Source organism: Elgaria multicarinata, chromosome 1 (genome assembly GCF_023053635.1).
Source record: "Elgaria multicarinata webbii isolate HBS135686 ecotype San Diego chromosome 1, rElgMul1.1.pri, whole genome shotgun sequence".
Taxonomy (NCBI): Eukaryota; Metazoa; Chordata; class Lepidosauria; order Squamata; family Anguidae; genus Elgaria; species Elgaria multicarinata.
In genome coordinates, this window is record NC_086171.1 from 194,378,514 (window position 1) to 194,480,814 (window position 102,301).

The window sequence follows — 102,301 nt, forward strand, 5'->3', positions numbered from 1 at the left end:
ATCAGGTCCACATGTTCCCTGCCCTAAAATGATCTAAATTCTGTGCCAGGAAGAACAACTAGATTCTGCAACCAGAATGCACTAAGTATATTAAGAAACTCACAGAATTTTGGGGCTTTCCTTATTTTACTCTCCTGATAGCCAAGCTCTGTGAGACACCAAAGATACAGCCTCCTGGCCAAGATAAATCCATTGAGCTCCCTTGAGAGCGCAAGCAAACCTTTTTTTTTTAAAAAAAAGTTTATATTTGCAGCTGTAAGGGCTGGAAACATGGCTCATTAAAAGAATGAAAGCTCAGATTCTCAGGAAATTGAATTTTGAACTCGGGGTATTGAATTTTTTATTGTTTATTTTTGAGATTTTTATCTAGCCTTTCTATAAAATATTCAGGACATATGTACAATAAAAATACACAATAATAAAAGGAATAAAAATATCAAGAAAACCACAGGAACCATCTAAATAAGTCTAAAAGGCATTAGCAGCATAAAAACTATTTGAAGAGGGTCCTCTATAAGAATTCACTGGAATGGCCTAACTAAAAGTCAGCAGCAATGGGGCGAGGCAACCCATGCCCCTACCCCCCACACAAGCAGACTGTTCCAGATCTATTCTAACCAATACACCACACTGCCTCTCCATTTCTGCAGCTTCTTGCGTTTTGAGCTTTCACTGAATTGTGAAATACACATCACATTTTTCTTTTAGTGCACTTTCTGTAATGAAAAAATTGTGCTTTTTTTTTTTTTTAAAGATCCAAATCCCAAATCACTGAGCATAAAATTTGGCTCAGGTGCATTAAAGCTAAGAGCTAATTTGCAAGTCACAGGAGGCTACTGTTCATTACTATTGTGTAGCTTATAGTGATGTGGGGGGAGCAACTTGTGGCCCTCTAGAGGTTTTGGCCTACAACTCCCATCATCCTTTGCCATTGCCTACACTGGCTAGGGCTGATGGGAGTTGTAGGCCAAAACATCTGGAGGGCCACAAGTTGTACATCTTGGCTTATAATTAACTGTCATTTTAAAACCTTAAGGAAAAGAAGTAATATCTACAGTAGCTCAATTGTGCCGAACATCTTACTAAAGTGAGGCTGGTCAGGTCAGGTTTCATTTATCTATTAATTAGCAAAATCATCAAATACTGGCCTTAGGTCCCCTTCTGCCTACATCTGCTTAGAAATGTTTCTTGCCATTTTGTCCTATATTTGCTTATAATGCTGTTTTTAGATAGGAATGTACAAAAATATAGTTTTTAAGTACTTTTAACTCAAATGTTCTTGTTCAAAACCCTGAACGTGAGCAGGAGCAGTTTGGGGGGAAAGTTTGCCTATTCCAAACTTGTGATCATGTTTGCACAATGCATACTTTATGAATTTGCAATTTAAACATGCGAGCTTTCTGGAAGAAAAAACAAACTTGCACTTTCACGTTTTAGTCCATGATTTAGTTACTGCCAGGTTAGCTGCCTGTTTAGGAGCGGCATTTAAACTTTTTAAAATGCGGAGGGGGGAGACTACAGAAAACCCAGGAAATCACCAATAAGGGGGGAAAAGGGTGTGGCCTCCTGGAGAACCCCAGAGAGCCAGTTTGAGACCCCCGAAGGGCTGGGTTTGACCTCTTTACCTGAGGTTCTGCACCCCTGCTCTGAAGTCAGCAGGCACAGAATTGTAACCTTAGTGATCAAATGGAAGGACCAGAAAAAAAGCAGTACAAAGCAAGACGCCCAAAACTTTGCAAAACAATTGGTGCACAACCATCTCTTAGGTAGACCACACTACCTTCAGTAATTCCCTGGTGTGCTGTCTGAACCAGCCTTACATGATTTATAGCCATTGGGTCCTTCTGGGAAGAACCTACATATAAAACTGTAAGCTAACAGCAGCTAGCCAACCTGACGTATTTCCCTGTTTACTCATTGTGCCTCCACGTGGCATGATATTTGCGATTTTCCATTCACCCCACTATATGCGTCTAAAAAGACTGACCGGGTTTGCACATCATGGTGGCAATTCCTGGTTTGCTTAATATAGGAATTGATGCGGATGAGTGAAGTGGTGAGCACACTGTCTCCTGCATGCTCACTGTTTCCGCTTTCAATGATCAATCCATAAACAACCTAGAGTTTCTGGGTTTGCATGTAACAAAACAACCCAGGAAGGGGGGCATTCTTGGGTTGTTAATTGAAAGCAGAAACAGCAGTGGTGGCTGGTAAGAAATCTGAGTGGTGGAGCAGAAAGCAAGACAGCAAAGGTGGAGTCAATTATGAATTATAAGCTAGTTTATGATTTTTCCATACTCACAAATGAATTCGAAGTCAGTTTATTATTTTTCCAGACTCACAAATGAATTCTACGTCAGTTTATGATTTTTCCAGACTCACAAATGAAGTCTAAGTCAGTTTATGATTTTTCCAGACTCTCAAATGAATTATGAGCCAGTTATGATTTTTCCAGGCTCACAAATGAATTATGTCAGTTTATGATTTTTTTCAGACTCAAGCAACCCAGGAATTGCCAACATAACATGTGAACTGGCTTGCAGTAGTTTGGTGTAAATTGCCAAACCCATATAGCGAGCCTTTACATATGATCAGATTGCAGACAGCAATTTAAAATAGCTTCCTTCTGGCTATAATGTAAATAAACTCTTGGCAATCTCATGTCAAAATAACGCTCTGCTGAAATGAATGAAGAGCTGTTTTCTTGCAGATCACAAAGAAGTAGCCAGAATAACTTGGTTGGGAGGAGAGAGGAACCATTTTACTGGTCTTTCAATTTATATCGAACTATGACGTCCTTTTCTGGCTGCACCATTCCAAAGCCATATCTTTCCTTGTCAAAACCAGGGATCTTTGCCTTGGGATCTTTTAGCTCCAAATCAAAAGAGCTTAAGAGGAGGAAAACACACCTGAAATGATAAAAGAATCAGGTCAGCAGGACCTAGGATGCTGCTTAATTGGGGTACTTTAATACCTACCTGATTCAAGCACATATACAGAGGTTGAATATAAAATAGACGGAAATACTTAAACAAATACAAATTCGGGCTGTGTAGGATGCCAGTTTCCATGATTGGCCCCCATCCTGCTAAAGTCACTTGTGATCCTGTGCACGTTTACCATAGAAGAAAGTTCTATCTTATTCTGTGGGTCTTGTTCTAATGGAAATTGCAGCCCAGCAGTACAACCCTCTGCAGGTTTACTCAGAAGGGACTTAGGCCTCAGCTAGACCTACCTATTATTGTGCAACGGAGGGGTGAGGATCTCGCGATGCGTTTATCACGAGGTCCCCCTCTGTTTACATGTGGCGCGCAATGGCCTCAGAAGGAGAGGACGTCGCAGCCACCATTTTCTTTTTTAAACGACAACAGAAGATGCACATGAGCGCTCATGTGCTCAATTGTAGGGATTTTTTTTAAAAAATATTTTCCCCACTTCTTCCACCCCAACCCCGATGGACATAGTTCCCGGCTCCTCACGGTGACGCCTGGCCACACTTTCTGTGGTCTTGGGCTCAGCCCGGGACCGCGGAAAAACCAGGCTTGAAGGAGAAGGCGAGATCCCAGGGCAAGGGAGGGATCATCCCTCCCTGATCCCAGGATCCTCTGTGCGTCATGTGAACTCACATGGATGATCCCGGGGATCACCCCGGGATAAAGCCCTGTCTAGCTATGGCCTTACTCTTAGATAGGCTGTGATCCCATGCATATTTAAGTGTCATGGAAAGCAATAGCATTTAAGAGTCAGAGCTAACTTATTTTCAGTGACACTTGATCAGAACTGACTTTAGCCAAACAAGCCCGTCAATAAAAATCCATTTTTAAAGGAGAACCCGAGAGTCAAATCCATTTGGTTTGCGTAGACTTCCAGCTTATATGACCTAATTCAGGGGAGGGCAGACTTCATGCTTGCAGGATTGACTTTGTGTTTTATTAGAACCCTAAAATCCACCAACTGGAACCAGTTGCTAATGCCATATATTTAGAATGAAAGAACATGGTGCCTCTGAGCATCTGCTGAGTATCAGCACAGAGTTGAACTCATATTCTTTTCATTCCAGGTTCCCCCAAGCTTTCTTCATTTTAACAGTATAATTTAAAGGGGGAGGGGGACTGATTTTGTTATCACTATTGTTAGAAAGTAAAGAAAGCCTTGCTGAAGGACTGCCAATCATCAAGAGATCTATCAGCAAATCCTGATCCAAGTGAAAGCTGGTGAGTCCGATTTTGGTGGGGCTGTGAGTCCATTCTGTGTTTCAGTCCAAACCAGACAGAACTCTAAAGGGGATAGGGTTCAGCACTTTGGATAGGTCCTTTAGTGTTCCACCTGGTTCTGACGGAAACCCCAGAATAGATTCAGAGCCCCACCAAATTCAGAGCCACCAGCCTCTACTACCTGATCCAGCTTCTACCCACTGCTGACTTAATTCATCTGTAGTAGTGGGGTGGCCAGAAACCAAAGCAGCCAGGGCTCCTGGACTTTTAAAAGCAGTGCTGAATAGGGAATTGCTCGACAAAGTTATACCTGCTGAAATTCCCTCTTCTCTACTGTTGTTAAAGGTGAAGGAAGAGTGTCCTCTTTTGCATCTGGCCACCCTACCAAGCTGCCATCTACAATGGCTTAATAATAGACATTACTGGTGGACTACATTCAGCTCAGCTTGATGGCACTCATCAAGACTGTTTCCACATCCCCAAGGAGAATCCAAAAATGCTGGCAGCGATGTTGACCCATATCAACAAGCTGGTTCTAGCACTTTTCGTCTGCACCTGGAGCAGGTCTCTTGTCAAGCTAATGGGTCTTTATGGGAGAGTCTGTCACTCAATTCTAATGGGAACTGCAGTCTAGCAGTTCAATCCTATGCATTCTTCTTTTCCGTTGAAGTCAGCGAGCTCACTTATTCCAATGGATGAAGCATGTATTTATGCAGTTCTGTGCAGGATTGTGGCCATGAGCTGAAAAGTGGTGCATCAGAAGCAAATTCCAAATGAACACCAAAGCATCCAAATGGCAACCAATGCCAAGTGCCAATTTTGCCTTAGAAACCTAGAACCACTGAATGAACCCAAACCCTGGATGAATACAGATTGCTGTGTCTGGTGTCCCATGTAGCATGCTCAGGCCCACTGCTGACACCTGCCCTAGACCCACTACCACTAATTTTGGTATTGATGCATATTGCAGGGCACCCAGAGAACTGTTATTTACACTTCTCATGGTCTCCTTGAGAAACGTGACTAAGGATTTCCAGATTTTGTGAAACTCATCCGGCGTGTGTTTGGTAGATTGTGCAGTGCCGTTCATTCAAGTGTCCACTCACAGATGGATTCCTTTTTTCCATCATGAGAAAAAATGCGCAAATAATTCCATAAGGGAGTTTGCAAGAATTTACATAATTTAGGTTTGTATGTAACATTTCATGTATTGTCCCCCATTCCATTTGACTTTTCCTTGCGCGTATTTTCCATCAGGGCATATATCTCAGCAGAAACATACGTATTTTCCTGCGAATGAATTTGTGTGAATTTTGGGAAAGTAAAAAAATAATAATCTGGAAGTTTGCGGACTCCGCAGTGGATTCTGCAGGTTGGGTTCTTAGAAATCCCTAGACACAACATTGGGAAATTAAAATGGTGGCTAATGGCACCAATTGGAAGAGCAGAATGACCAAAAAAGGGCACCAGTTGAGTAGGAATAACAAACAAATGCTAAAGGGCGCACAACTGTTCAAGGAATATTCTGATGAGTGACAACCCATAATAAAAGTAATGAGTATATGTGTTACACATATAGTACATAAAGTACAAATATAGAGTGATTTTTACAGATGGGCAAAGGTGTGAACATAAATTGAACACAAGTTCTGTACAAGCCAGATAAGGTCTTTAAGCCAAGCAAAGTATTTTTACAGCCACCCGAAAAACAAAATCATTATCTGTAAAGACTGAAAACATATACATAATACAAATGAAATCCAATTTGAAGTTACATAGTTGTTTTTAAATAGCATCAAATAAGACCCAAAACTTTTTCTGTTAAGACTCAACGCCATTAACGAGCAATGCCGTGGGAGTAAGGGTACACTGAAAATGTTCAGTAATCTTTCCATCTGTAAAAATTACAGTTTATTTGTACTTTATGTATGTGTAACACATATGCTCTGTGTATAGAATTGTTCCATTCACCATTTTCTGCTTATTTTGTACAATTACTTTTGTTATGGGTTGTTACTCATTATAATATTCCTTGAACAGCTGTGCGCCCTTTAGCATTTGTTTATTATACCAACTGGAAGAAGACCATCACCATCACTGCTGGGTAAATCTGCATGTGACATGGATGGCTGGGGAATGCTGGGGCTTTTTCCCTGTCCAAAGGTGCATAGGATTGCATCCTAAGTTTTCTAAATGGTTGGGACTGGTCTGAAGGCTGCGCTGCATTTCCAGTAGGGCTGTGCACGGACCGCCCGATCTGCTTCGGAGCCAGATCTAGACCTTTTGAATCAGGCCGGATCTGCCTTGGACCTAGATTCAAGGTGAGATTCAGAAATCTGATTTTTTTTTCCAATTTCCAATGGAAATTGGAGAAGAAAATGCCTATAACCTCTTTATTTTTCAAGATACACACATGTAACTGGGTACCATGATAGCTTCTAAATAGATCCTTAGTCACGCCAATTTTGAAGCAAATCGGATCGGATCATCCCGATTTTTAGGGAATTTTTAAAGTTTCCCCCATTTACAAAACTTCATTATTCCCGTCGTTTTTCAAGACACACACATGCAACTGGGTACCATGATAGCTTCAAAGCTCAGCATGCATAAGGTCCTGTGTGGAAGCTATCATGGTGCCCAGTTACATGTGTGTATCTTGAAAAATGACAGTGGTGAAGGCATTTTTGTAAATTGGGGAAATGGTTAGAAGTGCTTAGAAGTCAACTCGTTTCAGCTGTGGGAAAGCATGTGGGTCTCGCTCCTGTTGGGAGGGGTCGCCAGGAGCCCAGGAAGGACATCGGTCGGTTGGGATGGATCATGGGGCCAGGGGGCCGAAAAGGGATAAAAGTGTTTAGTGCTGGAGGGCCTCCATCTTCTTTGCTGGAGGACACGCGTGTCAGGGGAAGATCAGGTCCAGGCAGTCGGGGGGACTGCTTGGAGTTAGTTAGGTTTTTCTTATGTTTTAAGTGTTGGGGTATTGTGGACAAGGTCAGCAGCCGCTACGGCTGGGTGGTGGAATAACTGATGGTTTTATTGGTGTAATTGCTAGTTTCCTTCCCTCAGCTTCGTCTCTCATTTCTTTTTCCACACTCCCTTCCCCAACCTCCCCTTTCCCCCTTCGCTTACCTTTTACTGACCAAGACCTTACATGTTAGTCTTAGTGGTGTTAATAAACTTGCTTTGGTCCCTAATGTGTGTTTGTGCTTTATTCTTGGAACGTCTGGCTCATCCCGGTTGTGGACAGGGGCTAGGGAGGCGGGTTGCCTGAGAGTCCAGAACATTTGGTCCAGGAGCCTACCTTGCAGGGACGACAGGTGGACCCTGACATTCGTTACAAGGCTCACTGTGGGTTATTTAACCCATGTTGAGCTGTGGCATGTGCAGGGCATGTGTGGTCGCCATTATAAATATGCAACTTGCAATGGGGTTGCAGTGTGTTATCCAAACCTGCCCACTGTGGGTTCTTCGAGGGTTAAACAACCCTCACATAACCCTTGGTTTGTAGTAGGGTTTGTAGCAGGATTATGTGAGGATTATTTAACCCTCAAATAACTAATAGTGGGTGGGTTTGCACACCATGCCACAAACCCATTGGAGTCTTCATATTCATAATGGTAGGGTGCATGTCTGTCACAAGCCACAGCTCATCATGGGTTAATTAACCCACGGTGAGTCCAGCATGTCATGCAAACCAGCCCAGTATAAGGCAGCTCCCTATCTTCCTATGTCTTAATTGCCCATTCAAGACCATCCCACCCCAACATACTTTTCATTGCAATAGGGACAATATACTATTGCTAGGGAAATCCATCTTTCCTCCTCAGCTAAGCTAAGAGCAGTGGAAGCTAGTGGCCCTAATTTCCATGGGGCTGTGTATCCATTCTGGGTTTTAGTCAGAACCAGCCAGAACTCTAAAGGAGCTATCCAAGGTGCTGAATCAAAACATCCCAGTGTTTCAGCCCTGTGAGCCCCGCCTCCACTATAATACTGCTTGATGGGTCAGATGTTGCTTAGGGTTTGGATCATATTGAGAAACCCCTGCCAAAGGAAGTGAGGCAGGTGGCTACTAGGAGGAGGGCTTTCTCCGCTGTGGCACCCTGGCTGTGGAATGAGCTCCCCAGAGAGGTCCGACTGGCACCTACACTGTACTCTTTTCATCGCCAGCTGAAGACTTTTTTATTATTTCAGTATTTTAATACTTAATTTTAACTTAAATTTAAATTCTACTGTTCTAACTCTGTATTTTAATCTTATATCAATTTTGCTGCGTGGTTTTATCCTGGTTGTGCTTTTTATACTGTATTTTGTATTTATGTTTTTAACCTGTTAGTTGTTTTATTATGGTTTTAATTTTTGTGAACTGCCCAGAGAGCTTCGGCTATTGGGCGGTATAAAAATGTAATAAATAAATAAATAAGCAACTGAAACTGAGTTGGATTAACACTTTTTTCTCTTTCATCTGAGAGGTTTGATTTCTACACACAAGACAACACTGGCCTCTTACGACCAATATTATAGTCAGAGATGGCCACTGAATCCATGTTAATATATTCACTCACTGCTTGATGCTATTGACTGCGAGGAACTTCCCAATGCAGACATTTAGTCCCGCTCCCCACGGCATGGTGTAATACTTGAGCTTTTTCCCTCCTTTATAGAAGTCCGTTTTTTCAGTGCCATCAGCATTGAGGAACCGGTCATACTTGAATTTCTGAAAAGCAAGAAGCTTGGAGTGAGACAAATGTTTCATTTAACATAAGCTATCAAGTATTTAAAATGCAGGGTGCAAGATTTTAAGTTATGCAGGAGTCCATTTGGATTTTGGGGGTGGGAGAGTAAAGAAAGAAAAGATAACCATATAACAAGTTATAGAGTTGGATTCAATCTTAGGCTGGATCTACACTATTGCTTTAAAGTGCTTTATAACAGTTTTATAGCGCTTTAAAGCAGTTAAAGCGCTTTATAACTGTTATAAAGCGCTTTAAAGCAGTAGTGTAGATCCGGCCTTAGTCACACTTCAAACAGACCCATTGAAATCAATGGGGCTTAAGTTTGTCTCACTTAAGTCACAATGGCCCCATTCAGAAGACACCTTAAACCACGGCTTTAACCATGGTGGTTAAGCCAGAAAGCCAGGCTGTGTTCAGAAGACACCTTAAACCATGGCTTTAACCATGGTGAATAAAGCCATGGTTTAAGATGTCTCCTGAACATGGCCTGGCTTTCTGGCTTAACCACCATGGTTAAAGCCATGGTTTAAGGTATGAACAGGGCCATTGATTTCAATGGGTCCGTTCTAAGCATAAATCTACTATAAATCTGGAAACAACTCGTAATGTTTACTCACTTGTCCTGGATTTGTTTCATTTATTTGTTTATTGCAATTATTTATATGCAACCTTTCAGGATACAAAAGCAACCAAAGCAGCTTACAAATGATATAGACATAATAAAATCACAAACAATATTGACTGTTGCTGGGAAAATCCATCCATCCCTGAGGCTCTTCCCTCAGGGCAGTTGGTGGATATGGGCCCTGGAATGAGTTCTGAATGCAACCCGGAGCACATTCACTGCCCCACTGACAGTCACCAACCTCCATTATTCATTGTAAGTCTCTTTTGCTCAAGAGTGAGGTGGGTGGGGGTGATGTGATATGTGGGGAGAGGAAAAACTTTGCAGATGACACCAAATTGGGTGGGATAGCTAATACCCTAGAAGTTGAACAAACTTCAAAGTGATCTTGATAGGCTGGAGTGCTGGGCTGAAAACAACAGAATGAAATTTAATAGGGATAAATGCCAAGTTCTACATTTAGGGAATAGAAACCAAATGCACAGTTACAAGATAGGGGACACTTGGCTCAGCAATACTACAAACGAGAAAGATCTTGGAATTGTTGTAGATCGCAAGCTGAATATGAGCCAACAGTGCGATATGGTTGCAAGAAAGGCAAATGCTATTTTGGGCTGCATTAATAGAAGTATAGCTTCCAAATCACGTGAGGTACTGGTTCCTCTCTATTCGGCCCTGGTTAGGCCTCATCTAGAGTATTGTGTCCAGTTCTGGGCTCCACAATTCAAGAAGGACGCAGACAAGCTGGAGCGTGTTCAGAAGAGGGCAACCAGGATGATCAGAGGTCTAGAAACAAAGCCCTATGAAGAGAGACTGAAAGAACTGGGCATGTTTAGCCTGGAGAAGAGAAGATTGAGGGGAGACATGATAGCACTCTTCAAATACTTAAAAGGTTGTCACACAGAGGAGGGCCAGGATCTCTTCTTGATCCTCCCAGAGGTCAGGACACGGAATAACGGGCTCAAGTTAAAGGAAGCCAGATTCCAGCTGGACATCAGGAAAAACTTCCTGACTGTCAGAGCAGTGCAACGGTGGAATCAGTTACCTAGGGAGGTTGTGGGCTCTCCCACACTAGAGGCCTTCAAGAGGCAGCTGGACAACCATCTGTCAGGGATGCTTTAGGGTGGATTCCTGCATTGAGCAGGGGGTTGGACTCGATGGCCTTGTAGGCCCCTTCCAACTCTGCTATTCTATGATTCTATGATTCTATGAAAAACACTTCAGAATGTACCCTTGATTCTACTGGGACCGCGGCACCATATCATTTCTAGGGTGCTTTAGCTGTACATCCCATGACTGCTCCCTTCGCTCATTCAGAGTGTACATCTGGGTCCTTTAACAAGGGCTTGAGATAAAGCTGGTTTGGGACTGGATACATGCATGCTTTCTAATCACAGCTATGTGAAAGCTTCACGTCTAAAAGAGGAGCATTTAATTGATAGGTACAAATCTTCCTTTTTCCTAACCTTTTTCAGAGAGCTTCCCCCACTCCAGGTTAAACAAGCAGTAAAGGCTTTACTGAGCACTTTTTCTTTAAAACAAACAAACATGTTTTAAAACATTTTTGGGGGGATCCCAGAATAGAACAGAAGAATTTACTTGGTTATTGGGACACAGGTGGGCATCATGTAACCTTACAAACAATAATTTAATTAGAGCTGTTATAATATTAGCATCATTTCTCCCATAATGGTCCCTGGGAAGCTGTTTGTAAGTGAAAGAGATCTCAGTTTGATTCTCTGTTAATAAAAGAGAAAATTAATGGGGTGGGGGAAGCAGGTTAGGAACTCAGAGGAGGGGAAAACGCATATTTTAAACAGCCTTATGTTGTCACAGCAACAAGCAACTAGGAATTCCACTCATCATCATAAATCCATACCAGTCTTCAGTGACAATCGTCAACAGCTATTCTCTTCCCAATTTGATCCCCTTTGGATGTGTTGGGCTGCAATTCTGTCATTCCCAGCCAGGATGGCCATTGCCACAGCCATGCTGACTGGGGGTGATGGGAGTTGCAGTCCAAGACTTCAAGAGGGTAACAAGTTGGGGAAAGCTAGCTGACATAATTCTGTTTCAAGGACTTATATATAAATCCAGAGGGAGCTCCTGAGATCCAGTCCAGGGAGTGGTGGTTCGAATGGACCATCACAGATCTAACATCACAACAGATCTTTTGTTTCATCCAACAAAGTGTTTTTCAGTGGAATCAGTTCACCCGCTCAGCAGCCGCTCCCCAAATGCAGACTAATCAAGTGCAGAGAACTCAAGTGAAGTGTGAACGAGCTTTCTGTGATTCGGACATAGACATTAATGGCTTCTCAGCAAATTTAGATCTGATCTGTAATGTTTAAATGGCTGTATAGGTCCATTAAAATTTTGCTCGCAGGAACATTTTTGGGAGCTGTCCCAAGAGTGCTTTGTCAACAGGCATCCCCAAGTGAAACAGATGGATATTGATGAACACAGTACATCCTCTTTGAATAGGGGGAGGGAGGATTTCTCAAGGTGATTCAGCAGATCTAATATCCACAATAGGCAATGCTGGGACAGCCAAATCTGTCCATTTCTGTTGCTCTTAGTTTCTCATTTTTTCCAGTCTTAAGTTAAAAAAAATTATATTTGTTCAGAATTTGAAAACACCTTTTGCAAAAAAGTATGAAATTTTACATACATTTGTGGACATTATCTGCACTATCACGATCCCCAACTCAGTGGGTTTAGCTAAACCATCAAGCAAAAGGAAGCTGCCGAGGAAATGATCGCACGATTCAGGATGGCCCTGCATTACCTCTGGCTCCTCGTAGATTTCGGGGTCCATTTGAGGGCTTACGAATGGAAAGAGGCAAAGCCTGTCTCCCTTTCTCAAGTGGTACTCGTTGCCCTCTGCCAGTTTCAAGGACATGTCTTGAAGGACTTCTCGGCTGATAAAAGGAGCCGCTGTCAAACGCAGTGTTTCATTCAATACGCTGTCTGTAGGAACAGGAGAACCAAAGGGAGACAATTATTGCATCCAAATGCAAGGGAAAGGCATGACTGGCTGCCTTTACATCGATGCACAAAGAAGAGGAGGGCTTCATTTCCAGCAATACAACTACTTCATAAAATTGCACCATGGAGTGCCTTATAAAAAAAAACCTTTAGAAAATGCAAGATCTTCTACCATTCCCTGTGAAACTGAACCAGCAGCAAAGCAAAAGCAAAAAAGAACTCTGGTCCTTTCTTCGGGCTCTGAGGAAAGTTCCTAAATTATATTTTCCAGAGGCCAATCGTGGCTACACTGGTGCTTTCCTGCTGCACAACCAAAATGTGAACAAGAGGTGGGTGTTTACAAGCCCAGGTGAGAAAGCCGCTGAGGTGTAATGGTGAGACTGTAAAGGCTTGGAGCAGGGAGACCTGGGCACAATTCCCTGCTCAGGCATGGAGCTCACTGAGCAACCTACTTCACAGGGTTGTTGTGATGAAAAAAAATGGATGGGGATAAAAATGTTTAGCATCCTGAGGTCCATAGAGGAAAGGTAGGGGAAAATGACATGAATAGATCATTGTACATGAATGAGCCTTGACTGGGCTGGGGTTTCCCAGTTTGTGTACACCGGTTGTGTACACAGGTGTTTAAGAACACATGCCTGTGATTCTTTCCTCGCACAGTTGCTGTGGGAAAACTGTAACACTGATGTGGCAAAGGCAGCATAAAGTATGAAGCTGCTCTCACTTTCTCCATTACAAAAAAAAAAAACAGGAAATAGGAGTGATTCTCGAGTCACTATTTCTCTGCTGTTGCTCTAGGGCAGCCTTCCTCAACCTGGCTGGAGCATTCTGGGAGATGCAGTCCAACACATCTGGAGCGCCCCAGGTTGAGGAAGGCTGCTCTAGGGCCTTAGCTAGAGCTAAGGTTTATCCCGGGATCATGCCGGGGTAGTCCCTGCCTGCTCCCGAGATCCCCTGTGTCATTTACATGAACAGGGATGACCCCGCGATGATCCCCAGATAAACCTTAGGTCTAGCTAAGGCCTAGAGGAGCTTTCCCTAACTTGGTGCCAAACAGTTATTTTGGACTTTGGCTCCAGCCAGCCTGGGTGACAGGCAGGAATGCTAGGAACTGTAGTCCAACTTTATCTGGAGGGTATTCTGGGAGCCCCATTTCTCACTTTTTCCTACAATACAACAGAAACAAGGAAAAAGGAACACAAATCCCATGTGCTTTAACTTACTGGATCTGTATCAGAAATGAAATTGGGAAGCAGTTTCTTAAGCATGTAGGATCCAGACAATATGTGGTTTTCCATCAAAGTAAAACGACGACGACAACCCAATACATACCCATGGAAAGTTTTAGGGAAGCCATTACATGAACTTTCCCGACACGGTGCCCTACAGATATTTTGGACTTTATCTCCCATCAGCCCCAGCCAGAATGGCCAAGTGTGGAAGTGATAGTCCAAAACATCAGGAGGGCACCAGTTTGGAGAAAGTTCATAACTAATTGCAAAACTGTAAATAAGTGGAATCTAAAATGCTATGAGAAAATAAAGGTGTCTAGGGAGAGAGCGAGAACATCAGAGCCTCTTTTCAGAAGTCAAATACTTCTGAGGTCTTGTTCTGCTTTGTATAGCTTGGGAAATGACTCTTACACCACTATGCTTAAATGCACTCACATGGGAACATTCTACTAATTTCATTAGAATTTAGAAGCTTTTTAGAGAAACAGCTTATCCCTAGGTCAAGTTGTTCCCAGTCTGTACTAGCAGAGCCTGCAGGTGGGGAAGTGTTGAATGACTGAATGCTCCCCCACGTAATGTTGTTTTTTAATCCTTACTCATAGACTCACAAAATAGTAGAGTTGGAAGGGTCCTATAAGGCCATCATGTCCAATCCCCTTCTCGATGCAGGAATCCACCCTAAAGCACACCTGACAGATGGCTGTCCAGCTGCCTATTGAATGCCTCTAGTGTGGGAGAGCCCACAACCTTCCTAGGTAACTGGTTCGATTGTCGTCAGGAAGTTTTTCCTGATATCCAGCCAGAATCTGGCTTCCTGTAACTTGAGCCCGTTATTCTGTGTCCTGCACTCTGGGAGGATCGAGAAGAGATCCTGGCCCTCCTCTGTGGGACAACCTTTCAAGTATTTGAAGAGTGCTATCATGTCTCCCCTCAATCTCCTCTTCTCCAGGCTAAACATGCCCAGTTGTTTCAGTCTTTCCTCATAGGGCTTTGTTTCCAGATCCTTGATCATCCTCATTGCCCTCCTCTGAACCCCTTCCAGCTTGTCTGCATCCTTCTTGAAGTGGGCCGTGAAGGGTGCAGAAAATCAGATTGCAGGGAGAAAGCTAGTTAGAATCATAAGAATGTAAGAAGTGCCATGCTTGATCAGACCAAGGGTCCATCTAGTCCAGCACTCGGTTAACACAGTGGCCAACCAGCTGTCAACCAGGGACAAAAGCAGTACATAGTTTATTGTTCCTTGATAAACTAGGTTTCTATGTGCCAGCATTTTTTTTTCTTTCATGGATGAGGACATTCAGTTATGTGATCCCTTCACTTCCAGTCTAGTCTGGGAACATATTTACCATGCGGCAATCTGCTTGTCAAGAGAGTGTCTTACTTTCAAGCAGTTGCACTTGGGACTAACAGTCTTAGCCTTCACAAGAATTCTCTTGGTTTTAACAGGTTTATTGGCCATCTCTTCTAGCATCCATAAAAGGTCCTTGCAAGGCATATGCTGATCTTTAGCAGGAAGAATAGTGTGAAAATGTGTCACTGCTGGGACAAATCAGCCCCGTTTTAATAGCAGTTCTGAACTCAGCTAATGAGCATTTTCTTTAACGAGACCTGATTGATGGCAAGGAAGCCTTTGTGTTAATGTAGGAGTTGTATTGTTTGGAACTAGATGTAATGACTTAAAATAACGGTTGTGCCTAAGAAATCCTCCAGTGAAAAGGTCACCATGGCCTATGGGTTCCCCCACTACATTTTGCAAACATTTCTTTTGAAGGACTGAAATGGAATGGGGGAGGCTGTGATAGTTTAGGGGGCAAAATATGACAAAACAACAACAACACCCCATCATATTTTGTCGAGTTATTGCCCATTTTTCATTCAAAGTGAAGGCAGGTGCATAGCTGTAGTTAAATATGATTGGGTATGTGACACTATGTCATCATGCTGGCTACATGCTCCCTGATTGGGTGGATCATGCAGCCAACAAGAAAGAACCCTCTTTAAAAACTTCTGGGAGGGGGGCAAAGCTCATGTAACTTGTTTGTAATGATTATATCAGCTCCTGTTGGGTTCCTCCATTGGGCAGTCTAATTCATAAATACTTTGCTTCTATCTTTCCAGCCCACATTAACAGTAATTACCCATTGGCATAAATATTGCAGGAGAAGATAAACAGCATCTTAGCTTTGCATTACGGAGCAATTTGGGCAAAAAGCGTTAGAGGCATTAAGGGCCAAACAACTCACTTACACTTCAGATATTGATTCCCGGATAGAAGAGGCCTGTACAGATTTGTGTCAGCAGGAGTCTACTTCAGGGACTTAGTAATGAGTAATACTCCATGTGTCACCCTCAGTTGCAAACTTTGATATCCCGTTCTGCCGGTGAAGCAGTCTCAGATGCCTCCACTGCAGAGCTCACCCCAAGCCCTTCTGGTCGCCTTGCTGAGAGATACACCAGAGGATACACCAGTAGGACGTCCAGTAATGCTGGAGTGCAGATTTTCACATTAAGGTTTTGCTGGGAGACACAGATAATCTGCACCATGACTTAAGAGCTCATTTGGGATCTATGCGTTGTTGAAGTAATACATCTGTCCCAGCCTTCTCCAACCTGATGCCCTCCAGATGTTCTGGATGTGACTCCCAGCATCAGCCAGCCAGCATGCAATTGTAGTCCAACACAACTGGAGGACACCAGGTTGAGGGATGCTGATCTTCTATCTCTTGGAGCTATCCAAGGTCCTGGGAAGCCTAACATTAACACCAGCTTCTGATGTTTTCCTATTCAAGATCACCTGTTACAAATCTCCTTTCTCCAGACACCTCCACCAAATTAGGTGGAGGCTACTAAAGGCTACCAAAGAGGTGGTAGTGTCCTCCTCAGAAAGGTCCGCCTGGCATCTATGTTGAGGTATTTTTGATGGCAGGTGATGACCTTTTCATTTTTCCAGGCTTTTTAATCCCTCAATTTTTTTAAAAAAATAAAATGTGTTTATGCATTTTTTGATCTTTGTACTTCTGCTGGCTTTTACTCTGTTTCAGCTGTCGGGTGGTTTAGAAATGTAATAAATAAATAAATAAATAAAATATTCTGCTTTAAACTTAAGGTTTTTACATTATATTTGATCATGTTATTATCTTTTATGGTTTTCAGTTTTGTTTTGTGATCCATGCAGACAGCTCTGGCTCTTGGATGGAATAGAAATGTAAATTATGATCATCATCACCATCATAAATTTTGTTCAGCTTCTTGTGGGTTCCCAGCTAGCTGATACAGGACACGTATACAGGTGGAATGCTTGAACATGCCGTAGTCATGTATGAGTTACACAGTATTTCTTATACAGGAGTACTTTCCCTGTGGGTATTCTGTTACATTTAAAGCTGTCCCCAAAGTATACAATCTATATGCCAGTTCCTAAGGCAAAGGCATTTATTTATTTATTTATTTATTTATTATATTTCAATACTGCCCAGTAGCAGAAGCTCTTTGGGTGGTTCACAACAATGAAAACCATTAAATCTAAATTTAATGGTTAAAATGCAGTATTAAAGTATAAACGTTTAAAGCTAGAGTTCAAAATAAAATAATATTAATCAAACAGAACCTAGCAGCAGTACAAAGACTAAAAATGCAGTACCAGATTTAAAACAGGAGCTGAAAAGCTAAAATGCCTGGGAAAATAAAAAGGCTTTCATCTGGCAGAATAGAAGTACCAGGCAAACTTCTCTGGGAAGCTCATTCCACAACTGGGGTGCCACAGCAGAAAAGGCCTTCCACCTCACTTCCTTCGACAGAGGCACCCAGAGAAGGACCACTGAAGATGATCTCATGATCTGGGCAGATGTATATGAGCAGAGACCATATAGGAAAGAAGGAATTACTCCTTGTCTTTGCGGTTTTTTCTTGAGCTTTGCTGAACACCCATGCACAGGCCACTTACTTTCCCCACATGATCACATACACAAGCTCACAAAGAAGGAGAAACTGGACATGGAGATAGCTAGTTCCATGATGGTGATAGATGGAAACAGCAGCTATGAGCACAGAAATGGGAGGCTGATGGAGAATCTGGTTGTCTCAGATCTGCGTGTCTAGGTGCCAAAGGGGCAGCTGGGATGGATAAAGAAGTGCTCCAGGGTCCAGTGGTGGTATGAGATATTTAACTCTTTCACGGAAAATACCAAATAGCCCGAAGCTGGCTCTGAAGGAGAGAGTACTGACCAAAAATGGGTGTGCTGTCCAAAACCTCTTGGCTGATCCAATCCATTGGTCCAGTTTTTTGGTGTCTCCTTTTCAAAATCTTTTCCATTTCACCTTGAACTGCTGCCATGGCTGAAGGGTATTTCAAAAGAAACAGGAGGAGCCAAAAAACTGCAGGCCCTGCGTTACTCTAAAAATAAAACAACAACAAATCAGTCTTTCCCTCTCTTTTATTGCCACATGTATATGTAAGATATCCACTACGTCACATGGAAGCAACACACATGCCCATGTAAATATCATTTTCATTAGAAAACAGCACCTTTCCCATGCACAACATGAAAAGTCACTGCTGACCGCTCAGTAAATAAACAGCAGAACGGATCTTGAAGGGTTGGGCAAAAGCAGAAGGAAATTAGTCATGCACTATGAATTTAGACATGCATCCAAACCAAAACCTGCAGGAGAAAAATAAAAGCATAGCCTCGAAACAGTCTATAATTCCCCCACTCCCAAAGATTCAGATGTGGTACAGTAGAGGCATCATTGCTTGGAATGGAGGAGACATTACTCATCCCACTCCATACATTCTCAGAGTGCATTGGGTGGTGGGTGGCAGAGCCACAAAGGCTAACACGGCTTCCCATTGCTGCTAGCTGCAGCCTCAGACCTTCATGCGTTGAGTGGAAGGCCTGAAGGGGAAATCTTGGTGCATTCAACTGAACATGCTTGGAATTAGGGATGTGCTCCACTTCTAATCGGACCGGTGAATTAGAAGCGGAGCGGGGGGCTTTGCCTGCCCTTAAGGCGGAGGCGAAGAGGATTGGGGGCCCGGCGGAGCATGGCGAAGAGGATCGAGGTGAAGGCGGATCCTTTGCCTCGATCCTGAGCTGCGCCGGAAAGGTAAGTGGGGTTTACTGGGCCCTGCCGCTGTCGCTGTCGCCCATGCGGTGACAGCGGCAGGGCCCGGTAACACCCCCCCCCCGCCCTCCTCTCCCTTACTTGCCTCCGTCCGCGGTCCGTGGGCGTCTTCAATTGAGCCCGCGGTTCAACCAGGAAGTCGGGGGCGCTTGCGGCCCAGACTTCCTGGTTGAACCGCGGGCTCAATTGAAGACGCCCACGGACCGCGGACGGAGGCAGGTAAGGCCCCCCTCCCCCTTGGTCCCTTACTGGGCTCTGCCGCTGTCACCGCACGGGCGGCGATGGTGGCAGGGCCCAGTAAACCTCCCGCCCTCCTCTCCCGGCCTTACCTGGCACCACTCCCCTCCACTGCGGAGCTCCGATTCGGAGCCGGAGCTCCACGGTGAAGAGGAGCGGGGTATGGGCGGAGCGGCGTGGAGCGGAGCGGGCCGATCCGAAATTTTCGGATCGGCCCGCGGGGCGGAGCGGGGGGTCCGTGCTCACCCCTACTTGGAATCCTCCCTGCTGTTGGGAACCTGAAAAATTTCGGGATTCCAATTATGTGGTGACTCCTAAGCACGTTCAGGAAAGCCCATCCAATTGCAATTGCTGGAAACAAAGGCCGTGGTGTCAGAGTAGTGCCTGCAGCCTTTCTCCTCCCTCAGACAATACCTGAACTGTAGTATAAATCAGCTCCCGGTGAGTAGCCATGGGTGAAGACAATTAGGAACAATTCTTGGATTAGGAACAAACTTTACTGGAGGTATAGCAAGGTTACATCTCAAGTCAAGATGGCTGCAAAACAGCTTCCTGGTCAGCTCTGCTTTCAGCAGGAAGAAGAAGGAAGTGGAGGGGAGGAGACAGGAAAAGGACAGACCAAACATCCCAGCAAGCCCTTCCCATCTCACTCTGCTACATGTTAACCCTTTGACTTCAGGTTAAATAAAAGGGGCCCTTTACACCTCTACTCTTGCCAAAATGGCTATTTGTGGGCTTAGCCCCTTGGATAGCTCCGTTAGAGTTCTGAGAAGATTCACAGCTCTTCTGAAATTGGAGCCACCAGCCTCCACTGAGCTTGCCACACTTTGGATCACTCCTTTAGAATTTTGGCTGGTTCTGACTGAAACCCAGAGTGAATTCACTGCCCCACTGACATAGGAGCCACCAGCCTCCACTGGCTTCTCTGACACTGCTTTCTGGATGTGGTTTTGGAGAACTGGTGTCCATCTGTGCCCACCCAAGTATCCAACAATGCCACATGGACAGTTGGTTCTGGGTGACAACTCAACGTGCCCTAATCATGGGAATGGGAAACCTCTGCAGAGGTAATTCATGCCCACCCACTGCACCCAGGGTGACAGAGCTATTTTCAAATCTGGGAAACACACTCCACGCCAAATCAAGGGTAAAAGACATGCTTGATGGGTCGGCATCGTGTACTTTTCCGTGCCATTCTTTTAAAAAATTGTGATGATTAAGTGAAATGTAATACAGCATCACTGTTGATAGCAAGTGCATTGACAGTACATTACATCCAACGGAAAGGAGTGCAGGCTATGAATAATTCATGCTGAGGTTTTTGTGTGTGTGTGTTTTCAGAAGGGGGGAAATGCAAGTTTATTCCACTCAACTTTTCAAGAAGGGTGGTTGCTCTTTTAATTAAAATGATGGCGTTTAAATAGGGGAGGCCAAAGTGCATACAGGCTTTCATTATTCATGTCGTGAGCAAATGGGTTTATTCATGCTTTGGAATGGGGTGGGGAGGGGGTGGAATAAAGTGTCTTCTGCCTCCTTGGAGGCTGCATTCCAGAAAACTCTTGGTTCTACCGCACAAGCTGCTTTGTAATGCAGGGTAACAGAAGAGTGAAATGTCATCTGGGGCAGATTCACTAGTGAAAGTGGGATATTTCCTCCATGTGACTGTCAGCATATGTGCACATAATGGTTGAGAAACAGAACCTCCTTCTCTGGGGGCCTCTGCCAAAGGAAGTGAGCCATGTGTGGTGTAGTGGCTAAGGTGCTGGACTGGGAGTTGGGAGATCCGGGTTCTAGTCCTCACTTGGCCATGGAAACTGACTGGGTGACTTTGGGCCAGGCAAAGACTCTCAGCTCAGCCTACCTCACAGGGTTGTTGTCGTGAGGATAACATGGAGAGGAGGAGGATTATGTACGCTGCCTTGGGTCCCTTGGAGGAAAAAAGGCGGGATATATTTTTATACTGTGTTTTGTATTTGTGTTTTTAGACTGTTGGTTGTTTTATTATGGTTTTAATTTCTGTGAACTGCCCAGAGAGCTTCGGCTATTGGGCGGCATAAAAATGTAATAAGTAACTAAATAAATAAATGTAATAAATAATGTGGCTACCAGGAAAAGGGCGTTTTCTGCTGTGGCACCCTAGTTATGCAAGGAGCTCCCTGGGGAGCCTGGCGCCTATGTTGTGCTCTTTCCAGTGCCAGGTGCTTTTTATTTTTCCAAGCACTTTTAACATTCCAGTTTTTAGCTCTCTGATGTTTTAAATCTGCTATTACATTTTAAATCTCTGCACTGCTGCTAAGTCTTACTCTGGTTGTACTTTTACATTACAGTTTTAAGCCATTATATTTTATATTGTGTTTTATGTTGTCTTTTGTGGTTTTGACTTTTATAAACCGCCCAGAGAGCTTCGGCTATGGGGCAGTATATACATGTAATAAATAAATAAATGAATGCAGTTCTTCCTAAAGCAAATACCAGAGAACCTACACACATATCCAGGCCTCAGATTCGCTATACTTGCATTTAAAATAGTGTGTGTGGGAGTGGTTGGGAGGTTGGCCACAAAGGTTTGTATCCCTAACTTCAGCCCTTTGTGATGTAAAGCTCCATCCCACGAGCGTTTTATTGCACACTCATTACTGGGCCCTCATGGATTTTGCTCAGGTCCCTCACATGACATTGTCTGCCTCTTGCATGCCTTCTGCCCCTTCTGGCCTTCCTTGTGCAACCAAAAAAAAACCCTCATTAAGTCTGATGTTTTTTTAAATTCAGAATCACTGCTCTGTCCTGCTATGTGCAGGAGAAGCAGTGCCATTAAAACAGCCAACTCAATGGCCTCAAGCTCGTTGTATACTTCCTCTTTTGAAAGAGGAAGTAACTTGAAGACGGAAAATGCGGGCAGAGAAGAGGTAGGGAGCGTGTTAACCCCCGGTGTGATGGGGCTCCTAAACTGCTGAGAAGCAGTTCACTCAACGTCACCCATGTCAGAGTCCCCAAAGAAAAGTACTCCCTGAGAATGCGAGATTGCATTTTCTACCTGAGTGCTCCAGAGCTGCAACAGCATGGCTCTCGTCTGCATGTCTTCATCCACTCCTAGGTCCACCAAGTGCTGTTTATAGCTGTCCAGCCAAATGCTTCGGTTTGCTCTGCTGCCCATCCTTTTCACAGAAAGCAACTTCCAGAGATTTTTCTTGCAGCTGCCAAATGTCTCTTTTTCTGCTGCAATAGAGAAAGGCCAGAGATAGAAAGACAGTGTTCCAATATTCTGCTCCTGTTCCAAGGAGTTCATTGCAGCATGTTTTCATATTGTCATGACAACGACCCATGAGGTGGGTATACTCTCAGATTTTATCCTATTTTATTGTATTGTGTTAGATTTATTGGGCAGTATCCAATACTGGCTATGCACTTTCGGGACCTTCTTCTAGTGCAATGGGAACCTAATGGTTCCTGAAGCAATCGGAAACAAGCCAAAATCCTTGTTTCCAGAAAGGTGCAGATCAGCAGAGCTCCCAAGAAGGAGTTCTGCTAACCAGCCCCATTCTGGGGCTGGTTATTTTTTGGAAGCGCCACTTCCTGTTGTGCAAGTGGTGGGTGCCATGGGAGCAACGGAACAAGTGGAGGCAGAGCAGGCCACGGCATACTGCCCATTGGGCTGGATCCAGGATTCTGAAAGAAGAAACGGATGCAATCTGAGTGTTCTCCCACCCTGCCTCTCCCTGCGGTCTCTGTACCCTAAATGGTGGTGCTTTAGAGGTGGACTCCTGGAGGAGAAGGCTGTCAATGTCTACTACACCTGATGGCTCTATGCTACCTTCAGTATCACAGGCAGTATGACTATGTACACCAGTTGCTGGGGAGCATGGGAGGAAGGGTGCTGTTGCACTCATGTCTTACTTCTGGGTTTCCCGTCGACAGCTGGTTGACCACTGTGTGAACAGAATGCTGGACTAGATGGACCCTTGGTCTGATCCAGTACAGCTCTTCTTATGTTCTTATGACAAAGTTCTCTGGAGCCAGGCTTGGCTGAATCTAGCGACATTCTCTGCCTTAGTGCCAAACTTGACATGACAATCAATATGTACGTTATGTTTGTTATGGAAATAACAGCTATGGGGAATCCTGAGCAGGCTTGGGAACATGGGTCTGGCTGTCGTGGGGAGGGGAGAGGATTTAACTCATCATCTCCCTGACAAGATCCCAATGAAAATCACCTTTCTGCGTTTGCCTGTACACTACAATCAACCTCTGAGGCTCTCCTCCGAGGGTGGTTTGGAGGATGACAACAAGGGTGAGGGCCTTCTCAGTGGTAGCCCCTCAGTTGTGGAATGCACCCCCACTGGAGTCCACCTTGTGTCAACATTGTCAGGCATTTGATGCCATATGATGACGCTTTTAATGTCAGTTGTTTTATCGGGTTCTAGTATTTTATTTTTAATTGTTTATAGCTGTTTTAAATTGTTTTAAACTTCTGTATGTCAAAGAATTTATGTTTTATTATATTGGGTTTCAATTTTCTGTGAACTGCCCAGAGAGCTTTGGCTATTGGGTGGTATAGAAATGAAATAAATGCCATTTGTATTTCAAGAGAAACTCCCATTGGCCCTTAGAAAGTGTTTGCTTTGTGGACCATTGTTCTAAAATTAATGTCCAGTTTTAATGATATAAGGATTATCGGATTTTCTGTACTTCTCTTTTGCACCTTAGAGGTTACATGATGGGACTATAATAACAGCTTGTCTTTGCATTTGCCAAGGGGCATTCCCCATTTATTTCTCTATTCCAGCATGCCTCTTCCTAGGTATTTTTTTCTTTGTAAGGCTGCAGTTCTACTAAGCAACCTTATAGTCTTAAAGCTGAAACAAACTACAGGCACATCTTACCAAAATGTCTTCCTCCAGAAACACCTTCCCCTGTGTAAACATTGAGCATTTAGGAAGAATTATGCGCAACTTGAAAGGTTTACACTGTGAACTCAGGTTGGTCCTCATAAAGTTATTCTATTTTCTCTGCATGCAACATTGTAACAGAGAAGCAGGGCTGCTTGATTTTGAACAGGCAAACAGAACTGAAAGGTTACACAATGGTGCCACCTACTGCTCAGAATTTCCTTCTTCTCACTAAGTTGTTAAACTGCAAGGCTGTAGTTAGTCTTCTTCAGCCCTCCAGATGTATCAGATTAAAACTTCCATCATCTCCAGCCAGCATGCTTTCTGGGGATGATAGAAGATATAATCAAACAAATCTGGAGTGCCTAAGAACATAAGCAGAGTTGTGCTGGATCAGACCCAAGGGCTATCTAGGCCAGCCAGATGCTCATGGAGGCCCAAAAACAGGACCAGGAAGGCAATAGCACCCTCTTCCTTGTGTTCCCAAGCAACTGGTGTTGAGAAGCATGCTGTACTCCAGAAAAGCTTATGCCATAATGCTAGGGTGACCACATGAGAAGAACAATGGGGTTTCTGTATCTTTAACAGTTGTATTAGAACACCTGGTGAATTTCCCTCTTCATCACAACAAGTATAAAGTACAAAAGAGGGCAGGGCTCCTGCAGATTTCTGTTGTGATGAAGAGGGAATTCCACCAGGTGCTGCATGTATACAAATGACACCTGCTGAAATTCCCTTTTCTATACAACTGTTAAAGATACAGGAGCTCTGTCCCCCTTTTTACATGGTCACCCTACCATAATGAATCTGTTAGTCTTTAAAGTGCCACAAGATTTGTTGTAATTTTTTCTGCAACAGACTAACACAGCAACCCCTCCTGTTACATCCATAGGGGAAGTACAAGCACACTACAAACAAGCAGCCAAAGCAAAGACTGAGAGGTGACTTATATCAAGAATCTCCAGGCTTGGTGGTGTTTGTTTTTTCACTTCCTTTAAGGCACAATCCTATGCAAGTTTAGACAGAAAAAGTCCTACAACTCTCAGCATGCCCCAGCAAGCATGGCTGGCTAGGACATGTTGAGAATTGTAGGGCTTTTTTTCTGCTAAACATGCATAGGATTATGTCCTTGGAGATTTTAACCCACAGCCTATTTTCAATCTAGCAAGCCCCAGAATTTCAAAAGTGATCTTTCTTGACCTATGAACACCAACCTGCGCTTAAAATGTTGCGGGCAGCTTTCATCAAAAGACGGTCCAGCTTATAAAACCCTTGATATACTTCCAGAGAGTCAGCCTGGTCTTTAGCTTGACCAGCGGCGTCTTCATAATTCTTGCTTTCATTCCCATACAGTGTCAGGTATCCAGCTCTGTGAAGTGGGACAAGAGGGCAATTATATATTGCTTTTCAACACAAACATCACAGTCCTCTTGAACGGATGTATTAAATCCCACGGCTTTCACTACCACCTATCAGCAGATGATACCATCCACCCTTGTCCTTCCATCCTCTGTTCCAACCTTTGCCAACCTGCCACCTTTCCGGTGTGTTGGACTACAGCTCCCATCATCTCCATCAGCTGGAGGTGGTGGGAGATGTTGCCCAACTAGGGATGTCAGAAAAATCCATAAAAATCCTCAAAATTCTATTGCGGTTTCTATCTATCTGACCTGTGGATTCCACAGTAGACAGGCTTTTTCAAAGTCACGTGGATTATGAGGACTTGTGGACCAGTTTTTGACTTTTGGGTGGGATTTGTGCTACCGTATTTCTTCGGTTATAAGACGCACTTTTTCCCCTAAATAAACAGCTCTAAAAATGGAGTGCGTCTTAGAATCGATGGCGTCTTAGAATTGAAGCAATATGGTAAGAGGAAAAGAGGAAGCTCCTGCAGCAGCCTCGAGCCATGCGAGCGAGGAGGAGCTGGGAGGGTAAGCGCCTGGTTTTTTGTTAGTCAAATTTATTCGTAAGTCCCATCGATTTCCATGGGACTTACTCACGTGTCGTCGTCCCCTGGTGCACAGACAAGTAAAGAGCGGGACTGGAGAGTTAAGCATTTTAGCTCCTTAATTGCATCTTCTCCTCTCTCTCCCCGCCTGAAAATATTGTTTACTCTTTGTTTCAATGCCCCCCTTCTTCCCGCACAAATGGCGGTTTCTTCTTTCACAGAGGGAGAAAAGAAAAGGACACAACCATTAGAAGAAAGCGCGGAGGGGGGGAGGAGGTTGGCTGGGCGGTGAGGGAAGTATTTCTTCGATTCTAAGATGCCCTTTTTCCCCAAATAAACATCTCTAAAAATGGGGTGCGTCTTAGAATCGATGGCGTCTTAGAATTGAAGAAATACGGTAATTTGCACTAGGCTAATTCGCACTTGCGCAAATGCGCTGAGCTGCATTTGTTAATGCGCATTAGCAGGAATGTGCAGCAGTGAGAGCAGAATGAAATTCTGGGTTTAGAAATCTAATCCTGTCAATGAACGAAAGATGTAATGAAAGATACCTAATAATCCATGAAACACAGAAGAAGTGGATTTAACAAAACCCAAAGTCCAATATGTCAGGAGGGTGCTAGATGGGCAGGTGCAACTCTATTCAGTATTGGAACTGCAACTGCAGTTGCGGTATTTCTTTTTGGTTGTTTCAACTTGGTATACTCAAGAATGAGCTGCGCTTCATTCTTCCCAGGCCTTCCTCTCTTTGGTCACCCTCCTCCTCTATTGACGACATCAGGAAAAATTGAGCATCCCATTTTGCATGAACAGAAGCACTTTCCACGAGTGCCAATGCTACCATTGCATATTATTATTATTATTATTATTATTATTATTATTATTATTATTATTATTATTACCTGACTCTGGTTTGAGGCAGGGAACAACATCAAATGCAATATAATACATAGAATTAGATGGAATCTACACGTAGTACTGAAGGAGCTTGCGTGCGCCTCCAGTGCGCCGTCAAAACGATGGTGTAGATGGCGAAAGAAGAGACGGAGGAAGAGGCGGCTGGGGAACCGGCCGCATCCTTGCCACTGCCGCCGCTGCCGCCTCCTCCTCCCCACCGGCCTCCTGCTGCTCGGCCGAGCCCTCCGACCTGGATGGCTCTTACCCCAGCAGCAGGAGGCCGGTGGGGAGGAGGAGGCGGCAGCGGCGGCAGTGGCAAGGATGCGGCCGGTTCCCCAGCCTCCTCCTCCTCCGTCTCTTCTTTCGCCATCTACACCATCGTTTTGACGGCGCACTGGAGGCGCACGCAAGCGCCTTCAGTACTACGTGTAGATTTGCAGTTAGTTAAAAGAGCATATAAAACCAATGTAATATTAAAATAACAATCACAGCATCTTAAAATTCTTAGGTTTAAAATTCATCTTAATAATAATATATTTCTTATATTATTTATTTATATACTACATATTTATTTATATATCATTTATATAATAGATTTATTATATTTATTATATGATTATACTGTATTTATTACATTATTATAATCTTGGTAGCTTGCGCCCCCCCCCCCCCACTTTAAGAGCTAACGGTCTTGACTATGTGAACGCCTAGTTCTCAGAGGCCTGTATATCTGACATTTCATTTGGCTTTGTTTCTCCATGGAAAGATTTGCTACTTGCATTCCGCAGTGCCAACAACCATGTACTTATTCAATATGTATTGTTAACCACATCCTGCAGATAGGCAGACTGGTAGGCCAACACATCTGGAGGGCACCAAGTTAGAGGGGGCTGGGCAAGGAGGTCAAGCGTGTCAACTGCATTCTCGGGGGCCGGTCTTGCACAGATTTCATTTCATAATGGGAACTAATGCTAAACCCCCATTTCTTGATATCTTCAGCAGTAAGGTGACCATATGAAAAGGAGAACAGGGTTCCTGTATCACAGTTGTAGAGAAAAGGGAACAGTTGTAGAGAAAAGGGAATTTCAGCAGGTGTCATTTGTATATCTGGGGAACCTGGTGAAATTCCCTCCTCATCACAACAGTTAAAGCTGCAGGTGCCCTGCCCTCTTTTAAATCTGGTCACTCTAGTATAGCTCCTGCACCTTTAACTGTTGTGATGAAGAGGGAAATTCACCAGGTGCTGCATGTATACAAATACAACTGCTGAAATAGCCTTTTCTATGCAAGTGTTAAGGATACAGGAGTCCTGACCGCCTTTCCATATGGTCATCCTATTCAACAGATGCTTTGCTATCGCCAGGGTTTTTTGGGGGAGGGGGGACTTCTTCCGGAATGCAATCACCAATGCTTACCTGGTTGGCAAATGGGGGCTGCGCCTCCTTGTTCTTGCTCCTGTAACCTTTAAGCAACTGAACAGGGACAGGTGAACAGGTAGCGACAGTGGAGGAAAAGCAAGGCCAGGGGGCTGCCAGGGGTTGGATTGGGGCTCCTGTTGGGACATAGGCCTCGGAAGTGCCCGGTGATCTTGACCCCTGATGCCAGCCCTTGGCCAGCCTTAGTGCCCCTTATTGCTTCAGAACGTCACACCCACCTGAGCATTGTACTGTAGGAGAGGTGAAACAAGCCTTCCTCTTTCCACTGCCCACTGACTTTACTTGGGTCAGAAAGCAGAATGGTTCTTAGATTGAAGGCCATTGCCTGAGTCAGGGAAGGGAGATTCTTGTTTTGCAGAGTCCTGTGGAAACAAAAGTTGCTTTATGAAACCTCATCCTGCTTCTCACCAATACTTCCAGATTTGGGATTTATTAAATGCTTGGTGAAAACTAAGCAACGCTCAGGACACATTGCGAGTTTTTGAAGGGCAACCTCTCAAAACCATGGGAAGAGTTGAAACCAAGAGCTATTTCCTCTTCTGAATGCAGTTATTAAATCTGCCATGAATAGGAAGAAAAATGGACATTGGAGCAATTAATGGAGCAATAAATGGGGCAATCCTATATATGCCTACTCAGAAAAAAGCCACACTGACCTCAATGGGACTTACTCCCAGGTAAGTATGCATAGGATTGCAGCCCACGAGAAGCCATCCAAGGGGCAATTAAGTATTTTTTCATCACGTCCCACAGTCATAATCAATAAAACAAGCAGAACATTCAAACAGAAAATGTTTAAACATACAATAGCTGGAAAACATCAATTGTTTTTTGACTGTGCTGCAATTATGTTTTACTGCACCCCCAACCCTACACTAGCCAAACTGACGTAATTAGGTCTGAAAATAATACAGGAGGACAATGCAGAAAATTCTGTTGAAATGATTTAACAATGACATCATCTGGATTCTCTGTAAAATATGAGAGCAGAAAGGATGGTAATTCCAAAGAAAAGGATTAGTGGCAAAGCAACTCTGGTGAACTTAGAGAGGATTAATAGCAGGAGAGACACTTCCCTAAAAGTTGTCTGACCACCACCGCTGGCCTTCTACTGTAACAACCGCTGGAGAGTGCCATGTGCTTTCGGTTCCTTCCTTAGTTCATATTGAACAATGGCAAACTGGCAAAAACTCTGGTAGGGTGACCATATGAAAAGGAGGACAGGGGCTCCTGTATCTTTAACAGTTGTACAGAAAAGGAAATGTCAGCAGGTGTCATTTGTATGCATGCAACACCTGGTGAAATTCCCTCTTCATCACAACAGTTCAAGCTGCAGGAGCCCTGGCTAGTGTGACCAGATACAAAAGAGGGCAGGGCTCCTGCAGATTTAACTGTTGCAATGAAGAGGGAGCTTCATCAGGTGCTGCATGCATACAAATGACACCTACTGACGTTTCCTTTTCTGTACAACTGTTAAAGATACAGGAGCCCCGTCTTCCTTTTCATATGGTCCAAGGGCTCTCAAAAACCTGGAGCTGGAACTGACATAAGGATTTTAAGGTTTAGGACTGTAATCCTAGAGATTAATCTCAAATACTGCTGTTTCTTCTGGAAAGATCATGCAAACAGGATGCAGCAGCCCTGTCCTCCTTTCCATATGGTCACCCTAACTCTGGCTTGTGCCCTATAGGAAGGGAGCAGACAGTTTAGAACACAAGGGCTCCATCCTTGATAGATGTGGAAAGTATTCTGCGAGATCGGAAAGTTTTAAAACTGCTGCACTGACATTAGGGCATCCTTCCCCAGTCCGATGTTCTCCAGATGTTTTGGATTACAAATCCTAACCGTTGTCTGGAGCAGATGGAAGTTGAAGTCCTAAACATCTGGAACGCACCACGTTGGGGGAAAGGAGTGCATTAGGGCATATTTGCACAGGAACAAAACTATACATGGGCCTAATAGTTCCAGGCCATATCCTGCCCCGTGGTTTCCACAGTGCCCTACACCTAATAATAGGGTTGTCACAAGTTCCCGACTAGGGCCATAGCTAGACGGGGCTTTATCCCTGGGTGATCCCTGGGATCGTCCCTGTGTGTCTGCATCCCTGGGATGTTCCCTCCCTTGCCCCAGGATCTCGACCTCCCCTTTGGCCTGTTTTTCTACAGTCCTGGGCTGAGCCTGAGAGCGCAGAACGTGTGGCCGGGTGCCGTGGGTTGACCCGGATCCACACAATTCCTCGCAAGGAGCTGCGAGCCATGCACGGGGCACAGTGCTCCTCAGGAGCACTGCGCCCATTGGGGGTAGGTTGGGGGGAGCAAGGAAAGTAGTTTAAATTTTTTAAAAACTTACCTTTAGTGCATGAGCGTTCGTGCGCTGCTGTCCCTTTAATTTTTTTTAGAATGGCGGGCACGACGCCTCTCCTTCTGAGGTCATCGCGCATCACATGTAAACAGAGGAAGGATCTCGTGATAAACACATTGCAAGATCTTCCTTCCTCTGTTGCGGGCTAAACGGTAGGTCTAGCTCAGGCCTAGGTCTGGAATGCTGACGGTCACCCCTGTGTCCGGCCCCCTGGACCCAGTTGGGCATGTCTGGTGTGAGCATGGACCCACCCCATGAGTGCTCACGAGGGCCCGCAAACACTCAGGTGAGGGTCTACCCTGGTAAAGCAATTCCCCTGGACATGCTAATTCCCCCCACATGCTAATTGAACACTTTCTGGAGGCTCCAGAAAGTGTGCTTTTCTGCCCACCACTGCTCCAATTGGAGCCTTAAAGGCCCTCTTAATGCAAGATAGAGGGGATCCGCACGTCGCTCCCAGAGCACTTCTATGCGACCCCAGAGCACCCCGAAAACGATAGTCTGACTTCCCTGTAAAAGAAACGAGGAAGAGCCGTCCATGCCGCCGCCGCCGCCGACGAGGAGAGCTCTCCGCCAGAGAGGAGAGATCGGCAAAAGAAGGCGGGATAGAGAGCTTCTTCCACTCTTCACCCCGCCTTCTTTTGCTGAGCTCTCCTCTCCGGCGGAGAGCTCTCCTCGTTGTCGGCGGCGGCGGCATGGACGGCTCTTCCTCGTTTCTTTTACAGGGAAGTCAGACTATTGTTTTCGGGGTGCTCTGGGGTCGCATAGAAGCGCTCTGGGAGCGACGTGCAGATCCCCCCATAGTCTTGCTTTCAGATGTCTGTTAAAGGCCCCAATTGGAGCAGCGGGAGGCAGGAAAGCGTGCTTTCTGGAGCCTCTGGTAAGTGAGCAATTCCCCCGGATGCGCTAATGGTGCCCACCATTAGCGTACCCGGGGGAGTTCTGCACTTTCCGGAGGCTCCAGAAGGCACGCTTTCCTGCCCCCCCCCCGAGGCAATGGTCGCCTTTAAGGGCCCTCTTAATGCAAGAGCCTCCAGAAAGTGTGCATTTCTCTCCCCACCCCTCCACAGCAAGGGCTTGGGGGTCTTGCACAGCACAGCTCATTGGCGGGCTGGATTGGAGTCCCAGATTTCCCCACCCCCCAGTCTGAGTTTCCCCACCTCTGACTTATAAAGTGTGGCCTGTGATGCTTGACATAAGCCAGAAGGATAGGTCCCTGCCCTGAGAAGCTTACAAACCAGACTTTGACAGGAAAGAGCACCTGGTAGATCCATCTACCTGGTGCTCCTCATAGTGCCAGGTCAGGAATAAAACAGTTTAAGAGGTCTGAGGACAGACATTAGCAGGGAGCCTTGTCAGGTGCTTGCCACTCTGCAAATACATGCCACGGCAAGAGAGAACAAGGCCACTGCAGAAAGACAGTGAAATACCCTTACAAACAGTGTGCCAGGTGGCATTTGCTGTGGATGGCATTACTCTATGGATCTTTCCCCATCTGCCACATGTGTACCCCAGAGTTCCTCCAAAAATCTCACACAGCATGCTGGCATTTTCTTCCAATTTTATCCTTACAACCTAGCGAGGTGGGTTAGACTGAGAGAAGGTCTGCCCTATGGACACCCAGCAAGGTTTTGTTTCTGAATGGGGCATTTGAACTCGAGTCTCCTCATACAATCATAGAATAGAAGAGTTGGAAGGGGCCTATAAGCCCATTGAGTCCAACCCCCTGTTCCAAGTTGTATTCCAAGTACAACTTGGAATTCTCCATCCTGGGCACAGCTACATCTATTGAATTTGGCCAGTGCAGAAGGTTTCAGTGCAGTGTTTCAGTTCAGCTTTGTCAGAAATTACCAAATTTTACAAATGTCTTCAAAGAATCACAGAATAGTATGAGTTGGAAGGGGCCTATAAGGCCATCGAGTCCAAACCCCCCTGCTCAATGCAGGAATCCACCTTAAAGCTTACCTGGCAGATGGCTGTCCAGCTGCCTCTTGAATGCTTCTTAGGGTGGGAGAGCCCACAACCTCCCTAGGTAACTGGTTCCATTGTTATACTGCTCTAACAGTCAGGAAGTTTTTCCTGATGTCCAGCCGGAATCGGGCTACCTGTAACTTGAGCCCATTATTCCGTGTCCTGCCCTCCTTAGTATGATAACCTTTCAAGTATTTGAAGAGTGCAATCATGTCTCCCCTCAGTCTTCTCTTCTCCAAGCTGAACAGGCCCAGTTCTTTCAGCCTCTCCTCATAGGGCTTTGTTTCCAGACCCCTGATCATCCTGGTCGCTCTCATTCAATACAAGCCTAACATCTACCCCCCTGTGGCTTCATTAACTACAACTGCATCAACAGCTTCTTTGAGTGCAATTCTAATAGCGCCCCAAGGGACTAGGGATGCTCTGTGTTTTTCTTGGCACACCCAGCGAGCAGGAAATGTCCACAAGTCAAGATTTCACAAGGATCTTACTCAGGAGTGAGTGCCTATCCTCTGAGAGGAAATTCTGCCTGTTCATCTCAGCCAACACTAATTCAATTTCCTCTTCAGGCTTGTTTACCTAAGGAGACTATCAAGCCGAGACTTTGGGATCCTTCCAATTGGGATGCAATAGGAAGAGTGCTACTGACCATTAACATTGGAAGTGACAAAATACAACAGGACTCTTAGGCATAATGCTGTCACACACACACACAAGCCATCAGTGAGTGAAGCATAGGGCATGTCTATGGGTGTAGAGGGCTAGAGAGGGGGCGATCCCAGAATTACCTACTTCTGGGATCGTTGCCCCCTGTCTACAAGCGGTGCACGACGTCCTGGAAGGACAGAGGATGTCGCAGTTGCACTCACCTTCTTTTTTTTTATCGAAAATGAGCGCAGAAGCACTCCTGCACAAAGATTTTTTTAAAATAAAAAAATTGTCCCACACCCCAACCCAATGGAAACGGAGCTCCTGAGGAACTCTGTGCCCGGTTACTTGTGAGGAGCCGGGACAAAACAGGATGCCCGGCCACACATCCCGCGGTCTCGGGATCATCCCAGGACCACAGGAGAAGTCGGGATAGAAGGGTAGGGCAATATCCCGGGGAAAGGGAGGGATCATCCCTCCCTGCTCCCGGGATCCCCTGTGCATCATGTGGACACACAGGGACGATCCTGGGACGATCCTCAGGATATTGCCCCGTCTAGACATGCCCATAGTAACTAGGTACCAGGGGGTCCCCAGTTTAAACCTCCCCACTGCCACAAACACACAAGAGCAGTATCTATACTACTTCTTTCATAGTGTTATATCCTGCTTGGGGTAGATCTGGCCTCCATGACATGAGCAAAGTGTTTTCAAAGTGGGTAACTTTCAATTATGCAATTCATATCGGCATTCTAAAGTGCCACAGACCTGACTGGAGGGTGGGGTAGAAATACCACATTATCTGAACTTTAAGAAATATGGCACGGGAAATGCTCTGCCAAACAATCATTTCTGAAAGCATTGTGTGGTTCGAATTCTATCACACCCCCTTTAATGCTCCTTATAATAAGGAATTAATAAGCAACTCAGCTTTGTCGCTATCGATTTTTTAAAAGAGTCTTTCTGTAGGATCTTCCCTTGTTTCCTTCTCTCTTTTTAAAAAAAGGAGTCCAGTTTTATTCTCTCATACTTTTCAAATCTCTGGCATAGCCACAAGCTACTTTAAAATAGAGGCGGTGGGGGTAGGGAGCAATTTCAGAGCATAAATAGCCAGACCTCAGAGTTTACCTTGGCAAATGAAAGGAAAATAAAACCACGGTGGAGAAATGCAGTTTTTGACGGAGCTGGAGCTGTATGACTAGAAGTACCAGATAACTATATTTACAACTCAAAAGGTACCATTTTATGGAGAAAATGGTATTGTGAGTTGTGTGTGCTTGGCAGCAATACCCCCAGCTAGCCTGTACCCCAGTGGTCTCTACAGTTTTGCAAGCTATCCTGGGACTCACCTCTTCTGGACCCCACACGGTTCATCTACTTGGCACAGCAACAATATCTTCGGCCAAGCCCAGGATGATGCTTTTGTTGATAGAAGACTGATAAACACTGGTGTAAGTGGCTCTTCAGGACCAAATTAAAAGTTCGTCCAATCACGCATAGCAAAGCTAAGCATGATTGGATTATTTACTTTAGTGTAAGTGCACGTAGCCCTGATTTACATCAGTGCTGTGATACTGCAAGAGGGGGGATTTAAGCCTTTTCCCCTCCCATTTTCACCCCCATATTCCCCCTCCCAAAGAATGAAGATGCTTTTCCTTTTTTAAAACATCTTACCCCCAAATTTCAGGATGAAAATAGAGGGGGATCCCCCTCTCGGAGTGCCAGAGTCCCAGTCCAAATCATGACTGCACACTTAAACCAAAGTAAATAATCCAGTCTTGTGGAGTTTTGCTATGTGTGATTGGATGAACATTTAGTTTGGCGTTTTTCCCCTCTAGGTTGTACCTTTACAAATCTTGTCCCCATGCTATTTAACATATACATGAAACCGTTTGAGAGGTTATCCAGAGTTTTGGGGTACGGTGCCACCAGTACACTGATGACACCCAACTCTACTTCTCCTTTCCACCCGATTCCAAGGAAGCTGTTTCTGTGCTAAACTGGTGTCTGTTGGTAGTAATGGACTGGATAAGGGCAATGACATTGAAGCTTAATCCAGACAAGTCAGAGGTGCTCCTGGTCAGTTGAAAGGCAGTTCAGGGAATAGGGATTCAGCTTGTGCTGGATAGGGTTACACTCCTCCTGAAGTCACAGGTTTGCAGCTTGTGCGTACTCCTGGATTCAGCCCTGAGCCTGGATGCCCAGGTTTCAGCAGTGGCCAGAAGTTAGGGTAACCATATGAAAAGGAGGACAGGGCTCCTGTATCTTTAACAGTTGCATAGAAAAGGGAATTTCAGCAGGTGTCATTTGTCTATATGGAGAACCTGGTGAAATTCCCTCTTCATCACAACAGTTAAAGGTGCAGGAGCCCTGTCCTCCTTTTCATATGGTCACCCTACAGAAATGCATTTGCACAGTTAAAGCTTGTGCGCCAGCTGCTCCCATTCCTAGAGATGACAGACCTGGCCATGGTGACACATGCCTTAGTTACATCCCGTATGGATTACTGTAATGCGCTCTACATGGGGTTGCCTTTAAAGAGTGTTTGGAAACTTCAGCTGGTTCAAAGAGCTGCAGCCAGAGGCCTTAACTAGACCATCTGTTCACATGTGGCGCACAATGACTGCAGAGGGAGAGCCGTCGCACCCGCCATTTTGGTTTTTCTTTCTTAAAGCAGAAAATGTATTCCCCTCTCCCCCTACCCCACCCTTGATGGGTGCAGTGCTCCTGAAGTCTTTGGCAAATAATCAGGACCTCTGTCTCTGCCAAGGGCTTTTGAAACTGTCATTTTAAATGTTGAATATTTTAATATTAGAACGTATTTAATATATTTTTAACTTTGTATATTTCTATTTATAGGTTTTAAATGTATATGTTTAAAATTTTGTAATGCTGCCTTGAGGCCCAACATTGCACAAAAGGTGGGATATAAATAAATATAATAATAATAATAATAATAATAATAATAATAATAATAATAATAGCTTAATTCACAACTGCGGTTGCAATTAGAAAAGCATAATAATATTTGTATGGTGAATCATCGAGTTGTGAACCTTACAACAGCTCTGTAAAGCAGGTCAGTAATATTATGTCCCATACTGCAGATGGGAGAGAAAGTGAGGCTGAGAGTAGGGAGGTACGGATTGTGTAAAATCTTTTTCATCTGTGTTTTGTGGGTTGTCAGGCGCCTTTTGTTCTATTGTCCGCCCATCGATGGAATCAAGTTTTTTTTTGTTTCTGAATTTTTGTGAATTCGCACATGCGAAAATGCACAAATTCCCCCCAAATCCGCAAATTCCCCCCAAATCCACATTTCACACTTTAGGCTATGGGAGAAATGTACGTTTTTGGCTGGTTTTATTTTTTTCTGTATATTTTCTATGATGAAATTTACACAAAATTCCCAAAGATTAAAAAAAGTTTTGCAAGTCGTGTGGGATCCTCTCAGCAGGGCAGAACCCATTCCACTGCAGAATCCATAGGTTAGATTCATGAAAATCCAAAATCATTGAGTTCCACTCCGGATTTCTCTGACATCCCTAGCTAAGGCCAGATCTACACTTTATGTCTATTTATTTATTTATTACATATTTATACTGCCCTACAACCTAGGCTATCTCGGCAGTTTGCAACTAAAACCATAATGTAACAGTCCAGATTAAAACTTAAAATTTTGAAAATCACATAAAAACAGAATAAGTTACAGTCCAGGGAAAGCTTGGGTAAAGAGATATGTTTTTAGGGGGCGTTTAAAAGATATTACATTTCCTGCTTCCCGAACCACACCAGGGAGGGTTTTCCAGAGGGTGAGTTCTGCTACAGAGAAGGCCCGCTATCAAGTTTCTTCATGACAACTGTCTCTTTGTCTCGGAATGATGAGCAGGGCCTCCTCTGAAGACCTTAATTGTTGCCTGGGTGTATATAAGGGAAGTCAGTCTGCCAGATATCCTGGTCCCAAGTTGCTTAGGGCTTGATAAGATAATAGCCAGAGCTTGAACATGGCTCGGTAGGCAGCCAGTGCAGTTCTTTTAATCATAACGAATGTGGAATAAAAAAGAGAAAATAACACTATGAAAGCAGTATATGGAATGTGGATTGTGCCCCAACAGTGATCAGTGCACTTTAATATCACTATAAATCTCTCTGAGGAATGTGATCTGTCTGGTATATGAATCTTAGGCTACCTGCAACCAGTTTGTATGAAATACAGACAGAAATTCTGTTTTGTCATCTTTTTATAACTGCCAAAAAGAAAAAAGGAATAAAATAACCTTACGGTAGGTCAAAAACTGGGGGAGGGGGGGACATGACATATTCCCACTACTAAAAACTGATCACTGAACATTAATCTACTTGCACATGGCCAAAACAAAAAAGATTAAAAGAGGATACTGATTTCCATAAAATGTATACGCACTAATGTATATGTTTAGATGCACATTTAGAAATCATGACTATACTTTAAACAGAAATAAATCCAACTCACACCATCGCCTGTGATCGGTGACCTGTGTACCCACTTAGTCTGCTGTCCAGGAGCTCTTAGATCAAAAGTGTGTGTGCGCATGTATGTGTGTGTATGGCGGTGGTGAGCGGGGAGAGTTTGGATTTGGGATGTTGGAGAAATCTGAAACTAAATGAGTTTGGATTTTTATGAATCTGACCTGTCGATTCCTCAGTAGTCTGACTTTTCCTCTGTCAGGTGGCATCTGCATTTTCCTAACCTTTGGCCATTTTGCACAAATTTTGTCATAGCAAAAATGTGCAAAAATAAAAAACCTGGCCAAAAATGTGCATTTCCCCCAAAGGCTAAAGCATGAAAATGCACATTTAGGGGGAATTGCCCAAATCTGGAAACTGGAAAAAACCCGATTCCATGGATGGGTGGACAATGGAACAAAAAACACCTGACAATCTGCAAATCACAGCTGGAACAATCTGTACATCCCCAGTTTAGACGCTGAGCTGAATTTAAGGGGACAGCGCACAATTAATTCACGTAGCCAAAATACAGCTCTATTGGATCACTTCAGGATACGTGTAGACACGATCTAAGCACTTGATAGTAGATCATCACACCACAGCATTAAGCACTGCAGATGAGCATTTGAATTCACCTTCCTTTTTCCAGTGTCAGTCCTTAAAAGAAGATGTTGTCGCACATCAGGAGATCCTTGAAATTGGGCATATGAAATGTATCATCCCTGGCACATTGGCCTGGCTTTCTCTTCGCAAGTATTTTCTTTCCGTCTAAAAGTTGCACTTACGTTCTCAGCATGACTTTCTCCTCATTGGGATCATAATCCGGCAGCTTGACATCAAACATGCGGTCCATTAAAATGCGTGCATACTGGCCAAAGTCCAACTTGCAGTGGGATTCCCAAAGCACCGCATCATAGGAATGAGGGTCCAATAACACAGTGACAAATTTGCCCGCAGCTTGAACCTTAAATAGAAACAAAGCAAGCAAATCGCAAATGAGTACCCAGTTAGCTGGGGGAAAGGTAATAACGGCTGGGGAAGGCAACGGCAAACCACCCCGCTATAAGGCCTGCCAAAAAAATGTCAGTGAAAGCTGGCGTCCCTCCAAGAGTCAGTAATGACTCAGTGTTTGCACGAGAGGTTCCTTTCCTTACCTTTCAGGCTATCAAGTAAAGGAAATCAGTGCAAAGTTGTTGCAGAAACCAACTCTTACTAAAGAGAGGAGATGTGCTACCAATCCCATTGCTTAATCAGGAAATTAACCTAGCCCACCCCCACCTTCAGAAGGTAACCGTAGATACTCACTGTGAAAATATCACCATGCTTCTTCCTCATGTCAGACAGGAAGCTGGCAGCATCTTTGCCAAATTCCAGGGCATGCCCAAGCCAAGGAATGAGACCTTTATCAAGTGGAGGTTCATCTGGTCGCCTGGAAACCACATTAATATATAAACATTAAACTTTATTGTTGTTTAATCATTCTATAATTCCTCTGTTAAAAAGAAGTGTTTATCCTGCATTCATAGCGCTAAAGTTAATGACATGGCAAGGAAACCGCAATTTACTGTGGCCTGGATGCCCTCCAGATGCATTGGACTACAACACCCAGTATCCCCCAGCCACCCTGGGTGTTGTAGTCTGTAACATACAGTATGCCTGTGATGGTAATGTATATGCTTACATTGTTAAGTGAAACCTGGGTAAGAAACTTGGGTTAATAGTATGCTAGAGAGTGAGTGAAAGGTGGGAGGAGGGGCTTGTGTGAGGGTTCTAAGCTTATATAAAGGGATCATAGAATCATAGAATAGTAGAGGTGGAAGGGGCCAATAAGGGGCCGGTAAGGCCATCAAGTCCAACCCCTGTGTTCCATGCAGGAATCCACCTTAAAGCATACCTGACAGATGGTTGTCCAGCTGCCTCTTGAATGCCTCTAGTATGGGAGAGCCCACAAACTCCCTAGGGAATTGGTTCCATTGTCGTACTGTTCTAACAGTCAGGAAGTTTTTTCTGATGTCCAGCCAGAATCAGGCTACCTGTAACTTGAGCCCAATATTCCGTGCCCTGCACTCTCAAATGATCGAGAAGAGATCCTGGCTCTCCTCTGTGTGACAACCTTTCAAGTATTTCAAGAGTGCTATCCTGTCTCCCCTCAATCTTCTCTTCTCCAGGCTAAACATGCCCAGTTCTTTCAGTCTCTCTTCATGGGGCTTTGTTCCAAGACCCCTGATCATCCTCACTGCCCTCCTCTGAACACACTCCAGCTTGTCTGCATCCTTCTTGAAGTGTGGTGCCCAGAACTGGACGCAATACTCAAGATGAGGTCTAACCAGTGCTGAATAGAGGGGAACCAGTACTTTGCACGATTTGGAAGCTATACTTCTATGAATGCAGCCCAAAATAGCATTTGCCTTTTTTGCAGCCACATCACACTGTTGGCTCATATTCAGCTTGTGATCTACAACAATTCCAAGATCCTTCTTGCTTGTAGTATTGCTGAGCCAAGTAATCCCCATCTTGTAACTGTGCAGGTATCTGACAGTTAGTCAGGGGATGTAGGGCTTAGCGATTGAAGCATCATCATCTAGCTAGTCGGGGTTGTGTATAGGATTTTAGAAGGAGTAGCGTAGGTAGGGAATTGAGGACCAAGCATTGATGATGATGAAATATCTCTTCGTATTTTAAATATTTGTTTGTTTGTGTTTTTTTAAAAAAATACCATATGTTGGCTGACTTATAATGCTACCATTATTAAATCTATTTCCTTGTTACTTATCCTGTAGTGGGTTGAGGGAACCAATAAGGCATATTGACCGGGGTGGGGGTCTAGGGAAAGGGTTGAAGCTTGGTTTCGGTGGTGACCACTGATCCATGTGAAAACAGACATTCCTGAAGGGGTTTACTTAGTTCCTGAGGTAGAAGCTGGAGAAGGGTGGGACCTGGACAGGAAGGTCATATAGTCCAACTCATCTGAAGGCCACCAGGTAGGGACGGCTGCAATAGTCATAACAAAATGATGACAAAAACTCTAACTGTGTATGACCCGATGTACAGGGCCTCACGACAACATCGCTTGCCAAGTACCTTCCGTTCAGCCAGGATGTGAGCTGCCCAGGCTCCTTTCTATGTTGGGTGCCAGATTCGCCTTCTTAATGTGACAAATACTGGGGTGAAGAATCTTTTCAGTGCCTAATTAGTGTTGCCATTATTTTTTAACCTGCAAAGGGCTCCTATTGATAGCACCAGCCAATCCTAATTTCCTATGTCAGGAGCTGCAGGGCTTTGTTGAATTCAGAGAGTTTAACAGGATTGGAAATCTACTTTTCTGTTAGTCAAAAGATAGCCGGCCACACAGGATTCTATTGCTGACCAACTGCTTAGCTTACTTAAACTGTGGGCTGATGTATTCCAAAAATGGACAGGCAGGGTGACATCTTGGCTCCAAAGCCTTCCTGCCGTTTCAAAACCCAAAAGCTAAAAATATATTACAAAAGGTATTTGTTATTTCAATGAGATTTTGAAATAAATTGGCTGCTGCTATCCTAGCACTTTTCTGGACTTATATGGATCCTAACTTATCCATTTTTGGTAGGCCTTTCAACTTCCCTAAGGACATCAAGCTCAGGAAAAAGTTGCTTGTCCCATTTCTAGCATAGCCTTTTCTAACCTTGAGTCCCCAGATATTGCTGGACTGCAACTCCCATATCCCCAGCCAGCATGTCCAATGCTCAGGAATGATGGGAGTTGTCATCCAACAACATCTGGCAACCCAAGGTTGGGAAAAGGTGTAGAACAAGACAGCTGTGCAGATTCCTGATTGACTGGCCCATCTTACCATCACAAAGCCACCTCCCCCAACCACATGGAATGTCTACGTGTGAGCAGGTACTCGCTCAGTAGATGGTCACAATCAATGTACGAGCATCAGGGGGACAGAGCAAACATGGCGCCATGATATTGGAGGTGAGGCCAGGAAATGCATTCCCGATCCATCTGCCACACATTTACTTTTCATGGAGGACCTGTCTAAAGAGGGCTTGAGAGAGTTCTGTATCCATGTGGGGAGTTTACAGGATTCTCAAGGACACTTCCAGAATGATGGTTCCTACACTACCTATCAAAACCAACCCTCAAATAACCATATAATAGACCATGACTTATTTGAGGGCTGTTTAACCCACTAACAACCCCTGCTGCCAAGGTTCAGGCAACGCAACAAACCCCCTGCCAGGGGTTGAATATTCAAAATGGCCACCTGCACTCGCTACAGTGATTGGGCAAACCAAGTCTCTGGAGTTATTTTGTCTTTCACTCCTTAATGGATTTTCTGTGGTAAGAAAATAGCAATGAAAGTTGGTGGGAAAGCATGACAGGATTACAAACGGCAAGACACTCTCATAAAATCCAGTGAGCGGGGTATGGCAATTACACAGTACAAGCCTCATCTGGAAGCATCCAAAGGATGAATATGGGTGAAAAGATAAATTTTGTGACCAGTAAACACATTCCCATGCAAGTCACAATTGCCATAACATTGAAAAATGGCTGCTGAGCAGCTCATTTTGTCCAAAACCTCCTCATGAGTAGGGCGCATACAGTCCTAGCAGAAATTGTTTAACAAGAGTTACCAGTGTTAGGCAGCAGATCTATACTATAGGTATAAACTGGTTTAACAGTCATTCCTCTCTTCTGCCCAGGAAAAATAACAGACAAATTCTTCTGTCTTCTCTGGGAAATCTGGTGACCATGAAAGGCGCAAAATATCTCTAACGGAAAATTCACTGCACCTAAACTATAACTCTCAGTACACTTTGGGAGAAAGCCATAATGTTAAACTAATATAAAGGTGTTATATAGATAAGATAATAATTCTGAAAGAACTAGGTGTAGCCCTAAGGTGAATTCAAAGAAATGTATGTATTTTTTTATTGCTTATGCATACCGCCTCATAGCCGAAGCTCCCTGGGAGGTTCACATAAGATAAAAACACTTAAAAACAATATACAAAAATTAAAAACCACAAAAACATGCAAAATGCGCATACATTTAAAACCACTATAACAAAAGATGAGCCAAAAACCAGACCCAGGATCAGCATGGGCAAGCGGAGAGAGAAATACCATTGCACATTAGCTGGTGGCCTGTTTCAGTAGTGTCATGCCCTAGACCAGGGGTAGGGAACTTGCTCCCCTGACCCTCATGGGCCATGTGATGTAAGTGGGCGGGACCTTATCCATGACATCGGGGACAGAGAGGTCCCCACTTCCTGACATCATCAGGACCCTAGCTGAAGTCTCACTGAAAGCTGCTTTAAACTAATAGTGGTTATGGACAGGTGCTAAGCATTTTGCTTATGACCAGGGCCAGTTTAGATTCACAAGCAACCCAAGTGGGTCACTGACAACAGGAAAAGATTGGAATAGTGGTCCAACATAGATGTCCGTTCAAGGATCCCACACAATGGTAGAGAGGATGCTGGCCTGGAATGCGGAATAGGCCCAGCTGAGCAGAATCCAGAAGTTACATCCCAGCATTTTTTATGCAAGAGATCCAGTTTTGCTGTCCGAAATGGCAGTGCAACACAAATGTCTTCATCTGGCCCTGGCCCTACCTGCTATCCCATGACGGAGAAGGAAAGATCTTGCGTTGTGTTTCACGTGAGATCCCTCCTCCGTTTACACGTGACACGTGATGACCTCAGCAGGAGAGGAGTCGCACTCGCCATTTTAAAATTTTTAAAGGGAAAGCAGTGCACAAACGCTCATGCGCAAAAGGTAAGTGTCTTTTTAAATTTAAATTATTTTCCCCGCTCCCCCGATCCTACCCCCAATGAGTAGCACCGGCTCCGCGCGAGGAATCGCGCAGAGCCGGGTCAACCCGCGGCAATGGGCCACATGTTCTGCAGTCTCGGGCTCAGACCAGGGCCACGGAAAAACTGGGGCCAAAAAGGAGGGCGAGATCTCGGGGCAAGGGAGGGATCATCCCTCCCTGATCCCAGGATCCCCTGTGCATCATGTGGATACACAGGGATGATCCCGGGGTTCGCCCTGGGATAAAGCCCCGTCTAGCTATGGCTTAAGACATCAAACTATCCTCAGCCAACCGATTTTTTTAAAAGAATTTTTTTTTTACAAGTAGGTTGTGCAACAAGATGTTGCAGTATAGAGTGCTCCTGCTTACTGTTCCAGCCAGCCAGCCATGCCCCCCTCTACAATACCTGTTTTCTGCCTCCCTTCCCAGTCAGTCAGCATTTCATGATAGCTGAACACTGACTCTGAGCCATTTCAGGTGCTTTCCTCCTCACCTTAGGTATTTTTCTAAGGGTGTTTTTGTGCCTCATCTTCAAACCTCCCACCAATTTGGTAACACCTCCCTCCCTTGCATGGGTTGTACTGTTTTGGCTGCATCCGCCCTTAGAAGACTGCAATTAGTATATATGATTTATTGATTTATGTCACAGCATTTATAGTAGGGGTGTGCATGGACCCTCCGCTCCGCCCCGCGGGCCGATCCGAAAATTTCGGATCAGCCCGCTCCGCTCCGTCCATACTCCGCTCCTCTTCGCCACGGAGCTCCGGCTCCGAATCGGAGCTCCGCAGTAGAGGGGAGTGGTGCCAGGTAAGGCTGGGAGAGGAGGGCAGGGGGGTTACCGGGCCCTGCCGCCATCGCTGCCCGTGCGGCGACGGCAGCAGAGCCCAGTAAGGGACCAAGGGGGAGGGGGGCCTTACCTGCCTCCGTCCGCGGTCCGTCGGCTTCTTCAATTGAGCCCGCGGTTCAACCAGGAAGTCTAGGCCACACTTGTGGCCCCGACTTCCTGGTTGAACCGTGGGCTCAATTGAAGAAGCCGACGGACCGCGGACGGAGGCAGGTAAGGGAGAGGAGGGCAGGGGGGGGGGTTACCGGGCTGGGCCGCTGTCGCCGCCTGTGCGGCGACGGCGGCAGAGCCCGGTAAGGGACCAAGGGGGAGGGGGGCCTTACCTGGCTCCGTCCGCGGTCCGTCGGCTTCTTCAATTGAGCCCGTGGTTCAGCCAGGAAGTCTGGGCCACAAGTGCGGCCTAGACTTCCTGGTTGAACCGCAGGCTCAATTGAAGAAGCTGAGGGACCGCGGACGGAGGCAGGTAAGGGAGAGGAGGGGTTTTTTCCGGGCCCTGCCACTGTCGCCGCATGGGCGACAGCGACAGCGGCAGGGCCCGGTAAACCCCACTTACCTTTCCGGCGGAGCTCCGGATCGAGGCGAAGGATCTGCCTTCACCTCGATCCTCTTCGCCATGCTCCGCCGGCCCCCCAGTCCTCTTCGCCTCCGCCTTAAGGGGAGGTGAAGCACCCCGCTCCGCTTCTAATTTGCCGGTCCAATTAGAAGCGGAGCACATCCCTAATTTATAGACTGTACAACTAATCCAAATCAGAAGGCATTAAAACAAAATAACAAAAATGGCAATACTGCTATGAGTAAAACTAATCCTAGAGAATTTTGCATTTAAGTAGGGTGGCCAGATGTCCTATTTGAGAGAGGGCAGTCCTCTTTTTGAAAGTGTCTTCTGTTTGCAGGGCTGTCCGGGCCAAGTCCATTTTAAAGACAAAGAACCAAAAGAATAGTTGGTTCTTGCAGTTGCCCATCAATAATTCGCCCCTGGACAACAGACAGAAGAGGCCTGCCAGTCACTGGATTACAATCTTCCCCAAAAGGTGAGATCGTCTGTATTTCTATTTAAATTATAGTTATTATTTCTAAATTTCCATCTATTTATATAAATTAGGATGTGCAAATTGGTGTCTTCTTTTTTGGTGATGTGTAAGTGGCCACCCTATATTTAACACTGCAGTCCTAAGCATTCTTGCTATCAAGTAAGTTTGGGAACTAGCTTTTTTGAGTAAACATGAACAGTATTGCATTACCGTGCAACTTGCTACATTTAGCTAGCTAGCTATTTCTTCTAGCTAGTGACATTTCTTTTTAGTCCAAGATCAACATACATTTCTGAAGAGATGGGCTGGTGCATAAAGGCACTTTGTATGTGTCGATAATATTTTACCTTTTATGGTAACTCCTTTAAAAAATAAATAATGATTTTTCACAAACTTATTTTCCTTTTATCAATTTTGTCATGTTTTTTCCCAGTCTAGTAGTGGCTTTGGAGAGTGTGTGTCTGTGGGGCGGGGGTGGGGTTAGGGTTAGGGTTAGGGTTAGGTTAACCCCCCCTCTCTCAGTACTTTAAGGGAGGAGCAATCCTATCACCTTAAGACAGTGCCTGTGGGGCCACAGGATATTTTGGCTTCCTGGATCCGAGGTCAAAGACAATGCTCCAACCTTAGATCTGGAAATCTGTGCTCCACCCCTTCTTCCCCTCCCAGCAGGCATGGAAAGGACCATACCACCTCAGAGAGGAGGTAAAGAGGGCATTCTGGTGGGTGGGGAGGGGAGACCATAGAAGCTGAGATATGACCTATCCCAAGGCTTCTCCAGCCTCCTTCCCTTCCCCTCTGGAATGCTCTAGATAGATGTGGGAGGGGGGAAGCCCATCTAGCGGAAATGCAGAGTGGAAGGAGCAGCAAAGGCAATAATCACGTCTGTCCCTCCTTCTGCTCTGCACTGGATGCTCCTAAGCCTCTGGGTTCAGAGGCTTACGAGCACTGAGGGTGTAAGTCATAGGATTGTGCCCTTATTTATCCATTCATTCATTTAAACTACTTATATGCTACTTGGTATCTAAGCAGTTTACATAAGAAATACATAAAATACAATATAAAACCCAATTTAAAAACAATATAAAATAATAAATACACTAAAAACTGTACAAAAAGAGTAAAACAGAGCCATGCAATTATACAAGCAAAAAGGTGCATCTTAAAGATGCGTCTAAAATTTGCCAGTTTCTGACTCTCATACCACACAGGGTAGAGCGTTTCAGAGGTTGGGTGCCACTGCCAAGAAGCCCTGCTCATGTGTGTTTCAAGGATGGTGGATTGCACCCCACAGAACCAAACAGATTCTGCTTTATAGTTTAAGGTTCTAAAACTGCTTTAAAGTTTTATTTAAACAATGGCCCCTCTACGAAGCTCTCTCGGGCTGTGGCCTCTCTCTCCATGGGCAGAAACAGTGGGTGTTGCCTTAACGATTTCCTGGCTCCTCTCAAGAAACACAACCCATCCAGTCCCAAATCCAGTAGTTCTTTCACGTTGTTGACAACACACTGTTGGCTATGGAGTGACCAACAAGGGCTCCTTGGAAGATCTTAGGGATCAATTCGATGTACGTAGGGAAGATGACTTGTTAGATATCCTGGTTCTGAGTTGTTTAGGGCTTTGAATATCAGCAACGAAACCCTAAACATGGCTCAGTAGCTAACAGGCAGTTCTTTTAATACAGGTAATACTATAGCACTGACCCATCTCTCACAGCATACACACACACACACACACACACACACACACAAGTTATTGAATAACAATAGTGGGGAATTGTTTCATGAATTTCCCATTTGCCCTGAAATGCTACCATTTTCTACAGGGCTTTCTCACCATTCTCTCCCCCCTCTCATTTGTAAGACACAGATTATACAACACAATCTTTCTCAGACTTTCAAATGCCCTTTGTAAAGAGAGACCAGTGGCCCAGCTGGGTCAGTCATTAGCTGGCTTTATGGAGCCACTAGCCACATTTCCCTGTTAGGACTCGGCATTTCCTTAACTGGGACTTCTGTCACTATGACAGGAATTGGCTTGTGCCAACATAAACAACTTTTGAGCAGATGGAGTATCAAAACGTACCCTGTTTGTTTGTCGCTGGAAGGTGTCAATAACAGCCTGGTTCAACCTTGAATTGAAATTCACATGTCAGATCATAGCGGTACCATGATCTGGGCCTCCGTTTATTCTTCCAAATACTCCCATCAACATTTAGCCGATTACTGTTAATTAGTTTATTATTTATAATTGGCATGTCACCAAATACATTATGCATTCTTTCAAAAGTACAAGGTTGTAAAAAGCATTACTACCACATGCTTTTTAATGGTTAATAACTTCCGCTGCTGCCTTTATCTTTTCATCATTTCCATTACTGATTTACAGCAGAATCCTAAATACATCTACTCAGAAAGAAGTCCCACGTGGTTTCACGGGGCTTGCTTCCAGGGAAGTTATGTATAGGGTTGCAGCCTCATCATTCTTCTTTCTCTAAATTGAACAGACTTATACATACTTAACTGGAAGTAAGTCCCATTGAACTCAGTAGGCCCTACTTCAGAGAAGACATGCAGAGGATTGTGTTGAGTTTATGAACCAGGCTTTTTTAATAAAGAAAAAATTGGATGAAAGGAGCAAATGGCTTTTTATAAAAAATCAACAACACACACATAGTGTGATCATGTTTAATGTTACAATATATAAAGAGTCTCAAATATGCTATAAGACTTTTTCTTGTTTTAATAAAGGATTATTATTAATTTAAAATACATTAAATGAATCATATAAGTAAGAGAATGATGCTTTGCAGAATAACATAAGAAAACACATGTCCCTATTTAAATCTCCTCTGGCATAGAACTTCCTTAATAACATCCAAGAAGTGAAATTCCACTAACTTGCTATGCACGTTTCTCCCTGGGTTGAATAGCTCTTAGAATTATGAATGTTTGAGAATAATTTGGAGAGTCCATAAATCAGTAGGAAAGCACATACCAAGCCCAGTTTTCAGCACATTTGATACAATATGTTTCAAGAAGCAACCTTGAAGAACTTTTGCCTTTGTCCCCGGAGAGCTTCTCCTCATCTGAGTATACAAATATTTATTTATTTCTAAAATAAATTCTTAACATAAGTCCAAGACATTGTACATTATTAACATACACACCCAGCACACACACACACACCAGTAAACAAGGTAGATAAATTGTCTACTTCATTATAAGGCAGTGTTTTGTATCCAATACTTTTTAAAATTATATTCTGAGTGGATTGCAGAGTCAATATGTAAGGGGTGCTGGTGGGGTGAGTTGGAGCAGATGGCATTGGAAGTCCTCCATCTGTTAAAAAAGGAAGGCTCTGGCCATTTTCACACATGCACCCAAAGCACCTTTGTGCCTCCCTTGTTGTGTGTACATGTGAATATGTTAAATGCAAGACAGGGGGGAAATGTGATTCTTTTTTTTCCTTTTTTTAAATATTTTTATTAACTTTTACAACACAATTAACAAAAAAAAAGAAACATAATACATAAACATAAAATAGCATTTATATCATATATTCAAGCTTAATCTTTTAAGCATATTCATACTCAACATAAAAGTGCTTCCTACACCTCGGGATCTCAATCCTGTTTCCAAAAACTCATAGTTTCTTCTGTTGGTGGTTTCCCGCTTCCCTTAGAAAACACAAATACTAGGAACTTTTTCCAAATTCCCTCAAAATCATTCATTTTTACTATACCTCTTTTCATTTTAATATTACATGTCAATTTATCATTAATAGCAATATCCCACACTTCTTTATACCATTCTTCAATACAATAATCTCCTTGAGTCTTCCAGTTCCTAGCTACAATTAACCTTGCAGCCGTCAGCAAATTCGTTATCAGTTCCTTAATTTCTTTACTACATTTAAGATCTTCTTCTCAATCTCAAAGAACACCATCTTCCACAACTTTTGCACAGATTTACAATCCCACCACATATGTAAATACGTTCCTTTTTCACCACAACCCCTCCACTAATCTGCTGAATGCTGATTATTAATCTTGTTTAATCTAACCGGAGTTAGGTACCACCTCCATAAAATTTTATAATAATTCTCCTTTAGCCTTACTGACATATTTCTCAACACTCTCTGTCTCCATAGTCCTTCCCAACTCTGCTGTCCTATCTGTATCTTCAAATCTGTCTCCCAAACCAATTTTCCTACACTATCCAACAATCCTTTCTCAGTTAATATATTATATAATTGACTCATTAACCCTTTTGTCCCTATATTTTGTCCCTTATCGATTTCTTTTTTTTCCAATTAATTTCTCAAACTTCTCATGATTCTAATGTACATTTTAGTCAAGTTAGAACTGATATTTGGATGACATATATAGACTGGGAAACCCAAGAGTCAGACCAAGCTAGAGTGAGATCCCTGATGGAAAACCATAGAACAGGGGAAACTCCATAGCAGCAGTGGACAAGCCAACACATGTAGCAAGCCTCAAAGACGGATTGTTGCAGAAACTTTCACTTCTTCAGATGCAATCAGTATTATCTTCTGTTTGTGTACATATATCCATAATACCACACTTCATGTGTGCACACACAGGATAGGACTTATCTAGAATGCACTCCATGAACATAAGAAGCTCCCTGGAAGATCAGACCAAACTCTATCAAGTCCAGCATCCTTTCCCCACAGTACCCAACCAGATACCCACAGGAAGACCTACAAGCAGGATATGAAGAGGCAATAGCCTTCACAAACCCTTTCACAAACACTGCTCCCTGTAGCCTTTCCTCATTAGGAAGGTACCCAACCCTCCAGCCCCCTGATCCTCCTGGTAGCCTTGTAGGCTTTAGTCCATGAAAACTTCTGCTATCTTTAAGGGTGCAATCCTATGTACATTAGACCGAAAAAGTCCTACTTTTTCCAGGGATTTTTCATTAGCATGGCTGGCTGGGGAACGCTGGGAGTTGCAGGACTTTTTTCTGTCTAAATATGCATATGGCTGTGCCTTCTTTCAGTGTGTGTGTGTGTGTGTGTGAGAGAGAGAGAGAGAGAGAGAGAGAAAGAGTTTCTTTGCTGTAATAATAGACCACCCCATCTAATTTTGATCGATCCTCATGTGGAGTCCCACATTCACAGGCACTTCCCAGAATTGTAGCTGGGGTGGGGGTGGGCTGCCCCCCTACATAAGAACATGCTGGATCAGTTCAAGGATCAATCTAGGCCAGCATTTTGTTCACACAGTGGCCAACCAGCTGCCGACAGGAAACCCACAAGTAGGACATGGGTGCAACAGCAGCCTCCCACCCATGTTCGCAAGCAAATGATGTACATAGGTGTATTGCCTCTGATACTGGAGGTAGCACATAACCATCAGGACTAGTAGCCATTGACAGCCTTCTCCTCCATGAGATTGTCCAATTCCCTTTTATAGCCATCCAAATTTGGTGGCCATCACTACATCTTGTGGTAGTGAGTTCCACAGTTTTAACTATGCACTGTGTGAAGAAGTGATTTCTGAATCTCCCACCAATCAGCTTCATGGGATGACCCATGAAAGGGGGAAAATGTCTCCCTCTCCGCTTTCTCTAACCCATGCATAAATTGTACACTTCTTTATCTTTCCCCTCCTTTTTTCCATGATTTGCTTTAGATTCAAGGAATGGCAGAACGGCTAGCATTTTGTATCATACGGTGGAGATTTATTCAATATACACCACAACCAGATTTACAGCCATGTATGCCTGCTTCCGCTTTGAGCATCGGCCGTTACAACAACTAAATGAAGATTACACTGCACAGTGATTAACCATTTTCCTTTCCCCCCTTTTTCTCTAAAATCTTTTGGAACAGCCTCTTATGCTAGGGGGCTGTTCGTTTTTTCTTTCTTTCTGTTACATCTAAAAAATAAATTTTAATTTTTAAAAAACTCTACATTTTCTCTGCCCCCTATTTATTTTTTTAAAACATACAAAGAATTGCCTGCTTACCCTACCCTGTGCCTGTTTGCATTCTCTTCCCCTCCTTATTGTTTTACTATGATTTTATTAGATTGTAAGCCTATGCGGCAGAGTCTTGCTATTTACTGTTTTACTCTGTACAGCACCATGTACATTGATGGTGCTATATAAATAAATAATAATAATAATAATAATTTACAAATTTGTCTTTAAAAGGCCTGTAAACTAGATTCATGGTCCCGTACTTTTTGGGCAGCCCACCCCCAAAATAAACTTTCAGGCTGGCTAAGGGCCCCGCACTTGCACAGGGGAATAGTGTGTGTGTGTGTGTGTGTGTGTGTGTGATGGAATTCAAAGCCTGTTTCACTCACCGAGACCTCCAGAGCCGACAAGCCAGCAGCAGCAGCAGCACCAACAGCAGGCTGAGCAAACTTGCCACGAAGAAACAGCCCATGGCGCGGAGCAGCAGCAGAAGCCGGGGGGAATCGCGCCAACGAAGAGGACTAGCAGCAACGCTGAGCAGGAGCCCTGCGCCTCCTCGGCTCCTCACTCTCTGCGCTCCCGCCTGGCCTTCGGTGGCATTTTTGAAGCCTCCGCCCCCAGGAGTGCTTCTCGGGTCTTCGGGCGGGAGCGGCGGCGGCGGCGGCGGCGGGTTCCAAAGAGGCTCGGCTCGCTGCAGCAGCTGCCTGGGGGCAGGTATCACTTCCCCGCCCCCTGGCGCTTCTCTTCCCTACCGAAGGCCCTCCCAAGCCGCTGTTTCTAAGGCGTCACTGGTTATCCCGAGCACGTTTTCCAGGGGCAAGGCTCAGCCCCTTAACAGACGGCAGAGCCTCTGCGCGCGTACAGAGCGCCTGGGTTCCAAGCGAAGACGCCGCGAGCAACACCCATCTGTGTTCCTTTCCTCCACGCACAAGCCAACGGGTGGGTGTTGCTCGCGGGTGACTTCGCTTGGAACCCAGGCGCTCTGCACGTCTGCCAAGAGGCTGAGACAACGGCGGAGTTCGCACGACACGCTAATCAACGTGTTTGTGTGTGTGTGTGTGTAAAATAGGAACAAACTGGAAAACAACCGTTGATTAGCGTGTCGTCCGAACTCAGCCCAAGTCCGATTTCCAGACAGGCTATACGCGACCCTGGAGAAGGATCACTCTTTTGAGCGGGGGGGGGGGGGGCGAGTCTTGCTTCTCTGCAGCCCAGTGGACGGATTACAAAGAAATGCATTATCCCGTTAGATCCCCGCCCGCCCCTATTTATTTTTTTAAAGAAATTGTTTTCTGAAGTCTGCAGAGCAGATGGCTGCTGCTGATTTTCCATTTTCCAAACCTCTCTGATCTTGCACTTGACTTACGTATACTCAGCCAAGTTTCTGGGATTTTTCATCAGCAGTTCGTTCCTGGTTTTATATTAAATATCCATGATGTAGATATTTTCCCCGTTTGTGGTGCTGTGTTTTGGTGTCAAGAACTCACCGCTCCTGAAGATTTGCGTTTTCTGGCTGGGGATCTCAGTCAATCCTTATTTGGAGGACAAAAAAAGGCTTTTTGAATCTGAGGAACAAATTCAACAAGTCTTCCCCTTTGCCCACGCCATAAGCATTGTGATGTTGTTGTGACATTCTGAAAGTATTTGGGAAACAGGTTAAAGAAGCCGGAGGCCTGTAATTGCTCACTTATTGCAAACTACTTCTGCTCAGTTATTATTCAGTCTTTGTCCACTATTTTTGCTCCACTATTGTAAACAACTTGTTCAGTTTCTGTAATCAATTACTGTATTCTTACTCTTGGTGAGCAATGCAGTACAATTATGTTGTTATATAAAAAATTTGTTTACCCCAGTTCTTCTGATAAAATTTAATATTCTAGCAGTTGTGTGCTGGTTAGCATCATTCTATTTTGGTGTGTCAGCACTAGGAACAAATACTTGACCAAAAAAATTAAATCTGCAGTCTCCATCAAGGATAGTAACACTTTTTCCCTTATCTTTTTTCCTTTTCCTTTTTTGCCATAAGCAGATTGTGAGAAAGCCTTCCTTGTGAACATGTGAAATATCCCAGGTTTACAGGGCTGGTTCACATAACTACATAGCTATCACTGGGTAACTTCACCAGAAGTGTTCTAAAATAAAATGAAAGAGATAAGGAAGAATGATATACCATCCCAGAAAGAGAAACGGGGCAATTTATGGGAGGGGGACAGGGCTGGGGGAGAGAATGGAGTAAGGGGTTAAGACGTGGAACATGAATGGAAAGCAATTTTGTTATACCTTTGGTTGTAAAAGGTTGTTGCATTTTGTATGTTTGTTTTGTACATATATTTTGGAAATGTAATAATAATAATAATAATAATAAAAAAAAATCACTGTGCTTCCCACAGAATGTTTGGGAAGCAGTCTGTCTAGTCCCTTACTAACTGCTTCAGCCTTCCCCAACATGCTGCCCTCCAGATGTGTTGGACTGCAACTTCCATCATCCCCAGCTAGCATAGCCACTGGCTAGTCTACTCTGACTAGCCAGGGTCTCATGCAGAAGCCTTTCCCCTCACCTGTTACCTGCGCCTTTTGCCTGGAGACACCAGGGAGTGGACCTGGGATCTTTCACATGTGCTGTCCCTCTGAGCTAAAGTCCATCCCGGTGTGAACTGACACCCCTGAAAAACATTGCATGCGGTCGATGCAAAAGTTGTGTTTCAGTCTCCTGCAATAAAGAAAATTAATCCAGAGCTATAAACATGACATTCTCCTTTGCCAGCCCACTGAACAGAATGGGAGCTGCAAAAGCTATTTTGCAAGGATGCTCACTGATGCTATTGTCTATTGATGTGCAAATGGGGAAAGCATTTTAAGCATAACAAAAGCGCGGAAAATGAAGAGAAGGGAGAAAATCCCTAACTTGTACTATGGTATTATTTATTTATTTATTCATTTATTTCATTTCTATACTGTCCAATAGCTGAAGCTCTCTGGATGATTTACAGCAATTCATAAGATAATAAAATACAGCATAAAAATTTAAACATGCAAAATTTTAAACAATTTAGACAGCTAAAACAGTTTCAATAAAATTCTAGACCTGTTTAGATGGCTAGTGGACATGCCCCATCATATCCCATTAAATTGTATTTTACCATATTGTGTTATTTTCTTTCATACACTGTACTGTAGTTTTGGTACTTTGTACCTTGTGCTTTACCTGAGCAAAATCCAGGAATTCAACAGGTGCAGCTTTTCCTTGGCTGAAGATACAGCAATGAGGGTGGGATACATCTGTTGACTTTCTGCCTCACCCACCGAGTTAAGGATTGTCCAAAGCTCTGTCACGAAATAAATGTCATTCGGCAGACAACTGTCTCAGATGGCAGATGATGGGTGAGATCAGTAGCAGCTCTTCCAGCCATTCCTCCCAAGCTCCCGACCTGTATTTGTCATACAGCCTGTTCTCTAAACTAGCCTGTGGAAGAGGACTTTATCCCATTGCCAGTACTGAAGTAAGTTTCATCTGCCAGTCCAGGTGGCTTCTGTATGTGGATGAAGGGCTCCACCTTGACCTTTGCTTCTGGCAGCAGTATGTCTTGGGCCATCCCTGGCTGCAACCCTAATGACTGACTTGAAAAATAAACATGGCCTACATGTGCCATTCCCAAGTCTCATCACTGCCCTGTTTTGAGCGGTGTATTTGCTACAACAGACAGAGCCCATCTAGCCAACTGGCATGCCCCAAATGCACAGTTACAAGATGGAGGCTACTTGGCTCAGCAATACTACAAGCAAGAAGGATTTTGGAATTGTTGTTGATCACAAGCTGAATATGAGCCAACAGTGTGATGTGGCTGCAAAAAAGGCAAATGCTATTTTGGGCTGCATTAATAGAAGTATAGCTTCCAAATTGTGTGAGGTACGGGTTCCCCTGTATTCAGCACTGGTTAGGTCTCATCTTGAGTCCAGTTCTGGGCACCACACTTCAAGAAGGATGAAGACAAACTGCTTTGTGTTCAGAGGAGGGCAACAAGGATGATCAAGGGTCTGGAAACAAAGCCCTGTGAGGAGAGACTGAAAGAACTGGGCAAGTTTAGCCTGGAGAAGAGAAGATTGAAGGGAGACATGATAGCACTCTTCAAATACTTGAAAGATTGTCACACAGAGGAGAGCCAGGATCTCTTCTCGATCATCCCAGAGTGCAGGACATGGAATAATGGGCTCAAGTTAAAGGAAGCCAGATTCCAGCTGGACATCTGAAAAAACTTCCTGACTGTAAGCAATACGACAATGGAACCAGTTACCTAGGGAGGTGGTGGGCTCTTCCACCCTAGAGGCCTTCCAGAGGCGACTGGACAACCATCTGCCAGGGATGCTTTACGGTGGATTCCTGCACTGAGCAGGGGGATGGACTCAATGGCCTTATAGGCCCCTTCCAACTCTAATGTTCTATGATTCTATAGCTTGGCAGCCTCAAAAAGATAATAATTTGAAAGTACAACTTGGGGAGAAATTAGCACAGACAATGCAGCAATAAAAGAACATCAAAATCCCATTCACTGCTCAGACATTCCAAAGGAACAAAAATAGTTCCACACTGGAGAGTCCCTATGAGATCTTTTGTCTACAGGTGAGCAGAGAGACAAAGGAGGAAGAATCAGGTGTACCGTTAATAGCTAACTCATCAATGCCATTTCCGCAGGTGCGGCATTTACTCAAACCTGCATGACTTGTTAAAACGCCTTTTTGTACTCAATTATGAATGGTATAAGAGCCGTGCCCTTCTTTGTATCTGTCTAGTTAACTTAACTTAATTCAGGAAGAGCGTTAGCAGCCAGCACATGTAGGCAGCTGCTCGGGTCCCAACAAGTTGCCAGGGCCCACTGCTCCAAGCAGCTGTGGAGGGTTGAGCTACCTGGTATTTTAATTTCTCTCAATGCCCCTGATCAGTGAAGAACCAGAACCTTCATTCAGAATGAGCACCTATGCAGCGAAGCACCTTGGAGAGCTTGTTTAGAGTTCTGATTGGTTCTGACTGAAATCTGGAGTGGATACACTGTCCCACTGACATAGGAGCCACCAGCCTCCACTGCCCCTGATAGAGCCATCCTTCAAGGGAGGGCAGAATCTGTCAGTTCCACTTTCACATTCGGATTGTTTAAATCTCACGTTCTTTCTGTGTCCCACATGAAGGGGGGGGGTGTTCAGAGGAGAAGAGAAGACTGAGGGGAGACATGACGGCACTCTTCAAATACTTGAAAGGTTGTCACACAGATGATGGCCAGGATCTCTTCTCGATCATCCCAGAGTGCAGGACATGGATTAATGGGCTCAACTTACAGGAAGCCAGTTTCCGGTTGGACATTAGGAAAAACTTCCTGACTGTTAGAGCAGTATGACAATGGAACCAATTCCCTAGGGAGGTTGTGGGCTCTCCAACGCTAGAGCCATTCAAGATGCAGCTGGACAGCCATCTGCCAGGTAAGCTTTAAGGTGGATTCCTGCATTGAGCAGGGGGGTTTGGACTCAATGGCCTCATAGGCCCCTTCCAATTCAACTATTCTATGATTCTTTGAAGACATTTGTAAAATTTGGTAATTTCTGACAAAACTGAACTGAAACAAAGTTCTTACCCTTCTGCACCGGCCAAATTCAATAGATGTATCTATGCCCAGCATGGAGAATTCCAAGTTGTACCTGCCAGCCACATTGCTTTAAAGATGAGCCTTTTAGAAAAAGAAAAAAGAAAAAAAAAAGCTGGCAATCCTAATTCATCACTAACATGATTGAATGTGCAGACTTTTAAGAGCAAAGCATGTTCTATTATGCCCTTTTGTCTCCCCGCCCCTCAATTTTTTAAAAAACAGACAAACATCTACCCTGGAAAATAGATCTGGAGAACTTGAAAACTTGCTCACTACTGTTTGATTTTAGTTGAACCTAACGAAAGACCATATACTTCTGTTGCTTTTGGATTATTTCTGTTAATGGACCAGCACATATACCTGTGTTTTTTGTCTGCTTTTAATGCTATCCAACATCTGCTACCTAGGGTAGATTTGAACAACTTTTTGTCTAATGGTAGGACTGGCCTGGATCACACTGTGGTTTCCTTTTTAATCATCATCATCATCATCATCATCATCATCATCATCCTATATAGTAATAGCAAACTCATTTTCCAAGCATGGATACTTAAACAGCCGAAGCAGAATCATTCTCACTGCAAAGGAATGTCATTAGGGTTGGAAGGACCCCAAAGTTTGCAGAAGTACAAAAAAAGGAACTTTTAGAAGAAAACTCCTAAAGGGTGGGCACACACCCAAACCAGCCCAATAAAGACTGAGCGTGCTCAATGGATATGTAATGCTCACAGACTGTGGAGGGGGGAACTGAGGGAGAGGACAAAAAGGAATGGAGTTTCCTTGAAGAGGACAAAGCTGGCTGGCTAGAAGCTTGAATAGAGCATGCCACCCTGCAACAATCTGAATTTTTATTCATTTCTACATTATTTTTCTTTCCATGACCAATTTCTGTGCTGTTTAACGGACAGCCTGGGATAAACAGTCATGCTCTTTTAAATCTTTTTATGTTCAAGGTCAGAGCCTTTGATTGGAACACTCTTGGAAATACTATGGGCCAGTTCAGACAACACGCTAAGCCAGGCTAGACCGCTAACTCTTTTGCAGCAAGGGGTTAGTGAGCATGCTTAAATCCTGGTTATGTAGCCACCATGCTTAGGAATGGTTCACACAATATGCTAAGACATGGTTCACACAATATGTTAAGCCATAATGACGAGCTCAAAATGCTTCAACACCCTGGATTAGCGTGTCATCTGAACAGGGTCTATGAAATGGCACTGGCTTGTATTTTTACTCCACTGGCATAACTATGTTTATGTTCCTCCTGCTAACATTATACTGCTTTTACTGTTTAAACATTTTTGCGGCCCACTCCTTCTTTACTCTCCTTCCACCCACAACAGCTGCTTTCTTTCCATGAGTATCCAAATATGGGTTTGTGAGGAAATTCTCCTCTCCTGGAACTGAGGTTGTTTCTCTCTCTCTCTGAAAAACAACAACAAACAGCACCAGAAATCTGTTTCTCTGTGACACACGTTTGTGTGGCATTGCCTAGTGAACTCTTTAAAGCGCTCTCTGCAAATGGTCCAAACTGGAAATGATGCTAATTTTGTGAATGCATTTTTTGTTATGCAAAGAGCAGCAGTAGAGAAGCTTGAGCAGCCTCAGGGTTACGGGAAGGGATGCTTTAACATTTTCTCTACTTGCTCAGGTCCCGTCTGAATGCTGGGAGGCGTAGGCATTTCACAGATCTTGGTGGATTGCACGTGGCCATGTGGCTGATCTCACGAGATCTCTTTAATGGCTACACATCCCAGCATGTCTTGGATGGAACTGCTTTCCTCTGCTCCTGCACGGGACGTGGCTCTGCCGTTGGCCATTCTGGAGCAGTTAGCAGGGTGGCTTTTCCCAACCTGGTGGCCTCCCTGCTGATGTGTTGGACTGCAACTCCCATCATCCCCAGCCAACACATCTGGAGGGCACAAAGTTGGGGAATTCTATAAGGCTGCAGGTTCACAATCCAGAGAATGATGGTACAGCTTTCTTGGAACTCTTGACGTGGCAACAACTCTTGCTCATCAAAGGTATTTTTAGAGAACTTTTTTGTCTTTAAAGAGATAAAACTAGCAAAAAGGGCAACTACTCCATATGTGTATACTTCCCCTTTTCAAATTGTCAGCAGTATGCACACATCCACTCATGTCTTGGCATACTTACAAATGCAAGTTAGAGGAGAAAACGTTTGGGCCACGTTGAATGGAAAAAGTGACACCAGGAACATTACTGTGTCTGTTATGGAATATATGCTCTCTCCTTCCCAGCTGGTATCTCAGCTCCGAGATACCAAACTTCCTTGAGTTTATTGGGCTTTATTACAGTATAATTTAGCAGATGAAATACCACCACCCCGACTTCCAAGTGGTTTTCCGATTTCCCAGATGGTACCCATGGGGAGACAGGATGAAAGAGGTTTATAGAGCGATCCTCTGCATGTCTCCTCAGAACTAAGTCCCACTACGTTCAATGGAATTTAGTCCCAGGTAAATGGGTATAGGATTGAAGCCTTAGGGCTGCAGCAGTACATCTACTTATCTGAGAGTCAATCCCTTTGAACCTGGTGAGACTTACTTTTGAGTAGATATGTAGAGGATTGCACTGTAAGAGTAAATCCCATACATTATTATTTATTTATTTATATATATAGCACCATCAATGTACATGCGTACCCAGTGTTGTGAGTACAGTGGGGCTTACTCCCAGCTGAGTGGATAGTGGATTGCAGCAACCATAGTTAGGATTGTGTTTTTAAAAAACAAAACAAATGAACACCTGATTCCCATATCAAAGAATATTTAGCCAGTCCTGCAGTTCTAGCATTGTTTTGCTATACTGCTACTATTAAATAATAATAACAGAACTTCAGAATCCTCTTTTATAAGTCACAAGAAATACACGAGAAATTTGTAAAGACATCGAGCTAAATCCAGAAAATGTTAGTTACCCTTTGGTTCCACTTTAATCATGAGTAACTTAAATCTCATTGATTTCAGTGGTATTAAAGCATGATGGACTTCCTCTGGATCCAACCTGTAAAAACCACATGCTTCAAGAAAATATCAATAATAATGTTCTGGTTTGTTTAATGCAGAAATATTCACAGTGCATTTAAAATATATGTTAAGGAAGCAGTCTTGATTTTATGAATGAATATGGAATCCTGCTAAAGTCACAATTGAGAACCATTAAAAAAAATATCTTGCTCCTACAAATGTGTAGACTGTGCAGAAGTTCTTATCTTCAGATAGCTCTCCAAGTTTCAGTTCAATGGAAAAGTTCCTCATGCAACCCTTTTTGTGCGGCTGTCTCTTTGCTTTCCAGTGAAATATGTCTGGCTCTATGCTTAGAAACTCCATTTGCAGATTAGAGCATCAGAGCCCATTCAGGGTTCTGGACTGAGTCATGTCTCCCAGTAGCTACAGTGGAGGCTGGTGGCTCCTATGTCAGTGGGGTGATGAATCCGCTCTGGGTTTCAGTCAGAACATGTCAGAACTCTAAAGGAGCTATCCAAGGATTCTCCGCCCTGCTGACATTGGATCCACCGGTTTCCATTGCATGGCAAATATCACCATTTCAGTCCGTCTTGTTGTTCTTTAGAAGGCACTGGTTGTACTGACAAACAGGGACATAAACCATGAAGATCTCTCCCTTCACAAACCCCACTGATGAGGATGGGAGCTTTGGGAGATCTATTTCTGGTAGACTGCACCTAAATCTATTTCAGCTGCTAATTTAGGCTTTCACACTGTGGGTTATTTCCATTAGTTGGAACCATTCAATTCTCTCCTTCAGAAAACAATTCCACTGCACACCCTCATAGTGTATATCTCATGAATGAAGATGCATCAGCATCTTGTGGCCAAGGATTGTAAATATTTGTTAACACATTTGTTTTCTTGGACTATTTTAAAGACCAGAGGGGGCGGGGGAAGAAGCATCCCACATTTCAAACATTACTAAACACATGCATGACTTTTTAAAGCCACAGGTTTAAAGTTTACTCAGATTCTTTTCTGAGTTTTTAATTATTCTAATCTAGGGGAAAATAAAATAGAAAGCCAAAGATTGTTCAAGGTGATCTTGAGATGGAAAATCAGAAAGGAATCTAAATGAGAAAGTGTTGTAATAATGGGTGACTTCAGTTTCCCCACATTGATTGGGTAAATTCACAACAAAGAAGTTACATTTCTCTATACTTAAATTAGGGATGGGCAACTTGTTTTGGCCTACAACTCCCATCATCCCTCAGCATTAGCTATGTTGTCTAGGGCTGATAGACGCTGTAGGCCAAAATATCTGAAGGGCTACAAGTTGCCTACCACTTTCTTAAATTAGTGTGCCCTACAACAGTTGGACATAGAATTGATCAGAGGGGAGATGACCCTGGACTTCATCCTAAGTGTTAATTCTGGCTACCAGGAGGAGGGCCTTCTCTGCTGTGGCACCCCGGCTGTGGAATGAGCTCCCTTAGGAGGTTCACTTGGCACCTATATTATATTCTTTTAGACACCAGGTGAAGACCTTTTTATTCTCCCAGTATTTTAACAGTCTATAAATTAATTTTAACTTTGCTGTTTTAAATTTGTATTTTAAATTTGTATTTTTGCATTGCTGCTGTTTTTAACTTGGTTGTGCTTTTAATACTGTGTTTTATATTATGGTTTTATACTGTTGTTTTATACTTTGAATTGTCTTAATTTTGTAAACCACCCAGAGAGCTTCAGCTATAAGGCGGTATAGAAATGCAATAAATAAATAAATAAATAAATAAATTGATCTCTCATCAGTTTTTGATGCACTGACCATGGCATCCTCCTGGATCAACTCCCTGAACTGGGCATTTGAGGCACTGTGTTACAGTAGTTCTGGTCTTACCTGGGGGCGTTGATCTCAGAAAGTTACATTGGTGGCCATTCCTTGGCCCTTAGCAATTGAGCTATGGGATTCCGCAGGGTACCATTGTGTCCCCAATGTTGTTTGACATCTATATGAAGCCATTGGAACTGGTCATTAAGGGATTTGGTGCTAAGTGCCATCAGTGTGCTGATGACACACAGCTCTTATCTCATTGTGACATCTGAATCAGGTGAGACTTGAAATCCTGGATCAGTGCCTAGATTCAGTAATAGCCTGGATGGAGAGCAATGAACTGAAGCTGGATCCTAGCAAGATGGAAGTCCTGTGGGTGAGTGGTTCCTGAGTCAGGGAGATAGGGTCACTGCCTCTTCTGGAAGGGGTTGCATTACCTTTGAAATATCAGGTTTGTGATCTGGGGGTACTCTGAGATTCATCACTGTCACTGAAGGCTCAAGTGGCCATGGCAGCTCAGAATGCCATTTACCAGTTTTGACTGGTACACGAGCTGTGGTCCCTCCTGGACAGGGATAGCTTGGCCACAGTGGTACAGGGGCTGGTAATCTCAAGACTGGGTTATTGTAATGTGCTTTTCGTGAGGCTACCCTGGTCCAAAAGCTGGAGCTAGTACAGAATGCAGCAATTCAGCTGTTGTAGGAAGCTACTGCTTTTCAGCTTGTAACTCCTTTGCTGAGGGAACTGCACTGGCTGTTCATTTGTTCCGGGGCTAGTTTTAAAGCTGTACTACTAGTGTATAAAGCCCTAAACAACTTGGGACTAGCACCTTCTCTGTTATCAGCCTGCTTGGTCACTGAGATCATCAGATAACATGCTCCTGGTGCTTCTGCATGGGCCTATGGCTTACCTGGAGTCCACCCAGTGTGTGGCTGCTCTGAAAAAGGCATGTTCCATGATAGGAATAATTATGAAGTAATCGAATATAAAACCGGCAATACTATATTGTGCAACCAGATTTGGGATACTGTGTACACTTCTGGTCATCACATGTGAAAAAGGACATGTAGATTTGGAAAAGGTGCAGAAAAGGGCAAGCGAAATGATCAAGGGGCTGGAGCAACTCCCCTATGAGGAAAGGTTGCATATTCTGGAACTATTTAGCTTAGAAAAAAAGGCAAGTAAGAGGAGATGCAATAGAGGTGAACAAAATTATGCATGGTATGAAAAAACTGGATAGGGAGACATTCTCTCTCTCTCTCTCTCTCTCTCATATAATACTAGAACCAGGTGGCATCCCATGAAGGTGATTGATGGGAGATTCAGGACAGATAAAAGGAAGATCTTCTTTATACAATTGTGGGTGGGCCAGTTGGGCCATCGATAGTCATGGTTGGTCCTTAAACTATGGAATTCACTAGTACAAAAAGTAGTGATGGCCATCAACTTGAGTGGCTTTAAAATTGATAAGGCTATCAGTGGCTACTAGTCTTGATGTTGATATGCTACCTTCAGTGTCAGAAGAAGTATGCCATTGTATACTACCGTATTTCTTCGATTCTAAGACGCACTTTTTTCCCCATATAAACATCTCTAAAAATGGGGTGCGTCTTAGAATCGCGGGTGCGGTTATTATTCTTAGAATCAAAGTTTTTTTTCTGTTGGTGGTACTGAAATTAGTGTGCGTCTTACAATCGAAGAAATATGGTAGTTGCAATTGCATTCATGTCCTACTTGTGGGTTTCCTGGAGGTGGCTGGTTGGCCATTGTGAGAATGGGATGCTGGACTAGATGGATTCTCAGTCTGATCTGGCAAGTCTCTTCTTATGTTCTTATTGTTGCCATAGTTCAAGTATTAGCTACTTCTGGAGAGAGAGAAAAGTCTTGCTTGTCTTAGATTTGCTGTGAAATCTGGAGTGGAAAAGAACACCTAGCCACAAACAAAATCTGGCCAGAATAGAAGTGTCCTAATAGATCAGAACAACAGCACATCTAGTCCAGCATTCTTCCCGCAGTTGCCAACCAGGTACCTCTGGGAAGTGAAGGTTGATGGCTCCACTTTTGGTGGGGCCGTGTATCCATATTATTATTATTATTATTATTATTATTATTATTATTATTATTATTATTATTAATTGCATTTATATTCCACCTTTTTTCCTCCAAGGAATTCAAGGCAGTGTACATAATCCTTCTCCGCTCCATTTTATCCTCACATCAGGAACCTTGTGCGGTAGGCTGGGCTGAGAGTCTGTGACTGGCCCAAAGTCACCCAGTGGGTTTCCATGGCTGAGTGGGAACTAGAACCCGGATCTCCCGAATCCCAGTCCAACACTTTAGCCACTACACCACACATAGTAGGGGTGTGCACGGACCCCCCCCGATCCGATCCGCGGGCCGATCCGAAAATTTCGGATCAGGCCCGCTCTGCCCCGCGCCGCTCCACCCATAGTCCGCTCCTCTTCAGAGGAGCTCCGCAGTGGAGGGGAGTGGCGCCAGGTAAGGACCCCCTCCCTCCTCTCCCTTACCTGCAGAGCCCGGTAAGGGACCAAGGGGGAGGGGGGCCTTACCTGCGTCCGTCCGCAGTCCCTCGGCTTCTTCAATTGAGCCCGTGGCTCTACCAGGAAGTCTGGGCCGCAAGTGCGGCCTAGACTTCCTGGTTGAGCCGCGGGCTCAATTGAAGAAGCCAAGGGACCGCGGATGGACGCAGGTAAGGGAGAGGAGGGAGGGGGTTTACCGGGCCCTGCCGCTGTCACCGCATGGGCGACAGCGACAGCGGCAGGGCCCGGTAAACCCCACTTACCTTTCTTGTGGAGATCCGGATCGAGGCGAAGGATCTGCCTTCACCTCGATCCTCTTCGCAACGCTCCGCCGGCCCCCCAACCCTCTTTGCCTCCGCTTTAAGGGGAGGCAAAGCACCCCGCTCCGCTTCTAATTCGCCGGTCCGATTAGAAGCGGAGCACATCCCTAACACATAGCATGCCTTCATTCATTCAAAGCTTTGGGTTTCAGTAAGAACCAGCCAGGGCTCTAAAGCAGCTATCCAATGTGCTGAACCCCAGCCAAAAGCCAGTCTGCAAAAGTTTTGCCAAAGAATGGGGAGGAAATCACACTGCATATTGCCTCCTTTAAACTGTCGTGTAATTCTTTATTTGCAATCAACAGACCATCAAAACTTCATTTAAATACAAGTAAAGGTAAAATGTAAACACAGCTGAGGGATAAAACAAGGTCTGTAAAATACTGTTTTAGGGTGAACAGTTCATCACACGTGTGTGATCTGGCAGAGATGATCAAGTTCAAAAATTTGGCCACCGGCACTGTGATTAGCTTGTTGGTACCTTGGAACAGATTGATTACGAGAGACTCTGTAGAGTGGGCAGGGGAGGACTCAGGGCCGGTGCCAGACTATTTTGCGCCCTAGGCAAGGCGAGCTACTTGCACCCTCACCCAATTGTGCAGAAGTCCAAACGTGTGTGCTGAGTGGAGAACGGAGACTGGCTCACTTCGATTTGGGACCGAGCCATTTGGAATTCACTGGGACTTACTTCTGTGCGAACGCAACCCGCTATGCAGCCTGGCGTCCCAATCCCCTCTGCATGTTTACTCAGGGGAGTAAGGATTCCAAGTAAGGAGGCATAGGTGGATCGGGCTGCACTGGTGCTTCCCAGTGCAACACTTTCTCAGATGCAAGTCCTGTTGATCCACGCACGCAGGATTGGGAAGCAGGAGAGTTTGCCTTGCGAGGAGTCCACAAGTCCCTAGCTTTCCTGGGGGAAGGGAGAGGGAGTCCCACTTGCCCGCCTGCCTGGACATCGTGGCCTGTTTGAGGAGAGAGGTGAGGTGACCTGGTGCCCTTTCCTCAGGAGCAAGGCAGAGGCTGGCTTGGGCCAGAGTCAAGCTTGCCACATGCTTTTTCTTCTTCTGGCAGTGGCGGCCTCCCAGCTCTGGGAGGGCAGCTTCTGGGTGGCTAGAGCGGCTCTGGGATGGCGGCTTCTGGGCGGAAATCTGAACATGGAGCCACCCCCCACCCCCCAGCATCCCTGGCTTTGCTTTGGCTGGGCGGGCGCAGGGCACCATCTCGCCTGCCTAGGCCCAGCTGAATCCTTGGCCCGGCCCAGCTCACAGCCAACAACGTATGTGAGTGCTGTGGCACCCAGCGCCGCTCTTAGCTTGGCACTCTAGGCAGCCGCCTGAGTGGCCTCTATGGTAGCACCGGCCCTGGGAGGACTGAAAGATAGGATACAGAAGATCCTTTCTTGCCTCTTGGTAGTAGCTACATTGGAAAAGGGCATGTGAAATTGACTCCAGGTCGGCATTGTTGTAGGGGCAACACCTGTCATTCAGAGGAATTCTGAGGTATCTTCCAACAAGTAAAATGGAGGGGAGGATGTCGACCCTTGCAAAAGAGAATGCCCTTCTGCATTTAGGAATATTAAGTCACCTCAGATAGGGCATTCCACCTTTACATGGGAGGCCTGAAAGACCCAGTGCATGAGGGGGGAAATGTCCCCTTGCAGCTCCCTGGAGCTCCTGGTAATCTATGTCCTGTAACCTCAGTTTAACAATTCATTTTGAATTTCCTATTTCCAAGGATAGCAAAAATGATGGTGACAAACCTACAGTGACTGGATTGCCATGCAATATTTGGAATCACATGAGTCAGAACTACAAAACCCTAAGAACCCCTATAAGCCTGATCCTGGAACCCCAGCCATGTATTATTATCAGACTGTTGCATTCTGGGGACTCAGGGCAATGGTCTGGTGGATACCACTGCAGAAATTGAATGACCAAAACTTGTAGAAAGTAACACCCCTGCTAAAATTTCTTTCATGGAATATTGCTGGTTGGAATTCTAAATGCGGGGATCAAGATTTTCTTGTTTGTCTGAATGGTTTCGATGTAACCCTACTCCAACAGACCTGGAGCTGTGATCAAAACTTTGTAAATGGGTTTGTGTCCTTCTGTCTTCCTGCACTCCCCAAAGAAGGCAAGGGTAGATCCAGACAGGGGCTGAGTTTTTGGGTTTCCTCCTCCCCTAATGCCAAGGTAATAGAGTTGCCTGAGGGTGACTCACCAATTGTAGTTGAGAGATTCTGGGTTGACCTTATTGCTGTTTAATGCTTATTTTGCCCCAAGGGTTAGTAGGGAGGGTGCTATGTCAAACTGGGTTAAAGCCAATTGCTATTATCAAGAACAGATAGCCAAATTCCTTCACACCTTTCCCATCATCGCGAGTGACTTTAATGCGAGAACAGGGACTTTTAAACTGTCAATTGGCTAACATTTTGTTGGTGGAGTGCACAGCTCAATACCTCTGCCTTGTTGGGAAAAGAACCTGAAAACTGACTACAAAGCAGGAGGGATCATTTTGCCAATTTAAGAAGACAATCCATGAAGCAGTCCCTCATGTTTCTAGCCAGTTTTGAAATGTTTCCACCAAGAGAGGGAAACATCTTCCTATTCCTATGGTCACCCTAAGGAAACCATATTTTCTTGAGACAGTGGTGTACTTGGCATCAGAGCCCCCATTTCCTTGATGCAAAAGTTACATTAAGACCCTTTCTACACCCAAGGATTATCCCAGAAAAATGGAGGGATCGTCCCTGCCTGATCCCGGGATCCCCTGTGTGATTTGCATGCGCAGGGATGATCCCGGGGAAAAAGACAGGTGTAGAAACGGCCTGAGTAAGACAAATTTCTGTTCTTCAATGATGAAAGCAGACTACTTGTCAAACCCTTCTGGGCATTACAACCACCAAGCTTACAAACTAAACTTGCTAAAATGGTTTTAGTCCTTGGAAGGTCACAGAAGGGGTGGAACCAATCCACAGTACATTTCAGGTGCCACCTCTACAAGGTGATAACGAAGGGCACAATCCTATGGTGATAGCCGGTAGCCACTGAAGTTGGAAGCGTCCAAGTATCCTATTGCAGGATGGACGGAGAATCCTCTCCACGATGACTACGAGGGGGAGGGGGAGGGAGCAAGTAAACCAAACAATCCCCAAACACTGGCTTGGCTCAGACCACACAATAACCAACAGTGGGTTAAATAGTTAATGGTGGGTTATTTTGTCATCTGTCAGGACTTTTTCTCACCGTGGTTGGTTATTTGGCTGAAATAACCAATGCAAATAATGAATGTTGCGCAGAGTTGATTATTTGAACAACCATTGGTTATCGTGTTGTGTGTCAGGCACCACTGACTATTTTGTTGGACACATTTGGTTATTTTCAGTGACTACAGAGTCCCATGGCAAGAGCGTCCAAAGCGGTGGCTGCTGCTCTAGTCCAGTCAGCAAAACTCACAATGGCTGATGGGATACCAGCAGGAGGACTGAGGGGGGAAGAGACGGTAGGGGATGTGTCAATCAAACACACTGTTGACTAATAGTCAACATCACAGTTGGTTATAATCATGTCTAGTAGGGAGTATCCCCTCGATAATCAACCATGGAGTAAATTATTAACCCACCATTGACTATTGTGTTGTTTCAATGCAGCCACTGTCTCGAGACCATAGGATTGCTCTCTAAAATGTTCTTGTAGAGTTCCCTGGTAATAAATTCTCTTTATCCTAAATAGACAGTTAAAGATCTCCATTATTTTCCTACCTGTTTAGTATAATCTGAGCAAGTGACTATAATAAAGAGCTCTTATTTATTAGATCTTAACAATATAGACTCTTTGTCAATTTACTTTAATAATACACCTTTTCAGGATAACAAGTGGTTGGGGGGGAAATGGACGACATTACAGGATCACATTAACATTTCTCTACTCCTTGTTCTGCTTCGTTACCAAGGAGATACGAGGGGAGATGTGGGTTGGGTGTGTCCACACATTTCGTCATAATGTGTCTTTTGGAACTGAGGTTCCTGGGAAGAAAATTTGAATTTTATGGAAGTTTGAATCCTAACACATTTCTGTTAAAGTGGATTCACTGGAAAGAACATTCATTTCTGTGCTTTGAAGCAAAAGCCACATTGTCTTCTAGCTTGTGTGACTAATTTTCTCAAGCACACACTAGGTCTGTGTTTCCTGAACCCATATTTGCTTTTCTGTAAATACATCTGGTTTTTTTCACCCTCTGGAGTGAAAGTCCTTCACTTGCCTCAGTGGAAATACAACCCAGATGTTATTTTGCTTGGCATAATCTTACACCGGAAATATTTTTTGGCGGAAATTATGAGTACTCTGGAGTCAACAGTCCCAAAATAGTGGCAAGCTCCTTGTTTTTCAGACTTGGGTGCAGTGACAATTGTGTTGGGTTGAGCATTGAATTTGGAACCAGGACAGTTAAACCGAGAGCCTTCCCAAACGCAGGTACTGTTGATTGGTTGGGGATGCGGCACAGCAGTGACTGAACTGGACAGATGTTACCTTGGGAAGTATAGCACAGTGGTGGAGCACAAGTCTTGCATGGTCCCAAGCAGTGGAGGCTGGTGGCTCCAGTTTCGATGAGGCTGTGAATCTCTTCTGGGTTTCAGTCAAAACTAGCCAGAACTGTAAAGGAGAGATAGACTTCAGCACCTTGGATAGGACCTTAAGAGTTCTGCCTGGTTCCGACTGAAACCCAGAATGGATTCACAGCCCCACCAAAATCAGAGCCACCAGCTTCCACTGTTCCAAGGTTCCATCCCCTGATATCTCTATTTAAAAGGATCAGGTAGTAGGTGATGGGGACAACAACCTCTATTGATACATTTTATATTGTATTTTATATTATGGTTTTATACTGTTGTTTTATATTTTGAATGGTTTTAATTTTTGTGAACCGCCCAGAGAGCTCCGGCTATTGGGCGGTATAGAAATGTAATAAATAAATAAATAAAAATAAATAAATTGATTGCATTATATCCCACCTTTTTTCATCGAAGGAACCCAAGGCGGCATAGATAGTCCTCCTCCTCTCCATTTTATCCTCACAACAACAACCCTGTGAGGTAGGTTGGGCTGAGAGTCTGTCACTGGCCCAGAATCACCCAGTGAGCTTCCATGACTGTGTGGGGACTAGAACCCGGATCTCCCAACTCCCAGTCCAACACTCTCGCCACTGCACCACACTGGCTTCCAAGATTTTTGTTATGTTCAGTGTTTTCTATCATTTGGAAAAGGAAGTCCAAAACACCTTATTGTATTCCCCCCCCCCTGCCACCCCCATCACTAGACTGCAGGGAGGAGTGCTTAGGAATAGGGCTTAGAATATGCAAAATCAACCGGACAGCCTAGAGAGCTACTCTTTTTTTGGAGAAACCTTATTAAGAGCTCCACCAGACAAGCGTTTTATTGCACACTCGTTACTGGGCACTCGTGGTCCCTCTCACAACGTCATCTGCCTCCTGCATGCCTCCCACCCCTTCTTGTTTTCCTTGCGCCACAAAAAACACACACCAGTAAGTTTGACTTATTTTTAAAGACGGATGCCGCTGCTATCTTCTGCTGTGTGCAGGAGAAGCAGAGGGACCAAACGACCCACTGAATGGGCTACGTGCATGTTGTTTATTTCCTCTTTCAAAAGAGGCAGTAATGAGGGACAAACGTGTGGGTGGAGAAGCATCCGTAAGCAAACATGATTTTCCCCTGTGATGACGCTCTAATGGCTCCATCACACCAGGGGGAAACACGCTCCCTACCGTCGCTTCTCCGCCCATGTTTTCGTTCTTCAGTTACTTCCTCTTTCAAAAAAGGAAGTACACAATGGGCATGAGGCCCATTCAGTCCCCTGTTCTAATGGTGCTGCTTCTCCTGCACACAGCAGGAGAGAGCAGCGATTCTGTGTTTAAAAATACATCGGACTTAACGAGGGAGTTTTTTTGTCGTGAAAGGAAGGCCTAAGGTAGGGCCCAACAGAATGGAAATTCATCCCTTCTGCCAAATCTCTGTTATTGATCTATCATGGACTCTGTTTACTATATAAGAAAATCTGTTTGCAGTGGTTAATATATACAACAAGACTCCGAACAGATGGTTGCAATTATGTTTGAATATGATTGTGTGAAACAGCCTTCAGGAGATCAAGAACTGATCTAAAATGTATTGCTTCACTTATAATCCAAAATGGATAAATAGTTGTATTTGTTTTTGTTAAGTATTAAAATCTGACATTCTGATAGATGTGTTATGACTAACATGATTCTGTTTTCTGGAACTGATCTGAAGCCTGGGCCAATAGTGAATATGAGGGCTTAATTTTTCTTTCTAATGAAATTGTTCTAAGTCAAGACTGCAGTCCATTTTTATTTATCTATCTGTGTTATATATCCTGAGAGAACGGCTTTAAAAGCCCTCACTTCATCTCTGTTGGTGGAGTTACGTGGCATTAGGATTATAGGAGACGCCTGAATCCTAATTTGTTTTGCTTTGGCTTTTTGAATTAGAAAATTGGATGATGGATGTTGGGAGTAGCTACAGCGAGAGCTTCAAACAAAGTTTAGTCTGTGAGTGAGGGCAGTCTTCTTTAAAATGTTTGCACAGAGTCCTGTTTTGACAATTCAAGGAAGTGTGGTGCAAGGATGAGGAGGGGTCCTTCTTCAAAGACCAGCAAAAACATCTCCCGCCCAGACATGTTTCTGAAGAGTCTGGAAAAGTTTTCAGTATCAAAAGTCATACTTCAACCTATAAGTCCGTAATATCACAGACATGGAACCAATCAGTGCTGAAAGAGTGTGTAAAATATCAATGGGAGTTGTAGAATATGCAGTGGCCCAGCTCATCCAGGGCAGGATCTACACTACTGCTTTATAACGGTATTGAGAACTGTTGGGGGCCAGGACACATTCCATATAATGTTTTCAAACTGCTTTCAAAGTATTATATACTGCTTGGTGTAGACGTGGCCCAGCAGTATATTCTGTACGTAAAGTACTGTCCAAAAACTTCCAAGGCAGGAGGTTCCACAGCCTCCGTCGGTATCTTGGTCCAATGATGAACTGCTTCTGTCGGCCACGACTTTAAGTTGCCTAATGGTCTGGACATAGCTGAAGGAGACACAGCCAAAGAAGAAAACAGAACAGGATAGAGATTTACATAATATTTGCATCTGCTAACGTATATGTCTAATGCAAATTTACAAAGAATCAGTATAACATAAATAGAATTACAATTCATCTCACTATTGAGGGAAAGATCCGTGCACCTGCTTACTATGATGTCCAAGAGCTAACAGTTGGTGGTCAACTTCAAGACTCTTGCCATTCCTTCTTCTGATTCTTTATCTTTATACTAGAATTGGTGAGGACAGACCTTGAAATAGAGATGCCTTCAAATAGAGGATTCTCCTTTAGCAGCCCTTCAAACAGAGAACTGCCCTCCATAAAAGAGAACAGATGGTCACCTTAGTGTGTGAGTCCTTCATTGCTGGTCTTCAGGAAAGCTCTGAAGACCCACCTATTTTCACTGGCCTTTACTTAGTCTTTGTGCTGCTGGTTTTATTGGTAAGTTGTTTTCATTGGTTTTTATTGAATATCTACTTATTGATTTTTTATTGTATCCATTTTGGATGTTGTTGTTTTGATCTTGTACACCATCTTGAGAGGTTTGTAGCTTTAAAGGGACCCTAAATAATTTTAAATAGATAAATAAATCAGGACATTTTTGTTTAATGAATATAAAACAAAAACAAAAACCTGTCTCTGGAGAAAATTAATGCATTATGGTTCTAAGTAGGGATGTGCTCCGCTTCTCCTCGAACCGGAGAAGCAGGAGCGGAGCGGGGGGCTTCGCCTACCCTTAAGGCGGAGGCGAAGAGGATTGTGGGGGCTGGCGGATTGAGGCGAAGAGGATCGCCTCAATCTGGAGCTTCGCCTGAAGGTAAGTGGGGGGGAGGGGGACTAATCTGGCGCTGCCGGCGCCGCCATCCATGCGGCGGCGGCGGCAGCACCAGGTAAGGGAGCAGGGAGGAGGGACGCTTACCTTCCTCCATCGCCGGCTTCAATTGAGGCCCTGGTTGAAGCTGGAAGTGAAGGCCGAGGCCTCTTCCGGCTTCAACCGGGGCCTCAATTGAATCTCGCGACAGAGGAAGGTAAGGGGGCGGGGTGGGTGGGTGGTTTCTCTGGTGCTGCCGCCACCGCCATCGATATAGTGATGGCGGCAAAGCCGGATCTCGCTCCGCGGAGCGGAAGACAGGCGGAGCGGCGCGAAGAGGATCGGGCCCGATCCGGATTTTCCGGACCGGGCCATGAAGCGGATTGGAGGGTCCGTGCACACCCCTAGTTCTAAGTGGACATATACCATGAACTCGGATCTTCCGACTTCCACTCCAACATTCTAACCATGACACCACACTGACCTTAATATGTTGAGCAAGCTCACTTGGGAGAAGGTGGTCCATCAGAAATTCTGCCCTTCCTAAAACACTTAGGGAGGAAAGGGCAGAAGGTAGATTGGAATCTACTGATAGATCTCTGGATCATCTGCAGTAGATTTGCAAGGGTTTCTGACTTCTTGTTTAACAATGGCAAATATTACACATCAAATCATACACATGGCACTAGTGTATGCAGAAGTGACATCTAAGCACTTAATTGAGTTGAAGTTGATGACAGCCCGAAGGCTCATAGCCCAAAGTAGGAAAAGTGTGGAAGTTCTAACATTGAAATCATAGTATATGGAATCATGGGAAATAGCCATGGCAGAAAAATGGACATACCAACTAAAATTAGCTAAAGACAAAGTCAAAACATTTGACTTTTATAAAACATGGTAAGATTTTATATATATGTACTGATCAGGGACATACACAGCAGTATATATCAATTTCCTCAGATTATGGAAAAAGAGACTTAGGGCATAGGTAGATGGGGAGATATCCTGGTGATCATCCCTGTGCATCCACATGATGCACAGGGCATCCCGGGAGCAGGGAGGGATGATCCCTCCCTTGGCCCGGGATATTGCCCTACCCTTTAATCATGTTTTTTCCATGGTCTTGGGATGATTCCGAGACCGTGGAACGTGTGGCCGGGTGTCGGAGGTTGCCCCGGCTCCTTGCGAGTAACCACAAGCAGCCGGGAGCCAGATACCTCCATTGGGGGTGGGATGGGGGGAGTGGGGATTTTTTAAAATGATAATACTAATACTTACATTTTGCACAAGAGTGCTCGTGCACTCCCTCTCCTTTAAAAAATACCCACAAAATGGCGGGCACGACGTCCTCTTCTTCCTAGGACATCCCACGCCACGTATAGACAGAGGAGGAGATCACGCGATAACCATATCGCAAGATCTTCCCTCTTCCATTGTGCTAGACCCGGTGGGTCTAGCCATGGCCTAAGTATGTATAAGTTTGCTATAGGGCCTTCCTAGATGAGAGTTTAGCCCAGTACGAGGCCCGGGCTCCCTGCTGTGCATGCAGACGACACACAGGGGATCCTGGGGTCAGGCTGGGCTAAACCCTCCCTTGACCCAGGATAACCAGATCCGCTTGTGGCCTGGCTTTTCTGCAGCCCTGGGCTGAGCCCGGGGCTGCGGAAGGTCTAGTTAGTTCCGTCTAGTTAGTTCTTGCGAGTAGCCGGGAGAAGCCGCGCACTGGGCTGGTGGGGGGGGGGGGAGATCACGGCTGGGGGGTCAGAGGGGGCATCGGACATGGTGAGTGGGCGAGCGAGCGGGGGGTGGACAAGTGAGCGGGGGGTGGACATGGCAAGCGGGGGTGGACATGGCAAGCAGGATGTGTGTGTGGACATGGCGAGTGGGGGGTGGACGGGCGAGCGAGCGAGGGCTCGAGCGGACGAATAGGCAAGCGAGGGGGGCGAGCGGGTGAGGAAGTGAGAGGGTGAGTGGGGGGCAAGCGGACGGACGGGCGAGCGGGGGGGGCGAGCGGGGGGCATCATACATTGGGGGAAATCGGGGGCAGGGGGAGCGGGGAACCCTTTTTTTTCCAAATTTTTTATTGAACTACTACATAAAATACAAACCAACATAACAATTTAACATACCATACAAAAAGAAGAAAAGAAAAAAAAAGAATTCCAATACATAATAGATTACTTTGATATATAATTGTTAACATTAAATACTTTATCCATAACATAATCCAACATAATTCAACATAATCCAGCAAGTGCTCCCCCTTCCGTTCGGGATCATTCCTGTTTCCAAAATCTTAACACCTCTTCTGCTGGTAGTTTCCCACTTCCCTTAGAAAACACAAATATTAGGAACTGTTTCCAGATTTCCTCAAAATCATTCGTTTTTGCTATACTTCTTCTCACTTTAATGTTACATGTCAATTTATCATTAATAGCAATATCCCATACTTCTTTATACCATTCTTCAATACAATAATCACCTTTAATCTTCCAGTTCCTAGTTACAATTAACCTTGCTGCAGTCAGCAAATTTGTTATCAATTCCTTAATTCTTTTTTACATTTTATATCTTCATATAGTGAGAGTAATGCAACTCTTGGTGTTTCTTCTATCTTCATTCCAACAATTTCTTCAATCTCAGAAAATACCATCTTCCACAACTTTTGCACATATTTGCATTCCCACCACATATGTAAATATGTTCCTTTTTCCCCACAACCTCTCCAACAATTTGCTGACTGCTGCTTGTTTATCTTATTTAATCTAACCGGGGTTAGGTACCACCTCCATATAATTTTATAATAATTCTCTTTTATTCTCACTGACATATTTCTCAACACTCTTTGTCTCCATAATCCTTCCCAACTCTGCTGTCCTATTTGTACCTTCAGATCTGTCTCCCAAACCAATTTTCCTGAGTTGTCCATCAACCCGTTCTCAAGCAATATTCTATATATTTCACTCATTAACCCTTTTGTCACTGTACTTTCTCCCTTATCAATTTCTTTTTTGACAATTAGTTCCTCAAACTTCGACAACTCTCTACAATCTCCATTTTCTCTTACCCAATTTTTAGTCCATTGTTCGAATTGCCAATAGTTTAACCAAGTTAATTTTTTATCTTTTAAAACATCTTCCAACTCCCCTCTTGTATTCATCCCTCTTAACCATTCCCTTAATTTCCTTTTGTTTTTCTCTATTAAAACTTTGCTTAATCTACTCTTTAAATTCCCAGGGAAATTCTTTACCATTATTACCGGTGATAAAGGGGAGATGCTCGAGTGTTTTTTTAAAAAACATTTACCTCATTGTTGGTGCGCTCCTGCGCACATGGCTACTTTATTTTTTAAAAAAAATGGAGGACGTGACAGGGCTTTCCCTTACCCCATCGTGTCTTACATGTAGAAAAGGGCGACGGCCCGCGCTAGCTGCAGCGCGGCCTCGCTCCTTCTCCTCTCCGGATTAACAGGTAGCTCTATCAAGGCCCATAGAGAGGAATTATGAAGAAAATGTCTAAACAGGCCTGGAGTCCACATATATTTTGATCAGTAAAGCAAAGTGAGAAATATGAATAGAGGTTAAACATACCACCCTCTGTCAATAATTTGATTGAAATTAAATGAATTTCTTTTTATTTACTTCTTTTATTTTATTTTGCATTGTTTTGATTGATTTTGTTTTGGAAAATGAATAAAATATTTTAAAAATAATAATGATAATGATGACATTCTTTATTCTTTCTAAATTATTTTAGGTGAACATCCCAGAGAGCTTTGGCTATGAGGCTGTATACAAATGCAATAAAAATAAATAATTAAATAAATTAGGCAGCTCCAATTAAGGCCATTTTCTGAAGGAGGGCTCCATTTACTAACAATCAAAATGCAGTGTGCAGCTACACCTTCTTTTCCCATTTCTGGTAATAAAAAATACAGAAATGATGAGCTACAACATTGTCTGGACCACACATTACCACTTAGAAAAGAAACTCCAGCCACTCTTCATGTCCATTCACTAAGTTTAATATGGCCGGTTATGACTATATCCCCACCACCACCACCACCAAAAAAGGTCAGTGCTTTATAGCAGTATTGAAATGCACTGATAAATGTTGGGGCACAGGACACAGTCCATATACCACTTTCATAGTGTTATTTCCTGCTCTTTATTCCACATTCATAATTATTTGACACAAGGTGTAGATCTGGCAAGTTCCAAATCTAAGTTACTCCCCAGCTATATGTCAGGCTGACTTCATTTCAGCTTCACTTTATCTTGTGAGTTTTGCAACTGATGGTGCGAAGGAGATAAAAATTAAATTCCAAATCTCTGATAAGGTTCAGAGATAGCTCTGGAATTGCATAACAGCCATGAATAACCTTTATGGAACAATTTGCAAGTCATTTGTGTACAATTTTTATAACCTGCGGTTGCGGTTTTCATCTATACAATAGCTAAACAGACTTCCCATAGTATTTTTCATTTACCGGGACAAAGAACTGGATTTGCAGGTTTAGTGGTTGAGTAAGTGATTATGTCAGCAACTGAAGTATTTAGTGGGGAGCGTACCACCATGCCGTGTCACTCAAACCATGATGTTTTGCGTCACTGAAAGCAATTTGCATTGAAACCACTCATGCCTACGTTCTCAAACTTTCTCTCTTCCAATTGTCTTCTCCTGAGGAAGTCTTGTGTGTCCATTGTGAAATCCCAGGGCATTCCAGAAGAGTCTAGGCATCTCCTAAGAACCTCACACCCAAATCTCGCTATCCAGGGTTCACAAAATGGCCATGCCCTCTTCCCCTGGCTCATAAGTGCATAAGAAAAGCCTTGCTGGATCAGACCAAGGGTCCATCTAGTCCAGCATTCTGTTCACACAGTGGCCTACCAGCTATCGACCAGGAACCCACAAGCAGGGCATGGTGCAACAGCACCCTCCCACCCATGTTCCCCAGCAACTGGTGTATATAGGCTTTCTGCCTCTGATACTGGAGGTTCCACTTAGCCATCAGGACTAGTAGCCACTGATAGCCTTCTCCAGGAATTTATCCAAGCCCCTTTTAAAGCCATCCAAATTGGTGGCCATCACTACAACTTGTGGTAGTGAATTCCATAGTTTAACTACATGCTGTGTGAAGAAGTCCTTTTTCTGGCCTGAATTCCCCACCATCCAGATTCATGGGATGACCCCATTGGGTTCTAGTATTTTGAGAGAAGGAGAAAATGTCTCCCTATCCACATTCTCCACACCATGACATCAAATAAAGCAATTCATAGGGCATTACCCAACATTTCATGGCAAATAAGTATAACAAAGGGCATCTTTGGAAGCAAAGTTCTTTGTTCATCTGAACTTGTAGCCTTATTTTTCTGGAACATTTCTCAGCACAAGAACATAGTTAGTAGAAGCATAGATCATTTCTTTTCTTTTTCAGTTTTATAAATGCATTAGTCAGCAGAGATGGTACAAATGCGGACATGCCAGATCCAGTACTTTCCAACAAATATTTTCATTTCCCCCCCCCTTTAAATGAAAGATGAGGGCATGATAGATTTGAGACCACAAATTATCTTTATGTGAAAAAGCCGCCTCTGGAAATGGAAGGGTGTGATGAGTGCACAACCTTGTGAAAATAAGTTTTCCACAAACATGTGTACCGAAAAGACCACAATGTAGGCACTTGCCAAGCCTCTCTGGGGAGAGCATTCCACAACTGAGGTGTCACTATTGGAAAGATCGTGGCCTTTAGTAGCTACCTACCTCATCTCATTTGGTGAAGGTGTCTGGAGGAGCACTTCTGAAGATTATCTTTACCTGCATAAGAGGTGGAGCAATTGGATGTCTTGGGCCTATAGCTCCTTCCAGTCTCTCCCTCAACCAGAAAGGTCTAGCGTTGCCTTACCAGCTTGCCTTTGAGGTTGCTACTGCTGCTGAATGCTGTGTAAGTTCAGAATCAAATCTTCCCCATCCATTTCTTAATTGTGGATGAGGAAACTTGGAAGGGAGGAGGGGTTACTCTCCTAGCTGTGTCCCCCTGGGTACTTGATTCAACTGCAAAAATAGAGATGAACTCTGGTGCTGGTGAAATGTTTTATCTATTATTAAAGATAAAATATTTCACCAGCACCAGAGCTCGTCTCTATTTTCGCAGTGCATTTGTGGTGCTTTCCCCCCTCTTTTCCACACCCATACTTGATTCATCACCAGAATAGACTCGAGGGCCCGGGGAGGCAGAGGTTGCTGTGGTTTATAGGAATTCTAACTCCCGCGCAAAGCTTCCTGTCCAAGTACTAATTTTGAATGTTTATGTTTTATGTCAGGCACTGAGGACAGGTCAGGGATCTTGCTCATGTACTGCTCACCCAATGCCCATCAATCTTCCTCTTTGAGCTGGCAAAGTTAATTTCCCAGGGATGGTTGTTCTGGGGGATGTCAACATCCAACCAGGGTCCACCATATCTGGGATGGCCCAGGGCTTCATGGCCGCCATGACAAACATGAGGCTGTCCCAACATATCATTGGTCCAATTATTATTATTATTATTATTATTATTATTATTATTATTATTTATATAGCACCATCAATGTACATGGTGCTGTACAGAGTAAAACAGTAAATAGCAAGACCCTGCCGCATAGGCTTACATTCTAATAAAATCATAATAAAACAATAAGGAGGGGAAGAGAATGCAAACAGGCACAGGGTAGGGTAAACAGGCACTGGGTAGGGTAAAACTAACAGTATAAAGTCAGAACAAAATCAAGTTTTAAAAGCTTTAGGAAAAAGAAAAGTTTTTAGCTGAGCTTTAAAAGCTGCGGTTGAACTTGTAGTTCTCAAATGTTCTGGAAGAGCGTTCCAGGCATAAGGTCCAACACATATAGCAGGACACACTGATTAATGGGGCCAACCATTCTAACTGCATATTTATGGCACCATCACATATAACCATGCCAGCAATCCTACAAATGTCAAAGCCAGTGCGGAACAGTGAACAGAGGTCTGGACATTGGAAAAGTAGATTCATAGTCTCCCAGGGGGTGTCTCCATAGTGCCACTTTGCTACTCCTTCCTCTTGAACCCCCATGGTATCACTGCTGTGAGGTGAGGGCAGGAAATCCCCACAGCAGGATAGAGTGCACCTCACCCTGCCCCTTGCCCAGCCTCCATCCACTTCCGGCGACCTATCAGCAATCACCATCCATTCTGGAATGCTCCCAGCTTGATACCAAAGTGAGGTCACATGGTAGAAGGACCATGGTGGCCTCGCTTCAAAGCAAAAACATTGGGGTTTGCAGCTTTGGAGAAAAGCCCCATGGTGGCTGCAAGTTGGAGGCTGCAGCGTATAACCGAAGCAGTGCCACCGTGCAGCCACCTCAAGGCAAATAAAGCATATAGACAGCTCCCTAGACAGTTATGAAGCCCATTAGATAGCTTGGGCAATTCATTGAAGCCCACTCCCAGGATTGTTGTGAGCTTACAATCCTCCTTGAAGGAAGAACAGGATGCCAATGTAACAAAATAAATAAATACATTCCACCATCATGACCAAAGCTGACAGCTTCTCTGTGTGCTTGAGCCAAGTTATACAGGAAGGCAAGCAATTCAGCCTTATACCCACATCACAGACACACTGTTGTTGGCAAATATCTACAACTTACCAGAACAATGTTACTTGATAGATGGGTCAGACAACAATAATAACAATGGACAAAGGCAGCCATGTTGTTGGACATAAGAAAAAGAAAATCCAAAATCTATATAATGCAGTACCTTTACTAGGCCAATTCAAAAAACAAAACAAAAATGTGTACGTTTTCAAGACCCCCAGATCTCTTCATCAGGCAAGATGTTACAAAAACCAGGTTGACAGTGGGAGCGGGGGGTGGGGTGGAATAGGAAGGAGGGAAAGACTTACTGGATGTTGTAGTCAGGACGTCTGCACAGTCAGAGTCTTCAGATGAAATGGAGGAGAGTTTGCAGACATTCAAATTGGGTTCTGCCAGGTGATGCTATGGTTTCAAGTTTCAGTGACTGAGAAGAAGAAAGTCAAAGACAATTGTAGATCCCCTATTTTCAAAAATATAAAATCCAGCTGTTAAGTTAAAATTTTCTCCATCCATGGTTCAAGTTCTTTGGTTGGTGGAAGAGCAGCAGCAGATATCAACTAGGGAGACTAGCTGGAGATACATTTAGATACTGTGCTAGGTTAAAAAAAGAAGTAGCGTAAATAGAAGCCAAATTGGATTGTTTTGTACGGTGCACTCATCACAGACTACAATCATATGTCTACTTACCTATGAGTAAGTTCCATTAAACACAATAGTAAGTAGACATGTATTGGATTGTACTGTTATACTATAGCCTCATATACTGTGGTGGACTGTAGCAAGAATGTGCTGTATAAATAAGGTGTGCTTCACTGGTCTGCCGCAACCCATTAATTCTGAAATCAAACAATAAAATAGTTTAAACACCTACCACACAGGAAAACTCTGAGGTCTGGCTTATATCTCTGGAATGTCTTAAGATAATCAGATGAAAAGTGCTATTGATGCTCTGAATGCAAACATTATTCAAGCAGAGGAAACCAGCTCCGCCAAGAGATAGGAGAAAAGGCCCTTTCCTTTAAAAAGCTACATCTGCTACAAATTAGCCCCATGCTTCTGGTTCCCAAAAATCTGTATGTGGAAACATAAATGAAATTGAGTCTCCTCCCCACCAGCACTTTTTTTTAAAAAAAAATAATATAACTTTTTCAAAGCTAAAAATATGACCTTTTCCAAGGCGTGACTTGAGTTAAAAAAACCCACCAACTTACGTTTTCTGAAAGCATTGTTCTATTAAATAAAGAAGCTGGCTAAATAAAGTTCAGATCAAAACAATGGACTAATTAAGGGTCAAATTAGACAAGACAACAAGAGATCCATTGAGAGCCAGTACGGTGTAGTGGTTAGACTGTGGGACTGGAAATCAGGAGATCTGGGTTCTAGTCCCCATTCAACCCTGGAAGCTCACTGGGTGACTTTGGGCCAGTCACAGACTCTCAGCCCAACAGGGTTGTTGTTGGGAGGATAAAATGGAGAGGAGGAGGAGGACTATGTATGCCACCTTGGGTTCCTTGGAGGAAAGAAGGTGGGATATAAATGCAATACATACAAAATAAATAAATCTTCTTCCCAATCCATCCAACTAGCTTGTTTCCTAAATTTGAACAGGTGAATCTGAGATTCACCAGATCAAGAGAAAACGCAACAGCTTTAAAGGACAGACCCTTCTCAGTGATCGATTTATGAGTCTAGTTGAGTGCCCTGAGCATCAAGAATTAATATACATGGGTTGTGATCCCTGAAGCTTCCCTCCAGCCAAGTAACACAATGTGGTTCCACAAAATATACATTTGTTGCTCAAACTGAATCAGATAATAACAAAACTATACAGTGATAAAACAACCAAAACACATTACTACATACAATGCAGTTAGGACGATTAGAAGCATAATCAAAATCATGGCTGAACTATTTCTTAGTAAAATTAAAGTTCTATTCCTCTCAACCAACAAAGCAGTCACCATTAAGATCTTATACTTACCTGTCTGGCAAGCATGGTTTGCAGAGCTTAGGTAATCGTGTTGGGTTGGCGTCTCATTTTCCCAGGATATCTCTGGGGATCCAGGTTTAACTCTTGCTTTTATATCTCTTTGGTGGATGACTTCATCTTACATTTGGATGACCTCATCTTACCTGATCCTATTTCTATTCCTATTTTTTTCTATGTTGCCAGGTTTGCCATTGACACCAGTAATACCCAGCTTCCAGCACTCGACCAACTCGTTATTGGCAGCCTTCCTTCATTTCAAGAATATATTCTATTACTCATAGTTATCTCACAACAAACACATACAGAAGATACAATAAATTCTTATCAATTCTACACACTACAAAGCATGTTACAGTCATACTCTGTGACACCGTTATTGGACTTCTCATCTCTTTTCAAACTTTGGCAAATAGCTGCAGGACAGACAGATCTCGATTTAGATCCTGGTGCTGGGGCCATGAGGATTCACCATTTCCAAAATGAAATTCACTCCCTGGAAGCTGCTCTTCACCAGGTAAGAAAGAAAACTATGCCCTGTGTGGATGGAAGGAGTCCTCCCATCCACAGAAGGTGTCCAATCCAGTGGAGCATTTCAACAGGCAGAATGGGGGAGGAAGTGGTCTTGATCAATTTTCATCTCCCCTGCACTGCAGTCCTTTCAGAAGCATGGGGGTCACGGAGCTGGGGGAGGGGGCTGCAGAGTCAGGGGGAATTAGTGAAGACCACTTCCTCCCCTTCCTGCTGGCAGGAGTATTCTGAATGGAGCTCCACTCAGGAAATGTCCCCACTGGTGCAAAAGAAGCCAGATCCAACCTGATGTGTTCATCTTGTAAATTTCCCACAATGGAGCATTTTCAATCGGTTAAATCCTTTCGCACTCTTGCCCCAGTCCAGATCAAGGGACATTACGATCTTAAGGCAGATGATGCAGCCACCTTGCTGAAGCTACGCAGGTCAGTGATTGAATGGAAGACCACCCCTGGGAACCCCATATATGCTGCCTTAACTTCCATGATGAAAGAAAGGTGGGATCAATGGACAAAATAAATAAAGGGATGAGAGACCTAATTACAGATCTCTGTTACCTTGTCTAGTTTGGTCCTCTGATATCACATATTAGTATTAAGGAAGGTTGCAGAAAATCCTATGACAAGAAAAATGTGAAACCAGAGATGTCTCAGCAACCCAGCTCTGGTGCCTTAACTCCTTTGGGATTATACTTGCTCTTCTTTGTCTCTGCCACAAAGCTTACTGATTTAGCTCTGCTCTGCTATAAGACCTGCAACCTGAGCACTTCTTCAGTTGGCTACTGATTATGTGGTCTACCAGACCCTGCAGGGATAGGCAAGTTTTTTTCTGTGAAGGGCCACATTCCCTCTTCAATAATCTGTCAGGAACCTCATATTAGGGGTGGGCAGGGGCAAAATCAGCAATGGGCCACAGAAAAAGTGGGTGGGTCCCCCCTTCTGTCCTTTCTCCTTCTGTCACCATCTTTTCTCTCGCTCCTGCATAAAGTTAGGCTGAGGGCCTTATGCAGCCCAAGAGTGACAGGTTGTCCATCCCTGAAGTTTAAACCCTGAGCAACTTGTCTCAATAGAGAGGACAGTCCCTGACTATGCTCCTACATGGTTTGGAACATCTCTTGCCAATCCTGGATTCCTGTACTTGCTTTTGGAACTCCTGCTCATTTTGGACTGTTACTTGTTCCTGATCCTTCTGATCATGCAGCCTTGCCTACCTTGGACTCAATGGTAGTCAGTGATTACTGAGGCTTGTGGGGCAGATGATGGACCCTGACAGGTCAGACCAAGGAGTCTCAAGACACAAAGAGCTGGGTGGTGTCTCTGACCGATAGACACCACCAGAAAACATTCCTTGGAGCCCACAGTGTCCTGCTCCACCAGCCATTGCAGAGCATCCCAAATCCACGTCTTTGCACAAGCATCCCCACCACTTCAGGATCATAAGTGCAAAGGGGAGAATTCACACAGCCACACAAAATATGTATTTGGACCCATGGTCTGCTGATCCAGCAACAATTCGCATTGCACAAAGAATCAAGTGCCTTTATGATCCTGAGTGCAAAACAATGGGGGAGAATCCACACAGCCACACAAGATGATGATGATGATGATGATGATGATGATGATGATGATGATGATGATATTCTTAGTTCGATACAGAATAGCAGTTCAGGAGCTATTCCAAAATCCAAAAACAACCCATTGCAAAAGGGAACAGATAAAATAATAATAATAATAATAATAATAATAATAATAATAATAATAATAATAATAATAATATCCCCAGTGCCACACACAGAAGCATCTGCCACATGGTCCCCAGCTTCACAAGTACAGGAGGAGTGTGCAGAGTTGTTATTCTCCACAGTGTACTGAAATCGACTCTGCTGTATCAGTGTTCCATGGTGGAGCCAGCTGTCCCTGAAGCCCGGCTTTTCAAAGCCAGAAAAAACATACTCCTGGGTGGGTGTGACAGGGGACGGAGAAGAACAAACATCATCAATGAGAGAGACTTATTACCACACCTCTCCAGGCTACCTTTGCCAATACAATTTTATGAATGGGAATCGGGAGTGACCAACTCACAATACTGGCTCCCCATGAGAGCACCCGACCAGTACAAATAAGCCCCACTCCAAAACATATCTCACCAGCCCCATTTTTGGAAGGGATGCCCAGGATTTAATGTGGAGACACTGGGGCACGTTGCAGAGCAAGCACCTGGGGCTCCGCTTTACCTAAAAGGAATGGAGTAAAAGGAATCGACTTTCCATTACTGAGTCTTTTCCAGGTGCAAGATGCTGGTTAGAAATGCACTGGCCAAAACTTCATGTGCCACAAATGAACTCAAAACTCACCCAAGCTGCAGGAAAATCCCCATGAAGACAGCCCCTTTACTCTCCAAACCTACTCAATCACCAGCAGAAAGCAGGATACATAGGCCATAGCTAGACCTAAGGTTTATCCCTGGATCGTCCAGGGGTCAAACCTGTTCATCTAGGTGACACACAGGGGATCCAGTGCTCAGGCAGGGGCGAACCCTAGATGATCCCAGGATAAACCTTAGGTCTAGCTGTGGCCATTGTATATATATAAAAAGCTCACTTTATAAATGTCTATTCTGAGGCCAAAAGGATTGGATTATTCATTCAGGATTAAGAATGGCTGACAAGTTCTGACTGCATCAAAAATCCACCCATCCCACAAGCAACTATAAGCAGATTTTCTTTCTTTCTTTCTTTCTTTCTTTCTTTCTTTCTTTCTTTCTTTCTTTCTTTCTTTCTGTTGTGATGAAGAGGAAATTTCTCCAGGTTCTCCATATATACAAATGACGCCAGCTGAAATTCCCTTTTCAATACAACTGTTAAAGATACAGGAGCCCTGTCCTCCTTTTCATATGGTCACCCTAGGTAAGGGCAAGGCACAGAACCCCCTGCCCTCGGATTGGCACCACCACTTCTCAGACTGTTTTACTTAAGAATATCAGAAGAGCCCTGCTGGAACAGACCAAGGGTCCATGTAGTCCAGCATTCTGTTCACACAGTGGCCGACCAGCTGCCAACCAGGGACCCACAAGCAGGACACAGGTGCAAGAGCTCCCTACTGCCCATGTTCCCCAGAAACTGGTGTATACAGCCTTACTGCCTCAGATACTGGAGGTAGCACATAATAATAATAATAATAATAATAATAATAATAATAATAATAATAATTTCTAACCACCTCTCCATCCAGATCGAGGCGGGGAACAAGAAGTATAAAATACATAAAATATTAATCACAACACAATATTCATTGTTAAAACTTCCTAAAAACATACTAAAAGCATCCTAAAAGCACCCTAAAATTCCACTGGATAGGCCTGCCAGAAGATATCAGTCTTTATAGCTTTCTTAAATGCTAAAAGACTGTTAAGTTGACGAATCTCCTCTGGCAGGCCATTCCACAGTCTGGGAGCAGCAGAGGAAAAGGTCCTCTGGGTAATACCTGTCAGCCTAGCTTTGGCTGGCTGAAGGAAGTTCTTCCCAGAGTATCTGAGTGTGCGGGGCAGATTGTACGGAAAAAGGCGATCCCGCAGGTAGCCTGGACCCAAACCATGTAGGGCTTTAAAGGTGATATAACCAACACTTTATACTTTGCCCGGAAACCCAAACCATGTAGGGCTTTAAAGGTGATAACCATCACAACTGGTAGCTATTGATAGCCTTCTATTCCTGGAATTTATCCAACCTCCTTTTAAAGCCATCCAATTTGGTCGCCATCACTACAACTTGTGGTAGTGAATTCCATAGTTTAACAATGTGCTGTGTGAAGACGTCCTTCCTTTTATCTGTCCTGAATCGCCCACCAATCAGCTTCAAGGGATGTCCCCGGGTTCTAGTATAATGAGAGAGGGAGAAAAATGTCTCCCTATCCACATTCTCCACACCATGCATAATTCTGTACACCTCTATCATGTCTCCACTTAGCCTACTTTTCTCCAAACTAAATAATCCCAGTTGATGTAACCTTCCCTCATAGGAGAGATGCTCCAACCCCTTAATCATTTTAATTGCCCTTTTCTGCCCTTTTCCCATCATATATATATATATATATATATATATATATATATATGGTGACCAAAGCTGTACACAATATTCTAAGTGTGGCCGCACCATAGATATGTATATAGGCAGTAGAATACTGGCAGTTTTATTTTCAAATCCTTTTCTAATTATGCCTAACATGGAGTTTGCCTTCTTTAGTGGTCACACACTGGGTTGACGTTTCATTGAGCTGTCCACCACAATGCCAAGATCTCTTTCTTGGTCAGTTAGTCTCCGCTAGCTCACATCCCGTCAGGTTATACTCAAAATTGGGGGGAAAATTTGCCCCAACATGCAACACGGTACACTGGCTTCCATTGAACAGCATTTGCCATTTGGGTGCCCGTTCTCCCATCTTGGAGAGATTCTTTTGAAGCTTTTCACAAACCCTTTCATTTTTCACCCTTTCATTTGGTGTCATCAGCAAATGTGGCCACTACAGTGCTCACTCCTAATTCCAGATCATTTATGAACAAGTCGAAAAGCATTGGTCCCAATACAGATTCCTGTGGAATCTAACTCTGGCAAATTTTCAGGAGGCTTGGTGCAGGGGCTAGGAAGTTCTACTTAAAAACCAGTTTCAGGCTTTTTTCATAGAGAAGCCTCGTGGCATTTGCAGAATGTCCATTTCATGGTAGGGATGTCAGAGGAATCCATCCAGGGGTGAGATGGAGCTCACTGAGCTTTCAACAGCTTGGGCCCCTGGACTTCAGATCGGCCTGACTCAATCTGTATTAAGTCAAGCCAGTTTGCAGATTGTCAGGTATGTTTTAAAAAAATGCATAAACAGAAATTTATTCAAATTTCCATTACAATTAGTGGAAATTACATGAAGTATGGCCACAATTTGTGCAAATTCCTGTATCGGGTCTGGCCAGTTTGTGGATGTTGATACTAGGCATGTGCTCCACTCCAATTAGGAGCGGAGAAGCAGTAGCGGATTGGCCTGCTCCGCCTTACCCAGAGGCGGAGTAGAAGTGGACCGCGGACCCCTAGAAGCAAGGCGAAGAGAAGCGGCCATTTTTCGGAGCTCCTAGTTCAGGCGGAGCGCTCCGATCGCCATCTTGAAACATTTCGCCCATAGGATTGCATTGAGGAAAACAATCGGGGATAACTGGGTTGATTTTTAAGCTATCGTTCTGAAAATTCTTGTGCACAGAGAGTCGTGGATGGGGGTCATTTTGAGACTACTCTCACCTCTCTGCGTGGTGCGGGTCGCACGCTAGAATTTTTTAAAAATCGGGTCAACAAACAGACAGCGCGGCTCAAACGGCGGTTTTCGCCCATAGGATTGCATTGAGGAAAACAATCGGGGATAACTGGGTTGATTTTTAAGCTATTGTTCTGAAAATTCTTGTGCACAGAGAGTCGTGGATGGGGGTCATTTTGAGACTACTCTCACCTCTCTGCGTGGTGCAGGTCGCGCGCTAGAATTTTTTAAAAAATTGGCGGGAAAAATACCTTTTTCAAAGGGCTGAGGGGCAGAGTCAGCTCCCGGTCATGATCACATGATCCCAAAGTTAGAGGAGGGCATAGGCAAAACGGGTAACTTGGGATTCTGGGAAACTTCTCTTTCTTAATCTGAACGGACTTTTCCCAGTGTTTTTTAACACAGTAGCCCCACCAAATGCACAAACACAACCTGAAATCATATACTAAGCCAAGAATAAGAGATAGAAACACAGCACTGCTACCCACCCTAACTTTGGGGAACAACTGAAAAGATGTGGTGCAAGGGGATGAGCTCCCCTAGGGCATCTCATTGTGGACGTGCCCCCACTCTCTCCTGTACTGGAAGGCCATCAGAGCCTTCCAAAGAGAGTAAAACGGTGGAGCAATGCCTATCATGAGTCGAAGTGAGCGTTTACTTCTTAGTGGTGGAGCGATGCCTATTATGAGTTGAAGTGAGCGTTTACTTCTTAGAGCTCTCATGGTGAAGCAATGGCTTTCTTGAGCTGAACTGGCAGCTGCTTCCCTCTCCCCCGGGCACGTCCCCCTATTGCTGGTAAAAGACAGATATAGCCTTTTTTAAAAAAGTTCTTCTTGCTGTTTGTTCAGCAACACTGCTGCTTTTAATTCCACCCCTCCTTTGTTTATTTATTTGTTTATTTATTCCATTTTATATGCATTACTGGCTTATCCTTGGCTCACTTCCTTATGCCCCCAGAAATGCCAGCTGCATGCCTGCCTGCCTTCCCTCCCTCCTCCCCTGCCCACCTCGCAGGGATGTTGTGTGTGTGTGGCTTTGACTCAGGGGAGAAGTCCTTCCTGCGCTCACTTGGAGTTTTGGAAGTTCCAAATTTTGCAGGTTTAAGCCCCGCCAAAAAACAGGGGATGATGGGACTGCCTTGAGTCTCGGCTTGCGGCGTATGTATCCCTGGATAAGCTGTCATGGTGGTGAGTTTGAGGGGTTTTTTTAACGTGCAAATTGACGGAGCTATTGGAAAGGGGTGTGAATGGGTGTTGGATTTTCATAAATTCCCCCAAAATCAGGGGATGATGGGACTGCCTTGAGTCTCAGTGTGCATATGTATCCCTGGATAAGCTTTCATGGTGGCGAGTTTGAGGTTTCTAACGTGCAAATTGACGGAGCTATCGAAAGGGGTGTGAATGGGGTGCCCGATTTTCAAAAATTCCCCCAAAATCAGGGGATGATGGGATTGCCTTGAAACTTGGCATCCATGTGTATCCCTGGATAAGCTATCATGGTGCCGAGTTTGAGCTTTCTAACATGCAAATTGACGGAGCTATGGAAAGGGGTGTGAATGGGGTGCCCGATTTTCAAAAATTCGCCAAAAATCAGGGGATGATGGGATTCCCTTGAAACTTGGTGTGCGTGTGTATACCCCCATGAGGTGTCATGGTGCCAAATGTGAGGTTTCTAACTTGAACAGAAAAAAAGTTGTTTACTTTTTTAGCTTTCAATGCAAGCCTATGGGGGGGAAACGGAGCTCCGGATCCGGATCCGGAGCTCCGAGCGGAGCGGAGCGGAAGTGGGCGGAGCGGGGGCGGGGTGAAGCGGCCCGCTCCAAAAATGGCGGATCTGCAAGTGAAGCGGAGCGGGAGTCCGTGCACACCCCTAGTTGATACACAGAAATTTGTGAAATTTTGGTCACAATTTCCATAACTTCTTATTTACATAAATGATTTTTTTTTAAAAAAAAACCACCAAATGTTCCCGGATCTCAGGAGGAAACCTGCAGCTCAGCTTATAAATTCAAGCCAAGTCGGGGGGCCTGTGGAAATCTGGTGAGGCTGAAAAGTCCGGATTTCCCAGAAACACCCAGCCCTATCAATGCGCACTCTCATCTATGAAGAACAGTGATTGGGTCCCCCTGGTAAAATGTGCTCTATGATAGGTGAAGCTGTCAGTCACTTGACCCCCTCCTTCCCTCATCAATGTTTAGAGAAATTAAAGCAAAATACACTATTTTTCGAGACAAATTGCCTGCCTTCCCAAGGCTGACTTGTGAATGAAGCCTTGTAGAGGTCCAGTTTCTGTTCTGATCACTTTGAAGGGAACTTGCTTCACCTTGGAAGCACCAGAAACAGTCCAGAGGAGCTAATTTGGCTTGGGCTTCAGCTGAATCCAATGCATATCCCTAGTAGATATGCTGTCACATGCATATTTACTAGTGCTGTGCTGAAAATGTCTCCAACGCAAATTTCAACCATTGTCATTCAATTTCATAGAAAAGAAAATGCATATGAAAAGAAACTCAAAGGAGAAGAACTTTTGAAGATATTTTCATGGCTTTGGTTCGGGGTTCTTGAGATAGCTGAGGAGTGCGTGTGAATATCTGGTCTTCCATTGTATAATCATTTCTATGACAGCCTGCAATCTCCTTGGCTTCCCTCACTTCCCGCCCAGGGAAAATCATGTATTTATTCCTCCCATATGGCCGTTTCAGATCAGGAAGTGAAGGCAGCCTGGGAGACTGTAAAGCAATGGAGAAATGTGTAATAGAAAGAAAAATACAGACAATACCTTCAACCACCTCACAGTGATTACATAAGGTCAAAAACACCACCAACACACATTCAAAATAAATTTTAAAATGCCCTGAGAATGAGGCAGAAAAATGGAAGCCTCTTTCATGGGGGAAGAGAAATTTTGGAAATTGGAGGATGGATTTTGGCACAGCATTAGCTCCACCCTTTCCCTGAAACTGGATGCAACACTGCCCACCCACCCTATTACCTCAAACCTGCTACTGGGCTTTCAGGAAGGGAGCAGTGATGCCAGGACCTGCATTACAGACAAGATATGTCCACAATCACTCCTTAGAAGTGTAACATTTGGAAGACCCTGGAGATGTTGCTCTGAAGAATGACAATTAGAGCTGACCTTAAGTTCCTCAGAAGACCGTTTTCTCAGAAAATTCTTGAGATGTTTATTTTCTTACCCCCTAGAATTCTCTCCAAATTTTCTTCAGTATTGTTGGTGGCTGCATTCCCTCCCCTCAATGCCCTGGAGTGAGGCTATGTAAATGGGGCATTGTGGAGGATGCAAAATGGGGGCCAGGCTGCCAACAAAGTTGATGCTGTTGCCATTTGCAATGGCAGTGAAAAAGAAAGAAATAAAGAAACCCCAAACCCTTAGGTAAAAAAAGAGAGAAAGAAGCTGTTCTACAACCCTTGCAAAAGATGATAATAACCTGTGAGAAATTGTCAAAGAATTTCTCCTCCCCCTGGATAAATGCAGTGAAATGGTCCCTGCAATTTCCGTACCCACAAATATGGTGGAGAATTCCGAGAGGCCACTTACGCACAGCTCTAGTATTTACATTACAGCTTTTCTTGGGAGTGTATGTCTATGTGCCTGCTTGCTCACACACATTCATGCTATAATCACTCTCCTCGAATCAATCCATGGCTTAGAATAGTCAGCTAACACGGAACGCTGTGACTGGGTGACTTTTCCACGTCTGGAAGCCAAAGTCACCACACCCATCCGTGTCCCTTTCTTGGGTTTCCATTCCCCTGCGCCTTTCAAATCTTGCTGTGGCTTTGGCATTATCACACGACTCTGACACAGGGCCTATTGCTCAAGGTCTCTTGCCAGCCCAGTTGCCTCCCTGTTCAGACGTCTGCCTTGGGACTGCTAATGGGAAGTTCCTAACCATCATTCCTCACCCCACATTTTTCCAGGGGACATCTCAAGTTTCTTTAGCTTGAGTAACAAAGGTCCAAACAATTTGGCTTCCCTTCTGCAATGTGTGTCACCAGTGACTAAGCTAGGAGGCAGAGATCACAATATTTGTTTAGCAAGCGGAAGGCAGCTTGAAGGAGAGATGGTGCATATGCCTGTATTCTTTCATCTCCAATGTACAAGTTTGGCAGGTTTGTGTGTTCTTTCAAAAACATGTTTGAGCAGAGGTGACCATGGGACAAAAACAAGGTGTGTACTTCATAAAAGAGCAAAGCCTCTCTCTAATTACTCCCGGCTTTCTGAAAAAGCCCTTGTCTGTCTCCAGGCCAAACTTTGTGGTGCCTGTTCTTACTAGAGAGTTCTGATGGGTGTTCAAGTGGTTCAGATTTCATGTTGGCATTTTTGTGGCAAAGATGCATGAATCTGCTTTGGGGTTAGGGTGAGTCATCACTAGCGATGTAAAGAGGGTTGGTGTTTGGTTGGTCATGGGCACATCGCCAAAAAAGAGGAAATGCATGACCAAAAAAAAAAAAGAGGACGAAAGAGAGAACCAATTTGCTTAACATTTGCATGTGCTAATGTTATGCACAAATGCAAATGTAGACATCATTACTAGAATTTAAAAAGAAATACAGGATATCTCATCATAGAAAGGACAACTGGCCAGGTGAACTATGTGCATGGTCAAGTGGTTGTGCAAGGCTGACTGAGCAGCTACAGACTTCTGGATTTCATAAAAATCCACTCTGTCTGCATTTTGTGGTTTGTCAATTCCCTCATTCCCTCATCAGCTCATTGATGGAATCCATCCCCCCTCCCCAATTTCCCCAATTTGCATTTGTGCAAATTCACATTTGTGCAAAATTACACTTGTGCAAATTCACAAATCTTCCTAATATGTGTTACACCCCCCCCCATGTATATTTTTATTCTTTAGCCTATGGGGGGAGTGCATTTTCAGTCATTATTATTATTATTATTATTATGCATATTTTTCTACAACTACATTTATATAAATTTCTGGAAAGTAAAAGAGAAAAAACTGGTCCAGAAGCTTGCAGAATCTGTGAGACTTAGGAAAAGCTGGTATGCTGTGGAATCCATGCATCAAATTCATAGAAATCCAAACACGTTTGATTCCGTTGTGGATTTCTCCAACACTCCTATCTGTAGCTCTCCCTTTGTACGTTCTTTATCTGTAAATTGGACTCTGTCTTCAGACAGATGACATCTTCAAATGGAGGATTGTCCTGTGACAGCTTTTCAAATACAGGACTGTCCTCTGTAAAGAAGGACACCTGGTCAGGGGTTCAGCACCTCTTTCAGCCTGAGAACTAAATCCAGTTTTGGAGAAGTTCTCAAAGCCTGCATTCCAGTGATGGGAGGGACCGATGTCAAAATGGGTGAAACCAAACCCCCAAAATTCCAGCATATTTTAGCTTAAAGCTCTTATTGCTAGTAGCTTTGCCTTAAAATGGGCTTTTCAACTTTTTAGAATGGGGGGGAGGACTGCACAAAAGTTTGGAAACCACCAAACAGTCGGTTGTTGGGAGAAAGGGGAAAGAGGCATTGTCTAGCCTGGGCTGAGTGACTGGCCCAAGGTCACCCAGTGAGACTCATGGCCATACTATATCCATATCATTCCTCCATTTTGCAGGGGAATACACTTCCTCAACTTCTGGCTCAGAGTTTCAAAAACAGAACCATGAAATAGAGAAAAAGTAACCAGGCACCGTTCAACATTACATAAGAACATAAGAAGAGTTGTGATGGATCAGACCAAGGGTCCATCTTGTTCAGCAGTCTGTTCACACAGTGGCCAACTGGCTCCCCACAGGAAACCCATGAGCAGGACATCAGTGCATCAGCACCCTCCCACTCATGTTCCCCAGCAACCGGTGTACATAGGCGTACTGTCTCTGACACTGGAGGTAGCTATCACAACTAGTAGCCATTGATAGCCTTCAGCGCCAGGAATTTCTCTACCACCACCACCCCACTTTAAAGCCATCCATATTGGTGGCCATCACTACATCTTGCAGTTGTAAAAACCAGGACATCTTGTGGTTTTTCAAGTGGTGGCTGCAACTACATCTTTGAGAGAGCAGAGGAAAAAGGTGCCTGCAGGGGAGAGGGGCAGAGAATGGCACAGTGGGAGCACAACCATGAGGCAAGATGAGCCGTTGGGATCAGGTGGTCAATTGCACAAATGGAGTGGGGGCGGGAGCTGTGGGGTGATCACCTCCACCCTAGTGAGGAGGTTCCTCCCTGCCCCCACCCTGTGGTGGAGCTTGGTAAATTTAAACCTGGGTTTAATGATCTTATAGACATGGTCCCCTTTGGACGGCCCATGTCGCCAACATTTCTCTTCCCCTGCCGCCCACCATCATTCCATGCTTTCAAATCTCTTCTGTATTCCTGTTGAGTTAGAACAGCAGCAACAAAACCGTTTGCCAGCCCTGGTGTGTGTGTGCATGCGCACGCACACACACACTGAGCAGGTGCAATGTTGCATTTTAAACTCACTTAAATCATAGCACCATCATGAATACAGGAAAAAAATGGAGTTTGTTTCTGTTGCCCTCTGGAACACAAGAAGCTGCCTTTTACCGAGTTAGATCATGGGTCCATCTAGCCCAGTATTTCCAACACTGACTGGCAGCAATAGCTCTCCAGGGTTTTTCCTGCCCTATCTGGAGATGCGGGGGATCAAACCTGGGATCTTCTATATGCAAAGCAGGTGCTCTACTATACTGAGCCAAGGCCCAACCCCCTCTTATCACCTGCCACTCTCCAGGTCACCATTTGGAGGCCACTTGAGCTGCAGGGCCCTGGCCCCAAATTGCTGCACGTTTCAGAGACAGAGCTGGGAGAGCCAGCATCCGAGAACACTCTGTAAAGCACCTGGCTGTCATCACTGTAGCTATGTTGTGTGAATGTTCCCTGTGGGGGAAGATGGTGTGAGTGATAATCCCCCTCTGGCTGCTTTAAAGACAGAGAGGAAGAATACCCGGGCATCACTGCGGTGATTGTGCATGGGCAGAATAGGCTACCATATGGTTACCATATTATGCACTGACAAATGTACACTGCTCCCATCTGCCTGCTCACCTCCAACCTACCCAACCTGCTTGGCCACTCACATGCTGAAGCTGTGGGGCACCTGGGAGAGTTCAGCTCAACTATTGTGAGAAATCCCAAACTATCATGCGAGGGCAGCCAGCTGGGTGGCCAGGAGTGAGTGGCCAGCTGGCCGGACAAGCAGGGGGCTGGCAGCAACAAGAAGTGGTGGGCCATTTGGAGACAGAGCAGCACAATTCACTACCCTTGCCATTCTGTTGCCTGATGCACCCACATCAGGCTGCTTCATTATAGGGCTGGCCCTGAGTGCAACTAACTTAAGTCTGCATATATCCCATGGAGCTTTGAATATTAAACTTAGCAAGCTGAACTGCGTAAAGAATAAAACAGAAAACAACACAAGCCATAAAACACAAGGTAATCTGTATATAAACAAAATACGAGGCCACATTGCAAACTTTAATTCCAAATTAATTTAAAGACAACTTGTCCGGGTTACTATCTCTCAATTTATAGGAAGCTAAGGATCTGAGTTCTGGTTTAGGAATCTGTTTAGTTTAGGAATGATTCTAGCTGGAGCAATAAGTTTAATTGCTGTGGGTTTGAAGTGCTAAATGTCTACAAGCCTCCCAAAGTTCTCTGTAAAGGAATGGTTTATGGTGTTTACTGGGAGGGAAATGAATAGTTCGTGAAATGTTGGAGGCTCAAAACAGAACTGGTATTCTGGGTGGGGATAGCGTAGGAAGGCAGGCCACAACCAAAAATGCCAGACACGGTTGTTTGATATTACACAACCTGATCTCACGAAACTATTTCCTGATGTTTCCACATCAGGAATCAATTCTAGTTTTTGACATGATTCTCAAGCCCTGGAGCCATACAGATGTTGGAAAGAAATTCAAGTCTGTGTGCTACGGTAGTGCTTTGGGTGAAAGGAAGGAATCAACAGGAGGGTGCTGTTGTACCTGTGTCCTGCTTGTGGGTTTCCCCTGGGCAGCCGGTTGGCCACTGTGTGAACAGAATGCTGGTCTAGATGGACCCTTGGTCTGATCCAGCAGGGCTCTTCTTATGTTCTTAACAGCAGACCAGTTCCCATGGCTCAGCCACATCCTCACCTGATGTAATGGAGCATTGGAGCAAGTCATGTGGAAATTCTGTAGGATAGGAAACAGTCTGTTTCTCTTTACCTCCTGCCTTCTTGGGAGACAATAATGAGGCCTGCTAAGTAATCCACAAAGCTTTCTTCAAGCAATGAACATCTCTTCCCACCTGAAGAGAGTCTAATCTCTAGGATCTTTCCCCTAGGCAAAACTATGCAAATTAAGCGAGACAATTGTCCTTTCAAGAAGAAGGGAAAGACTTTTCCCAAGACTATGTGTTTGTTAACTTCAGAGAGACTAGTTCTGAGGCAGCTTCTGACAGGATGTGAGCTGCGCTGACTTTCTCTCGCCTTCCTTTAGCTCCACCCATTTTAGTCATTGAGATTCCCCTCTTCCTTTTGGAACTGGTGGCACAAGGAAAAGGAGTGGTCCTGCCCCAGATCAATTCTTTAACTCTCCATTCACTCATTTCCCCTCTGCCCCCAGTTCCAAAAGGAAGAGGGAAATCTCAATGTCTTATTTTTTATGTATCAAGAGGAACAGCAAGAACCACCCAGTGAAGCCCACCACCACCACCACCATGTAAGTCATCACAGTATGAGGAATCTTCAGGTGATGGTGGGGTTCTTCCTCAGAGAAGGTGCTTGCTGAGCGGCTGGTGTTTGTCCTCAATCACTTTTAAAAATGACTCCCCAGGCAAGCAGATTGTCTGCAGCTCAGCTCTCGCCATGTGCTTTGCAAACTGAAGCCTCAAGTGCCCCTGGGAAATATGGTGATGTCAGTTGTGGCAGCTGTTTTTTCGGAGGTGGGTGGGTTGTTGTTGTTTGATACAAGGAACAACTCCGCCCCGTCTTCATACAATGGGTCTGGGAGAGATAGTACATCATCACATACCAACATTTCCCTGGGGTCTTTGGTGCTTCAGTTTGTAAACGGCGTGGCTGCAGCTGAGCTGCAGATGGTTCACATTAAAAAGCAAAGAAAAAAGGAAACAAAGAAGAAAGACCATTCGCCACCTTGTGTGATAATAACTACCCGTTTGTCTCATAAAATTGGACACTATATCAGATTTTACCTGGCCAGTCTTCCCCAACTGGTGCTATTTAATCTTTTGGATGTCAACTCCCATCAGCCCCATCCAGCAAGGACAATAGTCAGGAACTCTGGGAGTTTAGTCTAAAACACATGGAGGCCACTAGGTTGGGGAAAACCACACTGGACATACAGAGAAAGTAGACACCATACCAGACAGAACTTCAAATACTGGGCAGAGCAGTGTGAAAGAGGACACCCTTCTCTCTAGCAAATCTAGCTAATGCTTTTTATGGTCTGAGCAACAAAATGAAGGGTGGAGGGGCGGGATGGGCCAACTGGCTGTGCCTGCCTTCCTCAATCTGGAGCTCTCCTGATGTGTTGAACTGCAAGTCCCATCACCTCTAGTTAGTCATGGTGAGTACTCACATGTATCCACAGTATGCCAACATTTTCACAGCTCACTTAGAACAATGCTTTCTCAACTCCTGGCCCCCAAAGCTTCTCAACTACAAGAGAAACATCGATGACATCTTTATCATCTGGACCCATGGACAGGAAGCACTGGAGAAATTCCACCAGGACTTCCATGGCTTTCACCCCACCATCAACCTGTGCCTAGATCAATTCTTGCAGCAGGTTCACTTTCTGGACATATTGTACAACTCCATGATGGACATATAAGCACCAGCCTTATGTTGGGAATCTACTCACTACTACACATATCTGCAAGCTTCCAGTTTCTAACCAGAATATCTATTGCCTACAGCCAAGACCCATGGTACGCTGCATCTGTTCTGGCTCACCAGAGACTCACAATGTATGGATTTACATGAGGAATTTCTTACAACTACAATAACTACCCAGGGAAGAAAACAACAACAACAACAAGGAAGGTGGGGTGTGTTTGGTTGGTGTGGGGAAAGAACTGAGGCTGCAGGGGCCTGTTCTCTGCAGTCTCTCCCCCCACCTGTTGAATGTCAGCTGACCAGGTGATCCTCTACAGGAGTAAAAAATAGCCAAAGGCAAGGGTGGAACCAAGTAATCTTCTACAATAATATTATTAGTAAAAGTTTTATTAAAGTGCCAGGTGCCTGGCACTTTAATAAAACTTTTACTAATAATATTATTGTAGAAGATTACTTGGTTCCACCCTTGCCTTTGGCTATTTTTTACTCCCCTATGGGGTTTTCCTTGCTTTCGCACTTGTTCCTCTACAGGTACAACTCCAGCCTGCCAGAGGCAGCGCCTCGGCGCGCGCCTCAGAGTGCACACTTGGCGCCGCAATTTGCGTCACACAGAGGAGCCATCGCACTGCGTGTGCCTGTTTGAAGATCACCAATCAGCCAACCAGCAGCAATTTGTAAAAATAATAATAATTACTTTTTAATATGTGCCTGGGGAGCTGTGGTCATGGGCGGGGGGGGGGTATGGTGCTGGGGGAGGAACAGGCCAGATGAGGAGAAGAGGGGATAGATTCCTTACAGCTATTCCCTCTTCTGGTTCCTCCCCCAACTGATAGTTCCTGGCGGCCTTATCAGCTTGCTCCCGGGTCTGCCCAGACCTTAAGATCATCCACAGAGGCCCTTCTCTGTGAGCCCCTGCCAAAGGAAGTGAGGCAGGTGGCTACTAGGAGGAGGGCTTTCTCCGATGTGGCACCCCGGTTGTGGAACGAGCTCCCCAGAGAGGTCCGCCTGGCGCCTACACTGTACTGCTTTCATCGCCAGCTGAAGACCTTTTTATTCTCTCAGTATTTTAACACTTAATTTTAACATAAATTTAAATTTTACTGTTCTAACTCTGTATTTTAATCTTATATTAATTTTTGCTGCGTGGTTTTATCCTGGTTGTGCTTTTATACTGTATTTTGTATTTGTGTTTTTAACCTGTTGGTTGTTTTATTATGGTTTCAATTTTTGTGAACCTCCCAGGGAGCTTCGGCTATTGGGCAGTATAAAAATGTAATAAATAAAATAAAATAAAATAAAATAAAATAAAATAAAACAACAACAACAACAGACTAACACAGCCAGAAATAATCTCCTACAGGACAGACCCAGAAAAGAAAGTGTCAGAATACCAGTTCTTATCTCCAGTAGCTTCCAGCTGAAATCATACCAGGGTTTTATCAATGATCTACAGCCTATCCTGGACAATGATACCTTGGAGTTGTAGTCCAAAAATCTGGAGAGCAGCAGCTTGGGAAGCTTTTCTTTTGCAACAGAGTAACTGAAAGGGTTATTATAGTCAACCCTCTCCAACCTGATACCCTCCAGATTTTTGGATTACAACTCCCAGCATTCCTGGGACTGATGGGAATGGAAGTCCCAAACGTCTGGAGGATTCCAAGTTGAGGAAGGCTATTATAGTGCATCACAAATGAAAAAAAAATTCAATAATGCAATGCCTTTGGTAAAAATGCCACGTCCCATTCTAGGTTTTTTTCTTTAAACACCTCCCCCCTCCCCCTGAACAAGGAAAGCCAAGATCCTGGAGGCACACATGGTACTCTCTGTACTGGTAAGGCCTCACTTAAAGTATTGAGTTCAGTTTTAGTTGCTATAATTTGAAAACAATGTTAATGTTGACAGTTTCCTAAGAATTCAAAGGAGAGTTAAATGGGGATTTAAGTGGTTCAGAAACCAAAGAAGGTGCAAAGGAAAGTGTGCAGACATGCTGCTTGGAAAGATATTATTAAAGAAGAAGGAAAACCATTGTTCAGCTGATCCGCTGAGGATTGGATAAGAAATAAGGCATTGAAATTGCAGGAAGATGGTTCTAAATTGAGTGTTAACAATAACAGCAGTATGGCAAACAAAACCAGCTGCTACATAACTCCCAAAATAGAGAAGCTGAGAGAGACCAGGAAAAGAATGAAGGAGGAACTGCTGGAGCAGACCATGGTTTGCTAAGGGGGCTGGAGCAGAGGAAGGAACCCCTCTTTTTTTCTGTTGAAAGCTGTGTTCTTTCCTTAGGGAGGGGAGCTCCACCATGGCAGCAGGGGCCCGATCTGACTGGTGGGCAGGAGGTGGGTCAACAGAGGTGGAGCTACAGGGTAAATGGAGGTAGAGTCAAGGGTTGCCACGGGCAGAGCCAGCTATACCTATTTTGCCACACAACCCATCCCCCGATGGGGGACGGGCATGGCAGACAGGGGGAGAAGAATGGAGACAGGGGACGGGCATGGTGGACGGGGGGAGGACGGGCGAGCGGGGACAGGGCATGGCGGATGGGGATGGGCATGGCGGACGGGGGAGGACGGGAGAGTGAGCGGGCAGGGGGGCATCAGACATCGTGTGTGGGGGAAATCAAGGGGAGCGGGGAACCCTTTATTTTTTTTAAAAAAACACTTACCTTTTTCGTGGGTGCGCTCCTGCGCACATGGCCCTTTAAGAGAAAAAAACCTGGAGCATGCGACGGGGCTTTCCCTTGCCCCGTCGCGTGTTTACATCTAGCTAGGGGCGACGGCGCGCGCTAGCTGCAGCACGGCCTCACCCCGACTCCCGACCGGATTATCTGATAAGTCTAGCGAGGCCCTTAAGGCATTAATTTGCACAAATCCAAAGGAAAGAAGTGGTTATAACACACAAGACAGGAGGGTACAGGCATTTCCACCACCACAAGTTTTCTTAAAACTCTTTCATGAAGAGTAGGAAGAAAGTAAAGGTTTTAAACAAGATTAATTTTGCCAGAGAACGAGAAGCCATGGAGGAAAACATCAGCAACCAATCAAACTAGAAAGCAGGGTTCTTTTTTCCTTTTCCTTTTTTGAAAAAACACACGGAGTCTCTTTGGTCCAAACAAGCCAGCTAGCAAACAAACCTTCATTTAAAACACATGGAACATTTGGCACGGAATCATCGTCATCATCTTAAATTACTGCAGGAGATTTGTATTATGGATAGAATCCGCTTGAAAAACAAGTAAGAATTCATCAATTTGCAAATTCTGCCCCTGGGCACACATACGTACCAGCCCAAATGTATTGTTACACAACATGGCATGGGGCACAGACATCAGTGCCGTCTCCCTATTCCTCTTTCTCCAGTCAAAACCTAGAGGGGAGAAAAAGTTAGAAATACATATAAAGGCACTTGCAAGTTAAAATCTCTTGCATCCGCTGGGATGTAGGTTCCAGTGTTATACCGTATTTCTTCGATTCTAAGACGCCATCGATTCTAAGGCGCACCCCATTTTTAGAGCTGCTTATTTAGGGAAAAAAGTGCATCTTAGAATCGAAGAAATACAGTAGCAGATGAATTAGGTGAGCTATGCAGAGCACAGGTCCAGTTTTGTTGAATGAACTTGAGTTGGTTGAGCTCAAGGATGTTGACAATGTGCTTGGATAGGTTCGAGCAACCACTTCCATAATGGATTCTTGCTCTTCTTGACTCATAAAAAACTGACAAGGAGGGAACAGCTGGCTGGGACAGGGAAGTGATTAATGCCTCCTTCTGGGAAAGTGTGGTTGTGGGCCACCAGAAGGAAGCAGTAGTAGGAAGATTTTGAAATTTTTTGGTTAGTGGCAAACATTCCTTTCGTTGGCAAGCTCCTTGAGCAAGTGGTGGCCAACCACCACTAGACACTCTTGGGTGAGACTGATTACCTGGATCCATTTCAGTTGGAGTTCAGGCTGGGTTTTTGGCATGTGAACAGCCTTGGTCACCCTGCATGATTGATGATGATGATGATGATGATGATGATGATGATTTATTACATTTATATACCACCCCATAGCTGAAGCTCTCTAGGCAGTTTGCAAAGATAAAAAGCATAAAGACAGATGGCCATAGCTAGACAGGGTGATATCCCGGGGTGATCCCCAGGATCGTCCCTGTGCATCCTCCCTTTCCCCAGGATCCCGCCCTACCCTTTGAGCCCGCTTTTTCCATGGTCTCGGGCTGATCCCAAGACTGTGGAACATGTGTGCTGGCGTCACGGTTGTCCTAGCTCCTCGCAGTTTCTTGGGGATTCTCCTGGAGCCACCACTATTATATATATTATTATTATAATTTATTTATATAGCACCATCAATGCACATCAGGTGACCTCAGTGGCATGG

At 44.4% G+C, this 102,301-nt stretch overlaps 1 protein-coding gene across 1 annotated transcript; it reads right to left on the minus strand.

The window, feature by feature from the left end:
* Positions 1-2,576: 2,576 nt before the first annotated feature.
* PTGIS (prostaglandin I2 synthase) lies at positions 2,577-51,885 on the minus strand. The gene is made up of 10 exons (XM_063141429.1): positions 51,803-51,885; positions 39,088-39,211; positions 38,568-38,746; positions 28,536-28,679; positions 25,251-25,405; positions 22,185-22,366; positions 18,014-18,182; positions 12,358-12,539; positions 8,774-8,925; positions 2,577-2,909 (listed from the first exon to the last, which is right to left on the minus strand). The coding sequence occupies exons 1-10, from the start codon at positions 51,883-51,885 to the stop codon at positions 2,762-2,764; spliced, it is 1,518 nt and encodes a 505-aa protein (XP_062997499.1). The 3' UTR covers positions 2,577-2,761.
* Between the last annotated feature and the right edge of the window lie 50,416 nt (positions 51,886-102,301).

What these genes read in the sequence shown, in the direction of transcription:
- PTGIS (XM_063141429.1), bottom strand. Translation starts at nt 51,885, where the DNA reads ATGGGCTGTTTCTTCGTGGCAAGTTTGCTCAGCCTGCTGTTGGTGCTG. An exon ending in TGCAGCTCTGGAGCACTCAG is followed by an intron (nt 18,183 to 22,184) that starts GTAGAAAATGCA and finishes TTTTATTTTTAG; the next exon opens with AGTAACGCAGGGCCTGCAGT. An exon ending in GGACAGCACACCCATTTTTG is followed by an intron (nt 12,540 to 18,013) that starts GTCAGTACTCTC and finishes CTGTTCCTACAG; the next exon opens with ACAGCGTATTGAATGAAACA.